This window comes from Poecile atricapillus, chromosome 3 (genome assembly GCF_030490865.1).
Source record: "Poecile atricapillus isolate bPoeAtr1 chromosome 3, bPoeAtr1.hap1, whole genome shotgun sequence".
Lineage (NCBI taxonomy): Eukaryota > Metazoa > Chordata > Aves > Passeriformes > Paridae > Poecile > Poecile atricapillus.
Window position 1 is genome coordinate 55,391,356 of NC_081251.1, and position 134,048 is coordinate 55,525,403.

The window sequence follows — 134,048 nt, forward strand, 5'->3', positions numbered from 1 at the left end:
AAGACTGTATGTTCTCCCCTAGACCGCTGCTAAATTACTGTTAATTGTCGCTTGGCCGCCCTATGCTACAGCCGGTTATTTTGAGGGACGCCACTCCCGCTGTCTGCAGCCCACCACTGGGGCGAGCGCTGGGCAGACGCTTCTCGTTAAGATACCGAGCGCAAGCTGCGCTGGAATCGCGGATCTCCGGTTCCAGGCCGCGCCTCTCGCTGCGAGAGGCGGTCCCGCCACACGCCGGGGCAGCTGAGGGGCAGGGCCGTGCGGCCGCCCATCCCCGCCGCGGAGCGTGCCGGGAGCTGTAGTTCCACGGCTGCACGGCCCTGTTTCCCCGCCGCTTCCCCGAGGGGCGCGGCCGCTCCGCCAGACCCTATCGGCCCCGCGGCTTCCCGGCGGGCAGCACTGCTCGCCCCGGCCGGGCATGCGGCCGCTGCTGCGGCGGATCCTCCCCGCGCTGTGCTCGGCGGCAGCCCGAGCCCTGCTCGCCCGGCGGGCCGTGCCCATGGCGCTGCGGCCGGCGGAGGGAGCGGAACGGGCCGGGGGCGATGCCCGGAGCGTGGCCGGGGTGGCCCCGAAGCACGGTGAGAGGCGGCGGGGCGGGGGCAGGGGGCAGGCGCTGGCGAGGCCCCGCGCCCGCCTCCCTCCTGGGCTGCGGGCGGACGCTGGGGCGTGCGGGGCGCAGGGGAAAACTTCTCAACTTAATTGTGGGCTCTTGCTGATAGGGCTCCGGCGCTTCCCTGCCTGCCCCGCTCAGTCCCTGGGCTTGCCGACAGTGTATGCATCCGGCTGAGCACTGAATCTGCTGCCCTGAAACACTGACCAAACACTAAATCTACCTTTTTTTCCCTCTAAGTTTACTACTACTCCTTTTCTTTTTAGTTCCCTAACTCTGTATCTGACCTGAGTTGAATATTAGCCCCACCATTTTTTCCACAAGAAATACTATTGTTATTATTATTGTTGTTGTTGTTGTTGTTAATTTCCTTAGCTATGCAAATTATAGTGCTAGCCCTGGAGGTTCAAAACGCGTTAACACTAAGGTCATCTACTTCTACAGCAGCTCTTAGCTAAATTGTCTCTAAAGGATTTGTTATTAAAAAGATGAATAGAAAGCAGTGGGTGAAAGCTCAGCAAGAGTCAAGGAGCCCCAACCCTCTTGCCCTTAGGCAAATGGGGGGAAATGGAAAAAGGTCCCTGCTCAGAGAGTTAGGAGAATCCCCTCCTGGCATCCCTTGCCTCCCCAGGTGCCTTTATGGAAAAGGTAGGAGGCCCTGGATCTTGAGGGTCAGGCAGACAACAGTGGAGAAGAAGATTTATCTGGAGGGTCTTCCAGATCAATGCAGTCAACCAGGCGGATCACAAATGCAGGTATTAAGAAAAAAAGACGGGCAGCTGTAGTGGGTGACTTGTTTCTCAGGGTATCTGAGGGCTCCTTGTATGCCGTGTGGACCTACTCCACAGGAAAGTGTGATGACTTTCTGTGGCCCAGGTAAGGGGTATTACCAAGAGACACCCTGAGCTAATTCTGCACACTGGTTACTACCTACTGCTGGCTGTCCAGGTTGACAGTGGTGAGGTTGATGAGAGAAGTACCAGGGTAATCAAACAGGACTTCAAGGCACTGGGTTGACTTGTTGAAGGGATAGGCGCACAGGTGATGTTTTCCTTGATTCCTTTGGTATCAGAGATAAATACCAGAAGGAATGGAACAGAAGGAAAACCCATGTGATCAACAAGTGGCTTAAAGATGGTGGAATTTGGGTTTTTTTTGATCATGGGGAGATTAATGCAGCACCAGAACTGCAGATGATGTTCACCTGTCTAACAGGCAAAAGTATTCTAGATAATGAGTTGGCAGGGCTGATTGAGAAGGTTTGAAGGGGGAAGGGAATGAGACCAGGCTCACTAGGGATGGGTCTAGGGCCTGCATGCCAGAGTTAGGGGTGAAATTGACAGCCGAGCTGAAGTGCATCTCCACCAGTGCCAGCAGTATGGATAAGAAACACAGTTCCAGGAGGAACTAGAGGCCATCGTCCAGCAGAAAAGCTGTGATGTAGCTGCCATCAGGGAAAGGTGGAGGGTGACTGTCATGACTGGAGTGCTGCAGTGGGTGGTTACAGTCTCTTCAGAGGGGACAGGCAAGGAAGGAGAGGCTGAGGTACACCTTCTTTGCCTCAGTTTTCAACAGTAAGGCTTGGCCAGGGCATCTGGCCCCAGCTGAACTGGTAGACAGGGAGGAGAAGCAGAATGGACCCCCTGTAATCCAGGAGGAAGAAGATAGTGACCTGCTTAACCACTTAGATGCTCACAAGTGCATGGAGCTGGATGGGATGATGAGGGATCTAGGGTGATGAGGGAGCTGGCAGAAGAGCTCATTAAGCTGCTGTCCATTATCCATCTTTCATTAGTCATGGCTAACTGGGGAGGTCCCAGGCAACTGGAGGCTGGCCAGTGTGATGCCCATCTACAGGAAATGCTGGAAGGAGGATCTAGGGAACTGCAGGTCTGGCAGTCTGACCACAGTGCCCAGCAAGGTGGTGGAGCAGATCATCTTAAGTGTGATCATACAGCACAGGCAGGACAAGGGATCAGACCCAGCCAGCACAGGTTTAGGAAAGGCAGATACTTCCTGACCAACCTGATCTCCTTTTATGACCAGGGGACCCACCTGGTGAATGAGAATAAAGCTGTGGATCTTGTCTACCTGGACTTCAGCCAAGCCTTCAACACCATCTCCCATAGCACACTCCAGGAAAAGCTGTCAGCCCATGGCTTGGACAGGTGCACTCTTCTCTGGGTTAGGAACTGGCTGGACAGCCAGACCAGAGAGTGGTGGTGAATGGTGCCACATCCAGTTGGCAGCTGGTCACTAGTGGTGTCCCCAGGGATCAGCGTTTGGTCCATTCCTCAACAATATCTTTATTGATAATCTGGTGAGGGGATCAAGTCTACCACTAGCAAATTCACAGACAAGATCAAGTTGGGTTGGAGTGTTGATCTGCTGGAGGGTAAGAAGGCTCTGCAGAAGGACCTGGGCAGGCTGGATCGATGGGCTGATTTCAATGATAGGAGATTCAGCAAGGCAGAGTGCTGGGTCCTGCACTTTGGCCACAACAATCCCCTGCAGCACTACAGGCTGGGGACAGAGTGGCTGAAAAGTGACCCAGTGAAAAAGGACCTGGTACAGGTTTTGACAGTCAGAAGCCAGTTTTCCCAGGTGGCTGAAAAGGCCAGTGGCATCCTGGCCTTGAACAGTTACAGTGTGGCCAGCAGGACCATGGCAGTGATTGTCCCAATGTATTTGCCACTGATGAGGCCACACCTCAACTCCTGTGTCCTACTCAGGGCCCCTCGGTTCAGGAAGGACATTAAGGTGCTGGAGCCTGTACAGAGAAGGGCAGTGGCGCTGGTGAAGGATCTGGAGCACAAGTCTGATGAGCAGCTGAGGGAACTGAGGGTGTTTAACCTGGAGTAAGAGGCTCAGGGGGATCGTATCTCTCTCTCTCTCTCTCTCCAACTACCTGCTCAATTCAGTCTACTCAAAGTGCAATGTTAATTGCTGTAGCTGTGACTTTACTATTGTGAAGAGGCAGCATTTTGCAAAGTGGCACAGGTATGATGCTTTTTGAGCAGAGCAAAGGAAACCTGTAATCTGCAATGTACACCCCTTAGATTTATGCTAGTCCTTGTTCTATAACTGATGCTATCTTAACAAACCCCTTTTGCTCCCAACTGATGATGATTCTGCACTGCTGAATTTTGAGGTTTTCTGCCCCAGCCTGACCTACTTGTCAGTTTCATGGACCTCTGTCTTGTCCTTCTCTTTGATATCTCTTTGGATCCAGGGTTGTTTTCAGTATCCTTGTGGATACCAGAAGCAATCTGCTTTGTGTGAGCTTAAATCTGAATGTTAAGTAATAATTTTATTATTGCTTTAGCATCTGTTTGTTATGCATAGTTCTGCAGGGAGAACAAGTAACAAATCTAAATACTTTTTTTTCCTTTGAATAGCCTGGGGGGATAAAGTTAGGTGTCAGACTACAACCACAGAGTGATTTATGCCTCGCTACTTTAGCCTGGAGTGAATTAGCATTTAATCAAGTTGTTCTTTTATTTATCTTCCTTAGCATAAAGTGATATGTGTAAGAAACATTCCACAGGGTGATAATGACCCACGCTGGATCTGTAATATCAATTTTATACATGTGTAGCCTTGCATGCCTCAAGAACACAATGTACACTTTTGCTGCTGAATTTTCCTCTTAGGCCAGATTTGGGCCATCTGTGCTGGTCATGAGCGGAGCTTTGAAAATGTGTTGTCTGTAGTAATGAGCTGTCCTGGGATAAACTGCAATTCTAAGATAAGGCTCCTTCCACTACAGTAATCCCATTGTGGAGTTGTCCCAAAAGAGTATTGCTGGGTGCCTGATTATATGCCCATTGTTTGCTGCTAGAGAAGATTTTGGTTGGTTTTTTTTTTAAGGTATAACGTAGTATGTCAATATTAGAGTTTATTGATGGAGAAATATGAAGTAGACATAAGGAAAAAATAAGGAAATTACTTCGATGCTCATACTCAGTATTCCTGGGGGAAAAGACCTTTTTAAAAACTTGTTAGTGGACATTATTGTGTCCTGCCTACGTCAAAATATTCTGTGATTGTGGTATTACTCTGAGGTAGAGCTTCATGTATATCTTCATGTACATGCAGGATGTGTTTTCATTTACACTGATTTCCTTATTTAGCTTAAATACTAAAAGTCAGTTTCCAGAATGAGAAATTCAGATCATTGCTGTCTAAAACATGCCAAACTGAGTGGGACATGCAGGAATAATCATCTCATTCCTGAATTATAGAGTCAGCTGAGAACCCTTTGTTATATGTGGAATGATGGGATTCCCTTCCTTCTTCTTCATGCCTCATTTTCAGTGTGTTTACAGTGGAATTAATTTGCCAATATTTGTCTGCACTGAATTTCATATACCGTTACTGTTATCTAAAATGAACTTCATGTGATGTCTGAAGGGTATTATTTTTTATGCTCAGCTATAAGTTTTTGGGGTTTTTTTTGCAGTAACTTCATTTACTTGGAACCAAACAAGACCATGAGTTATTAAAATATAGAAAGCAGAACTGTCTTTTTTTGCTATTTCACATGAAATGCTAACATATTTTTACTGATCTGTTGACAAAGAAGAAGAACAGGATCCTCGTGGGGTTATATGTCAATATTTATTTGCTGATAATTAATGAAATGTTTACTCGGTATCTTGCTTATGGATAATGTATCTTATCTGTTTATATCAAAAACTAAGACCCAGTGTGTTATTTTAAATATATTACAGATGGGCTGGAAAATATACAGCAAAAGAAAATCTTTAAAGAGAATGAGGAAGAAGCACAACAGAGAGAAGAGCCATGTGCTGCTGATTCAGTAGACTCTCTAATGGCAGAAATGCCATTTATGGACACAGATATTGAAGATGAATGTGCGAGTAAGTACATTAAAGAGAAGTAATGTGAAGGCATAGACACATCATGCACTGAGTTCTTGGTCCTACCTGTTGGCATTGACACATGGACCGTGCACGTGGAACATTCTGTATTGTGTATTCCTGCAAACAGGTTGCAGTCCAGAGCCCTTCTCATTAGTAGTCAGTCCTGCAGTACTTGAGCATATTAAGAGTTCACCCTTTTGTTATTCTGTGGAGCAATGAGTCACAGAATAAAGACATTTCGTATGTCAATTCACATTACTGTATGTGGGCTTCTCAGGTTTTGTGAGCTGTCTTTCAATATGTGTATTCCCAGCATGGGGCTGGAAGGACGCTTCTAATTGCACAGTGAGTGTCTGCAGCCTGATCAGCTGATGACTGTGTATTAGGCCATCTGGTGAGAGAGGGTCTGTAAAGGCTCAAGGAAATGAGCTAAGAGAAAAACATTTTTGTGCAAAGGAAGAGCTGAGGACACACACATTTCTTTCACTAGAAAGAAGTCACAGAAGGTGTCTCTGGGAAAGGAGGAGGTAGAGAGCAGATCTGGCTGGGATGATACTTTCTTCTGGGCTGAGTTTGGCTCCTGTGCTATAGGTTAGTCAGTCTTAGTCTACTACAACTTTTTGCTTTAATAATCCTTTGTATTATTGTGTTTTATATTTAAAAAGGCAGAATGCATGGGATTTTTCAAGTTAAATATTGGCCCTTCTGCTCTACAGTCATGTCCATGTTCAAGTGTGTACAATATGCAGGCCTGTAGTCCTGCTGCATACGTTTGCTAAGGGGGGCTCAATGGTTTGGAAACAGTGTGTCTGTCTGTGTTAGCAGCTTACAAACCTTGCTTAGAGGTGTAGGCTGTTATTTCAGGTGTGGTACTTCACTTGTATGGCTTCATTTATTCAGGTCAGAGTTGGATCCCAGTCAGACAGTTCAGGGCATGAACAGAGCAGGTGAGTGGGAAGACATGCTCCAGTCAGTTGATTGAAGTCCAGCTCCTGTTGGTGTCATATTAAGACTATCTTTGTTTAAATGTCTGCATACTGAAAGTAACTTTCTTTTTCTCTTCAGTGCGTGCAACTTCTGAACTAAGTATTAAGAAGAAAAGAAAGCGGACTGCTGGAAGGGAAATTGAAGAAGACATTGAGAGAAAGAAGAAAAAGAGTAAACAATATCAGCCAAATTATTTCATTTCTCTTCCAATTACTAATCCAAAGGTGATAATCTTTATCATACTAATTTGGTATAACCAGAACTACTTCAACAGGTACATGTGTTTATAAAAAGAACAGTGTTTGGTATCGTGCAAAACAATTTTTTTTCAGGTATTTTTAAAGAAACATTAGCAGTCCATTCAATGAGTAATGCTATGTTATGTAACATTTCCGTGAATAAAATTGCTTTTCTAAAAAAGACTGGAGGAAAAATACTTACATTTTTATTCAGTTTGTCAGTCTTACAGATTTCACTGAAGCTGGCTGAAATTTCCCCTCTGTAGTGTTACGCTATTGCCTATTTTGTTGTTCATGTAGAATAAGGAATTGAGACGTTAGTTTTTAAGTTAATAAGAAAAACTCTAGCAATATTTTTAGATTTCTTTATAGATTAAGTTATATTTGGATCTGTTACTGTTTTAACTTGGCAGTTTATAGTTTAGCATTTTCCAGTAAATTGATTAATCTTATTTAAAATTCAAACAATTGTTGTTTTAGTGAGATGTTGTTCACGTGGATTCAGGAAATGCAAAGAGCTCTTTATGAAAATGTATTTTCTTGCAGTTACATGAGTTGTCTCGTTTAGGCAGTAAATGAAAAGGGTTTCTTACATGCTGCAGGTTGTCTCTGGTACATCTTTGATATCTTTCCTGTCTGAAACAAGGAAAGTAGGTGCCTTATATTTAAAAAGTTAAACCCAGCGGTTTAACACCATTTGGAAATTTAGTTTGCAGGTTTTTTTTAATATCAGGAACTATCTCAATACATTTAATTTTAAATGTAGATGAGAATGTAGATGAATTTTAACTCATCCTACATCTGTATTATCAGTTCTCTGAAAAAGTGAAAGAAGATTAAGAAAATATGAAAATAACACTGCAGTCTTTGTTTATTTAAAATATAATATATGAAGAAGAGATAGTAAAGGCTGGTTTTATAAGATCCAGAAAACCTGATATAAGTATTTTAGGATATCTTTTGTGGTATCTTATTCTAAAATATTTTTTCTTCCATATCCATTCAACAGATTCCATGATTTAACAAGTGCAAGAATAATGTAGGGGTTATATAATCTGGTAATTGAGAATTCTTGCTGATGATTGTTACTATACCCAAGGGTTGGTTGAGAAGGTCTTAAGTATGCTTGATTTTTTATGTCATTATTTAGTCATATCATTTAGAGAGGTAAAGAAACAACTCTTTAAACTGAATCTCAGAGCATTTGGGAATTCCAGAACTTTACTAGAAAGTTTTGTTTATACTTGCCTTAGAGATAGAGATGTTCTGAAAGTAGAAAATACACGTTGGAATTTTTATAGGCAATATTAGCCAAAATTCAGACATCTTGTTTCTTGATAGTCAGAGTGAATCTGGTAATTGCTGGTAGAATTTCAGTTGGTAATGCGAAACCTTTATTTTTTTTAAGACCTGATTTTATTCCAGTGAAGTATTTCAAGCATTAATATTACTTCTTCATATTTTATGTAGTAATTTAAGCTTTACACAGAGGACAGTAAAGGATATTTCTGAAACATTTAATCAACTGTTCCTCTTGGAAAATGGAAAGCTTCCATGTTTTCGTTTTAATTGTTTTGAATCTTCAGAAATTAATTTTGAATTTATACTGAACTGGTGCAAGAATACTTAAATGGATTATGATCATTGTATCTTTTTCTATTTGTTTGAGATTTTTTTAAACCATGACTTAAATGACATGTTATTACTTGGTAGGTTAGCCCTCAGGGTTCTCCAGTCTTGACTATAATTACTGTTGATCTGAAAAATTTTTAAAGCTTTACATTTACTTACTAGTAGTATCTTTACAATAAGCAAATCTTATTCTATTACCCTTCAGAATAATGTATTTCAAGTAATGGGAGAGAAGATCTTGAAATTGGTAGTTGAGGCCTTTTTTTGAATTTTTTTTTTTAAAAATTCAGAGGGAGGAATTGTTAGGTGTGATCTGCTTTAAAAAATTTTTTAAGTTATGACATGTCAAGTAAAAAGAAATAGCATGATAGCAGTTGAAATGTAAAATAATACTTTGTAAGGTAATGCAAGTAGCAGGTTAAATATCAATTTATGCTATTTATGACTCATTTATGCAGTGAGGCATATCTTGTTATATAGCATTGGAAGAGTCCTAGTTTGCTTAATTAGATTAGTACACCCAAATGGTAATTTCACCTTAGATTTATTGGAGAAAACAGAACAAATCTGAAATTGTGATATGCATTGTGATGGCACACCTCTTTAACAGCTGTTGTGTTACACTTTGATCACATAACTTCAGGGAAAGCATCTGAAAAATAAGTTTCTGAAATTCAGAAAAATTTAGTTGAGAACCTTTTTTTTCTTTCCAAATAATGTTGATTGTGTAGAGCATTGTCTTTCAGCCAGAGAGGGAGGACATGCTCAGCCTTCTTTTTATTTCACCTGTATCCAAAAGGTAGGATTTTTCTTACTTTCTTGATGGATTCAGCAATAACTTCTCTCTGGAACTGCTAACTGGCTGTCTTTGGACTTAACCTTGTTCTAAAGCCATATTATTTGTTAAGTTTTTAACTTGGTCTCCTAATAAGAGTTTATACAGCTATGAGCCTGTCCATTGGGGTTTTTTGAGTTTTCAACCTTTTGTCCAGTTTTGGAGAGAAAAATTGACATCTCAGAGGTATTAATTTCCTGCAGTTTTTGTGCCATTGGTGCTTGCATAAAAGAATGAGCCTTAAAAGAACATGTGTGGAATACTTGTGTGGAAGTACTACTGAAGGGAGCTATAGGATTATGGGGATGTGGGACTGCTAAACTAAATGCTGAATAATACTGATCTCTTTCAGAGCTAGGGTGGTTTTTACTGCTATGATAACACAGTTCCACATCTGTCTTCTGTACTCTGAAGGACTTGTACACTTACATTTATATTTTTTCTTTTGCCAGCTCACAGGTGCAAATTAAATTTAGAAGCAATGGTTGAAATTTGTAATTAGTATGACACTTATTTAATTTTTAAGTTTTTCATTTTTTGCTTTAGCTTATAAACTTAAATAATCATTCAGTCAATACATTGTAATTAGCGGGGGTCACATTTACCAGTTCTTTGCTTAAATATGGGTTAAATTCCTCCTCCATCTGAGACAATGAAACTGTTATTTATCCAGGATAAGGTCAGTTCTGACATATGAAGGAAGATGGTCTTACTACAATATGATTTATGATAAAATGTTGGTGGAATTTTCGTCATTATGTCCTACACTACTTAAGACACTTGTGGTTTTGTAAATTCCATATCCTGTTTTCTGGCAAGTAGCTTTTGCCTTCCGTCCTCCTCACTACCCTTGCTAGCATCGGTTCCTTTGATTTATAATTTAGTTATATTTATATGACAGTAGTAGATATCTGTGGCTTATTAAGTAAAACTTCTGCATGGCAAAAGTCATCTTAAGAAATTCAGTTCAGAAAAATATGGAACACTCCCATTAGACTGTGGGGTTTTTTTCCCCAGGAAATTTATGTGTTCCTTATGATTATCAGAGCTACCAAAATATATCAGTGCTTTTTTTTTATACTTAAGAGCTACTTGTGCTTATCTTGTAAAAGTAAAGTAATTAGTGAAGTATTCACCACTGAATTTCAAACAAGTAAACAACAAAAAAGCGAGACTGGAGTTTTCAACATGCTTCTTTTAGATTTTATACACCAAAGATGATTTGTCTTTGCTCACTGTGCATTAAGAAGTAATTAATTTCATCAGATGGTCAGGTTTATTTGACTTGATTTAATTGTCACTAACATACTCAAGAATTGTTGCAGGTTTTTAGTGTTTTGTTTTTTAAATTGCTACAATACAACTAGCATAATGCCAAGCACAGTAAACATTCTGGATGCAATTTACAGAGCAGGTATAACCATATAAATAATTTTCAATAAAAAAATTGCAATTCCAGTATTTTTAAAGAGAAAGACTGATGAAGTTAGAACTCTATACCTGTTGCAAGGAAATATGTCTAAATACATTTTAAGGGAGTATATAAATTATATCTGTCTATTGGACAATATGTTCAGAATTGAAAATCAGATCTCTATGAATTATTTACTGAATATTCCGGTTTTCTATGTGCCCAGTCCGGCAAAGATCATTTTTTTCCAGTCACTTACCTTTGCATACCAAGATAGACATTTAGCAGAGTGGGCAGAGAAATTCCTTGAAGAACCTTTTTATTGGTATTACTGGCAGTGTAAAACTGGATGATCTTAATCTGCTTCAGGAGTTTATGATACTTATGGAAGGAAACTCCGATTAAGTGGGTGTGTCCAGTGATTTATTAAGCACTCCATTTGTACCCAGTTTGGGTTCACTCAGGTCAATTAGCACAGCTTTGTTAGAGGATAAAACTTTCTTCTTCTAGAATGGTTTTTACATAAACATTTGTTTTTAGTTGTGTGCTTTCTTGTTCACTTGCATGATGGGATACAGTAATTGTTGTAGTGGCTAACTGCTGTTTCTGTGTCTTTCTTCCCAGATTACTGGAAGTATTCAGACTGTCCAAGATGCAATAATACAAAAGGATCAAAGGCTTTCCAAAGCAATGATTCGCTCTGGCTCATTGCATGTCACCATGCTAGTGATGCATTTATCCAGTGAAGAAGAAATTAGCATGTAGGTGTTCATTACAAATTAAGTTTATGATAGTATTTTTGCTTGATGTGCTCATAGAGAAACCTGCAGGGTTAACTGACACTTTTTTGTTCCATACACAGCCCTAATTTTCTAGGGTTATTGAACGTTTAATTCATGTTGTTTTTAAAATGCTAATCTTAATATTAGCTGTTTTCATAATTTATGGTATGTAATAAGCTCTGAACAAAGTATGTGTTTTTCCTACTGTGTGCTGAACTTGCATGCATAAATCTCATGTTTGCTAAAGTAATTATTTTTAAAACAATGTTTTGATATAGGGGACAGGGGAATTAAAAATCTGTTGAAGTGCAGATTGCTCAAAAGTTAGTGAAAATCCAAGGCAGAATGTAGGAACCATTTGGTAGTCAAGGGCATGCTTCTAATAAGTAGAAGTATTTTGGCTGAAAGCATTTGACACACCTAAAAATAATGAATAATCAGCATATCTAAATCAGTTGCCTTGTTTCTGCACATTTGTTTTCTTCGAATGCTGTATCCTTGAGATCTCTGTACTCCTACCTGTCCTGTGAAGGTGCAAATTTGTCAGCATCTTCAACAGTCTGATCTAAGGGGAGAGTAACAGCCAGGAACAGAGAATAAGAAGGCAAGCAAAGGATACTAGATCTGTTAGATTGCCTCCCCTCTCCATGTGCCTGGTTAATGAGTAAACTGTGATAGCACCTGAAAATTGGTGAGAACAACCACCAGGTGTTTCTATGAGGTTTTTTTTTTTTAAGGGTTTGAAGTACAAACTTTTAAAAAAAGGAGCGTGGGATAATACCTCAAAGCACATGTGTGTTTTGTACATGTACTCATGTACTTCATGAGTATTTTTTAAGAGTCCAAAACAAATATTCTCAAATTCAGGATATTCTGCTACTCTGTGGGCCCCTTCTCAGCTTTCACTGTCTGAATGCTACCAAAGCACTGACTTACAGAGTTCTTCTCTGCCTCTCCCAGCAGAACTCTACAGTCCAGGCACTCAGAACTATCCTCTAGTCAGCAGCAGCTTCCTCAGAGATTCACCCTTTCCCTGACCAGATGCCTCCTATAGGTTTCTAGCTCAGCTATCCTCAGGTATTCTAGATTGCATGTTCTTTTAAATGAGATTTTTTTTTATAAAATATCATAACTGATGTTTTTTGTTTCATCTTTTGGGAGATCTCAAAGAGTAAAATGCTGAATTTGCCTTTTTCTTGCTTCACCCATTTTTGATACCAGGTTAATGGAAAGAAACCAAGATCCAGGCTGGTAAAAGAAGCTGTGTGTAATGTAGGGGGAGAGTAATCTCTCAAAGTGCAGCTAGTCAACTGGGCATCTGAGAGTTCACAGATCCTTAGGTTTGGATCCATTAAGTTACTTAGATATCTACAATTTTTCAACTGTGTTTGCACAATAGTGCCTCTGTCTATACAGAAATGAAATGTGTTGAATGCTATTTGAAGTCAAATGCGTGATAAGAATGTGCTAAACATAACATTCAATTCAGCACAAAGCCCTTTGTATGGTATTTTAGTACATACAGCTTTCACACTGAAAATGGAGGATCTGTATTCTAGGCCGCTCCTTCTAAGGGAATCCAGACCTGCAATTCCCATGTGAGTGTCCTAATTGACTGTGGTCTAGCTTTCATGAATACACTGAACATCTCTTTTTGTAGGACTGTATGAAATCATGAATGTGAGATTTTGAAACTAGAATGAAAGAAAGCAATCAAGAGTCATGACAGCACTCCCTTCAAGCCAAGAAGTTCTACTCTCTGCTCACTGTATGCATAGTCATGGGATCAGATGCTAGAAATCAGGATGTGCTTACTTTTGTAGTAAATTCCTGATTATGTAATTATAGTGTCAAGTTTTTCTTGCTAGTTTTCTGTCAAAGACTCTGTGAATCTCACCTTTGCGTTACAAATAACAGAACTGACGGAATTGTTTGGCTTTTTTTGCAAGATCACTTTTTCTAACAAGTGATCAAAATTAAAACTCAGAAATTTCTACAAAGAAACGTCATGAATTTTAAGTGCTACAATATTTACATTACAACAATATAGAAAGAAAACGGGCACTGCTTCTATAATTCTAGCTTGTGTTCACTTAGAATATGCTGTTTAATTATTTTTTTTATTTCCTTTTTGACTTTAGATCAAAGTGCTTGTTAATTTTTTGGGTGTCTCTGTGGATTAGTTGCACTGAGTGTAATTACTAGTTGGCATTGTAAATACTATTTGGTATGGAACAACAAGAAAATACCACTGTTACGTTTTTAGCTGTTAACTTCAGTGGAAATGTTTGTCCTTGTGCATTATTCTTACAAAGCAATTGTTAGACGTTATGAAGTGGTTGATAGAATACAAAAGGCAAAATGGCTAGAGTGAGATGACAATCATTTTTCTGCATATTTTACTGTTTGCAAGATTATAAATAAAAAGAAAAGTAGAACTAGATCTTTGATGCTAAACTGAAAGCACACTGCACTGCGTGGATTGACCTTTCATAGAACTCATTTGGTGTACCTGGGCTGGTCAGTGAGTTCTGCAGCAGACCCTACAGCATGGAAATATAAATCTCTGTTCATCTGAGGAACAGAGCTTTCCATGGACTTTCTGTGGACTAGTTCTCACGTATAAAAAATCCAGAGATGGATTTTAGATACATCCATGAATCAATACTTAAAAGCCTTTTGTAAGCTTTGACTTAATTTGACTCAGTGTATTTAAAGTATCTGTACTTGTTTTGCACCAATTTTTAGGTTCATGTTGGTAAATAAATCTATGCCTGCTTATATGTGAAGTAATCTGACAGGTAGAACCAGTATTAGATTTTTTTTTTTGAAAGGTCTTGAAGTACAGCACATAGGGAAGACACAGAAACAGTCTTGTATAACAGTGATAAGAGGGTAGGTAAGTGACAGAGACGATGCTTAAAGTAAAATATCTTTGCCAAGGAACAAGTAATGGCATTGTTGTTTAAAATTGTTACAAAGGAGCTAAAGTACTTCTAGCGTATAGATGAAAGCTCTCTAAAAAGACCACAGGGGGGCTCTATCAATGAAGGATATTTTGTCACATAATCAACCTTCACGTGTTTCTTAACTTGGCCTAGGTACCAGTTAATGTACAGTTCACATCAAGAGTCCACCTTGTTAAACACAATTGGAATGTGTAGAGATTCTTGGACTTCTACAGGCTTCAATGAAATCGTTTAACCTACTGTAGAAATTACGGTGATTGCTTTCATCCAGCTAGGACAGAAAAAGTAAAAATACCTCTTTTGAGCATTTTTAACCTGTTACTGCCATCTAGTGTTTAAAATGTCTGCATCGATTTAAGGAGAAGATTACATTCAGGTTCATTGAAAAGAAAACTGTGAGATGTGAGAGATCTTTTAGAAAACACTAAGAATATTTATGTGGTTTTAATTTAGAATTTGAATCACTTTAAGTGCAGGTCAAAACAATTATTTCATGTAATTGTACATACACTTGATGTGGCTAATTAAGATGATTATTAAAAGGTTTGTGCCTTGTTATTGCAGTTAGTGTGTGCATGCCTCTTAGCTCTCTTACAGCAAGTAAATGTAAATTGACATAGTACCTCTTTTAATAATAGTTCTCCATGAGCTTTATTGTAATTTCCATATAATTTTATCATTATATATGTAATGTCACATTTGTTTATAATTTAACTAACACTGTATTAACTTTGACTGAAGAGGAATCTTAGTTCAACTGACATATCAGGAGAGGAAAAAACTTAATTTAAGAACGGAAAACTAAATACTTCTGAGTAATCATCATCTCAAATGGGATGCATAAAGTAGTAGGGACACTGTCATGTTAGAATCTGGATATCTTGAGGACTGAGGGAAACTCTTGAGGAATTAAACCCACTGTTAAGTCTGCCTTGTTATTTACATGGTTTTATAGCACAGTGTATGAACCACTTTACGTTTATAAAAAGGTGGTGGTAATAATAATAATAACAACAACTGTATTGATAGGAAATAGTTAAAAAATACCACAGTAGATAATAAATTGATACCAAAAAATCTTTGTTTCATTTATTGATATAATGATTAATAGCAATATTAACAGCAGAAATATATTTGACATTGGTATTTTCTTTCCTCTCAACAGAGCAGTTGGTGCTCTTTCAGACAGCAAGGTTTTTGTAGACAATCTCCTGAAAGGAAAAAGAGTGGATTTGTCTTTTCAAGGAATTGATCACTTCAGGAATCAAGTTGGATTTGTGAATTTGGCAGAAAATGATCATACAACACTACTTAAGGAAATAGCAGGTACAACTGGTCAATCTAGTTAAAGTGTTTTAAAGACTTCTCAATAACCTAAATAAGAATGGAGCACAAAAATAAGTTGGTGCTAATTTATTCAATATTAATTTACCTGTGACAGTTGCAAATGCTACATAATTAACTTTCTAGCCTACTTTGCATATATTCAAAAGGATGTTAATGAATTATAGACAGTACTGTTCTCTGATAAGTTTTGATTTAGTATATGTAAAAAACATAGTGCAAATTTGTAAATGGGATGTAAAGACTCCATGCTACCTTGTTTTGGTCCATTTATGTCTGCCTATGAGTCTTTACTTAAAGTATGTTGTTTACAGATATTTAATAAAAATTCTCAAAGAACAGTACTGTCTGTAATTCACTGGTGTCCTTTAAAACTATTCCAGCAATTCCAACTATTCCTTGGAAAGACTCTTTAAAAGAGTTTTTCAGTATTGATGAATTATCTTTTGTGCTCTGAGGAATGTGAGGTCACACCATTTTTTAATAGAGCAATAACCCATATGGGACATTTTGCAGAGTAGCAAAGACTGCTGCTGTCACACTACCTCTTTGCAGTCCAGTACAGAAAGAAAAATTGTAAAAGTCTTTATTAATACAGTGTTTTCTCTAGCAATTCATTGGTTTCATTTCTGAAGTGCAGCTGGTTTGACCTTTTACAAAGACCTCAGTTGAATTCATTAAGGAATCACTGTTTTGCTACTTCAAGATTATGTATGGCTTCTGCTATGTTCTAAGGTGAATTTTGATTTCATGTTGTTATTTTGTGTTGTACGTGAATGAAGGAGAAATGCTGATAACATAGGCAATAGAAAATAGATTAAGTTAAATTACCTTCTAAATGGTAGTTCCATAAACTATATAGTAAATTGTTTGATAATAAAAACATCTGAACGTGGCCATTGCAAGTCTGCTAATACCAGTGTAAATGTAGGTTTGCCAGAGATGGAAGTCCAGGAAAAGCAGAGCTAATGTGGATCTTCTGTTTGTTCTGATTTGTTAGTTACTTCCCAAAAATCCATTAAAACACATTAGCATAATTTAATTATCTGCCAGGAATAGTGCTAAACTGTTCTGACAGGTTTGAGGAGTATTTTAATAACTCTTTGTCAAAGTCTTTTTATAAATGGTGCCCTTACAGTGACATAAACAATTACAGGACTTTTTAAAAAACTTTCTTTCTTATGCTTTGCTGCATCACAGAATATTTGAAGGACTGTTGTGCTTTAGTCCCAGCTGGCAGCTCACTCCCATGTAGCCATAGCCACTCGCTCACTTTTCCCTGGATGTTTGGGAGAGAGAATCAGAGGAGCAAAAGTGAGAAAACTTGTGGGTTGACCTGAATTCAGTTAAACAGGGAAAGCAAAAGCCATGCACTCAAGCAGAACAAAACAAGCAATTCATTCACCTCTTCCCATGGGCAGGCACATATTCAGACATCTCCAGGAGATCAGGGCTCCATCACTAACAGTGATTTGGGAAGACAGGAGTCCATTCTCCTTCCTTCTTTCCCCAGCATGGTATATGCTAAGGGTGATACCATACAGTATGGAATATCCCTGTGGTCAGTTGAGATCGGCTGTCCCAGCTGTGTCCCCTCCCAGCTCCTTGTGCACGACTAGCCTGCTTGCTGGAGAGGTGGGCTGAGAAACAGGTAAGGTCTTGGCTCTGTGCAAGTGCTGCTCAGTAGTAACCAAGACATCCTTGAACAATCAAACCTCTGTTCATCATAAATCAAAAAAATAACCCAATACTAGGTACTATGAAGAAAATTACCCAGCCAAAAGCACCATAAGAACTAAGTGAATTTGGAAAAGATAATGAATTGCTTGATTTTTATTTTAATAACTATATTGTAAATGCTGCTTGAAGCTGATAAAAGTGAATAAGTGAATCCTGTTTTTTATGTACAGGATTTGCAGATGTTGATTTTATGGATTAATGATGCGTGTTACAGTCTGACCATGAGAGGGAGCTTGTATTTCATGAACAGAAGAGTTACTCTTCTGTTTATATATACAAATATTTAATTTGTTTTTGGTCCTTTGTTTTTAAGAAACGTTGATTTGTTGGCTTATATATTATAATACAGTTAGGACGGCACTGTAGTACAACAGTCAGTTAGTACAACTAACTTAGTAATTTTCTTTAGCTTTAGTTGTGTATAAATGACATTTAGTCTAATCTCTTTGAATTGATTTCCTAGCAGTCTATACTACAGAGCAAGAGAAAAGGAAAACAAGTCATTTTGCCCATCTTCCTCTCTAGATTCATTGCAGCTTTACTCAAGCATAAACTTACATTGCCACCAAACCAAAGCAATCTGACCCCTTTATGCAGCCACATGGAGAATTCAGCTGTGGTAAAATTAACGTTTTTACTTTTGCCAGTTAATCTTTAGCCTATTAAGCTTGCCCATGAAGTTTACTGTATAGCTGCATAACGGCTGGCAGAAAAGTCAGGAGCAGTGGCAGGTATGGGGCTGGAGAGGAACAGTCTTATTCTGACAAGGATGATAGTTTATGAGCTTCTTTAAAAATTGTGAAACCACACATTTAGCATCCATTTGAAGGTGAATTGCATTGCCCTCCCTTCAGGCAGCCTAGGGAAATAGTTTAATTCAGTTAATTTAGTTCACTTTAGTTACAGTTGGCTGAAACTATGATAAATTAATTTTGCCTCTTGTCAGTTGTTCTTAGGTCATTTCATATGATGAAAAAATTGGACTCTCAAAGGTATTGTAATTTTCCATTAGAACAACAGATTTGTATGAAGTGAACAAAAAGGTGGCAGTCCAAATTGCTGTTGTTTAGTTAGGTGGGACTGGAAGTATGATTCTCTGAAATCATACTGAAAGCAGGGACAGCAAATGCTTTTAATTTACATTCTTTTTCATATTGTGCTGCCAAACACTGAATTGCAATAGCTCTGATAAATAGCTTACTAAAATGAAGCAGTATGCTTATTGTGGTTTAAAAAAAGGTACTCTCACCCACTTCGTTTTTGTGATCATAACAAACTTACAGGAAGTATTAGAATGGATTGAAGCCAGTATAAGAAGCAAGTTTTCTTAGGAAATTCTACTTATGTTTCTTTTTCCGTTTAGGATTTCGCCTTCACATTGTCACTGTTGTGTAAGGTTTACCTTACGTACTGACATATGTGCATAAAGTGGGGACTGCTTGGCCCAGCTGCTCCATGGATCCTACTTTATGAACGAGCTCATCTTTCTTATGTATATGTGTGTGGTGATGGAGAGAAACAGAGCAACCCACGCATACTTCTGATGAGTGCTTGAAAAAACAGTATAGCTCATTGACACATGGTAGTGGTCTGGGACAGTGACAGCTCACTGTAGAAGTACACAACCAAGGAGCAGTGGAGCAACTGCTGGGAAACTGGCTTGACTCTGGCTTATCTTTTGGCCCATCTCTTAAAAAACCCTAAGAACATAATAATTTTAGCATGGTTTAACATGATAGTTCTAATGGTAAGTTTTCTATGCTCCGTTTTCCTTCGTTTCCAAGTGTAAAGTAAAAAAAAAATTTAAATAAAAATACAGAATACGGTTGCTAAATTATAAATCTTTTAATTGAAGGAACATATTTTGAAACAATCAAAAATTAATAGTCTGGAAGTAAACATAGGTATGTAGCAGGTTTCTGTGTCTGATGAAATCTTGAGAAAGAATATGGCCATTTGTATTACAGAATATGGCTCAATATGCAGTTTTACTATGAACTGTTCTGTATTGATCTAGCTGTTGAATTTTTGAGCTTTTCCTACATAAAGTGGTTCTGAGTAAGCTTCATATATCATATTTCCATTCTAATTATAGGGAGAGAGTTGTCTAATGGATTCAGCTGCATCCAGTGTAAGAGGCAGATGACATTCAGTAATTTTGACATTATAAAAATGAGGTACAAAATGATATTACAGAGTACTTCAAACTGCATGAAAGGCAGTCTGAAAGCTGTCCAAAAATTTGTTCCAGGAAGTCATTGAGCTTGTAAAAATAGCTTTAACATTTCTAGGGTATACTTTGAAGCTGCAAACATCAGTCAGCCTGAGGCTAATAAAAGAAAACACAGATTTTGTTTGATTTTTCAGTCTAAGTAGTAATGATAATGTCTGGAGGAAAGATGGAGAATACTCATTTGTCAAGACCCCTGGGCATTGTCTGTCTATTTTTCTCATCCCTGGCCTCTAATTTCCTTCAGTTTAGGTAATACCCATCATAAACTTCAACTTTTGTGTATTTGCCAGTCGACAAATCCACTTTTATGCTGTCTCACAAGCCTAGAACTTTCTCTTGCCCACAGCATCCATGTGTCCTTTCCAGTTACTGTTAAATCCCTTCTTGTAGCCACTTTTTCAAAGAGCTTCATGGATATTAATAGCATTACATTATCTTGTATTTTCCTGTGCTCTCAGGAAAACATTTTTCTTTATTTCTTTTTTTTCCCCTTCTACTTACTGAGATTTCATTCTATTTTCATTATTTTTGAAGAAGGAAACATTGTGTTAATTATGTTCATAAGTTATCTTAACCAGTAAAATGTCACACTTTCTGTACATCAAATTCTGCGAAACTGGGGCTATCTGTAGTCCCAGCAAGCCCAATGTCTTGAGCCTGTGATGTTTAATACATCTATGCCACGACAAAGCTGTGTGAGAACTCCGATGCCCGTGAGAACGTGTGTAGAGGCACACCCACACATAAGTTTGTTAAGTTTAAAACTGCAGTCTCTCTCTGTGTGCTATTCTCTTCTGACCCAGGTTTTCATTGTTTTTTTCTTGATGGGAATTGCCAGGTATGAAAGAGGATTTTGGAAAGATAAATGGAACAGATATTGAACCAAGCTATTTCGCACAAAATGAAGAAGACAGGCAGGCCGGTAGTTCTGTTCAGCAGGGTAAAGTGCAGGTGCCCAGCTGTCCCACCCAATTCCCACACATTCACAGCACTGTGCTGAGATGCCTGGGTTCACAGTCCTGTGATCAGAGGCACATTGGTAAACCTCTGCTCTGATACTAAGCTCTTACCAGAGGGGACACTTGTATAGATGCAAATCATCAGCACAAGATCCTAATTGCAGAGTGTGAGATAGGACTGCATGGCCCAAGATGCGATGGCAGGAAAAAAAATGGAGTTTTCAGAAAGGAAAAAAAGAGTGCTATGTACAAGACTGAGTCAGAACATCACATAGTAGTGTAAACCTGGGTCTGGTAAGATTTACCCTTTGCTGGAACACCAACATCAATAGGTCCCCAAATTGTGCTGTTCAGAGAATAGATACAGGACTCAGAAAGCTTAGTGGGGATTCAGTGTATATTTAGAAATGTCTCCCACAGACAAAATTTAAAATAATACAAGTTGGTCAGCTATACTTGTGTTGTTTTTTTCACAATGTGATGCTGTTTCTTCCTGGTGTCAGAAAAAGGACTGTTGAACTATCAAGTAAAGAAGGTATATATTTAAATGAACATACATTGTTTTGATAAGGGCTGATTAAATTTATATGATAGAATTGATAATTTTTTTCCCTCTTTTGATTTTAGTTTGATTGTATGAGTGAACTAGACCTACACCTAGCAAAAAATTGGAAGCTGTACTTGCAAAGAAAAAAAAAAAAAACTTAAGGTTTTGCAATTTTTCTGTTTTTCAGCAATAGAAATACTCTATTTGCCAGTATTATTTTTATCACAGATTTTACAATTTTTTTCAATTTTATCTAAACCTTTTTTCAAACAAATTTTTCATGTTGAAAGTATTTAATCTAAAAAAAATGATGGAACACAACTCAAAAGTTGCACTGAAATTTATTTCTAAGAAATTAAACATTATATTGGGCAGATGAGTTGCAAAATAATAAACTAGGTAAGTGTTGTAGAGTTGTTTTGGCATGGACTGTAAACAGATGAAATTGTGGAAAAAGTACATTAAAAGTAGGAAATTACCTCAGATGCAACAGTGAAGCATGAAAACCCAAGCAAAAATCATCAACACACCTGATATGTTCTCTAATGCTGGCATGTAAATCCAATGCCAAAACTTAAAGCTTTCACTTCCAGATTTCCTCTGGTCTGACTGGGAGATTAAAAACAGTATTCTGTGGTGAGTTCTATTATCAGTATTTGGGTAAATTGAGAATTCTTTTACATCCTCAGAGTTTTCCTGAAGTTTCCCACACTTCCAGTGAGAGCAACTCCTGAACACTGCTAATGTTGAGTTTCTAGTTTGATAGCAAAATAAGACAGCATGAACAGTTTTCTAATTGCCATTATTTAACTGATATTAACTGTAAATATTTCACATTAAATACTATATTCATTTTCACATGAAATAATATACACCTCTGAAGAAATAATATGTACCTTTGAAATTAAGTAGAAATCTCCCTGCCATTTAGTACTCGTCATCTTGTTTCTTTCATGTGAAGGAGCCATGACTACAATTACATCTGAAAACACATTTTAAGCATGATATTATGTAATATCTTTATATTGATACACTTTTCTCCTTCTGTCAGAGACCATGAAAAAGATATTTCAAGAAAAGGGGATCATGGCAGGTGAAGAAAGAGCTTTTAAACCACATCTGACCTTCATGAAATTGTCAAAATCAACAGAGCTACGTAAGGAGGTGAGCTCACATTTCACATAGCTCAGTAGCAATCTACAAAGTTTAATTTGGAGATGGACAGTGTTGTTTATGCTGTAGCATCATATTTGCTACTTTGTAACCAGCTGAAAAGGTGAGACTTTAACACTTGGTTTTTAAAGAAAAAATTAACGTACCTACCATATAAGCAGTCCTGTACTGTAGTTTACCACTCTTGATATGCTCAGTGCAGTAGTATCATGGTCTGTTTTCTGTTGGGAAATTAGGCAAGACCAAAGGATAAAAGTAAAATAATAAAAAAAATTAAAAAAAAATAAAAATAATAAACTCTTGTTCAGAGTTTCAGAACTCCCATTAGGGGGTAGATTGTATGCATGCAATTTTTTTTTTTTTTTTCTGAATTTTGTTACTGTATGGAAGAAAATGAGCAAATAAACAGTGGAATTTCTGTTTGGATTATGCATGGTAGACAGACTGTTAGTCCTCTCTATTGAATATGCTTTGGTGAATTTCAGAGTAATGAGGAAAAACTATATTAATATTTATATATATATATAATATAATTTATCTTCTATATTCTCTCTTGAAAGTTATTTCTTGCCTAGTATTAGATTTTTGACAAAATACACAAATACATGAAAACAGGATATAATTGTGATTAAAATACATAGAAGCAATATTAGTGTACCAATTTTTTGTTTCATACTAATTTAACTGTAGTACTGTATTATATTTAACACAAGATATATGTCCATACATGTTTTTACTAACAATATATAGAATATTTTATGTGATTTTTTAACACTGACTAGGAAAATAATTTTCAGGGAAAAATATTTTAAATAGGAATTAAAGTACATAAAACTAATCTTTTGATACTTCATTAATAGTGGGCATTAAAAAAATCCTTAAAAGTTTAATTAGAAATATGTCTAAAGATGCTGAATGTGCATGTTTTAATTAAGTAGTATTTTGAAATGAGTAGAAAGAAGGTCCTGAGATTTGAGATACATCAAGAAAATTTGAGGACAAGCGTACCTGCTCTAAAATATAACTAAGGACTTATCCACAGGATGTAGGTGGTATTTGATACGAAATTTGTAAACTCACAGAAGCTTTTGCTTGAAATGACAGTTGGGTTTTTAAAATGCTAGCTTCAGTCCACTTCTAGAATATCCGCTGTTCAGTGATTTAACTAGTTAAAACATCTGAGACAATCAGGGTGGGGTTTTTGCTGTTCTGTATTTTTACTTTTTTTGCCTGGTTGGTTGTTTCATTTACATTTATCTACCTTCCATGAAATATTAGCCAGGATACATCCTTTCTGTGTTCTGATATTCACTGCTGCTGACAGAACCAGGTCAGTGTCATTCCAAATCATCTTCCTGAGCCCTCCATAATGTTGGATAATGCATGTGATCTACTGTATAGAAAGATATTATATGTTAAAAATCTGTACATTTTTCTCTGTCAATTCAGTGTCAGGCATAAGCATCAGTCTTTACTACAATTTTTTCTTTTATTGTATTCCTGCATTTAGTTAGTTTCATGCATTTATAGAAAACAGTAAATAAAAATATGTATCATGAAAGGAATAATTATTTTGCAGTACATTTTCATACAATGTCTAATTGCATTTTCAAATCATGCAACAATATGAAAAGCAAGAAAAGGGAAGTGGATGAAGCTTACATAAGCGAGCCTATAAAAGAGCAAATAGTACTGAAGTGGTTGAGTACAGTTCTCAGCCATTGCTTTATAATGATATTGATTTATTTTTTAAATGTAAGCTTCCTTATTTGAAACAATATGCTTTTAAGTCACTCTCCTCTTAATGGCATCTAAATTCCACCGAAGTTATATTTTGGGGGAAAAAATATCTGTTTTTAAATTACATTATATTTTATATAATATATATATTATATTATATATTAATTATATCAATTTAATTAATTATAAATTATAAAATAATTATATTAATTTAATTAATATATTAATATATTAATATTAATTAATATATTAATTTAATTAATTATAAATTATAACTTAAATATATTAATTTAATTAATATAATTGCAGGCATTTTGAAATGCACATATTCTGAAGAGACTTTAACTTTCCTAAAGTTAAAAATTATATTTACAAAGCAAAGAGTTTGAGAATTCAGAACTAGTAAAGATCTTAAGAAATCAGGTTTTCAGTTTGAAAACTGAGCACATCTAAAAAACCTGGAAACAGATATTAAAAAAGGATGAAAGTATGAAATAAAGTGGATTAGAAAAGAGCTATCTGGTTTACTGTACCCCCTTCAGCTTCTCAGATTAAAGGACTTATTTACCTACTTAGAAGTGGGACCAGCTCGTTCCTCATGCTTAGTTGGACATTTTTCAGTTTAAATGTGCCACTGAAAACTTCCCCAAAAAAAAGAGGTATCGTGTGCTCCTAGATGTCCTTGTGGAAGGAGACAAAGGGATATAATTTACCTGAATATGTTCAGCTATTTCCAGCATTATTTGCATGATAAGAATCCTGGGTTAGTATCGTTACCTTCTATGCAAAGGACCTAATGAAGTACAATAAAATAAGCAATTTTTAATTAAAAGGAATTTTGCATTTGAAGGTAATGTTTCTGTTCCTTCTTCCCACACTTGGCTCCTAAGGTGCAACCAGTCAATCACAAATCCTGTATTTTCCATTTGTCCAGATTCCTGTTTATTTCAGGGTGTGTTGTGAGGCACTTCTTAAATGCAGTATGACGTTTGAAGGTCCTTTGATAACTAGTATTGCCAGAAATGCAAATGCTGTGAAATGAATTTCATAAGTAGATGACTGACAGCTAAATTGCTCTGATGGCATCTGCTTAATTAGTGCAGAGTGTATCTCTAGCCTAGGCAGTGGTTGACAACAAAAAATTGGCAAAATTATAAATTATGCATCTTTTGTATGTTATATTCTTTCGTATGGTGTATCTTTGAGATGCTGCATGTATAGTTAGTAAAACAGAATATATTATTGAGAAAAACGTTTGTATTTGCAACACTTCTGAGTAGTTTCAACGCCTGATTCACTGTTGCCAGTCACTTCAATGGTATCATCATGATACCAGATATTATGCAGGCAGTATTATTATGATTGCACTGGAAATAACATTAAATGCACAATTCAGTAATTTACTCTTGTATTTCTTAATGTAAATTATGTTGAATTTCTGTCACTTTCCAGTTTTATACAGGAATAACTTAAGGTACTTATTTGGTAATAATAATAGTTTCCTTCATCATCAAGGAGGAAATTCCAAAACAAACCCAAAGCAGTGTCTCCAATTTCAGATCTTTTAGAGGTATGCTGATACTCATCTTTTTGCTATGTTCAGCCAGATATACCAGATAACATGTTTAATACTGATAATTATGAAGGGATTTAATTTTTTTTAATGTAAATTTTCTCTCAGTGTGAGACATCAATATTTTCGGCTTCTTGAAATTACATATAGATGAGAGATGTAGTATGTCTTTTATTTGCCATAATGTAAATGGTTAGAGCAAGTTCTGGCAGACAATAAGCTATCTAATGTCTCTTCTGTCTTATTTACATGGGGAATCTCAGGCACTTGTCTGGCTACAGGAAAGGTTATTGCTTTGATGGTATTTAGATATGGCTTTTCCATCATTAATCTGTTAATGAATTTTTTTGCATGTGTACATAAAATACTGTGTTCAGTAAAGATCCTCTGCCATGACAAGAGAAGTGAAAGGGAATCATCCCTCTGTGGTATTAATCCTCAAATGTTAATAACTGAAAATAGAATAGAAAATGTGAATTTCTCTCTTCCATTCCTAGGTTTGTAATTTTGCCTTTATTTATACCCATGTGGCATAGACACATAGTATGTTTAATACAACTGTATTATACAGGACCTTAAAGAGAACAGTTCTTAGTAAAACCAAGGCACTTTATTTACCACTGAATCTGACCACCAGCATTCTTTTTTTAATAACTCCTGGGATCTCTGGCTTTCGGATAGAAAAGCTGGTAAAAGAAAAGCCATCGAGTCATTAAATCCCTGTGCATTGTCACTTATCAGCCTCTGTGTCAGTGGTTTGTACTTTGACAGCTGTTAGTTGTTGGTACAAGAGTCTGAGCCACATACTTATTTGGAATCTTTGATGCTGATCCTAAAGTGGCTTAAACCGTCACTTTGGCACAATACAAAACAGTAAACAAATTCTTTTAATAGTCTTCTAAGACCAGTAGAAATGTGTTGTGATTTTTCTACAGTATATTTTTTTAATCTGAGGTTCCAACAATAGGGACAGAAAATACACAAACTGGGTAACCCAGTAGCTGGAAGAGGTTCTTAAAATTCTTCCTCTTCATACATTTATATGATACACCATATAGCAGGGATATGTAAGTACTTGGTTTAAACAAGAAGAAGGAAGGACATAACTGCAGATGGTTTGTTACAAGCTAAATGTCCTGTGAGATGTTATGTCAGAGTGATCATTCTTTGAAGTACCAGACTCTCCATGGTAGATATGATGCACTCTATGCATTTACACATACTCTTGCTAGAGGACTGAGGCCGCAGAAGGCAACACCTCTTTAGACATGAACTCTTCTAAGTCCACTTGGGGATCGTCAAGGTCTATGCTAAGAAACTTTTCCACAACAGACTTGCATTTTTCCATCCTATCACCTTTTGCAGGATGATCAAGACGTTTGATAGGCTTTCCATTGCGGATCAGTTCTGATACTTCCACTCCTCTTTCAATAATTTTGGCTGGCATTCCTGCTAATGCAGCAATATTGGCAGCATGACTAATGGTGGACACGCCCTCTTTGATCTGATAGAAAAATATCAACTCCTCTCCATCCTGATGGGTCTCCATGGTCAGGTACTCCAGAAGAGGTGTGTCAGGCAGGAGTTCTAGTTGCATCAAACTGTGAAAATTAGTAGAGACAAAGACCTGTGGACACTGTGTTCCTTGTCTGATCCAGTACCTCAGGACAGCAGCCAGAAGGGACAGGCCATCCACTGTGTTGGTCCCTTTACCAAACTCATCAATAAGTACTAGGGACCTCTCTGTGGCATTGTTTACAGCCTTGGCAACCTGGTTAAGATCAATCATGAACGTGGAGAGCCCTACAGAAACTGATTCCCTACTGTGGATTCTTGTGTAAATCCCATCAATTACTCCAATCTCTGCCTCTGCTGCAGGGACGTAACTGCCGATTAGAGCCATGAACACTATAAGACCTACTTGCTTTAAGTAAACACTCTTTCCAGAAGAGTTGGGCCCTGTGATGATCTTTATTCTTCTGGTAGACTCGCCACTGTCCACAGGGTTGGCCACAAAAGTCTTTGCACATAGTTCCATGAGTGGATGTCTTCCATCCTTGATGTGGAAGCCGTGGCGGTGAGTAAAGCGAGGTCGGCAATAGGCATTCTCCCGGGCCATTGCTGCCAAGGCTAGCAGTACATCAAGGTGTGCAGTGTACTCAATCACACTGTTAAGTACTTCAGACTTCTCCAAGATCCTTGTTTGCAGCTGGTGCATGATGAGTGTTTCCTGGTCTCTGATCTCAGAGTGCAGGTCACCCAGCAGGCTGTCTAGCTCCTTGGTCCGGGCACTTCTGTATTGCAGTTTATTGTCTGACATGAACATGAAGTCCAAGCCTTCAATTTCGAAGTCAGTCTTATCCACCATATTTGGTAGGCGTGGAATGGACAGGAGGAAGCCAATCAAAGGAATGTAGATCACAGAACAAGAGGGAATACGACTGTCCAAAGTCTCCAGTTCTTTTTGTGCCACTTCTGTAAGGAGGCCTGGCAGTCCCATCAGCTTTCGTTTCTTCTCATCAATCGTGGAATCTACATTGGGTCTAACAGTGAAGCGGTTCTCTGAGAGGCTGCCTTCAAAGTCTACCACTTTGCTAATTAGGTTAGCAATGTAGTGCAGATCATCAGTGAAGACAGATGAAATAGTTTGAAAAAGTTCAATAGTGCTGGGCAGAGAACGACACGTGTCTCTAAGGCACACTGCATTGTATGCCGTCTTATACAGTGCTTGCCAGTCACTAACTTTTGTGTTGGAAAGAGTCATTCTCTTTAAAATAAGAGGCACATTTTTAATATTCTTGAGGCAGTTTTGAAGAGTAAGGACTGTTTCATGGTTCTGAGCCAGAAGGAAGAAGTTGATAACATCCAGCCGTTTGTTCAGCTCTGTCAGGTTCCGGGTAGGTCGTGTGAGCCACAACCTCAGCAGTTTTTCTCCCCATTTGCATCTGCAACGATTTAAAATTCCATATAAGCTGAATCCTTCTTTTAGTCCACTGGACAGCTTGTACACAGAAGGATGGATATCACTTTTAAATATCTGCAGGACACAGTAAGTGTCTTGGTCCATATTCACAGTATCTGACAGGACAAATTTTTTAAAGGCCAAAATAGGAACTGCTATACTGCTGTCTTCGAGTTCAACTCCAACCCTTCTTCTGTCTAGAAACTTAAGGAGGCCCCCTAAGGTTCGTATCATGAGTGGACTCTCAAAAGGGATGACTGAGGACAAATAGAGAATTTTCTCAGTGGCAGTCATATGAGATGGAATAAAAGGAAATTGCCTAGACAGGATCCGTTGCTTGCTGACTTCTAGACCAAAATCTATGTTAGGAAACAGGACAATTTCTGGTTTTCGTATGTCTTTATCACCAGCAGTAGCTGTTAGGTTGGTCAGGAATTTGGCAATATTCTGGTCCTGTTTTGCACTGGTCACTATGCATTGAGGGTTAAGTTCCCCAATCACTTTTTGCAGTAGCTTGAGGTCTTCATTATCAGGTGTCTCAGGCATGAAGTAGACTGAGCAGTCTTCTGTATCATAGTAAGTAATTGCCAGCTGCCCTGCATACCACAAAACAGACATATGTGTCTCCGAGCCCTCTTGCTCCTCTTGCTCCTCTTGCTGAGGCCCAAGCGGCAGTGGCAAGGCACAGCTCGTGGCTGATGTGGCACTCATTCTTTTGGCAAGAGGTATTTTTATTCACAACTCATCCAAAACGTCCTGAGAAGCAACTTTAATTGACAATAGGAGGTTGACGCTCACTCTTCCAGCCCTGGAGAACCTAAGATGCTGCCAGGAATTACCTATAAATGTTCAAGTGAAAAGATGCAGCCAGTAACTACAGCCACTGTCAGCTTCCAAGGAAGGTGTAACAGAGCTAACTACCAGCATTAGTTTTACAGTTTTTCTTTGTGTCCTTTTAAGTATCTATGTACACCCAAGTACCCATAAATACAGTAACATGCACGGACATGTATACCCATGTACAAAATCATCCTCCCTCAGAGGTTTGTGACGCGCACCTGCGCTGACTATGGCTTCTCTCAGCAGTGCGGCCTCATGGCTTGGCCATCATTTCAGGGCCGCAGCCCCATATTTATGCTGCACCATCACACAGCACCAGTTTCTGTACAAGTTCGTAATGGATCGGACATATCAGTCCCTATCAGCAACTCACTTCCAATCCTCTCCCGTTTCTTTGCTCGCTACTCACCCTCCTCACCACAGACGGGCAGCTCGGCTCAGCTGCTGCGCCTCCCCGCATCCCAAAAGCGTTGTGCTCTCCCCTTTCCCTTCCTCTCCGGGCGGGAGCTCGGCGCTCCGTCCGCAGCGCCCGTCAGGGGGCCCGGACCCGCCTCTGCAGCCGGGCCGTGCCCACAGCGGCCCCGGCCCGCCTGGCGACTCGGCCGCCCCACAAGGAGCGACCCTCGGGCCGCCTGCGGGCCCCGCCTGGCTGGAGCACCGCAGTGGTGTGCTGGGTTGTGGGGTCTGGACACGGAGCCCGGAGCTACTTGCGGCTCTGCTATCTGCGCTGTCACCACTGGAGCCTTCCTGCCCCTGGGCCCGAGGCTGGCTGTGGCAGTAGCCACGGGGACTGCATGGGGTTCAGCTGCTGGGATAGCGGGCTGTGCCTTCCCAGAGACACGGGGAGAAAAGCCAGACACTGCAGGGCTGCCAGAGGCGTTCTCCCCGGTGATCTGGCAGTCCTGCGAGAGCTTCTCGTGCTGTGCCTCTCCAGGCCCATGTTACACAGCCACGTCCTTTACAGACATCACCCATTACAGTGCTTCCTCGAGAGGCAGATGTCTTCCTCCTCCCCTTCCAGCACTAAACACTTCAAAGTGGCCTCTCAAATAGTATTGTTTCTCACCCTCCCCCACTATAGCTTATCTTTATTGTCAGCATCTCTACTATTCCCATGTGGTAACAACTTTTCTCTTGCATCTCTACTGCTCCAGACCCTTTCAGTTAAGAAATGAGCTGTGACCTTCTCATGCACCTTTGTTGCTTCATCCTTTCACATCTCACTGCAGCAGCACTCCGGAAATTGTTCCAGTTACTAAAAATACCATAGATTTCTCATGGCTGCTTTTCCAAATACCTTTCAGTGGTGCATCGCAAGCACAACTCAATTCCTGAGCATTCAGCATTTTGATTCACACCTTACCAACCTGTCTTTGACAAGCAACATCCCAACCTCTTGTAAATGTTATTTTTCCTATTGGAGCATGGAGTTGTGATTTTTTGTCTTTTCTTCATTTCATTCTAGAAGTACTCAAGGCTTCACATTTTGACAAGTGTTCTCCTGGCTGAAAACATCTTTTTTATTACTAATTGATGTCTACCTATATTTACAAGAACTGTCAGCCAAAAAGCAAGGAATAATGATTTAATGTCAGAATAACCTTAGTACATAAGGACTAGTCTAGCCATAGAATATAAAATTTTAAATAGCTACTGTGAGAATGGAATAAATGTTGACTTCCACGGAGATGTAGACTCCCAGATTTCCATTTTCTGAAATGAAAAGCATGCACCACTAGATGTCATCATTCCAGTGATTAAGGAAATGAAAGGACATTGGACCTTTGCTAAAGTAGACTTTCCACACCGATGAGCTGCCGAGAAACCACAGGCAAACCGTGACTTTGCAGCGGTTGGGGCTGTAAAGCTGAGGGTCCAGGATGTTGTCAGGTTCACTGTGCAAACCTATGGGGGGTGTGCAGTGAGTGAGGTTAGGGAGGAACACAAAAGAGGAGTGGATGATGTGGGCTGCAAAAGGGGCCAGTCCTGTTTAAAATGAGGCTGGTGGGCACACTTGTCCAACTGATTGCCGGGGGCAAATGTCTGTATCCTCCCCAAACTGTGTGTGTGGTGAGTGCAGGTGTTCACTGCCAAACCTCAAGCTGGCCCAGCCAGCAAGTGGGAGACCCATGGGCTCACTAAGAGGCCAGCAATCTGGGCAGGGGTGCTGTGGGGACAGAAGGGCCATGATGGTGCTCCAGGAATGCACAAACGTGAACATGGAGAGAAAGTCATGCGCATCCTACACTGTTGACCTTCTGTCCCTGCCAGGAGCGACCTGCACTTGTATCTCCTGTGAGCCCCATGTGGGGGTCCTGGTGAAGGCAGTGGCACCCATGTAGCCAGCTGTGTCTGTGTCCTTTGAGCATGGGTATGGGTCTCTGGGAGGTGAAAGCAGCAGGTACATCCATTGAAGACTGAGGCTCCCACACACTGGGCTGCATTCCAGCAGCCAGGCCATAGGGACCACTGGGCTCGAGCTGCTAGAGGCTCCTAGTATTCCTTAGCATAGAGCAATGATACTTAAATAGCAAACAGCATTATTGGGAGATAGATCGAAGGAGAAAATACTGAATTTCTACAGAGATCATTTATTTTTATTGACAATGCAGTGGAATGAGGACCCCTAAACTCTTAAAGTAACTACTGAAATATTTTCTGAAAATAGCTTCATAAAATATTTATTGTGTTCCGTTTCATATATATAAAACTGCATGATTCCAATATTATAATCCCAGTAAGTTTTTAGATATACTGAGATCAAAAATCTAGTGCTGGTAAAATACAACCATTTTTTCCTGTGTGCTCATTTAATGACTCAGAAAACTGCCCTTGATGACCATTTGAGATGCTTCCTTGTAGCAGCATGCCCAGTGATGACAGCAAGAATAATTTCCAGTTACACATTCCACGGACACTGTGCAAACCATTGGAAGTTAAAGCAGTTACATATCTATTGTGTATATCTATTTGTTTCCTACATACTGAAAAAGAAGTGGTAAAAAGGAGGACTAATGACACTTTCATTTTATTGTTAACTTCTGCAGTATAGACAGTGCTTCCCTAAAAGAGAAGATTTGGAACATGATTATTTCTGTATTCTTTTTGCATCTTGAAGTAGTTTTCCCTACTAACTGTACTTATGGTTAAAATGAAAACTATAGAAATTAAATATGAAAATTCAGTCTCCAAGTAGAATGCCTAACTGAATTTTATGTTGATTTTTAAAGGTGAAAAAAATTGACTCTAGTCTGTATGAAGATTTCAAAAACCATTATTTTGGAGATGAGATCTTGCATCGCTTTGATCTTTGCTCCATGTTTAAAAAAAAACAACCAAATGGTTACTACTACTGTGAGTCCTCTATTGTTTTTGGTAAGTACATCTTAATTGTTTTCTGGTCAGTTGCATCTCTGAGTTATATGTGCAAAAAGCCATTTTTTCTGGAATGTCTGTTAGGCAATTATTGTAAGATTCATGGAGTCTGACAGAAGTCTCTCCCTTAGTCTTGGCTTGGCAGGAACTCTGTGCAGTGGTTCTCACTGACAGCTAAAGTTTATGTTCAATTATCCATCTCCAGAATCCCATTCCATTTCTCATCCTAAAATGAGTGTTTAAGTTAAGTGAGATGTATCACTCCCCAGAGCTGCTCATCTCTCTGTTGACTTTAAGTACAGGCTGTGTGACTAAGTCGTATTAGACACAGTACTTATAGATGATTAAAGCTAAGTGAAATGTCTCTGGTTTGGCAGAGATGTGACCTTATTTGGACTACATTCATGTACAGAGAGAATTTCAGTGGTACCACAGATTTGATAATAACTCATCAGAATACTGTTAGACTTTAAACATTGTAGAGACACCTTGCTAAATTATTACAATGCTAGAAATCACAGTTGTTTTTCCTGCTTTGTCTGATCAGAAATACCACTGTTAGAAGTTAGTGCTGGTTTCAGGACTATATTTAGGACTTCGTTGACAATTTGGTTTCTCCCTTGTGGTGACTTCTTTGTGCTGCAGCATTGCTGCTGGAAGTGCTTACTGGTCTTAAGGATTGTTCTGAGGACTTTTAATTAAATACTTAAATAATACTTGAAACATGCCAGGCACTTCACAGATTCTCATTGTTTTAATATTTTGTTTGTGCTTAGGGTCGCCTTCATTTAGCTTAACTAAATTGTTATCAAAAAATCAAAAGCAGTACAGAGGAAAAAAGTATAGGATGTGGCAAAACTATTGCAAAATCCAGATCAATCAAAATCAAAATAAGATATATTTATCTATTTATCTGTATTATCATATTTATTACCTTGTGTTATGTATGACTCATAGTTTTATCTTTGTGTATATAACTATATATACAATATCTTCTGTACATGTTTGTGCATTTAAATATTTTTATATGCATCCAAATGCTTCAGAGAAAGAGAAATTACAAGATCATTTAATGTGGTCTAACATTCTTGATCTGGGTGAAATTGGGGCTCTGCTATTTACAAATATTCTTCAGACTGTTCTGGAATATGATTAAGGAATTTAGTATAGAACTCATTACAAAAAAATAATCTGCTTAGTAGTATATTTGGTAGATATATTTTTCCCAAACATTTGTTTCAATCTGCCTTGTTGAACTTGTCTTATGACATCTCAGATTGCTGAAATGAGACAGTCTTTCAGCAGTCTTTTGAATGTGAGTCCCATTAAATGGTTTACAACAGCAGTCAATCAACCAGTATTCAAAGCAAGAATCAGATGCTTGTTTGGCTTTAACTCAATCCCAGTATGACCATGCGTAAAGAATTTGTGTCATTTTCACAGTCCAAACAGAATTCTGCCTTGAATTATTTTTACATGAGCACTGCATCTGGCTTTCTCTAGCCATAAAGGGAATGGATGTTCTTCACTGATATTAGATTAAGAAAAAGTGCTGTACAATCCCCATTTTTCTTAGTTTTATATGGATTTAGATGAATCTTGATGAAATATGTGCATTTAATTTCTTGGTTTTGTTCATGTTAATATATTTATTTAAAGCCAACAAGTGAAAAAAAACACTATACTGGAATAAAATCTAAATGTCTCATTTTTTAATTTCAGAGAAGGAGAAATTGTATTTTAATGAATTTTTAAAAATTCCTTTTGAAGTGTTTTAAAATGTGATTTGAATAGCGGTTTTAGTAATTATAGGTAGCTAGGGCATTAAAATAAGGGAGTTAATGTAGTTCTATTAATATGTCAAAAATAGTGAAATTTGAAAACTACTTAATACAGACAAAACACTGTATCCAGGTCTAGTTCTTCCTACATGTACATGTACACAAGCACTTACCTTTTCCTTGAAGTACACAGAAATTACAGAAACAGAATTTACTTGTTATATAGAGTTTAGTCAGAGTTGAGTATTTTGCATTTAATAAGATGAAAAAATCTGGAAAGGGATCAGAATTAATGTTAGAAATCCATTCACAATGGATTTACTACACTACGATGTCCTGGCAGCCATGTCCTGGCTAAGCTGTCCTGGGGTTCATCAGGCACAGCATGGCCAGCTGGGCAAGGAGGGGGGTTGTCCCACTCTGCTCTGCACTGGGGCGGCCTCACCTCCAGTGCTGGGGGCAGTTTTGGGTGACACAATGTAAAAAAGACATTGAGCTGTTAGAGGGTGTCCAAAGGAGGGCAGTAAAGATGGTGAAGAGCCTTGAGAGGCAGCTGCATGAGGAGCAGCTGAGGTCACTTTGTCTATTCAGCCTGGAGAAGAGGAGGTTGAGGGGAGACCCCATTCAGTTAGAGTTTCCTTGTGAGGGGAAGCAGAGGGACAGGTACTGATCTCTTCACTCTGGTGACCAGTGGCAGGACTTAAGGAAATGGCTTGAAACTGAGGTGGGGGAGGTTTAGGTTGGGTGTTAGAAAAAGGTTCTTCACTCAGAGGGCAGTTGGGCACTAGAACAGGCTCCCCAGGGAATTCACAGCCAGACAGAGTTCAAGAACCGTTTGGAGAATGCTCTCAGGCACAGGGTGTCACTCTTGGGCTGTTCTGTGCAGGGCCAGGAGTTGGACTCAATGATCCTGATGGGTCCCTTCCAACTCAGCGTATTCTATGATTCTATGGCTAATAAGTGTCACAACATATATCAGCTGCACATTTGTTTAAAAGTGTGTTTAAAAATAGGGGAACCAAATGAGATTGATATGAATAAAAGGCAGATGTACAATACTTGCTGAACTGCATCACTATGCACTGTGGGTAATCAGGCTTTGACAGGATGTTACAGAGCATCATCCACTAACTTTAGCAGAGCCCACATCTACAGCAGAAGCTTTCTCTGTCTGTGTGCCAGCCCCACAGGGTATGTGTTCAGGAGTTAAAAATTGATGTGATAGTGAAGGTAATGTTGAAGCTTCATCTTCAAAGCAGAGTTCATTTTTCTACTTAAAGCTAACAAAACAGCAAGGCAACCAAGTGTCCTTCTTTGGACCACCCACCTCATGGCAGCTGTTGTATGTCACCACAAATCCCAAACCAGAGAGTGAATGCTGGGATGAGTTAAACTTTTCAATATATACTCCTTCACCTGAATGATTGGTCAGTTTTTGATAAAGATGTTCAATAGATCCTCTGACTGTCAGAAGGAGCATTATGTAAATCTTATGTCAAATATACCTTTAGTATTGTCACTTAAATATTTTCTGGATCCATTAATGAAGATTTATGTAGACTTGTTTCAAAGAATATTGGTTTGCAGTATTACAATGTAAAATGAGATTATATGCACATTAAAGAAAGTTATCACATGCCAAGCTGTTTTCTGTGGTGTTTCTTCTGAGTGGCTTGTAAGAAGTTTATACATCTGCATTCTGCTGTGCTATCTCTGAGGTAGAGGAACTTCAAGAAGTCTATTGCTTGGTAGAAAGCACCCAGCAGGTTACTGTTACTTTCTGCACAGCCAAAATTCATATTTCTGGAATGTGGTCCAACCTGGAGGTTAAAGTACTCTTACAGTCCCCCTCAGTCCTTGCAATCAAGCAGTAGCAATATGGAAAATAAAGTATCAGACTACAAATGTCTGTTTTATCTGCATAAAAGCATAATAATACAGTAAAAGGTAATGCTTCTTTCTGTTCAAGTAATACCTCAAAGAGATGCCTTTTGAAATAGCAGAATATTAGTGGATCAATTTGCTTTTCAGTGTATCTATGTACAAGTTTGATGTCCAGTCTGACCTTGTCACCAAGGTCATTCTGCAGTCTCTGAGATGGGAGACACCTGCAGAAAGTTGCTCTTCCAATCCTAAAAGGAGTGTCTAAGACAGGCAGGATCTAAAAAGTGTCTATGATAACCAAGCTGTGAGTATAAAATACACTGCTTGAGCAGTTGTTAATATTTGTTAATTAGCTTGCTCGCTAATTTCATATATATGTCTATATATAAAAACATAAGTTTTCAACATGTTACTGAAAAATTCATTCTTGCCAATTGCTGGTGTTAGGCTATTTAAACGATTTAAGTAACATTTTTGTAGTTTTAATAAACTTGATAAGGCTTTCGTGATGCTGTTTATGCTTCTGCATTACATAGTACAATGCTAGCCAGGCAGCTGCTCAACACCCATGTCTCAAACGAAGAATAAGATGCTTCTGATGGTAAGTTGTATATGAGCTCTCCAGACTGAAGATAAGTTTGTCAGCAATAGGTTTGGGAATACCCACAGGGAAGAAAGAATTACAGAAGGAAAAACAGGAGAAAGACTCATCTGTACCTGAAACATAAAATAGATATGATAATGTCACTCTATGAACTCTGAACAATACTGAGAAGAAACAGAAGACTGAAAATAAAGGAACTGGAAATCAGTTGATAGTTGGATAGATTGTCAACATCCCTCAGTCTGCTCTTGATAAAAATAAACTTACAGTGTCAACAAAAAATACAATGGCATTTTGCCTTCATCATCAAGGATGAAGATGTTTCACATACAGTATGCAATATGAAATTTTGCCCGTTTGTTTGAAAGCTTTTTATAGTGTCACTATCTTAAATGAAAGAAAGATTGTCATTTCTCTCCTGTAGATGCTCTCCCGTTTCTCTGTTTACTGGTGGTTTGACCTCAATGTGGTTGATTTTATTTGTATGGCAATTGAGCATTTTCTCGCATTGGGAACAGCAATGGTAAATAGGCAAATGCTGCTTTAATTGTCCATATTCTACATCCAGCAAGATTACACATATTATGTGTTGGTTTCTTTTCACCTTCCTTCTTAATTGCATGACAGTGAATCACTTTTTGTAAAATAATGATGCATTCTTTAGTTTTACCTGTTATATGCCTTTGTTTCCTCTTGCAATTTCAAAATACCCTTTAGGTTTGTTTTTTTCACTTCTTAATTTTCTTTCCTTGATAGTCTATTTGTAGCCTAGCTTCTACTTTCTCCACCCTATTAGCTTGTGAGTAACTATTTTTGAGATTCTTGCATATTTGTGGCAATTCTCCCAAATTTTAATTAACTATATGGTAGTCATAGTGCTTCTGGATAAAAATGTCTTGGGTGGTTTTCCAGGGGCTGTTTCTTAACACTTGAAATTAGTAATTGGATCACGGCTTGTGTTGAATTTATCTAGAGCTGCTGCAGTCTTGTACATGCAGAGTGCTGAATAAGTGTTTGCCTAAATAAAAAGCAACAGGTATTACATGCTAATCAGTAAAGTCTTTCCCTAAAGCACTGTTTCTCAGCTGAGTCATGTGGTAGAGTATTGACTTAGAAAAATGGTTCTTTCAAACATGGCAGAGAAAAATTCACATATTGGTTATTAAGCTAGAAGCCAGGCTCTTTATGGACACTGACTACAAAGTAGTGATCCTGGGGTTTCTTACACACATCAAATACTTCTCAATTTCCTAATGACAACAGAGTGGTACCCTTTGGATTCCTCCTGCATTAGAACTTGATGGATGGGCTCTAGAGATGTATCTCATCTTGTATTGCTACACTGGGCAGTTGCTTCTGTATTTGGTAATTTTCAGCTTTTGAAACATTGATCATTAGTATTGCGTTTTTCAGAATGAGATAGCATTTTTATATTAGTTTTGTAAGACCAGTTACAACCTAGAAGCTGTATGGCTACTTACTGTGTCTGGATAAAGAGAAGAGGCTAATTAAGAAGGAGGTAACTAATATGGTTTGAAAATGGAAGTTTTCATTTCAGAATAATATTTCATTGTTCTGAGGCAAATTCTAATGTTTGAGCTTTAATGCTGGCAAACATATGACAAACTCTTCATGAGACAGTGACAGGGAGCTTCAAAGACAGGAACATGATGTTTAGAATTCAATCATTTATCTCCTCTTACTGAAACAAGCAAAAACCCTTCTCATTACTTTCTGTAATAATGAGATTTGTTTTTTGCATTTGATTATGAGATGTACTTTATTGTACAGTATTTTTGCTACACTCTTTTTAAAATATCATAATGCATTTCTGTTCAAAAGACTATTTTCCTTTGTTTGTCAACAAAAAAGTATTTGAAGTAGTGATGTGTTTTTGTGCCAGAGCTGTTATCAGTAGTTGAAAATAAGTCAAAATAAGGTTTTCAAAAATATGTGCAAACAATGGGATAAAACTGATAAAGTAAATGTAACAGGATGCACAAAATCCTACTTGATGTCAGTAAGATTGTGATTCATAACTGAAAATTTAGTTGAGTATATGAAAAACGCAGAATTGATTTTTCACAACATAGTATGCCATAAAAATACAATTTAATAACATCCAGCAGGTTTTCAGTGTCTTAAGTATTTATGCTTTAAAGATATTTTCCTCAGCAGACTTTGGTGTTGAAACAACTAATTTATTTTTAAATTTAATATATTAAAAATACATTGAAAATGCTTAAAACATTTCATAGTTCAATATACCTTAATTGCAAAAAAGTAAACAGGTGGTGTGGAGTAAATGAAATACGTAATGTTTTTTATTGAATGGATCAGTAAATATATAATATTCTTTCATTGAATGGATCAGTGGAAGATAATTAATTTATATTCTTAAAATTTTCCTAGCTTGCAAGGTGCTTTTGTTGATACATATTATTTGTATAGTGTTGACATCAACACTCTACAAGTAATATGTTTGATTTACCATAATCAAATTAAGCTCTTTCTGCAGTGTATGAGGAGTCTTCTTCAGTAGTTTGAAAGACCTGGAATGAAAGGACAACCAGTTTTCCACTGTCCAAATGTCATCATTTTTTAGTCGTTTCTGGTTAGTGTAGAACTCTTACACAGTGTGCTGCATGATTCCATAGAGACTCTGTAGGTTTCCTACCTAATCCTTATGAGGTATTCTAAAGTAAGATGTGGTTGCAGATCAATAGAGGTCTATACCTCAGGGATAATGACAAATGCTGACATAAAAATGTAGCTGTTGGGGAAAAGGGCTTGTTTTGAGTCATACCACAGCTTGCATTTCTCTTTCTTGACAGTACTCAGCAATTAATAGGAACAGGTGTTTCTCAGATAGAAACAATAGTTTCTTTATTCTAGACTGTGCATAAAATATTTTTGAGTCTCCTGATATTTGTAAAAGTAGGTTCTTTTAGTGAAAATAATTTCAAGATAAAATGTGACAGATTTTAAAGATGCATTGTTATTGTGGCTTGTAGTGTCATTCCTTGTTTTCAAGAAAGCCACAATGCTGTTGCTCATGAAAGCAGTGGAATGTAAGAGCAAGATTACATCAACCACAAGCTAAAACGTGGCATCATTATTTTAACAGTAGCCTGCCAAGTTACTTGGTTTTAATCTGTTCTTAAACACAACAGAGAGGATTGTCACAGTACCTGCTGACTACATAGTATGTGATCTTCTATTTTTAAAATGAAGATAAGATATTTAAGATCTGCATTAATATTTGGTGACAGCTAAGAGACCTGAACCTCCTCTCTGTTTATTGAACAGTTAGGCAGATATGTTGGGTAGAAAACTTTGGAGATGTCCATCAAACAATATAAAGTCCTTTCTGGGAGGGTGCAACAAGCTTGTTGCTCTATTACATACATGAAGAGTTTTCATTTCTTCTTAGTGAAGTATATCTGAGTGTGCATGTGGACCCTTATTTGTCAGCCATCCAGCCAGGGGCAGTGCAGCATTGCACATAATCCCTCTGCCCCGCATGTACCAGAGGATGTGGGGTTTTTACGCTGCCTTTCATGCTAGTGGCAATTCCTTCCCTGTTCCATTGCAGGATTAAATGTGCTAACCACCCATGACATGTGCTATGTGGTGTTACTCTAGTGTTTGATGTACCTCTCTCGCTTGTGCTTCGGAAGTGACAGGGAGCACTTGGGATCACATGGAGATGACAGTGCTAAATGCAGTTGTTTTCCCTGCTTCTCATGTGTGGGTGCCACCACTAGGCTGATGATATAATGTTTAGTTATGTACTAATTTCTGTATTGGCATCAGCAGCTCAGGAGGTGTGCATGGCCAAAGCCATGGTACCCAGGTGTAGTTTGAACAGGCAGACATGCTCACACTTACCAGACATACTTACAGACATCTGAAGGTATGCTTCCAATTTTTTAACTTTCTAAGCATGACTACTCTGTATTTTCTGAGACAGAGTGCATTCACACTGCTTGCATTCTGAGCAAATATCTGGGCATATGTGGTTGCCAAAGTGCTGAGCTTGACAGTTTCAGTTGGCAGCACAGATTTCTATTCACATAGATTTGTATCAGCTGTTGGTACAGCAAGAGTGTCCTCTCTAGACTGCATGTTTTTACTTTAGGTAAATAGTTTACTTTCTGAAGTCCCAAGACATTACAGTTGACCCTTTAACACGTACTTTTAAAAACCTCTGCTGTTACTTCATGTTTTGCAAAGAGGAGGCTTGTCTTATAGAATTCTAAGTAGCCATCCACAGCCTAGGGATTACACCATAAAGTAATTGCCTACTGAAGACTGTTTGAAAAACCTTTTGCCTTTTAAATCATTTATTTAGAGAAGCAGTGAAAATGCCACAGTTGAATTTTAATACCTAGGCTACCATTGCTTTTCTTTTTTTTTTTTAATGTTTAAGATGTTTTGAATCAGAAACCTTAGATGCTGAACTTTATTGTTTTAATCAAGAGAACAAACAAAAGCCTTTTTTACACATATAAATGCTCCTAATTAAATGCTTTTGGAAAGTGGGTCAAGCTGAACAGCAACAAAGCACTCTCTTATTCCTAAATAAGACTGTTCACATATGGAATTATTCAGAAACAGCTCTTAGTACTTTAAAATTCCCAGGCAGTGTTAATCTGTCTTATCTTTCAAATGCAGGCAAGCTCTATAGTTTTCCTTCCCCATTCCTATCGTATTGCAGATTCAAAACACATTGGAAGTTAAAATTCTTCATCACTTGATTAGGTTGTTACATCACCTCTGGAAGAAGAGGAGATTTGTTAGTATATCTTTAATGTTAGAAATGTTATTTTCACATGTAAGCAAGTAAAAGCAATCATTATTTTGAATGGGATGTACTCTTTGAGATGATTATGTTGAATTCTTTGTGATCTTTATTATTGGTAAATTCAGCTTTCTGTACATTGTAGTTTCCTTTCCTGATGTATACAATATCTCAAATAACATATCACCCACAATCCAGATTATGGTTACACTATTTCCTTCTTCCAGGTGTTTTGCAGTTAACTAGTCAGGGCTTCTCATTTTTATGTTTTTATTCCCAGAAATATGCAGAATATCTGGTTTAACTTTATTCACAATTCATTGCCAGGACTGGTTTGACTGTACTTAGTCATTACCTCTAGTCTTGAGATAGCTTTTCTTAATTTTCTAAGAACACGAAACACATGAAAGTATGCTGTGTCTCCAAATGGAGTTTAAAATATTACAGTACAGCTCTTTCTATATAGGCATAAAACCCTAAGTATTTCAGAGAAAACCAAATTATATTATTTGAAACCCTAATGCCCTAGTTATTTGAGAACTATTGCAAATATTTCCCATATAAAGAGTCATCTGTACTTTTACTTCTTTGTATCATGATGCCTTTTATTTGTTTTTTTGACCAACTTGCATAATGATGTTGTGTTTATTTAGGTTTATTTATTTAGAGGTTTGGTTCTTTCTTACTGTTTATCTGCACGTTCAGTCCTTTTCTTCACTTCTTTCTCTGTTTGGGACTTAAGTAGTGTTTGGGGCCAGTGGTGGTGAGTCTCATCTAATGAGATTCTAAGGAAAAGAAAATATTATTTTGGGAGAATATTGGTTTGTGTTAGTAGATTTGAAAGGTGAGAATTATAAAGTAGAATGTGATAGCTGAGTACAAAATATTTTTGATTATTTGGATATATTTGAACTATTTAGCTTCCCTTTTGTTTAGAGGAGGAATCTTGTCTAAATGAGTTGCTCAAACACGTGGAATTAGTCAGCTGCGTAAACCTGATAAATTTCTCTTCTTTAGCACTAGCTATTCTGATTGCTGAATTTTTATTTGAATACTTTTGTCTTTATGGTTTATTTAATATAGCAGAAGAATCTGTAAGGGTTTGTGTTTCGTCACATATATATATTTTCAATGTAAATTTACATTTGTGCAAATTCAAGTGTAATGATCTGTCAGTGCAGTTATGTTAACAACTTTGTAGTGGTAGGGCAATTACAATAAGAAATCTACAGATCTTCAGACTCTCTTTTAAGGGCTGTTTTCCCAAGCAAATTTAGGTCCACAGTGCTGGCCCCCAGTCTCTTGCACTGTGAAATATAACATGTATTGAATGTATGTACCTGGCTAAAAAGTGCATTTCATAGGTTGAGAAGTCCTTCTGTTTTGTATTAAAGGAGGGGGTTGTTACATATCCTTGTGTATAAATAAAATTTACAAGTAAAAAAAAAAAAAAATTTAGATTAATATCTTTTGTAGGAATTTGGCCCCAGAATGAGATGCGTCTATTTCCAGTTGTGGGGAGTCCAGTATCTCAAGAGTAGAGTCAGTAAAGTCTGAACTGAATGTTGCATTGAACAAGCCAGGCATCAACACTTCTTTGTCTTACTTTGATTTTTGAGTTAGGCATCTCAACCAACTGGGATCCAAAACCTCTGCTTACGATACATGGCTACTTAAATCCGGTTTCATGTTTTATTTTAAAGAGGAAATACTTTTTACATACATAGTTTGCTTGCAAATTGAACTGGATATTTGGGCTTTTTTCTTCTCTCAACTTGGGGAAATTCAAGGCCCTAAAGACTAGCAAAGCCACAAATGGCAGCTTAGTGTGGAAGCTGAATGATGCACCAGTGTTCTTCAGGGAGCTTCACCAGAGCAGCAGAGAATCCAGACTTCATGGAGCCAAAAAATGAGCCCCACCCCTGCCCCAAATCAGACTCTGTAAGCCTGTGAATATTTTCTGGAGTGTTTAGTCTTAAGGAGGTCACACGCACAATGCTAAAATGCTCGCTGAACTCTTAATCTTGTGGCTGATTTAGAAAAGGGAGTGTCCAGTTTCTGGATTCTAAGCCCAGGCTGTTCAAAGTGAGCCAGTTATGAACATGACTATTTCTGCTACTGGACAACAGGAGAATATGTGGGATTTATTCAGTTTCTGGATGCAGACGCATCACTCCTAGCTAAATGCTCTGTTTGATGCTTGTCTTTTTTTGGTATTCATTAGAAACAAATTATCAATATATAGGATTGATAAATACATATTATATTTATGAACCTCTGTGTGTGTGTTTACATGTTTGCATATAGTGCACATGCATGCATGTTTCCTGTAAGGTGATGCAAAACACTGCTTTTAAGCCGCTCTTTTCTTACTGAAATCATTGTAATTAATTCAGCCACAGTGGTGGGTGTTCGTTCACATGGAGGAGGTTAAAAAAAGCACAGCAGAAAAGCATTGAATAATGTGGGTTTGGACAGCATTTGTCTGTGGGACTTGTATGGTGCCTTGACATATATCCAAGCTACTTCCTACCAGTTGCACAGTAGATGCCCCCGTGATAGGCTTTGGATTGACTGCAGCCCAGATGTTCATTTCTCATATATCATTAGTATATGTTTCATTGAAATACTCCTTTTCTTTGGAAACAGTTCAGAGAATCTCATACCTGAGTGTCCATTTAAAGGAGCATCTTTTTTGACTGTTGCATGTCGTTATCTTTTGTATGTGAGCTTATTTTTCAAGCTGTGCTAGCTTTCGCATTCTTATGTAAAAGGTTCATTAGCACTTTAAAAATTCACGTTTAACATCATAATTAAAATACATAGATAAATCCCATTTTATCAATTAGTATAAAATAGCAGTTTTAAAATTAGAACAGATACTGGAGGTATTACCAGGTATGGAGGTATTTCTCCTCTCTCCAAAAGTATCTATCATTGCTAAGGGTGAAAACAACTGTCTCTTTCCCTTCTCAAGGAGTTGTACAGTACACAGAATTTTTATGGAAATAAATAGAATGAGAACAAACAAAAGATGCTTTTTTACTTTAACTAATGCTTGCTTACAGGAGTAAATTTTGTAATGAAATACTTTTCAATACATTGAGGTAAAAAGAAAGAATTTGTAATTTCACTTAGTTGATGTTGTATCCTCTTGTTCAAGTGCAGAATCACATTCCCTTTTTTATGACCTTTATAAATACCACTGTGTCCTTGGAGTATAGAAATATGTGGGAATGCCGACTCAGTTAATTACATTTTGCTCAGTTAATATAAGCATCTCGGTCTCCCAAATCTTAAATTCCTTTTTAAGAATGAAAATATTTTTCTCAAAATGGCACAATTTTTGTACAAATAGGTGTTCATATATGAAACCAAAATTCCAGAACACACTTCCCTTCATATTTATAAATTTTAAATACTGAGATTGGAAGGCAATAAACGTATTTCTATGTGAAAATACAAGAAAGTCTTTGAGGTGTAGTACTAACTGGCTTATTTTCTGAGGACCTTCCAGTAAATCGCTCCTAGCTGTTAGATCACTTTTGACTCCATAGTTTTCTAGGACTTTGAGATTATGCACTTTCAGTGTTCCAAATTTTATATTACATAGATATCACTTCTATATCTTTTTATAGAGATGTGATAAAAAATCACAGTATATAATCTTTGCTTCACTTGTTCTTACTTTATATTTTACTTCTTCCAAGTATGCATAACATTTAGATTGTTGTCAGTAATTTTATGTTACCTACAAAGAAACTTATCCATTTATTTAAAAATGGATATATTTTAATTTTAAACCTATAAGCATATTCTGTTAATGTCTGAGTCCCTTGGGTAAGTCCTATAATTACATCTAAATTATTTTAGTGAACTTTAATACTTTATCTCATCTCATAATTGGTGGCCAGTGAAAACTGGCAGAACTATTTGTTTAAATCAAAATTAGGAGGCTGTTGATCTGTAGCAAAGGAATGGCTGGGTTCTGGATGGTGTCTGTTAACTTTAGGGCAGGACTTGATTTTTTTTGTTACTTACTGGGTTTAGAGAAGAATGTATGAAAGGAATAACGAGAATCTGTATATGACTAACCAAACGAGTTTAGCTCACAGTCATCTGAGAAAGCAAAAGCTGGCTGGCATTCCCAGTTCTCCTTTTCTTTCCATTTAGAATGAGTTTTCTGCTTTGGTCTGAAGAAAATCTTGGAGCAGAATAGCATAAGAAATGAGTCAGTGTTACTGCCTGTCCTGATCCTTTAGCAGAGCCTATCTGGCACTTCTCTTTGTGATGATAAATCTGGTAGATTCACACACAGGCAGTCATGGCAGTGTAATGCCTTTTAGTTAAAATTACACCAGCAGTTACCCAGCTTTCAATCCGTTGGTGTGTTTGTGATGTGTTGGTAGACCATATGCTAGGGGGTCAACTGGAAGTGATAAATGCAAATTATTCACTACACTTACTGCAAAGATATATTAATAATAAATGCAATTTTTTCGCCTGTTTTTGAGATGAACATTTCAAATTCCATGCTCTTTTCCCCTTTCTTTTCATAGTGTAAATTAAAACAGTGATAAGAAAAATGCAAAATGAAAGAAACAGCTTTTTAAAATTACAGTCAGTAAATGATTGCTGGACTAAATGTTCACAATATTCAAAAATATGTAAGCTAGATCCCGAAATATTTTGAAATGTCCTATTTCTGTCTTTTTAGGAAGGAGTGAGAGCAAAGGTTGCCTGAAAGAAGTTTTTTTTTAACTGATATAATTAGAAGGAAAAGTAGCAGCTTAGTGCATTTGTTGTCTGCAAAAGATTGCTGTTTATTAGTTTTAGCTGAACATAGATGTGAGCTTCACCTGGCATGTACTGCTTTAACTGACATTGTGCATATCAGATGAAAGCCATGGTTCTGCACATTAATCAGATAAAACTATTCAAACAAGAGGGTGGCCTGAAGGATCAGTACTTGGTTTCTATGTGAAACTCAAGGTAGCAAGCCCTTTGCTGAGGTGAATGGGTTTAGATAGCCCAAAAAGATGATATTCCTGAGGAATCTCACAGATGTGTGGAGCAACTGTGGGATGGGAATATTTTGCCTACTGCCAGTGGCCAAAACCCAGGCACTGGGGGAGAATTAACTGCTTGGAAGACTAAGCTGCTTTCTCATCTCATTGTCATGGAGGAAACTAGAATTCTCTGAGCATTGACTTCGGCCTGACTTCTTGGCAATTTTGTGTGTCTATGCCAGTCAGGCTCTTAAAATTGAGGATTGATCAGGACTGAACATAATCACTGGTCAGAGCATCCTTCTTCCTCCCTGTTCCATTTACAGACCTTCTTTCCACTGTGGCTGATCTTTTTGAAGGACTGTTGGCTGTAGAAGAAAAGGCTGTATTTAAGGATTTATTCAAATCTAGAAATGAATTTTCTGAAAGGTTTTGAGGTTAAATGTGTGATTTCAAAGGAAATAATTAATCACTTTCTTTCAGAATATTTATTTTCTGTATGATCTGCCCAAAGGGATTGGTTCTGTTCCATATACAGTTTACTAAAGCAAACAGCAGCACACAGATTTCAGTGAACCATATTAAGGTGCAATCTAGCTGATGACATCAAAACCTTATTAATTGTGTTTTTTTTAATGGAAGTTGTACATGGATTCCTTTAGTGACTTTATCCTACTTTCCTTTTCTTCCCCATCAATCATAAAAAGCCTTTGATACAGCCTCAAAAACATAGCTGGAATGCACAGTAACCAGTATTGGTCCCTGCATTTCTGTTCTTTAATGCTAAGTACTTATTTGCACAGTACCAAATACCTCACTTTCACTGGCATTCAGGAATAACATAGCAAAAGGTTGAAGAATTATGTAAAACACAGGGTATTTGTTCTCACTAGAGAGTCAGAAAAAATAACCTGTTATTACTGATTTCCGGAATTTCAAAGAGCATAGGGCATCTGTCTATTTGACATTTAGTTTTTCTTCAGACTGTAGAAATCTGTATTTAAGGAGCCTTCTGTGGTTGTATGATCAAGTACTGCTAAAAGAAATTAAAACTTCTACAGAAAGGACCACCTTAAATACCAGTTCTGTCTTGACTTGCATTCTTGCCAGCAGTTTTAACAAGCAGGGGAAAAGGAACTTCGTAATTTCTCAGAAAATTAACAAATGGGCACTGGAGCACTAGATATACGAGATCAGGGAGAAGCTGCAATACTGGGGAGTGTTGCAACAGGAGTGAGAAGGGGACAGCAATAAGGACCTCTCTGTGAAACTTTATGCCAGCTAAATTTTGGGTACATTGAGTTATTTATGTATTTAAGTAATCCAAATCTGAGAATCATTTTAGTAAAGAATGGTATTGAAGAGCAATAGATCAGTAATAAAATACTGACTAGGGTCAGTGGCAGTAGCAGATCAGATACACAAAAGTGTGGTACAGTGTCAGTGCATTTCAGTGACTTTCTTGACAGTCTTTGATGTGAAAGAGTATTAGTAGTCACAATTAATTGTAATTTCTTTTTTTCCTTTAAAAAAGTGTATTCAATTTGCTTGTTCTCATGGAAAAATCAGTTTGTTTTTTTTAACAAGAATTGTTCTAGTCTATGTACAACACTCAGCACTCCAGAAATAAAATTTTAGCATAACATGATCAAAAATATATGCTTACAGAAAAAAAAAAAAAAAAAATCACTGTGCTGTGTGCATGATGCATTTTATTTTAAATGTAAAAATTTGTCATGTTTGAATGGAGAACAAGGGAAGGATGTTCAAGAATAGATCTCTAACTTCTTTTTCCTGGTAGCAGGGTTTTCCAGTTCTTCAAAATAATAATTTAGAAACACTACATGTAATCAGGAAAATAAAATATTCAAAACAACATTTGGGAAAAAAAAATGAATGTCCTCTTAAAAAAGACAAACAGCATAGTGATAATTTGTTGGAAATTAAGATTTAGCAATGTAGATGTCAGAACATAGTCATTAGACCCTTGCCACTGCCACATCTTACTCTTGTTTAATTTTTATACACATAGGAAAACTGCCCATCATTATTTTGCTATAGTAAATAATTTGAAAGTGAGAGGAATCTTTTATATTCTCCTTAAAACTTCTTTGGTGCCCTCACAGTTAAGTTAACTCTCAGTAAACCATCATTGGACAATAATAGCTGTCTGTAGCTACTGGCCACTTTGTAGAATTGAGAGATCACATACTAGGAACAGAACTCTTTTCAAGCCTTATTATCTCAGCTGTTAAGTTTGCCTTATTTCAGAAAGAAAAAGTATGTAAATACCAAAAATTGTCCCTTGACTTTTTTTTGCAGTTTATTGCACACATGGCATTTAATAATTTGTATTAAGATAAGAGAGTCAGGATTTTAAAGGGCGTTTCCCTCACAATAATGAATGTATCCTTCAGTTTCTGGTCCTCATGTTTTTATATATTCTTTAATCTTTCTTTTCCACAGAAACAGCAGGTACTACCTGAATATTGAATGAAATGACTGCTTAGGAGGTCTCAGAAGCTTAGGCTTGTAAACTGAGCCTTGGGATGACCCTGAAGTGTGAGGTGTGCCTTGCCCTGGTTTCTCACATTGTCAATTGTTATGGGACTTATCGACAGGTCTCGTATGTCAAAGGGAACGCATTTTTGTACTGGCAAGCCAGTATTAAAGTCCCTCTCCTACACATCCTCTCAGTGAGGCCAAATCACTTCAGGAATATATGGGATACCTTGGGACATAGACACCATAGGTGGTCACATCCACTCTGCAAAGAAGGGTGCCATGATGTGTTTGTGGTTTGCACCCATAAGTGCTGTATAGCTTGTTCTAAATGTGGCTCTGAATGCATTCCTGAGGGTAACAGCTTGTACAGTTTGTAGATTTGGTCTTGAGCCTTGCCCTCAGGTTGCATTTAAAATAGAAGGCAGGCTCATTGGTGGCTGGCATCCCAGCCTTTCCTGAAAGGTACAGTGCATTCTGGAAATGGAACTCACAGGAGTAGTGGTTTGCGGTGAGTAGGAGCAAGATTCTCTCTCTAGAAGGCAGTGTTGTAAAACACATATTAATGGTGAGAGTTCCCTGGAGGATTTTAATGTGGTTTTAAAAAACATAGCTAAAATATGCACTCCTGTTTTATAATGCAAATGCCAACTCATTATCTTCTTTTTTTCTTCTTCTTCTTTTTTTTTTTTTTTTGTTTTGTTTCTTTTTGTTTTTTTTTTTTGTGTAATGTATGTTTCTAGGAAAATTCTTAAGCTATTGAAAGAAAATAAAATACATTAAACTTAATTTAGACTCTTAGTTTAAGCTTTTTCTCCAGAAAAATTAAATTGGAAGTGTTTTCACAAAGATATAATTGCAAAATAGTTAGAATTATACAATGCATTGCAAACCAAGTATCAGAAAGAAATGGGAGCATAGTCTGCATTGTCAAACACAGTAGGAAAATGTTTGCATATTGGCAAGTCCAACAGATCATTTATTTATCCCTTTTTTATCTTCTAAATGTGGATTGTAATTCTGATTTGGTAGGTGCTCCCAAAACAAAACTTACAGTGATATACTGTCTTCTGCACTCTGTATATGTGTATGTGTGTTTTTATACATAGGCTTGTGAACAGCTTAGGTTCTGAGAGCAGAAATACTTTTACATTGAAATGCAGATCAGCTTTTCCTCCTCACCCACTTTTTACATAATTTGCACCACAAGCATCATCTAAAAAAAGCTAGGTTCCTTCTGATCAGCTGAACAGTATTCAGGAGCATTAAGAAGGCTGAAATTGCCTCTGCTTAAAATGAATACATTTTCATTTATCTTAGTCTTTATCTGCTGTGAGGAGAGAGACTTTCCAAGATTCAAAACCATAATTTCTATTTGGGGAGGCCAGTAGTTCTGTTTGCTGGTTTTGTTTCAACCACTTTGTTTTGGTTAATCTGAACAGCCATCCTTGATAAAGGATGGTAGCTTGCCATTCCTTACCTGGAAAAATTTTATCCCTCTGTTTCAATTCCAAAATGTCCTTCAGTTTCTCTGCCTCCCAACAAAATGTATACCAATATCTTTTGGGGCTTAATCATTTTTAATAATGCTTTGGCTGTTTAGGCCTCATGTTGTGGAGGCTAGCTTTAGAGGAAGCTGCAGGCCCCATGGCCTGCCAGCCCTGCCTGAGAAGCTAGCCTGGGAATTTCATGGGAGGATTCCAAACAATCCTCAAAGACACAAAACAGCCTGCAGGTGCTGTTTGTCTGTTCCCGTGTTTTCCTTGCAGGAGAGGGTCAGGGGGGTGGTGAACCCCACTGACCAATGATGGTAATGTAGTACTTTACTAACCAATAAGAGTTTCCTTTCTGTACCTTCCACGAGCTAGTCTATATAACATGACTGTAGCAATAAACTAGAGATTCTCTCCTGTTCTGACTCCCTTGAGAGTCTGTGTCGTTCTTCCTGCCGTTCCCAATTAGAACGACATCATGTGGCTAGGGTTATAATTCTATATCCAGTCACATGTGCCTGAAACAGCTGAAAGTTTTGCTCCTCTGCTGTAGCTTCTGTGAGAAATGTACTTTGTATGTCTCACCAAAATTTCGAGAGATGTCCAAACAGAACAAATAGCAGGCCTTTAGCTAGCAAAGGACTGAAAATGTGATCAGACACACTTTTGTTACTGAATATAATATTTAAAATATTTAAGATGGACCCTATCGAGCTCTGGAGGTTTCAATGGACTTGATGGTCCCTACCCTCATCTTGGAAGTTAGAATGCTTGTAGACTGATGGGGCCAGTGTAAAAAGGCCGGGGTCCTCCTTGAATCCTCTGTTTCTTCTTTGTTCCCACATTTGTGCTTATGTATTTTGTTAGTTTTGGCTAAAAAATTACTTATTATGGGTGGATGAAAAAGGTCTATCACTGGTTTTGACTATTCCAGAACTGCTTAATAGATTATTGTCATCCTAACATCCATGGATTGCTAGGACTGCTTCGAAAATGATCAGTAAGAACTGTGGTTATTGCATGTTTTAACAGAAGGATTCTTGTGTTTAAGTACAAGAGGACTTTGTGCTTCTTGATACTACTTGGTTAAACGTTCTTGTGGAAAGATGAGAGCACCAGGAGCTCTGTATTCATTTAGGTACTACATAGATGTGATCTGTGTATATAGAAGGAGATTATGCTTACATGAAACTGAAAAATATATGTTAATGTTTGTTTCATTGCTTGAATATTTTTGCTTGTTTGGGGTTTTTCTCTTTTGTAAAGTTTTTTTAGTTGAGAATATTTGGGAGGTTTGCCTAAAATGTGATCTGTCTTGTTTTGATCCTGAGCTATGTGGAAGATACGGCTCACTCTTAGAAATACTTTCTCAGTGCTTAGATGGCTGTCTTCACTTATGCCCTGTAGTATTCATTTTTAATTCATTTATGTTGTAGAATATGGGTCATGTTCTTTTTTTTGCTCTGGGTTAGGCTGACAACATCACCTCAAGTGAGGCAACTACTTAGCTGAAAGGAATTTCATTGAATATAGAAGTTAAAAATTGTTACAGTTATTTTAAAAACTTGTGTACTGTCCTGATTTTTTATTTCTGCTACTGGAAGATAATTCTTTAAACAGTAGATAATCTAATTATTGTTAATAACAGAGTAGTAATAGAAAAGAATAAAAATTACCACCTACCAACCTTATGCATTTGGTTTTTGTATATTACATAGCTTAAAGACAATTCTAATTTTATGAGAAACCATGCTTCACAAATATGTTAAATATATTACACTTGTTCTTCTGAGATAAGATGACTTATCCCTGTAAAAAAATGAAATATTCATAGGATTTTCCAGTCTGATATTCTTACTTTTGGGAAAACAAACATAAAATTTCTTGAATCAAATAGTAGTTTGAATGTGAAGTAGTAGACATTTTTGTGAAGAACTTCTGCCACTGGTAAAATTAATGGCTATATGGAAAGTATGTCATATGAACTAGGACATTGAAAAAGTGTAGATTAATAACAGCAGAATTCATACCTTTACTTGTGTGGTGTGTAAGTTTGCTCATGTGTAAGTATTAGTCTTTATAATTTAAAGAAGAATAATAAAAAAGTCATCTGAGCCTTATGTTTTATTTCATCAATGTGGCGATGAGAAACTTGCATGCTTTAACATCCTTCATATTAGTATCAAATGTTAAGAACCATTGCTAGCACGAAGCTGTTTGTAATGGTGCTCAAGTGTCAGTGACTGCAGGTATCACCAGAGAAGGTGTGCAAAATTAGGTCTTTTAATGGAAAGTAATTGTGAATTTGGTTTCTTCTGGTTTATTTTTACTTTCTGGATGCAGAAAAAATTACTTTCAAAAGCAAATTGACTGCAGTCATGAAAGGTTGGTTTTCAAGTGCACATGGAGGATTTCTCAGTGAAACTGTGGTTTTCCTGGATCTCCTGGACAGGAGATTTTGTTGTGGTTTAACCCCAGACAGCAACTAATTACCACACAGCTGCTCTCTCCCTGTCCGCCCTCACCCGTGGTGGGATGGGGAGAAGAAGCAGAAAAAAGTAAAAGCTTTGGGTTGAGATAAGAACAGTTTAGTAATGGAAATAAAGTTGTTGTTGTTGTTGTTGATGATGATGATGATGATGATAATAGTACAAAAAAGGAATAATAAAACCCACTGACAAATGGGTTGTCAGCCTGTCCCCAAGCAGTTATTGGTGCCCCCCAACTAACTCCCCCTGCTTCATACACAGGGCACAACATTCTACACTGTAATATCCCTTTGGCCAGTTCAGGTCAGCTGTCCTGGCTGCACTCCCTCCCAGCTTCTTACCTGCTCACTGGCAGAGCACTGGAAACTGAAAAGCCCTTGACTTAGAGTGAACACTGCTCAGCAACAGCTAAAACATCAGTGTGTTACCAACATTGTTTTCATCCCAAATGCAAAACACAGCACTGTACCAGCTACCGAGAAGAAAATGGAGCTCTATTCCAGGACAGTGTGCAGATTTTCTAGCCTGTAATCCCACAATTTTTATGTACACCTGCATTCCTTCATTATTAGCCAAAACCCTAACCCTAATGATAGATCTGTGAGATCATGTTTTGCTTATATGTATATATGTGTGTTATCTGCCCATTACAACATTAACTTTAGAAGTTGTTGCCAAATTTCTTGTAAACTAATCAAATGTACAAATCTTGAAATATTAAATATCTACATGTTGGCAGAAATACACATCCAGATAAAGAGAGAGATATTTTATTAATTCCCACAATGAAACAAAAATTGCAGGATGAGCTTAACAGCCACAGGGCATCAGGGAGTCTTGCTGTTATGAATGGCTGACCATGGGTCAGTCTTCAGTACGAGTTCATTGGACACCAGAGAGCTACTTCTTATCCACATCATGTACATTTCTTGTTGTTTAACAGAACAGTTTGTGCTGACAGCTAATTGCAGCAAAAACTGGGATATTCACGTAGATTTACCCTGCAAAGATGCTTTGATAGCCAAGAGCATGTGAGCACCCCAATAGTGTTTGATTCCTTTAAATTAAAGGCACCACAAGACAAAATAAGTAGAAAACTGGGTGGTTTTTGTTTTGGTGAGTGGAAGAATACTTAAACAAAATGCATGTCTTTTCATGTATTTTTATTGACATACTTTGGAGGAATAGACTCAGTTTTCCAAAGCCATACAGGCTGTGATAATTTACTGTTGTTTCTCACAGTGTATGCCAAACTTTCATTCTTAGGTATTTTATCATTTATTTACTTTCAAGTCAATAATAACTGTGTTGAATAATGTTAGGACTAGTACTAATCCTTGTAGGACTGCCTTCAATTCTTTTTTATCTTTAATCACTAACTGATGTTGCATCTCGTTAGTATTTTATTACGTTAGAAAATCCTTAATTTATTACATCCCCCAGGTGACCTTCATCACCTTCACTTGTCGTACAGACCGTGTTGAGAAAGGAGGACTAGTAACCTGGAGTGAAGGTGGCCGGCTCTATTCCTTCTGAAGTCGGTGGCAAATCCTCACCACACCCAGAGCGATAATCCCAGTTTGTTTCTCAGCATCTCAGGCTAGGGCTGCTGTGCCGCTCCTCCAGCTGCCGGAGCAGCTTTCTTCCTTCCTTAGTCTTACAACTTCATTTTTCCTTATGGGTGGAAAGAAAGAGAGCCCATATATTAACTGTAAATACTAATGTATATACACACTTAATATGTCCTTAACTATATTTTCTCTCGTTTCTCAGCACACGGCTGTGGAGCCGAGGGGGCCAGTGGTGGCAGGGGCGCTCAGCCCCGCTGGCTGGTGCCGTATTTAAGGTAGCCAGACCGGTGCTTGTATTTTCTAGCGCCCATCCCTCCCGTAACGTCAGGACGGGAAAGGGAAGATGTGTCTTTCAGCAAATTGGATGTCAGGGAGACAGGCGCAGGATGCCGGTGATGCCCGGCCCCGCGGGCTGGGGCTGGCGCTGGGGTTTGGGCTGGGATTGGGGCTATGCTGGGCGGGGGCTGGCGGGGCCGTGCCGGGGGTGGGGCGGGGCGGGGCGGGGCCGCCGCTCGGTCCCCGTCTCCCGCTCGCCTCCCGGGAGGAATAAGCAGTTTTTGCACGGACCGCCGCCCGACTTGCAGGTTTTGCTTAAGGTGCAAGCAGAGAGGACGAGGGAGAGGCTGAGGCGGCCGGTGCCATGGGCCAGCTCTGCTGCTTTCCCTTCTCCAGAGGGGAGGAGAAGATCAGTAAGTGCGCGGCTGTGCGCGGCGCTGGCTGCCGCCGCCGCGGGGAGGGAGCTGCGGGAGCATTCCTGCGGGGTTTTGCCTTTTGGAAAATTAACTGATTGCTTTTTAGAGAAGGGGTTGAGACAAATGAAGCAATATTTCCACTAAGCAGATGAAGATTTCTTTGTAATAGAGATAAGTAATCAGGTCTAATTTTATGAGCATTCTGTCGGTCCATTTCTGCAAGCAAATGTAGCTGAAGTGAGTATTTTGATTTTCCTTTTTGGCAAGTGCAGTTTAGAGTGAAAGATGAGAAGGTTTTGATGTTGTAAGCATGTGCATGTTAATGGCAAAGCTCTCTAGCAACAGATAGAAAGAATGGAGATTTTGTTGATGTCAATGTTGACAGATGACAAAGGATTTCCATTTGGGTGTTGGTTGGATGTTTAGTTTTAAGGTGACCAAGTGAGGGAACACTCACACTTTATGTATGGATCTGGTAGCATCTGGTTTTGCTTTCAGTTGAGTAAATATAATTTGAATCAGAGGGAGCAGTTCTGATCTCTTTATCCTTTGGTGTATCAAACTAGCTAATTTGACTGGAATGTTGTTTCTGTTAAATTCTGTGCTGAAAATGATGTTTGTCCTAAATTTGGTTACACAATAAAATATTTACTCTCAACTTCTTGCTCAGTGAAATACTTTCAACCTTTCTTCTAGAAGATGCAGCCAAATTTCTGTCACATTGTGTCTGAAATCAGTTTTAACTAAATTCACGTAATTCATTAGCTGTACACTAGAAAATCCAGTTTTCTAATCCGGTTGATATTCCATTCTTGTTTCTCAGGAAGCTGTCTAGGCATAAATAAAGTAAGAGTTTATACCATCAATTAAACAATGAATGTGTCTAGCAATAGTGTAAGATTGTAGAAAACAGCCTCAAGAAGATGAGTTGGCAGTTGTTTTAAAATGTTTTTCCTTCCTAGGTCATGCTATGAAAGTAAATGTTACAAATTTTTCACTGGGGAAATGACAAGGAACATTTTATATTTCAAAATTATTTTTTCATCTAGCCAGTACAGAATGCCTTTATATGAAGAGCAAGTAAGTAGTGTATCTTACTTCTAATGTATGAATTGGTGAAGACAGGTGACAAATACAAATTGAGTTTTTAAAATTGTTCTGTTGACAGAGAGAAAGAAAAAAGCATTATATTCTGCATCCTGTTTCTCTCAATCCCCTCACTTCACTGCTTTTTAACTTTTCTCCTGACATCAGCTGTCATGCACCAGCTTCCTTTGTATGTGCTCTTGTCAGTCACTGGAACATGCACTGAATATAACATTTAGGACAGCATGACCTCAAACTATGTGCAACCAAAAAAATCATTCAGGAGATGTCATTATGTATGTGCAAAGTCACAAAGGCTTTTGAAAGATGTCTGCTTTTGGCATGTAGCAACTGAAAGGTGTGGCATAACCCCTTGAGAATGTGGAAAAGAAAAAATGAATAGATATAGGATGAGGGGAATCTGAAGCAAGGAGATCTGGCTATGGGTGAGGTAAGAAGGTGGTGTCTGAAACGAGGAGAAAGGAGTAGATGCGGCACTGTTTTACCAGTGTTCATGAGGGAGTAACATGACTGAGCCATCTTAAAAAGGGAGAGAGAGAGGAAGTATAGGACGAGCATGGTGAACATGATTGGTTTTTCCCCTTCGTTCAGTACTGACTGAAGAAAAGGGAGAGAAGGGAAATTGCTTTCCTTTCATCTGGCTTCCCTCCCTCGCTTCTGGCACATCTGTTTCTCCCTCTGTGCGCTCGGAGGAGGCACTGCTGGGCATCTAGCATGGCCTCAGCCAAGAGAGGCGATTTGAAGCTGGCCATGAGGAACAGGCAGAAGGGAATGTGTCTCACATCCATTTTTCCTCTTCTTATCATATTATCATGGTGACCTCTAAACTAATTGTGTTTAGAAATTAACCTAGGCTTTTTATTACCACTAAATTATACTGGTTAGGAAACATGCAGGTGCAAATCACGATCATGTGGCTGTTGTACACGTGAAACAAAATGTTATAAAGGTTCAAGCATGTGCAGTAAACAGCAGCTGACTGTGCTACTTGACTCATTTCAGTTGCAATGAAAATGAAAATGTATGAACTTAATTATGGTTTTCCTATAAGTTTTGTTCCAGCTGAGTTGCCTCAAGTGAACTCAGCCAGTTATTGAATTGCTGAAGGTTTGTTCCTTATGCAGTAGGGAAATGTTTTCATTTCATGTAAGGCATAGTTTCAAAAGTGTTGTAATTATATTATCTGGTACTGTTGCATAGTACATCTTTGTGCTGAGTGAGGCGAAAGCTCAGTGCTGTCATGGTGTGCTTTTTAAAATTTGAGTTGAGATCTATTTCACACCAAGTGTGAATTGAATTTTCAACCCAGTCTGCATTGTTAAAAAAAAAATCAACCTATTTTACCTTAGAAATTAATAGGTGCTTATGACTGAAACACACCAAAGTGCTGACAAGTGGAAGTTGAGTGGTATTATTTTTAACAGCCACTTGCTTACATCTTGTATCTGCACCCTGTTAGGTATTTCACATCCCTTTCTATTCCCTTCAAATTTAGGTATAACCATGGAAAACATTTAGCCAAGTTTTAGGATTATGGTAAGATGGCAAGATTGGTTGTCTGGACCAGATTTAGGATCTGTCTCCCTAGCACATGCTTAACAAAGCCATCAGAAAAGGGCAGGTATGCAAGAAGGTGTTTCCTCAAAGTTCTAATGCTGCAGCAGTTCAAGATTTGTGGATTTTGTGAAGCGGGGTGGCATCCTTGATAATCATGATTTATCAAAATTATTTTTTCCAGTCTCCTCTTGGATCCACAGGAATTTTTAATATCTGTACTATATTCTGGCAAGAGGCTTTATGGCTTAAATATGGTTTTTGTAAAGAATCTTATTAGTCATGCCTACCAATACAATTTTGCTTACTGTAATTATCTTAGTAAAGAGTTTTTCTGGTATGCTTGGTAGAAATAAATTCCTAGAATGTACTCTGGGTAGCAGATGTCTAGAGTATTCTGCAATGAAGGAAAGGAAAAAAGTATCTCTTCCCACCACTGACTGTGGGATAGACACAAGTAAAGCATGAATAGAAACTGTTAAAGCTTAGACATGTAGGACCTTCACAACCTGTTCTTTCTGTTGTCTTAGTAAATGGTCATGTAACCATTCTACGGCTGAGAAAGCTTTCTTACAAGGATACAGACACCAAATTCAGCAGTTAAGTTCCAGTGAAGTTGGCTGGAGTTTCAAAATTTGGCTCGCTGTGTTCAAGGAGGAGGCTTTCAAAGAGTATATATTTCAATTAAAGATTAGTGTTTAGTCTGACAATTAATTCTTTATATTTCTGAGATCCTGGAGGAATTGCCTGCATGATAACCCTGTAGTTAGACCTTGTATTGATTTGCTTATGTGAATGCTCAATAAGTGCTTTTTCATTTTGGAAATGGTCTTAAATGATTTTTAACTGCTTTTTGAAGTCATCTAATTGTAAGTTCATTTCTGGTCTAAAGTTTGTTTTAACTTCACAGCATGACACTTTTTAATCTGACATAAAAGAAAGCACTTTACAAAATAAGTGTTGTTACACCTCTTTATGGCTGTATGTGTGGTAGCCCATTTGCTACTTGATAGGAAACCAAGGAGCAGAGACTTTTTTGTACTGGCAAGAAATTGTTTTAAAAGGCTGTTAAATATTGAATGCATACAAAATTTCTGTATTATACAATTACTGATGTGAAATAAGGCTGGTCACATAATCAAAATAGAATATTAAACTTATTTGCATTCTAAAATATGTGATTCCCAATTTTAAAGGGCAGAGTGTGGGCACTTTTGCATGTTTTAATTTAATGAGATTAAACAATTTGATAGCTATTACAAACAGAATGAGAGCAGTCCTGCTGTGAAGGACTTGGGGTGCTGGTGGATGAGAAGCTGGACATGACCCAGTAATGTGCACTGGCAGTCCAGAAATCCAGTTGTATCTTGGACTGCATTCAAAACAGTGCAGCCAGCAGGGCAAAGGAGAGGATTCTGTTCCTCTGCTCCTCCCTGTTGACACCCCACTTGCAATGCTGCCTCCAGCTCTGGGGTCCCAGCACAGGAAGGACATGGACCTGCAGGAGTAAGTCCAGAGGAGGCCACGAAGATGATTAGAGGAATGGAACACCTGTCCTACAAGGAAAGGCTGAGACAATCAGGGTTCAGCCTGGAGAAGAGATATCTTTAGTGTGAATTTATTGCGGCCTTTGGTACCTGAAGGGGCCTGCAAGGAAGATGGAGAGAAACCATTTACAAGGGCATGTAGTGCCAGAACTAGAGGGAATGGCTTCAACTGAAAGAGCATAGGTTTAGATCAGATATTAAGAAGAAATTCTTTATTGTGATTGCATTGAGGCATTGGCACATATTTCCCAGAGTAACTGTGGATGCTCCTTCCCTGGAAATGTTCAAGGCCAGTTTGGATGGGGCTTTGAACAACCTGGTCTAATGAAAGGTGTCCCTGCCCATGGCAGGAACTAGATGATCTTTAAAGCCCCTTCCAACCCAAACCATTCTGTGATTTTCTTACTATATGTTAACACTCACTGTGCATATTGAATATAGAGTGGGTAAATAGTTGTGGAAATCAGTAAATAAACACAGGGCCTGGGGCTCTGTAACATGTGCAGAGGAACTGAGCAAGCTGGCAAGTTCCAACATACAGCCAGGCCAGCAACACGCAGTCCAGATCTTTTGGGCCTGACCAAAAATTACTGAGCTGTATCAAATTAGGTATTGGTTTTCGAGGGTGAAGTAAAGTTCAGTGAACGGAATGCAACTACTTTATTTAAGTCTTAAATTGATTTTGAAAATACTGAAACTTACATTTGCAAATCAATGACTTGGTCAAATTTGCAGTTTGGTGTAAGTTATCATGATTTATTTTGTGTTTAGATAGCTGTAGTACAAAAGTTGCATTGTCTGGCTTTCTGTCATGGGAGACAGGACAGGTTTGCCTACCGCAAATAGTAAGTCAATCCCTGTTGTTAAACAGGTCTTGTACGTTTGCCAGGTTGTCCAATACAGATTGCTCCCTGTCCTGCAGGTTGTGTCCTTCACACTTCTGCTTTGTGAGGTTTTAACTCTTACTTGCTCAAAGTGATACCGGCTGTGGTACTATAAAGACACTATTCTTTTCCCTTCTTCTTCCTGAAATGTGAAAACGAACTCATCAGCTGAGGTTGGTGAGTCCTATTTATACTCATTCTCCAGTGCTTATATTCTGTCTTGCCAATCTCCATGTGTGATGTTGTTTCTTCACTCCTACACATACGTTCACACGAGATACACACAAAGAGGTGCATAATGTGGATGAAAAAACCAAACAATTTGAAGGAAAGGTGCATTCCTCAAAATGACATTTTGAATAACAACTAGGTATTGTTTGTCTTTTTCCCTCATAGAACTTCACAGTGCCTGTGATTAGATTGCAAAGATTGTTTCCATTCTCTATGGGAAGAAAAGAAAGAAAATTTAGCAGTCTAAACCAAAACTAAGTGTTCAGTACTTACCATGTCAAAGTTGAAAATTACACAAGTCTTCATCCTCCTGCAATGACCATTAGGTTTGATGACCAAGGCAGTAAGCCCAGCCAGGGCCTGAAGACAGCCAAGACTGTCATTAGTGTCAGTAGAATCATGAGTCTCTTACATGTATGTCCATTCTTGGGTCTGACAGTGGCTGTCAAAAATAATCCCTCAGTAATGCAGCTAAATTGCTAAGAGAACACTTAGTATCTTCACACTAGTGAAGATAAAGATTTTTTAAAAATCTAGGAGACAAAATAAGGTGTTAAGTTCACTTTCACTGCAAGATATCAAGGAGGTGGGTGATAGAAGAACAGGCTTTTAAATCAGAGTGATATTTAAGAAAGCCAGCAGAAGTGGATGCCTTTTGTGGCAAGAATGTCTTGCCTTTTTGTCTTCAAGAATGAAGAATATAGTCATCTTGAAGTAAAGAGGATAAAAATACTGGTGACTGTGAAATTGGGAAGTTTTAAAAATTGTGTTGGATGTTTCCATATGTCTTAGGCAATCCTCCTTGAAATTAAAATGTCTCAACATATTTGGGGTTGTTGGTTGGGTTTTTTTAATTGATAACTGCATTTAGAAAATAGTCCTAGATGATATGAACACATATTGCTGAATTTTCTTCTGTGTCTGATCTATAGTAATTTTAGGTAGCATTTGACTTTAATTGAAAACTGGAATTTAATATTTTCTTCTCCCTTTGTGTTTGATACAAACATATATAAGCCCAAATTTAAATCCTACCATCATATATGGTCTGTGGAATTATTGAATTTAATTTTCATACCCATTTTTATTTGGGTATAAAGAATTTTGAAACATAGAATTGTATTTTTTTTTTAATAGGCTATGTTTTACTATTTCACAAGTATGCAGCAGACTGTCTCACTCTGTGATCTATCACACTGCTAAAGTTGGGCTCTCATCCACCTTCCTGACAGGATGTTTTTTGTAAAATAAATTACAACTAGGGATTCTGGAGATGGATCAAGTCAAATGTGATTGCCTTGTGATTAAGTTATGTTACTGATGGTGGGAAAAAGCAGAAGTGTTTATTATATAATTTATTTAGGGATATGACAGAACTGCTTCTTTTCCTGAAAGGAAACATGAGCAAAGTCAGGGAGTTCTGTGGTTCATAATCCAAAAATGTCAAGGTTAATTTGTAGCTGTTCTAAAATACTGAACATTGTAAATTCCTCTACAAGACTAATCTTTATATTATATACACTTACGTATGAAATGAGGATGTATCTGGGGCTGAAGACCTTATTTGGAGTGCTATTGGCCACAGTGATCCATAACTACACTATGCTGAGAAACTTCAGGAAAAGTTTTAACTAAACCTGTTTGTAGTAAAGGTCTTGAAGAATAACTCATGAGAAGATAGGAAGAGATTTAATTTCAGCTGTAGCAAGCATAAGACCAGAATAAGCTAGATGGAACAGGTATCAACACTTCCCTTGATCTCAGTAAGAGAGGATGAGAAAGAAAAAGAAGATCCTGATGAGAGACTTCAAAATGGAGATGAGGTCACTAAAATTGGCTCCATGTTGATGGAGTTGGACCTTTAATGAACTTAATGATCACTTTTTCATAAAAAGTATGTCAGCAGAGAACCAGTCTCCAGTGAATTGTGGCTGTCTAGCAAGATGAGATCTGCCCAGGTAACCGTGCAGCCATTCTTTTTATGTGCACTGTTTCTTGTCTTGCACTGATGCCAGTGGGAGCCAGTGGGAGAAAGTGTCTGGTTGATCTCCTTTCAGCTTCCATCTAGGATGTTTTTGTGGGCACTTTGCTGTATTGTGTGTTGTATCTAGACTTTCCATTAGCTTAAGTGTTCAGGGGCTATGTTACCTTCATCTTAATTGCCAAACTATCACTCTACATAGGTGGAAATAATAAGTATCTTTTTGGCTATCAGGTGACACATCATATTGTGCAGAATATTCCCCCGATGTTATTGAAATTGTATTTATTTTCTACATTGAGACTAAGTGCTCTGTCTTCCATTCACATGCTGCTATTACTTTACTGTCAATACCTCTGGAACTGTTATTAGGTCCCAAACATATTGGAAGAGGGTATCTTTTATATCAGTTTAATGACTGGCAGAGGAGGATATACATAATGTAACTGTTTTTTGCTTTCACCCTCAGTATAATCTCAGTCCTCCTTACCCTGATAGGAGAGTTATGTGATCTTTGGATAAGACTACCACGGTGAAAACTGGCCACACTTTTTTTATAACCCTGCTTGTAGTCTGTGGGAGGTTACTACAAGCTGCCATCTTTTATAGTGAGTTCTGGCAAGAAATATGTGATAACGTGCAATACTGGTTAACCTGGCTCCTTATAGATAAATGTTGATAGAAACAAAGATAAGCAAAACAATAATGGTTCTATGACCATAAAACCCTATCCCCTTCTAGAGATTAAAAAGTGCTGGCAGAAGAAGTTGCAGATCCCATGGAATCATTGCTGCCACCATCCCTGCTTGTGTGCACTGTGCACTGGTGATCTGTGCTGTGTAGACTGATCCACAGCAGAGCAGGTTTTATGTGAGCACTCCTTTAATAAAGGCAAAAACACCCCAGTGAGGTTAAATGCTTCTCCATCATTAGCTGACTAACTTGGGTAATTTTAAGTGAATTAAGTAATTATAAAAAACCCCGGGGCAGCTGATGGGAAGGGTCACATAGTCAAAGTAGCTTCTTCCATTGTGTGGAGTGATCTAGTGAAGAGTAATACACAAGAGAAATACACAGGCTCAGTATTGCAAAGTGCTGAGCAGCTTTGATGCCTTGTGAACATGTGCACACATGGAGATGCTTCCTACTGCCTGTAGACCATGCTGGAGTGGCAAGGAGCTGAAGCTTCTGATGTATGTGGAGAAAACTAGCAGAGTGGGAAGAAGAGACATAGACCAGAAAAGCTGATTATGATGTCTTCTCAACAGAGTATACTGCTCCCTTGGTATAATGAAAGGGTTTTTACTATGTTTAAAGTAATAAGCTCTGCCTCTGTGCACATTGAGCCATTGGTACATGTGGATCAAATATTTAATTTGTAGATGTCGGATGGGTCAGCCTTCCTGCTAAGTGTAGCAGTCTCAGGACAGTGAAATGGTGTCTCTGTACCTACCCTGGATTCAGACAGAGAAAACAAGGAAGACCTGCCTGGTTGTAGCCAAGTGCTTTTCAAAAATTGCAGCAAAAACAGTTGGAAGGGCAGAGCTCTGAGAAGAGTATGGACTCTGTATCTCCCTTCTGCCACCCCTCCCAGCTGTATTGCCTCATATGGCCACTGCTCTGCAAGGTAAAGTCCTGTACTTCTTACTGGTTGGCCAGCTTCCAAGGTCCTGTAGCATTTATCATGCTTATATTTCACAAGAAGGTTATCTTCATATTTGTGTGCTTTCTCATCCTCTTCTGATCTGCAAAGCTATAATTCAGAAATGAGTTTATTGACAAAGAAATGATTGTTAGTTAATGCTAGTCTGGAAATGTTAAGAGACATGAAAGAAAATTTAAAAACTGATGAAAGTTTTTCTGCTGTGAAGGGCACTGTTTGAGCCATCTGTGGATTTTTTAGGTAATCACTGTTTAGTCCTGTTAGTACTGCGGTGGAGAATTCTGTTTTGGGACTTCTCATTGAATGAAGAGGAGAGACAACATTAAAACTGTTTTGTTTACAGCTGAAGGCTTCTTTGCAGATATGGGAAGTGAGCCTGTGATCCCAGGGAGTCCATACAAAGGTCACCACTGCTGGAACTAGTCAGCACGCTTGTCAGGCTGACAGAGACTGCTGGTTGAGGGGCTTGTGGTTGCGAAGAATGCATTAGTTATACTCTGGTTATGCAGCTCTCTGAGTGGAAATAAAACACAGTAAGAGGTGATGATGAGTACCATGCAATATTGCTGCTGTTATATGTGTGGTACTGTAAAGGAAAGAAAAAATAATCCTCTGTCAAGCAGAGGGACCTTCCTTAAAATGTTTATTTTACTGCACATTGATGCAATTAATTATTTCTGAGATTTGTTTTCTTGATTTTGCTCTCTATTTTAAAATTCATGGCCAAATAATATTTTAGTACACTTGGCTACAAGGTCAGACAATCTATGTAGAGAAGTAATGCACTGGAAAGTTGCTTATGTGGAGAAGTTTCTAACTACGACATTAGCCAGACATTTTGTTCATTGTTTCTGGAAAGTATTTCATTCAAAAAAACACATGAAAAAAACCAGCAGATTACAAAGGAACAGTAGTATTTTCTTAAATTCCTTACTGAGCATGCTGATGCTGCATCAGTTAAATTGATTGACCAAAGTTTGGGGAGACAGGAGGCTTCAATAGATGCAGAATTGAGTCCTGTATTTCTTAGATTATATAGATATCAGTTAAAATTCCATCCACCATAGGTAAATTCCTTGCCACGTAAGCAGGGAAAAAGAGGCCCAAAAATATATCCAAACACTCCAATGGTAGATGGAAAAAAGAAGGTTTATGATGATCTGGAATATGAGCATATTCTCCTGCAATCACACTCAAATAGCTGTGATCGTAACTGTGGGCCACCAGATGCAGTGGCAGATTACAGTTGAAAATTGCATTTAAAATTCTGAACTGTGCTGCTTTTTGGTTCAAATAGCCAAACAGACCAAAGAATAGTGAGTGCAATTTCTCATGGGGCTAAATCTTTCAAATGCAATTAGTTTGTTTTGTAAATCTCCAGCATAAAGTTAGACAAAAAGCTTGAACAGAAATTAATAAGTCTTTTAAAATATACTGTAATGATTAATTTCTTTTCATTCATTATAAATGGGTAATAACTGACAGTTAACTATTGTCTATCAATTTGCAATACAACATAAATAAGAATACATGTTGCTTTTGCAACAAATTTTGCAAAAAACAAAATTTATTTCTGCATAATAAAAATAATTACACAGATAATTTTTCTAATAGTGGTAAAATCTGAGAAAAATTTCCAAAGTCCAGTAACTGAATTGTTAATTTTAATGTTTTTTACATTAATTAAAAATAATGATGTCAATAATAATAATATACCATTTACTACTGCAATGCTTGAAAGCGATCTGAAAGGATGTTTCAGGTGGAATCTTCAATTAGAAACAAGCTAACAGTGTTTCAGGAGTTTTGCTAAACATGCAAGTAAAACCATGAAAGGGAAACAGATTAACTGGGGCATGAATCAAGCGATGTTGCAAATGTCAAGTGAAACCCTTAACAGCAGTAAGCAGGAATAGTGCTGATTTATACCAACCAAGGACCTGGCCTGCCAAGTGTCGTGGCTGTGACAGTCCACTGGCAGCCCCTGGAGTCCAGAGCTGCAGTAAGATGGATGAGAATATCAGCCAGCCCATTTAAAAGCAGACCTTCTATAAATAGTACCAGAAAGATTGGTTCAGATGGCAAGCCAACAAATTGCCAACTCCATCTGGAATCCTCTTTCTAAGTACATGCATAGCAAGGGAAGCAGCCTGGGTAAAATGCTGTTTGTGCAGCCCTGGGCATTAGAAATCAGACTGGTGGTCTGCTTCCTTGGCTCTTGCAGGAGACTTCAAGAGAAAGTGAGCCTGGAAAGAAAATAAGATCACTTTTAAATCTGCATTTACACTAGTTTTTCCAAGCAGTGTGTCTGCTGCCAGCCCATATTATTTCTGGGTTTTAAAGGGAAAATAAAGGCCAAAAGAAAAAGCAAACATACATAAACATGTCATATTTACCTGATGGTCCTGCAGATATTCTGCTTAAGAAGAGAAAGTGTAGTGGATTTCTCATACTTCTATAAGTCTGCAGGTTAAACATTATTGCTCGTTAGTGGAGATTATGTTTGGTATCCACTTCATATACATCTAGATATGAGATATTCCTTTAATCTGGTAAAATGATTTAAAGATTATCTTAGTAACACCATTGCCACAGCAAAAGGAAGTCTGGGTTCTCAGAGGGAGTCTTGTTTGCTTTACTCTAGATATATTTGAATAAGGCAAAGGCTACAGCATTATGTTTTTATTGAATTTCAGAGGGTAAATTACAGGTCATTGCTATCAGATAATATTAAAAGCTACACTGTATTCCCAGTGAACAATATCCAAATACCTTATTCTGGATTATGGGAGTCCTCTCAGTACTATTTCTCTCGTTCGTTGTTGCACGCTCCTGTCACGGTTTCCTGAGATTTGTGTGTACTCTGGCACAGTGCCTCTCTCTATTCACTATACAAATTGTGCCACTCTTTACACACCAAACAGGAGAAGGAGCAGCATGGTTTTCTGAAGTGCTGTAAGGCCTGCCCTGAAAAATAAAAAGCATTAGAAGGTCTGAATGTTTAGAGTTACGAATTTTGCCTTTCCATTTCCTTCCTTCTGCAGGTTAAATCAGAACTACAGCAGTCAGATTTCATTGTAGTAAAAGAGGAAATGTAAATTCTGTTGTTCCCACAACTTTACTGGAGTCAGGAGCCAAATCCTGTCCTCTGGCACGTGTGTTACTCTAGCTACTACTGCATTACTCTCTGAAACTGTTCTTAGTTCATCCTTCTGTTTTCATTTGCTCTGGGATGCTTTGGAGTTACAATTCAAAACCTCTGCCAGGAGAAATCCACAGAAGTAACTGTTCCACAAATGCAGAATTTGGCTCAATGTGCTTCTTAGCTTCGCTACCTACAGGCACAGCCCAGCTCTGTGGCTGCTCTGGGTGCCTTGGTCTCCAGTGCGCTGGGGTGTCTAGGGCTGCACCTGGACACTGGGACTACCTCGCCTGTGCCATCACCCTGGCATAGTTCTGGGCCTGGAAAACATGCTGCAGAAGCTCCTGGGCACTGGTTAGGAGTTAGCACCAACCCAACTCCTTTCCCAGAAGGCAGTTTGTATACAGCCACAGCGTTTTGAAGGCTTGTAGAGCTGGATGGGATGGACTGAGTTGCTTTGTGCTAACTGGCCTTAAAGCAAACAAGTACTGGCATTGTAGAGCTCACCTGTGTAAACATAGGCAGGTTCCTCTGCATGAAAGACCAGGTTTCAGAGATGCTTTTCATGGTACTGTGAGAACAGGTGTTTGTCTAATGTCAGCATAGAACCCAAACTGAATTTTCCTTCTCTGCTTGAAAATGATCCATAAGCAAAATCCATATTACAGCCAAATAGAAAGTGCAATATGCTAAAAATGAAATATCATTCTCTGTTAGTATATGTGAACAGCTACCCCTTCAGTTTAGAAACTCGTTTGTGTCAACCTATTGTCTTGCTATATGACAAGTCCTAATGTAACGTAATCCCTGTAAGCTTAGAGTGGAGCTGCTCACAGTGTAGAAATTGTAGCATATGGATAAAACATCTATCACAGAAATAGAATAGCCACACTTGAGAGTGGGAAAGTGTTTGTTATACAACCAAAATGTGGTAGTTGCCTACTCCTTCCTATGCTCATATTTTAAATGTATTTTTCCTCTTTGTACTGTCTGATTTGTGATGCTTAATGCTAGATAATTGAGTGCTTTGTTTGCTAATGGGGAGTGGTATTCCTGGAAGTAGGCAGGCATGTTCTAACCTCGTTTCAAGAAACCATTAAAAAATTAAATTTTCTTTTAAAACTACAAAATTGGTCTGTATAGCCTTCATTAAAGATGCCATATAATTAAGAAAAAGAAAATTAGTTATTTTGTTTCATTAAAGGTCTCTAGAAACTAGAATATGGACTAATAATCAGACTCTATTTTAACATTTTTATACTGACCTGGAATGATCAGGAGGCTGTACTCAGTCCTCTTTCAAAAAGGGGTGAAAACAGATTTCATCTGTGGAAAAGGTTCACTTCTGGGATGGAATAAACAATCCCCAAAATCTCTCTTTTTCCCCTGCAGCAAGGTCGTGTGCCACTAGACCTATAACCTTTTAGCAGAAATGGCATGCATGCAGTGCTAGCTAAGTCTGCCCTGGAAAGATCAGTGTAACTTTTATCCTAGAAGCTCAAGAATCTCATGGAGCAGAGGAAGTAGATGTTTGGAGGAAGTACTGTGTTTCCAAAAGAATATAATGCTCAAAAAGTAAAGTAGGAATCCAGGCCGTGCTTCAGAAAATGCCTGAGGAGCTGCAGAGCTGCATCTTAGGGAGCTCTAAGAGCAGGAGCTAGCCAGTTTTTTGGGGAAAAAAAGAAGCTACAAAACCAAAAGGCAGGAGGAGGAGCTGGTTAACATGATTAAGCAACTGTTAGGATAGCATGGGATTACTTCTATTGCATCATATGAAATAAGAACAAGAGAGAACATTTTGTATATATTTCAGGGAAAGCTTCCTGTCAGTGACAGATGCTGGGCTGCAGAGAGTCTACATTTTGCAATGTTGTGACCAAGATTTTGAGATTAAGACAGACAAACAAAGAAGGCAAGACAAACAACAGGTCCTTGGTTGACTGAGGGATTGTCCTTTAGATGACATTGGTCTGTTATTATTTGTGAAATTATAGGCAAAGTGGAAAATAAGATAACTGGAAAAGGATCATGGGAAGGCATGCTTATACCTGTTCAACATACTGATGGTTTAATAATGTTTTATGCCAAGTCATTTTGCCATTCCTAAAATTTGAGTGGTCTTATTTCCATAAGCTAAAGTGGAGAACTGGCAGAAGAGACTGGGATTTAGATGAATTTGGAGTATATTGGGAGTATATTCTTTGCAAGTTAGCAATGGTGTCCCTGCCCATGGCAGAAGGGTTAGAACTCGATGATCTTTAGCAAAAATTTAGCAATAATTTTTAAATGCCGTTTTGTTCAATCTTTCATTTTACTACAAAGCACAAGGATTGAACAAAAACATATTAAGACTCAGCCATGTTTTCTGTATCACTTACTGTGGCTGAGTACAATCAGCAAATGTATGGTTTTTTCTGTCTTAAAAATCCATTACCATCTAGTACAGCCTAATGCAATCAAAAAGGTTTTCCTTTCTTTCTCTCTCACATGCTGTTTTCCTTTTCACGTACACCTCATTAATACGATGTGAGAGGTTTTTCCAGCAAAAAATGATGAGTTTACTCTTGCAGTTCTACGAACTGTAACCTATGATGAGGTGAGTTCTAGGGATTGAAATCCCTTTTAAGAGTCAGGGTTTACCTTTTTCTGTTAAAATGAAATTTGCTGTAGTGTTTTTGTGTTTTGAAGCACAGTTGATCCTCTGTTTTAATGACATAAATGTCAATCTATGTTGAGCCCCAGCTGTGTGCCCTATTAATAATTTGCATGTGTGTTCTCTGCTTCAGTTAATCTGAAATACAGCCGGGATCATGGAGTCACTGCTGCACCCAGACTGTGAGGACAGGCCAGTTCTCAAAATAGGTTCCTGCTTCTGGTGCCCCACATGGTAACGCTCAGTGCATAGCTACACCTGCATTCTTGGAGTTCAAACCATGTTGCATTGTGCTGAGCAACTATTGTATGTGCTTTCCTGTCGCAGGAACTCTCAAAATCATGAATGACATAATCTGGTCTTGAGGAGAGCCATTGCCCTTTTTTTTCTTTTTCCTCATCCTTAACAAATGTTTCTTGGCCCATCTTGCCAGATATAGAAATGGGAGAACTTTTTTGTATGGAAAACATAAAGGCAAAGCAAACTAAAGTACCAGCTTTAAACCACACAGTTGGTTCTGAGTAGAGTGAAAAGAAATGCAACGTCTGTTTATGGCGTGAATATCCACTCTTTATTCTTTTACTCTTGAACTGAGGAAAGACTGAGAACAATGCTGCTTTAAAATAAGAGGACTAAGAAAATATATGAAACTCCAAATCAGAACTGTTTAGCCCGATAGAAATAAAGGCCCAAAAGACCAGCTGGCATAAATAAGCAGTTTTCTACTGATGTTATGGGACAGATTTAGAATTATTGGGATGCTGAAGAAGAAGGTGTGGAACTCTGTATAGTGTGTAGGTAGAGAGAAAATTTGTGAATGGAAAAGTAGTGTAAAGAGATGACAGCCATCAGTTTTAAGGCATGGTAATGAGCAATCCATTATGGTACGGAGTAAATTGGTAAAAATTGTGATGATTAGTTCAGTTTTTGGCATAGCAGACATATTTTTCTGGATTGATTTCACTGAAGTGTTGCTAGAACAGTCTTTGACTCACTGAGTTTGAGGAAGTAGAAACATGGGGGAAGAAAGGGAGGGGGAGTTACTATTTTGCTAGAATGCAGTATGAAAGCTGTAGGGATTCACTCTCATTAAAGAAGTGTTGCTATTAGATAGGGAAATGGGTTTTTAAATGAGTTTTATGTTGTTTCAAAAAGAAAATGCTTTTATAAGTGTTTGATATTTAGCATAGGAAGTATATGGAAGTAAGGCCCAGTGGTTTAAAAACAGTAATTAAGACTCAATTATTCTTGATTTTTAATGGTGAAGCAGACTCAAGAATAATGTTAATTTTGATTATTAGGTGCTTGTTCAGCAAATGAGGTTATTTGCTCTACTCATAAAGAACATAGGATGGGAAAAAAATTAGTACTGTCTTCTCACAGTCTTTCAATTTTTTCTTGCCCTAGGTTATAAAGTCTGTTTTTTTATGTGAAGGATTGATAACATTAAATTTAGTTTTATGGCATGGTAATGTTTCAGGATTTTTTAAATCTGCAGATTTTGTTCCACAATCCTCTAGCAACAATTTTAAAATTTCTGTGAATTAGATAAAATGAGCTGTAGTCATACCTTCAGCATTCTTAACTCTTTTCTACAGCTATTCTGATTTCATGTCTGAGGTCACCAAAGCTCCCATGGCACAGAGCAATTTATTATGACCAAACAGATGCCTGAATTTGTTGCTCATCTTGTCTTTGGAATATTTTTCTTTGGAAATCAAGAGGGACTTTCTACAAGGTCATGTGGTGATAGGACAGTAGTTTTAAACTGAAAGAGGGTGGTGAGACCAGGGAAGTTGTGGATGCCCAATCACTGGAAGTGTTCAATGCTGAGTTGGATGGGGGCTCTGAGCAACCTGGTCTAGTGAAAGGTGTCCCTGTGCCAAGCAGCGGGGGCAGGACTAGATGAGTTTTAAAGAGTCTTCCAAACCAAATCTTTCTGTGATTCGGTGTTCTTGCAAGTGGGTATTTTTGGACTTTTAGAGAGCAATAAAAGTTGAGGAAGAGCTTGTCCTGAAGAAGATCCCAAACAGTGGTTTTACGGATTCCAGGCCAGGACATTTAAAGAGAGGTCTGAACTTCTATGTACTAGTAGTCTCCAAGTATCAAAAGTAAGCTTCGTGTTAAAAACCTTTGTGTAGTAGAGAGTGAACATTTATACAGCTACATCTCAATACCAGATTAAAAGCTGATAACAAATTCCAGCTCTTAAAAAAACCACCATATTTAAAGTTGAAGTTAGGTGGCAAACAAAAGGGAGGGAAGAAGGAACAAAACTAAATACATTATTTAAGGCAAAAATCTGTCATAGATAAAGAGGATTCAGATAGGAAAGGCCATGATAAGTACTTAATACTAGGGGGTGTTTTTAAATGCAATTGAAATTGTTTTAAGGGTGTCTTGTTATCTCTCCCAAAGCTGTTAGCAAATTTGGTCAGATTCTGTAGACTTGATCCATGAAAGGAAAGACAGCAACAATATTACTTATACATTCAAAAATACATAACTTCATGTATTGCCTAAGAAGCTTATGAAGCGGGTTCAGTTCCTTCAATAGGAAGATTCTGAGGGAAAATGATTAGACCCATCTATTTTGTCTGCCTTTGAATACAGTTATGCTACCAGTTCAAACCTATGTAAGATGCTCATACTGAGAGAGGGGACTCTAACCTTCTTCCAATGGATTCAGAGTCTAATTAAGTATGGTTACCGAGATGTTAAAAGCACCTTGCATATGACCCTTTTTTCATTAAAATTCTACAGGATTTAAAATTATTAAATCAAATTAAAATTATTGCACTATTTTATGGACACTGTTGGACACACTCTTTAATTGCAATTATATATATTTTTTTACAAGATTTCATCTTCCTTTTGCAGTTCAAACAGTATGCAGCTGTGTTTCACAACTCATGTTACTGCAACTGTAATAATTAAATGAAAATGCATGTTGATTAAAATTTGACTTTTCTGTCCATACAAAATATATTCATAATTGCTTTCCCTAGGGAAAGAGATGTACTATGTGAGAGACTGTGATAACATGAGTTTGTATGGAGTCTCTTACTGAGCTCAGGAGGAGCAACAACGCAAGTTCAGCTTGTTAAGATTCACTTATTAACACTCGTTTAACAACCTGTCTTAGTCCAAAAAAGATTGCTTTTTTTAGTATACTTGACAGTAGCATGGAAAAGTGGCAGCCAAAATAGCATCCCTTTGGAAGCTGTATAGTAATAAATGAATCCTAAAGACGTGAAACTGAAGTTCCCATAGACTTTTGGAAGGATAAGGAAACTGTAACAAGAGGTTTATTAAATTACTTGCCTTGCCACGCTTGTGAGTAAACATTAGGTTTTCATGGTTGACAGGTCCATTAGCAGGGACTTGAAGATTTTGGTAAAATATTTGGACTGTGGCAATTAAAATCTTTGTATATACCTTTTGGTTAGCTGCTGTGTTTTTTAGGCCTACACCTCCCTCAGTTTGGTGATCTAGCAGGGTGATTTTCTGCCTTCAGGACCATCCAGCTCTGTCTGCGGTCACTGGTGACCAAGGTTGATGGGGAAGCAGCCTATGCTGTCAACCATAGTGTGTTACAGTCTCAGTATTATTTCTGGAGGACCAATGAAGGCAAGGGACTGATGTGTCTGTCCTGTTCCAGAATTCAGCTTTTCCCTGGGAAAACTGGGAAGCCTGATCTCTCTATTAGGCTCTGAAAACAGTAGGAGGCTTCCCCCTTGGCACCATCTTAGAGGGCAGAGTAACTCTTCTGCTCCTCTCGATCAGCCTGCTGACCCAGGCCACCCTATTCCCTGTTTCTGGGAGCTACTGACACCAGGCAGCACTGTGAATGGTGAGGGGGAGTTAATAATGTTGCCTGGATGTTTGCTGCCACAATCTGCCTTAATCCTTTGGTTCTCCCATTGCCATCTTGCACATTGGATGTTACTGTGGCTATGTAAAACCACTTCTGTAACTTGGCCTATTTTCTCTACTGGAGTGTTGGTGCAAAAAATGGAGTAAAACTCACAGCTTTTTAAGCCATCTTGGTTTTTTTCAGCCACTGTACTATCTTTCCTGCCTGTTGCACTAGACTTCTTATAAATTAGTTCAATTTAAGTATTAAACTACATCAAAGGAGTTGGGGGATTTCTCTGTTAACAGGTCTCTTTTAATAGAAAAATAAACTCAAGATATTTAACAGAATTCCCTGTATGCCAGGACTAGAATCTTACATAACTTTTTTAATCTTGTTTGTTCTGGAGGCTCTTGCCTGTGCCATCACATCCCTCAATACTTGCAGAGGGATGAGTAGGTTTATCAGATTACATCCTCTTTCTTCATTTAGAGGTGCTCAGGAAATTTATATCAGAGCTTCATAGGGGTTTTAGTGAAACAAAACAAACTTTTGCCATGTTTTACAAGTCTGTAGCTCAAAGGGTCCTGCAGGTACTTCTGCTGTCATTACCGAATCTGGCAAGAGCACCACTTTCCCTGAATAGTTGCAACACCCTTAATTTCCTCTTTAGCAGAAATTCTCAACTTTATCAGGCTTATTCCATGGTGTGCCAAATTAAATAAAAAAAACCTTTCCAGCAAACGAGAAACCATGTATTCAGCAGGAGGGACAGATTGGTATTGCCTTGTAAGACAGCCCTGTATTACAGACCAATATCTGTAAACCTAAAGAAGTTTGTTAGATGTCCCACATGAGGTGGGAACATCCAGCAACAGAAATGTCATCACCTTCATGTCATAATGAGATTATAATTTCACCCTTCCTCCCAGTGCCTTATTTGTGCCAATTTCTTAAGTGAACAGTTAAGAGATTTTTCATGCAAGTCCTTCTTAATTAGCAAGGAAATGTCCAGAGTCGTGACTTTCCTGTCTGTGCTTACTGTTTATATTAGATATGGACATGTGCTTATATTTGTGTTCATAGTTTGTAAAAACAGTATTAGAAATTATTATTAGAATAACCCAAAAGGTAGATGGAGGCATCTCTGTTACCACAGCCCTCCTCAGGCTGCGAGCAGAACCTCTGCCACCAGAGTACAAATTTCTCAGCTGGTCTGGATCACCTATTCAAAATACTAAGGGTCTCTTTTAGAATGTTCCCCATGTTATCAGTGTTTTGTTGCCAAGAAAAGTTGTTGGAAGGAAATATAAAGCCCGGTGGATTGAGGCCATGAGGGAAACATTGCTGTTAAAAGGTTGTAAAACTGGCTTTTCCTATAGAAGGAATCCCCTGTTGCTTCATTCAACTAAATCTCTTACAAAAAAAATCACAATCCATGGGCTAATCATACGGACAATAGAAGGATTCAAACTGTCCTTCCTCTCTCCAAATCTGAGATATATACATACACTCTAAACAGGCTGTGTCAGGGCCATGAAAATGCTGTACCTGGATCATGATATCTGATTTGTTCCAATACAGTATTTCAAAATTCAGCTCACAATCCCATAATGTGTAGGGAGGTGTAGACTTGGAAAGGAAACCTAGTCCAGTAGAAAGATACAGCAGTGAATTTGAACCCAAACTTGGCTGTGGTTGCAGGCATCTTGTTTGTGTCCATAACTGCTAGCAGGAGGATGTAGGATCATAAAGCCTCTTTTGAATAATTCTGTGGAGCTGATAGTTCCCTTTGTAAAAAATTACGGTCATTTCAGGACAACTGGTACACTTCAGTTTTAGTAATAAAAAGCACTGCTCAGCATGAATACATTGAGGTGCATTTACAGAGTATGAATTGGTTTTCATATTTTGAAAATTATAGAAGAGAATTCTGGGATAAACAAAATGAAAGGTTTTTTTCATTTTTTATTCTGAGCAACATTGAGGAGAAAGTGGAAATTTTTTATTCACAGGCACAGAAATAAAATAGTGTCACAATATTGCAAATACAATGCTGTAGTATATCTGTTCCCTTTTCAGAACAGAGATTACAAACAAAACAAGTGTGAATTTTTAAACCTCCCTTTTGAATCTAAAACATTCATATGTGCAATAACTTCTACAGACATTCCAATAATTCACATAATATTAGACAGTCCATTCAAAGAACCATTTGCCTGCTGCAGAGGAATTGAATTCATTAAAGAAGCAGGTAAGCAGCAGCTGCAGTATGGAAGGAGAGATGTAAACAGGACAGATGTGTGTTAAATTGTCAAGTAGATACAGATGATCAATACTCATTTTTATTACATGACCAGTTTCATTTTAACAACAGTCACGAATAGAAATTATAAAATGGTACCCAGCTACCTTGCCAGCCAACCCTGGCATTGCAGACACTCCCAGCACTGCTATTTTGGGAGTATGAGAATAGAAACAGAGCATCAGGGATTCATACAGGCCCATGTGCCAGTGCACCAAGGTGGCTACACAGATAAATCCAAGCACAGTCTCCATGCAAGGATGTGCATGCATTTGCATTCACATGTCAGTCAGATGTCATTCCAGTGGGAGTGCAGAGCTCTCTTAGGAGGTGCTACAGTCTTCACCCCAGACTTTTGATGAGGAATGAATATCTCAAAATATTAAAAATAAACAAACAGAAAACCACAAACACATTCTTCTGTAGCTATGTAAACTGGACTTTTAAAGTCTTATTTAAGCAATCTGACATTTTTCATGCTTAAGAAAGTACTTATAATTGAGCTACCTGCTTATTTTGAAATAATAAACACAATAGTAGCTATATGGATTTTATACATATATCTGCAAATGAGAACTGTTCTGCAGAAAGTAATCATGGGAGAAGAGCTCTGGCCTTTTTTAGACCATAATACATGATGTATTACAACTAAAATTACATTGTGAGTAAATATAATCACTACTGTTGTGTGGTATCTGGAGGCCTCTGTGACTGATTAGTCATTTTCTGCATATTAAGCTCTACAGGGTCAAGTGTGAGTGTGGCTGAGCACCATATATCCCATTGATTTTGCTCTGAGTTGCATGGATAGATCATTAGCACTGTGTGAGTAACGATTTCCATGACCCACGAGCAATTCTGAAAAACAAGAAACTCTGCAACTGGAAGCCAGTTTTATTTTAAATAATCATTAATTATTTTAATTATTTTTTCTAGCAACTAAATAGACCAGGGCAACCAAAACATATTTGAGCATCATTACTAAGAGCAAAGGAAATCAGTAATCAAAGGGCTTCATTCAAAGAAGTGTGTGAGATCGATTCAAAAAAGCTGTGAGGAGATGCTCCTCATAAATACCTTGGGTCCCTTAAGAGAGAAGAATCTGAATTAAATCCCTCCTTCCTGTAAGTCAAAGGATTAGACAGAGGATTTAGAGATAGCAGAGAGATATGGTAAGCAGTGAGTCAGAGAATGTGGAGTATGTAGCTGTTTAGTTTTGGGAATAGTGCCTCTGCCTCTGTTGCATGGTAGCCTAAAATATTTCTCCTTTTAATATAATTATAATTATGTTTTTAATGTATTCTTATATTTACATGTTTATAATACATTATTATAAAGTATTCTTATATTTGGTTTTAATCAAAACTATCCCCCTAGATATTCTTTTTAACATCTTTAGAATATTTATCTACACTTTCTCCAAAATGTAAAGAAATGCTTTACTAAGAGGTAGTCTGATGATTCTTCAGGGGGAGAGCACAGTTCTTCCTTGCCTGTGCTAACAGTGCCGTGGAGGCCCAGAACTGGAAGAGCTACTGTTCCAGAGCAGAATGATCAGATTAACAGCTCATACAGGCACTACCTCTGAATATGAAGAGTTTTGTTTGCTTTTCTCTCTCCTCCTTGAATCCCCATATGAATTATGCTTTATCAGTGAAATCACTTCTGGATTGTGCAGTACACTAGGAAGACTAATAAAAGTCTTTCATAACTATTATCTAAATGTGTTGGCAAACTTTAATACATTTACATATATGAAAAATGACAAATTTAGGTAATTGAACAGTACAGAGCTTTGTGCTGAGAGCATACAATAATACCTCTTTCACCAGATGCGTGTGACCAAGCAGCCTCTTATTACTGGTTGCAGAATGCAAACGCCAGAAGAGGACATGAAATGTATGACCTTTAAATGTAGATGGAGGGAAACAGTTATTTACCTAGTGCAGGAGACTGTGAAATAGCAAATGGCATGACCAATGAGAATTTGACAATAAAATTTGCTTTTCCTGAAACAAATTCTTTGTAAAAGGAGGATTCTGCAGTGGGGTTTATAGTTTATTAGAAAAAATCTTTCATGGAGAAGTAATATTTCAAATTACATGTAATGATATATGAGAATCCTCACTATGTATGCAGTTGCTTTGCTGTATATATTATTCATACAAAGTTTTAGCAAAACAGGGAAATGACAGCTTCTTATTTTTATCAGAAGATAGTTAAGATTGGACTGCTGGAACTTGCAATCCTTTGATGTTAGAGCTTTAAGATAGAAGACAGAAGAGAGGCAGGGAGGGACTACATGGTGTTTCTAAGCTTTATGCTTTTTTTAGAAAAATATTTGGAACCTGTGCTTTGAGTGTTTTAGTAATTTTTCCCATGAGAAACTCCTGATTTACAAGCAATGAATAGATTTTAGATTTATTAAGCAAGATCACAAAATGGTGGCACCTAAATTTAGGAATGCAGCTGAAGTGTAAAGATGCCTTATGCTATATTTGCCCCTGAGATCGACTCACTTGATCAGAGCATGGGGCTGATAATGCCAAGGTTGCAAGTTTGATTCCCTTAAGGGCCATTTGTTTAAGAGTTGGATTTGATTATCCTTACAGGCCCCTTCCAGCTCAGAAGATTCTGTGATTCTGTGATCTTTTCTCAGCTGTCACATGTGATGGTTGACCAGAAAAAATTAAATTTCCACACTTTTCTAAGCTGAATGATGGCTTATAATGTTAGCCAGTGACTTCTGCTGAAGTGTTATAAGAGACATGAGCAGTGAAGTATCTTTGATCTAATACACTGTACACATCTTTATGGAACACTTTTGGTTTGGAGCTTGAGGCGGGGGAAAATTACTTTTTACAATCAGGAAGAGGCAGCTAATAACTTAGAACCCAGCTCAAGTCAGAGGCTCCTGATACAATCACAGCTACTGTCTTTGCATGGCAATGAATTCCTTCTCTTGTCTGTTGTGACGCATAGGTGAAAAACAAGCAGCAGAGCCAGACGATGCGGAGCTGGTGAGCCTCAGCAAAAGGCTGGTGGAGAACGCGGTGCTGAAGGCTGTGCAGCAGTATTTAGAAGAAACGCAAAACAAAAGCAGACAGACTGATGGGAGCCCTGCAAAAACTGAGGAAGCAGAGAGCGGCAGCAAGAATGAGAGCGACAATGATAACAGCAAGTGAGCACTGTGCAAAAAGCCTGGGAGCAAATATCCCACCAAGAATAACCACAAAACCATGTTCCGCTCCCTGCTGAAGTTTGCAAAGTGGTGCTGGGTGTCAGGCACTCTGCTTTGTGAGTCTCTTATCAAAAGTTTGTTCTGAATTGAAGGACACTGTCTACTGGTTTAATAAGTGTTTGCACTGCTGAAAATCTGTCAAATGCCAGGAGGGATGGATGGTGGAAAAAAGACAAGAGTGGTGAAGCAGGCAGCTCCAGTCTTCACTTGCTCTTGATACCAGGAGTCCTTTCCTTGCTTTTGAAGAGAAACTGAACATTTTGCACTTGTCATTTGGATTGTCGTGGATGGCTGTGGATGAGGTCTTGCCATAAGTGGAAGTGATGCCCTGCGCCCGAGGGTTTGGCAGCGCTGCAGGGCTGCTTGCTCTGTGTGAGAGCACGTGCTGTTTCCTAGTCAACAGCAGTCAATACCAAGCTAAAAATTACCACTACAGATACTCATCGCAGATACTATTACACAGTATGTAATAAGACAGGAGTTTCCCTTAAATGTGATGCTGTACTGTTCTTTACATTTTGGTAGCATTTGTTGATGTAAATTATATTTTTTGATGAAATACCTTTTTATAAAAAATCAGTATGGGTGAAACACTGAGCACTTACTACTGTCCATGCCAGATATGATCTCTATATCTCTGTGCATTAATGATTCTAAATCACATTAGTTGTTATAAAATGTATTATATTGTTGTTTTCCTCTAGGAAAGAGCCATGAAGCAGACTTAGTAAAGGAAGCTTTACGCAGAGAAACCCAGGCCCTGTTACCCAGACTGAATCAGATAAAGGCGCTGTTAACAAGTCCTGAGATCCGCACAAAAATTAGCAAAGAACTGTTTGAAGACAGGCACAACTCCAACAGTAAATGGAAAAGTTGTATTGACTCTGAGTCTCCAAATGCATGACTGTAAATTGCCACGATGGAAAATCTCATCAGGTTCTTAAAAGACAAAATATTGTGGCAAGTAATTTTTCAGGTTGCTTTGTTTCGGTTTTTTTAACTGAAAATATGAATGGGTGTAAATGGCTCATGAGGAATCATGCTGAAATACTTGCACAGAAGGATTATATTTCATAATAATGGAGTATATATAACCACTTCTCAACACTGCATTGAAACGTGTTTGAGTGTGCAGGTATATGTCATGACTCCAAAGTGGAAAAATACTGGTTTCAAATAGATCTGAGCAAACACTGTGCCCTTCCTTTAGCATTGTAAATAACTCAGTTTTTTCTCATATACTCTGTCCCTAACAATGATGTACAAGTACTAAAAAATTGGTGGTTTTAAATACTTCAAAATGTATATTTGGGAAAAAAAAATCCTCTTTTAATTATCTGCCTTTTGTATATGTACCGGCATTTTGGGTTAGCGTTGTATGTTTTTTATTGTTTTTTTAAACAGCACTTGAATACTTGTATAGATGCTGACATTTAGGTTCTGCTGATGTTTACACTAAAGCAAGAATGTTTTAAATTTCAGTATGAAATTCAGGCTCCACTGATCTCAATGCCATACTCTCATTGGCTTTAATGGAGTCAGGATGCTGCAATTAAGATTTCTCGTGCAAATAATAATATTCCTTGGGATAATATTTGCCTTTTTACTTTTGTAGAACAGTGTTTTTGTCTTTTGTTTTTGATGTTCCTCCATCCCTGCCTTCTGCTGCCTGAGGTGGGGTGTCAGTTTGCTCTCATTGTTCCCTCCACACACCTGCAAGATTCACTGAAGATTTGGATGATGGACAACAATGCAGGAGTAGGTCCAATATTTGCAATTATTATAAACATTGTCATAAAAGCTATATAATATGTTGTGATTGGTATCAGAATTGTGCTGTTAGAACAGCTGTGTGTGTGTTCTTCATTGTCTCAAGCACTGTTCATTTATCTCATGTCAGAGCTTTTTTTTCCTCATTTGATATATAACAATATATTCTGAAACGCATCTTATACATGCCATGTTCACAATAAAATGTTTTTCCTTTGCACTCTGTGTATGTTTTCACCTGTTTCCAAATGGACTTGAATAAAATTAAGTACTTGCAAATAACAGGGTTACAGGAGAGAAATAGTGCTTCAGTGAATCACACCATTACATTGACTACAGGGTGTTGTGCCAACATACTGCTCTGAAACCTGGCTGCTGGAATCATGCAGATAAACTAGGCCCAAGTTATTACTGTTTTCAAGGAAAAAGCTTTGAAACTCTTGGGATTAATTTATGTTCTGGACATAAAGGAGTAGTCTCAAATAGTCTCAAAATACTCTAGAATGATAGATTAAAAAAAAAAAAAAGTCTGAATCTGAAATCATCCCTGGAGATCATTGGGAGGTAGCTTTTTATAGGCTATCAAGCAGTTTAAATCCAGCTTGCACATAAGAACACTAAACCAGACACTCAGCTATGAAAACAGGAAAACAATTAATTGTATTATATCTGAATCATGGATTGTCATCTCCCGTCCCTCTATACAAGTCATTTCCATGATTAAGGGCCTTTTTGTATCATTCAGCTTGTAACAGTCATTGTTCTCATGTTTCAAGTAAAACTGGAAATTAATCACTGAATTTATGTCCATGCACTTTGATAGATTACTTCATTATTAGAGAGCTTGCTCATTCTGTTCCTATGGATGGCATCAAGAATAGCATCTCTGAAAAATGTTTAGGAGAGTTAAGAGCTTGAGCATAGGCATCATCTGAGATGTACTGGAGTGGGTCTGCCAGATATGATACAAATTGTAAAGGGAATGTTCCACTGGATCAGGAACTGTGGGATAGGGGACACCCCAGAGCCTCTGAAAAGACTCTGGATACCTGTGTTTAAGCAACCCAAACCCATCTTTAATTTTCAGATGTTTTGACACAGAAAAATCAACAGGGCTTTTGTTTCTGAACCATTCATGTTCTCTTAAAGTAGCCTTTACTTCTGGTTTTGACAAGAACGACTGTTAATTTACTCAAAATCCAAAACAGTAGGGGGGGAAAACCCTTGCATCTGGGTTCATTTTCTTATGACAACCCTTCTTGCTTACTCAGAGCATTTTCCACTGGCAGTGAAGTCTGGTTGCCAAATTGAAGGATAAATCTCTTGTATGGAGCTGTGAGATGAGCACTGAAGAATGCAGATACATAAAGATTGAACCTAATATAGGTAGGTGTGAAGCTCAGAGCTGCACCCACCAGAACAAATATGTTGCCTTCCTCACACAAATTTTCAGTCTACAATTCTGTTTCTTAAATAAGCTCTTCTTGTGGGGGAATGTCTTAAGGTAGAGATGCATAGGTTATTCTAGGAAAGTGTTGGCATTTCAAAACAGATGGTGCAAGTTTGTCCATGTTTTGTTTTCAGTTCTACCTTCCAGTTTGTTCATACTCAAAAGAGTATTTCTACACTGCTGATTGTAGAGCTGTCTGTGACAGATATAAAATCAGTAGCTCAGCTTCCGGGACTAATCTAGCTGGAACTGCCCATGACCTACTGAGAAACTTCCTGACATCTAGGCTTGGTCCAGGCATAGACCAAAAGAATTGTGGAAGGCATGCATTGGATATTTGAGCAACCCATGCCATAAATTCCCTGCACTATTGGACAGTGCATCAGAGCTGTTTAAGAGTTGACAGAGTAACCAGAGAGACAGTAAATCCATATAAGTCTTGACTAACAGACACCAATTCTCTGATGAAGGAAGGGAGACTGTTGTGGAAACCCATGTCTCCAAGCACAGGTGCACATGGCACAAGGACGCTTAGCCTGGTAGCTAAAGGTAACACACCAGCTGAATGTGCATCAAGGCCTTTGTGAGAACAAAGCTAAATGGCATTTCCGTGTTGACTGAAGGTGACCTAAAGCTAAATTGGGTTGGAGCTAAAGGTCAGATTTGAATGCTGTATCCAGATATAAAGGTATTGGGAGCACACTGGATAGTGCCATACATCTATTGATGGTCCTACTGAATTGTTTGGTAACATACTACTTCTTGGCAGGGTTATACAGTCTGTAAGTTAGGATTCGAGAGGCTTCATGTTACATATTTATAGAAGTTTCTGATTATAACTGTGCACACTTCTGCATGTGCTATTTTAGCCTAAAGACCATGTGCGCGTGTCACGGATCAGAGTGTGAGCCATGCTTCATTCTAGTGACAAGAATGATACTGTTTCATTTTTCTGTCAATCTAGACATGACTCACATATTCTTTCTTGTTAGAATTCTGACTTTTTAGAAGTCTTGAGTGATATCCTACACATTTATCTATTCACCAAGCAGGATAAATAGAAGAGCAGGGCCACTGCCCTCAGTAGAACTTGTAAGTTGAAATTTAGTGAAAACACACATTTAATTTTTTTCCAGTTATGTCCAAGAATATGCTTGTGAAATTAAGTGTAAATTGAAACTTTTTCACTGCAGATGGAATGCTACCTGCAGAGCTGGCTGCAGCCCAGTGGAAGGCAGGAGGAAATCTGGTTGCCCCAGGTGGAGCCTGGTAGCCAGACACCTGAGGGTTGCTTCACTCTGCTTTTAGTCTCAGACTTTGTTTTGCACAATCTTTTTCAAAACAATGTTTTATCAGTGAATTCCCTCTGCCTCTGTTCAGCTGTGGTATATATATATAGTGGTATATTGTCTTGGCCTGAAAAAATGAGGGGCTGAACTGCTTTTCAGCTGTTTCCATCCCTTTGGAGGAGGGAAGAAGCTGTTGCTGAAATCCCGAAGAGATTGATGTCTTTGCAGAGACACCTCTGGTCTTACTCAATTGGCCAGAGGTCGAAGGAGTACCTACATGACTGTTCACTGAAGTCTTCATCTGGCAGTAACTACTGTCTGATCCAGCTCAAAACCACAAAAGCAGTTCCCAAGGAATGCACCCTCCCAGAAATTAGATGGTGAGTGGGTCAACTGTGTGATTAGTGAGCAGTTGGATAAAAGTAAGTGGTGTTTTAGCTTCATGAAAATTGTGTCAAGTCATGGTCATGTAATAATTTAATTTGTGAAAACCATTTGGAATTTAGATTCTTCTGTAAGTTTTCAAACAGTGACAGGGGGTAATCTCTGAAATTGATGAAGGTGCATTTGCTTTCAAAGAGCTCTTTAGTGCCGTACCATAATCTTCTATAGAAATGCTTTCCACTTTTTATTTCAATTAAACAAAGTCTTTCCTGGCCTGGTTTCAGAGGCAAGGAGTCACACTATTCTTATGGGAAAGGAAACTGTTTGAACCGTGGAAGTAGGAGCACGTTAATGCTGACATGTGTTTTACTCTGCTTCTCCTTTGATCAAGAGTTTCTGTATAAGCAACTTCTTAGCATGCACTCATCTTCTCATTTATATTCTCCTCATGTTAAGGCTTTATAATGAGAACATTTGTACTGAATGAAAATCAGTCCCAAGAGACGGCTGGGCTGAGAAATAAAACACACTCATAGTGGAGCAATAATTAGAACAGTACAAGGGAAAACAAAAAGTGATATGCCTGCCATTCCTGGCATAGCAAAAAGGGCACTCTGGCATTGATAAGCAAATAATTCTGCAGCAAGAGGCTGGAGTTTGACTGCTGGTTTGTGGTCTCTTCTCCCACTGCTGTTTATGTTCTTTGTTTAGTGACTCTCGGATGGAAAATGCATTAGCAGAGACTGGGACATGAAACTGTTTCTTGAAGGAACTCTCCTCATTGCTGGAAAATAAAGCCCCTTTCTGCTCGTGGTGATTAAGGATTAAAGCAATCCAAAATGCAGAATTAGGGTAGTTAAGAGGAGATAATTAAAAAATTACACATGGGGATTTCAGTAGAAGCTTATTTGAAAGAAAAGTTGGTTTTCTTTCAGATAAGAAAGAGATGATTTGAGGTCAAGATTGACTCTAGAGATTCTGGTGGGATTTTTTTAGCAAAACTACAATTTCAATTTAAACTCAGAGAAAGCATTGCATTTCCAGAATACTTTTTACTTTTAATTCTTTTTTTCTTTTATTTTCTTAGCTGTACAGAGAACTTCAGACATGGAAACACTCGGAAGATTAGAAGAAAACATGCTGATATAACTCAGAAAAACAAAATATAAAAACAATGCAAAGAAGAAATACCAGGAAGTAATAATTTAATTTAATTTAATTTAATTAATTTAATTAAAATTCAAAGGTAGCTGCCAGTGTGAAAAAAAATCTAGTAAGTCCAAATGTTTAGAAGAATAGAGGATGCAATGAAGGAAAACAATAGTGTTCTCTGCATCTGGTCAGTCAAATGATGAACACTTGTGTTTGTCACTCTGCTGCACTGTACAGGCAAATATCCCATTTCCCAGTCACGTTTTCCAACCAGATACATCCAAGGAAAAAGGCTGAATGAGCATGTGGCTGTGAAATGCCACTCTAGCAGAGCACTGAAGTGAAGGGTTGCAAGAAACACTGCAGGATAGAGGCTAAGTCAAGGTAAAGTCAAGTCAGAGCTCAGGGAGATCTCTAGAGGAGCAGGAAGAAGCGAAGGAGCAAAGTGTGCATTTAAAGCTCCATTTATCAATGTGTAGGTTCTCCAAACCTTCATCACTTTCAGAGGTTACCCCTTGTCACTATGTGAAAACTTACAGAAGAATCAAAATTTCAAAAGTTTTTCACAAATTAAATTATTACATGACCATGTCTTGGAGTAATTTTGATAAAGCTAAAACACCACTTACTTTATCCAATTTCTGTCAAAGTAAAATAAGTCAAATCCTTGAATGTGCACAGAGAGCTACAGGAAATTAATTTCAAATGATCTTAAATTCTGAGGTATTCCCACTGTCAGCCAGCAGAGCAGAGTGGGCAACAAACATCTCTCCTCCAGAAACAAATGGATGACTGAATGTTTACAAGTGGCTCAAGGTGATGGCTGCAGCATCAAGCCTTGTTCTTGCTAAGTACAGGAAATTGGAATACAAACCTCAGCAAACCTATTTGGGTTAATTATCAGAAAGGTATCTGTATAAGGTATCCATGGCAAAACCAGGCAGAATCACCAAGTAAATATGATAACTTGATAAATTAAAGCCTTCTTCACCATTGTGCTCTAAAATTAGGTGTATCACTGGACTGGGATGGATCCTATTGTTTGTAGAATGATTGCTAACAAAGGCAGTATGTTGAGAATGGCTAAAGCACCATCCTAAATTAATAATTCTGCAAAGGTAAGGAAGGCATTTCAAAAGTGATGGTGCAAAAAGGAAAAAACAGATAAATTTTTTAGTAAGTCCAGATATTCTTAACTTCATCCATCCATCCATCCATCCATCCATCCATCCATCCATCCATCCCATTAAAACTTCAAGTACAGGGACAAGGCTTACGTGTATAGTTCCATTGCACGTAAAGCATAAAAATGTGTTAATCAAGGAAACATAACTGAAACTGGTTTTAGTGGTACATTTGGAAAATATAGAAAAATAGATTTGTTGCTCATTGAGCTAACATTGCCAGTGACCTGCCTGCTACATATTTATTCTATAATTTTCCATGTACACATAGTAATGCTTTTTCTAGAGATGCAAAGGCACTGAAAAACAGAGAACATCCACTTAATTTGTACCTTAAGATTATAAAAAAGGAAATGAGGTAATGTATTTTTTGAGACTGGAAATTAACTGTATTAGTTATTTAGTAAATAACTAATAATAATAAAGTAATAAAATAATGATAATAATAAAATGTTTTACACTTTCAATATATAAGGGTGTACCACTTCGAAAATAACACAGACAAAACATGTTATGGAACATCACTGGCTTTAGTGATGGATTTAGTTACAGAAAAAATGAGAACAGAAAAGCCACAGATCAATTTGTCTTGTTTTGTCTTGTTGCCATCCTCTAGCCTCAGATTCTTGGAAGACCACTTTTCATTTGTCATAACTACAGAGATGCTCCTTCATAAGTATTTACTAACTCTCTGAGGTTTTTACTGCTGTAGCATTTCTGGATCATCTGCATGAATTAATAATTTATATGTATTTCTAATTTACACTAGGGAGGGTGATGGAGTAACAGAGGCTGGAGGCCATGGGATCAAAGGGAAGAAGGATCTTCTCTATAGACAGTGAAGCACCAGCATTACAAAGAGAGGCTAAAAGACAGTGTATGGAGAGGCTGATCTCTGGGTAGAGAAATGTGCTCTACCAAATTGGGGGAGCAATTTATACCACCAGCACATGAAAACCTGGGCTGGGAAAGTGAACATGAACAGGTCCCAGCTCAAAATGTGCTATGGCCTCTCTTTCAGATCAGTTTGGGCATCTTTAACCAGGCATAAAGAGACTCCACAAACTCAAAATGCATAAAGTGACTGCACAACTCAAAAGCATAAAGTAACTGTTTATTACGTAACACATTAAAAAAATGGGGTTTTACAAATGACTAATCTAAGCTTGAATGTGCTCCCCACCCCGAAGTCTCTCTGCTGGTTAGGCAGACATGAAATAGAAGGAGTCCCCTGGATCAAAGTCTCCATGGTGCTGAGCTGCCACCACCTCCACCAGTGCTGGTCCACCAGCTGTGTGAGCTAGCGATTCCTGCCTTGCTGACCTCCTGCCACCCCATCTCACATCCTTCATCCAGCCTCCATCAGAGCTGTACTGGGCAGCTGTCAACATGAGACCTTGTTGCCAGGCTGGGGGAACCACAACATGTCCAGCAACTTCACCATATCCATCTGTCATGTGGGCTGTTCACACCAGCAGACATTTCCATCCAAATACTGCATTAGCTTATGCATGGGTAGATTAATGTTACTATTTGTATTCCAGACTCAAACTGGTCCTTATAAGAATTGGATTAAGGAGGTTTCAGAGAAGTGTTACCTAACATTTGTTAATCATTATTCTTCAATGGAATCTCAGAGCACTTGGCTTTGCCAAAATGTTGGGCATTTTCCTCACCCTGTCTCCTTTCCTCACTCCAGAGAAATCCAAAGAGAAGCTTGCTTTAGCCACAGCTGGCCTCAGAAGATTGGTCACAGAGGTAGAGGAAACCTATGGACAAAATCAAATGTAACCCTATGGCAATGGACACTGAACACACTGATAAAATCTTCGTATTGCACATAGTCTCCTTCCTCTGGTTTACTTGGAAGTCATCCTGCAGTGCTCCTTTGGTGGGGGCTGTGCCACACAGGAATGCTCATATCAGCTGTTTTGTGAAATTCATCTTTCACTAACTGTGTTATTTAGGTTTGGAGGTTTGTGTAACACCAGTTTAAAAATAAACACAAGCCCAACATAGACCTAGCACAGTTTGGTGTGAACATGTTGTAGCATCTGTGTTAAACTCTCCCCATATTAAAGCAACTCCATAATCCTACCAACATTTAGCCTGGAAACTACACTAATATATTAAGAAGCTTTCAAAAGAAACTAGGGTGGATTTAGCCACTATCTCAGAGTTTTATTAGTTGTACAAGCAGACACACCAGGTTATGCACTTGCATGCACTTTGTTCTGCTACTGCAGAAGTCCGTATCATGTAAGTTATGTGACAAGAGGAGTTTTGCTCATTCATGTGAATACCATAAGGTGCTTTCCTGGAGAGAAAAAGAGGCTCAGCATGGCAGTGCACCCAGGAGCTAAGCAAACCTGGCTAGGAGACACCAGATCTAGAGCATCTAATTTCAAACCAAAGTGATCATCATGAGGGTCTTTCATCACCCAGATTTCTCCATTGAAAGGACAGAGAGAAAAGTAGAATCCCAAAACTGAACCAGTAAATATTTATTAGGCAGTTGTTTATCGAGTGGGCTGCTGGCATGATGTCTAAAATAGCCCTGTTTTTAATCCAACTACTTTAGAGTGTGTTTAAAAACTGAAAATGCCCTTGCTACCCAAGTGAGGTAAATTCCTCCAGCAGGCTATAAGAAAAATGTAACCAGGGTGTCACATTTGCATTAACAGAAATTAAAGTATACTAAGGCCCATACTGAATAGCTTTAAAACCCTTCTTCTGAGCCTCTGGGATAAACACAGTTAAATACTGGCAAAATAAACCTGCGAGCTTACTTACAAATTCATTCCACAAGTCACAATGTTGCTTTTTATGGGATCAAAAATCATGCAAAAAATTATGCAAGGATATTCAGCCAAGTTTTTATGACAAACAAAACATTAGAGAAGCTCAACATTTTTTGTCTGTTTTTGACTGTTTCCCTTATGGCCCCCCTCCAACTCAGAATATTCTGTGGTTTCAGAGCCAAATGAGAATAGAAAACCTGTCTCCTTCCTGAACAGGTATTACACATATCAAGCTGTAGTTTACAAGCATTAACATATTACTTTTAAACAAAAAATTTCCCCTCTGCTTTATTCATGTGACTGTAAGATCTGAGATAGCACAAAGAGCCATGTTCCTGCTTGTAGGAGCAGTGGCTGCTTCAGCTGAGGGTTTCTTTCCCTGGCACATCCTCCCAGTTTCCAGCAATCAACCCTTAAGGGACTTTGTGAGTGGGAACTTGCATCTGGAACCGGAGGCTGTGATTACTAGCCTGATTAGCAGAAATGAAAATTATTTCCAAAGAGCAGAGACATCAGATGATACTAAAAGACAGTTGAAGTCGTAAGTGAATTAATGAGCAAAAGACAAACTCAGTCCTATTTCACAATAACACTATGAGTGCTATTTGGTATAGTCCCAGCTCTCACAGAAGCAGAGCTGGGCTGCAAAACGCAGAGTGGCTTGGGTTGCTCTTATGGCCTGCTAGGCCACAAATCTGTACCCACAGCATGCACAGGAAATGGCCAGGCGCTTTCCTTCAGGCAAGAACACCATGGTTCTTAGCATCCTGTAGCAAGCCTTCCCCAAAGCTCTTTGATACTCAAACTGACAGCTGTCCTTTTATTGCTGTGCCAAATCAGAAATGTTTGGCTGCCAAGGTCAGGGAGATGTTCCCAGAAACAGGTTGGTGGGCAGCTCTGTCTTTCAGACAGGACATTGCGAATCCTCACACCCTGGGACGATTTGCCTCCAACTGTGGCACCATGGCCTCCAACTAAAGAACAGCCATGTGGTAGTGCCTGGCAGAGATATGGTGCCTTGAGCAAGGTCACCTTCCCACAGGCAGGCAATCTGGGTAAATCACACCCTCCCAGGGCAAATGTATTTCAACTAGACCAGAGAGTCAAATGCAATATATTGGACCAATATGTTATATAATATATTGGACCAATATAGATAATGCATGATAGATTGTCATTGCAGAAAATAAAGATTTATTTTGAAAGGAAACCTTTTTAGTGTGCTATAATATCAGGATGAAATGTTGCCTGAATAATAATTGCACTTGAAATTATGCTTTTGTTTTTCCACTTTGGGGTTTGAGGGTGAAGTAGCATTTCCAGAGCTAGAAGAAACTCTGGTTCTTCTTAGTGCACCAAAGCTGCTAACTGGAGAGAATGTATCGCTCATACTGCTTTTCTGTTACACTCCTTTCCCATTTATCTTCCATTAAATTATGGTCCTTCTTGAAGACATACCAACAGGCTGGGTCTGTGTTATTACTCGGTGCTTCAGCTGCCTGGATCCTTTCAAAATATTGTGTTGCAATAAGGGACATTAGAGGAAGCTGGCAGGATACAAAAAGAAGAAGGATTGAGCATGCAGTAGATAATCGACCTGTGGAACCTACTCCAGAAGGATCTTGTAAATGGAAAATCTTTACTTGGCTTGGGGGATGAATGGATGACAGGAAATCCACTGTAAGTTGATACTGAAAGCACAGCCACTTTAGGAAAGCCCCAACGTAAAGCTCTTTCTGTCTTTTAAAATACGAAATTTTATAAATGTTTCATTTGGCCAGTTTGCAAAACATGTGACCTATGTTACACTTACTCCTTTGGTTTTGGAAAATTGCTGTACTATTCATCTGATCACATACAGGAAAAGCAGTGTTATCAAGCTGAGATCAGATTACCAATAAAAATATAATTGTAGGATTGGTAAATTCACAAGAGCCTACTGAGGGTGATAATATGTGCAGATTGCTCCTTTAAAGCCCAAGGGGATTTTCGTGCTTCAGCAGTGTCCTTCCCACCCCTGGCACAGGGAATTGTCCTCATACCTTGCACCTCAGCTGAATTTAGAACTCCTTGCTAACACAAAAACCTACTTGCTATTTCTCTTCTATTTGAGAGTGTTTTCTTCTCATATGGGAACTGTTTTATATTTCTGTATTTTTATCATTACTGGCCATTTTTACCTCTCTTGTGCTCTAGGACAGAACTTCTGGACTGATGTGACTAGAACTGAAGACATTGTTATCATTCCAAAGTCATATATAGTCTGGAATGATGACGTTTTATTTTATATTTCCCATTTCTTTCCTAATAATTCATAACATTCAGTTTAGCTTTTTGATCACTGCCCTGAAGTAAAGTGAAATTTTCAGAGAAATACTCACAATGATTGCAAGATCTTTTTCCTAGGTAGCAATAGCTCATATACAGACCATTATTGTGAATGTGTAATTAAGGTAGGTTTTGCACTGATTTGTATTTATCGGTATTGAATTTATTCAGCCATTGCATTATTTACTGATACTCTCACAAAATATTTTTATGGGTCTCGGTAGACTTAGCTTTGACTACTGTGATTAATTCAATATTATCAGCAAAAAGTGTCTCTTAAATTGTCACATTATCTTCATGATCACTTACAAACATTTATGGAATTCTACATTTCCTATTACTCTACTAATTTTATAATCATGATTGCTTAGTTTCTTTAATGCACTTTGAAAAGAGACATTGTTAAAATCATCCTTGATTGTATGTTTGTTGGTATCTTCAAATAGCTCCAACAGCTTTTACTCTAAAAGCCATGTTGATTCATTCCATATATGACATATTTATCTATTTTCTGATGTTTTCCCATTAATCTGCTCAGTGTATGAGGCACATTTGTCTCGTTGTAATTCTCAAAACTTCCCCAGGGGTTTCATTAAATATTAATGCCACATTTACCACTTTAGAATCCTTGGGATCTGAGCTAATTTTAAGGAATGGGATACAGTGTGGTCATTTCAAACCATCCTAGAGCTGAGTCACACAGAAATTACTCATGTTCTGGTAGCCAGATTTCACCATGTCTGTTCTGCTGCACTGCTTCATTTTGGAAAAGCAGTCTGGACATAGCACCTCATCCACCCGCAGATGAGCAGCACCTTTCATTTGTATCTCTTGCTCTCAGTTCCAGGACTTTTGGATTTGCCATGCTACTTATAATGTCATGACAGGAAGTAGTAAGAACACACAACTGCTGCCAGTGACCTTGGTGGACTGCAGAATGCCCTTTCAGCTGGAAGATTTTAGTGGTCCCTGTGTCAAAATATACTGGGAAAACTGTGCTAGATCCTTTATCAGTACAAGTGTAAAAAAATTGGTATGGATGAGCTAATCTTCCTATATGAGAAGCTTGAAGAGTTGAGTTCATGTGCAATTCCCTAATTCTCAGTTCAACCGTTACCAGAAGAAACTTGGACCATACAAAGCCTCTCAACCAAAAAGAAAATGGGTCTTTCTTCTCTTTCAGGTGAACAATTTGGCTAATGAATGCTCCTAAGAGCCGGTTCACCTCAGGGGAGAAAACAGAGGTCCTAGTGGAGGTAGAATTGTATGTCTCTCTCCTTTCATACTTCTGCCAAGGCTCATGCAGGCAAAATTACGGCACAAACCCAGACAGCCATTTGTTGTAGGAAGGAGGTGATGGGAGATCTTCCAAGTATTTACAACAGTTCTTTTCTCATTACTTCATTTAGATTTGATCAATTTGAGAGGTAGGAAATAAGGTTCTGAGAAAGAAATAATTTAACAAAAAGAAAAACCCTGCATGCTGGAGGTAATAATATTTTGTACAAGAAACTTAGTTTCTGGCCTTCAAAAAGAAAGATGCTTCCAATTCTCTGTAATGCTAAAGCCATTTTGCACCATCTGGACTTATGTTGCAGTTTTCAAGCTGGAAATTCTTTCATTCCTGTGTAATCTTCATATCTTAGTTGCAGTGATCTCCAAAACTCAGTTACAGTAATGATATTTTATAAAATAGACTAAGTATCAAGCATCAAATACCAGATTGATTTCCTCTCCAGAAATTACATTTCTTTAATATGCAAGTTATTTTGTCCTTGCAAGAAGTCTGTTACAGCACTTACCCTTCTGCTGGTGATGGGAACAGAGCCCTGTTCAACCCATGGCTTGAGCCCAAACCTGCTAAGTGTACTGGCAATGATGCCTGCGATTTTAGTACTGTGGAAAGCAGACTTGAAAGACCCAAGGTTCTATTAGCCTTCTGAGGGATGTGGCAAGAGTAATAGATTCAAGAATCCAGTCTAAGTCTTCATTTTCAAATGTAAAACTCAGCACTAGAGAAGACCTTTGGCATATACCAAGGTAGTTTTATTCACTTGAGTTTATTCTACATCCAGACAAACTTACCTGAAAATTTACTTTTAGGATTGTGTTTTCCGCAATGACAAAGAGATGTATCCAGATAAAAATATTCTTATATATTTAGATATATAGTCCACAGCACAAAACTCATTTTCAAGAGTTAAAATGCTTGAACTTGAGTTCATAAAATCAGCCATCCTAATATTTAAAGTAAATTCAAAGCAAATACAATAGTCTCGTGCCCCCAGTTATCTCAACTGCCAGCAGTAAGTAATCCTGGCAAATCCACTTAGAGATAACAGTAGGTGTTTAGATACACAACTGAAAAAGTACCTTAGCCTTGTGCCTGGGTTAGCACAAAGTTTTCCTTATGATTACTTGGATTTCCTGCTTCCGTTTGGGCTGAAGCTACTTTGGGAACAGCTTAACTCAACTATGCAGCAGTTTCAGTCATAGCAGCATCTGTGAGACAGAGAACAAAACATGAAAAAACCAAAAAATTAGCAAGTCCTAAAAATGCCATAATATTTGTTTGGCATTAGTTATCATTTTGGAATTAAAATCTGAATCAGAAACCTTCCTTTGCGGAAAAGCTGCTCGTACCTTTCTTTTCTTGTAAAGGTCTCTCTTCCCTCAGAAAAATGCTGAAAATACCAAGAAACAAACATTCGATCTCCCTAAGTTTTTCCAGCTGGGCGGCTTTGTTCAGCTAAAATATTCTTAATCCCTGAAGTGTCATCTGATGCCACTTCTTTTCAGGACTTTGCATGAGTCCTCTTCTGACCTTGTAAATTGAGTTTGTATGTATACTCATCTACTGCTGTCATTTGCAATGCCAGAGGCAATTCAATTGTTTGGTTCTTTCATTAGTCCCCTATTGATCGGTTCCTCTTCCCCCCTGCTGTGCAGAGAAAGGTACATTTCCTGTTGCTATTTGCTGTTCAACAAAACCCTCTTACCATTTTTTGGCATTTTGATGGTATTTGATACTAATCTCACCTGGTTGTTCTTAAAGCAGCATTTTAATTTAATTTTTTTATTCAAAGCAAACTTTGAAGAAACTTTAGTCAATCACTTCTCCTCCTCCCCTCCCAGCATCTATTAAACTGAGTACTGGGCTGGGAAGTGGGAGGCTTTCCTCACCTAGCTGAAGGCATTCCTGACAAATACTGCTGCATGCCCTCTAAGGCTGCTGTCCAGCATATGCGGGGAAGCACAGCACTCCCTCACACTGTGGGTGTCACTTGCTGGGACATTGAGACCTCTGAGGTCTCAGGGAAGAGTCTGCAATTGCCAGGTCACCTCACTGGAGTCAGGTGAGGGAGCAGCTGTGGGCAAATGCTGACCTGCCTTGTTCCAGTCAGGGGTGTTACACAAGATCACTATGACGTATTAATTTAGTACAAACTTTCTTTCATGCCATAAAGCCACAACACTCCCATCCCACTTCTCCAGCTGTCCTAGGACATTTGCTGACCCAGGGGAGAAGGCATCCTCCAGTTCACACCTTTTGGAGGCAGTGTTCTTATGGCAACAGGGATTGCCATGGTGGGATGGCTCTACCTTGTGTTTTGTGTTTTGCTCCCGTTCTGCCATCACCAGAGAGCAGGACTTTCTGTTTCCAGTTTTCAAATAAAAGTCTTCTTCACTTCAATATTTTTTATAGCATTGGTTTTATTTTGTTTTGTTTTATTGGGGTTTTGAACTTTAGAAACAGCTTGGACATGTAGGTCTAGGAGAACGTGTTGTTTAAATGCTCGCTACCAGAGAGGAAAAAATAAAAACTTATTTCACTTTTTTTACAGTAAATCCCAACAAATTTGTACCATGTCTTTTAAGCATGTTATTTTTAAATTGTTCATGCTTGCATTCAAGAGTCTTTAGGTGGAGCAGTGACCAGCTGTGAGGTCTCACAATATACAATTTGAGAGGTGCACTAAACCTTAGGGACAGAGGACAGCTGAGTTTGCTAGTCAGGAAAAATGACACTGAATTTCCAAGTCTGTGTGTTTTCATGTTCCCCAGCTTGCACAGAATAGGACTAAAGTCATTGGAAGTGGCAACATGCCACTTTGTCAGTGCTGAACCTTCTGCCAGAATGACTCAACTTCAGCCATGTGATGTGTAACTAAAAATAGAAATAAGCATGGACATTGGCGATTTACGGTATGAAAGATCACAATTTAACTTTCAATAGAAAGTTAAATTGTTACAAACTTTCTTTTAATCTGAAAAGTCATAGGACAACCATTAAGAACCTCTGATAGTGAAGTTCTCCATTGCAAAGGTGTTTCCTGATGCTATTGGAAAATGTCAGCTGAATTTCTGACGCAGTCTCCAGCAGGGAAATCCTCCTGCCAAAATCCCATGATCCAGCATGAAAATCCCAAGTGTCATGTAATATATCCCTGGGGGTAAATATCAATATGGAAAATGTCAGTCTTCTATTTGTTTCTGGCCGTTGCCCACACTTCCCAGAACTTTGCATTTGTCCATGAAGTTTGTTTCCATGGATTTTTTCTTTTTCCTCAGTCCTACCACCTGTTGTGGTCCAGGCAGAGCTGTGCTTTGTCCACCTGTGGGCACATGCAGGGGCACCAAGCTCCCTCCTGCTGCAGAAAAAGCCCTCTCCCTGCTGCCATCGGTGACAAAGCCACTGCCTTGGACAAGTTGTGTGGCACACAGCTGCAGGGTCCTACTCCATCTCAGACAGTGATAAGCCCTGAGCACTTAGCAGGGAAAAGGAAGAGGAGTTACCAGAGCAAGGTTAGAAACAGTGAAAGCCTCAGGGAAGGGACTCCAGCACCTGCCCCTTTTGGTTCAGCTTTGCTGCAGTGACACAAGAGAACATCCTGGGATGCTTGGGGTGTCTCCTTACCCTGAACCCAGCTCTGATGGACATCTCCTTTCCCTGCCAGCACATTGTTGTGCTCCCAACCACCATGTTGGGAGGGCAGTAGGCTTCCCAGTAGGCTTCCTGGAGGCAGGAGACCCTTCCCCCTGTCTGGGACACCCCATTTTGATCCAGAGTTAGCCAGAAATGGCTTAATATGGTGCAAAGCCTTTGCCTGTGGGAATGAAGTCACTGAGCTGGTCTTGGGACAAGTTCTTCATCTTCCTTCAGGGAAGTTGAGTGTCAGTGTCTTGTCAGCCAGAGCAATTTCTGAGCTGGCTGATGGCTCTCCAGCCCTGCCCCATGTTGCAGACTCACCACCTCCCTTGCTGAACCTCCCTGCAGGGCCCCTTTGTGCCATCTATCATTTATAATGACATTCCAGTAGTGCCCAAGTACCCAAGTACTTGGTGGTGTCTGAGGACCTGGGGGTTGCTCCTAGGCATACTTGAAGGCATCTAGATGATGGCAGCAAAAAGGACAGGGTAGAGCCACACAGTCCTCTGCATTTCCAATCTTTAAAACAAATACAATTCTCTCTACTCTAGCTTGCACAAATGAGGAAGATTTAATTACATCCTGAGAAAAAACAGCATGAACCTTACTGCTTTGAGAGTTCAGGTTTCTGCAGCCCATGCCCCTTTCCTTCATCTCCCCTACCCAGAGCTGGGCAGGGCTCCTCTGCTTTCTTTTGTCCTCACTTCACTCTACAAAAAAAGTGCTCAAATCCCCTGTGGATGAGGGTTAGCCAAGGAAACATAGCTCCAGGCTTGCCATATACCTGGTGCTGAGCATGGCAAGGCATCTCATGGTTGGTTTGGGAAGGAGCAGAAGAAATCACCACAGCTTATTTGGCATGGGATGAACCCCTGGACTCTAGGGTAAGATGCCATTTGACACTCGGGGGCCACGTATTGTGCAAGTTGTGCTTTCCCACTTCTGTCCATTGCACATGGCATCCTGTTGGAATTGGGATGACAGAACCAGATCTAAACAAGCAAAGAACCCAAATCATCACATTTTGAAGAGCCAGAGCTAAAAGGCGGCTTGGAAAAGAAATGAATACAATGCTGTAGTTACTGCATACGAGCACTGGCTTTGTAGGAGCGCTGAACTGAGAAGGAGCAGCTTGCTCACAGGTAACGGATGGATAAAAAGGACATTCACAGGAGCCATTCCCAACACATTGTAGATGATTTAAAACCTGATGCAAGAGATCAAAACCAGCAAATATTATGTGCTGGAGAGAAGAACAGAGAATCATAGGCATTCCCTGGGTTTTGGATTCACTGCATTAAATTAAACGCCTGGACAATCACAGAAAACGGACCATAATCAAGTGAAAACAAAACCAGAGCACTCAGTGCATTCAGTCCTGTCCCACTGACATGCTGGAAGGATCACCCAGACAAAACCTGTTCAGTTCTGTATGGACAGCTGGGGTAAATGAATCTGGCATGTGGGCAGTGGTAGGTGACAGGAGTACCAGGAAGTGCATGTCCTGCCTTTGGGTGCATAGCCCCTGAAAAAAAGGGAAATTGTTTATCTGAAGTAGGCTGCAGATTACCAAAATAGCACCTGTCAGACATCTTAAAGCATTTACATTTCAGCCACTGCCTGGACTAAAATATCTAGGCTGAAAGGCAGCAGATCAGATTTTAAGGAACTGTGATTTTCCTCTCTCCAGAAAGTGGAGAGGTCTTACCCATGCCCAACAGTGTGGTGTGTCAGGGCTGCTGTCACCAGCTCTGTCTCCCTGCCCCATGCAGTCACACTCATGTTGCATGGCCAACATGCACAGTGGGTTCCTGCCCTGTTTTCATAAAAATGCACCCAGCTTTCTCTGGAAAACAAAAAGAGATTTCTTCATGTCTGTAAGCAGCTTGTCCCACTAAGTGCTCTTGCTGGTAAGAATATGATCCTAATTGCTGATTGGATTTATCTGGATTTGCATTCCAGGAAGGGATTTTTACCTTTTTGTGTTTTTTCTGATAGATTAAAGAAGCCTTTTATATCTTTTATTTTCCACTTGGAAAGATACATTCATGCTGCAATCATGCCACTATTATTACCACAGTTATCACCTGATAACTGAAATGAACTGAACAAATCATATAAGAAGTGATTCTCCACTTTTATTTTTAATTATTACTTTTCCTAGGGCTTGTGGCAGGCTGCTATATATATATTGCATTGCTTTATTCACAATGATAGTATTTTTAAAACTATTGGCACTATATTATCACCCTTTCACAGCATCTGAAACTTCAGATGCTCCTCAACCATTTCTTTTGGGATGTGGATTGTATCTACTGACTTTAATAAATTCCCTGAATTTTCTCAACTTCCTTAGGAGTTACTAGTGACATCCTTATAGGATATAGGCAGCTTGAGATATTTCCAAATACAGAGCAAAACATGGAATAAACATGAGGGATTTTTTAATTATTCATATAAATGAAATAGTTGATTAATTGTCAGTGGGATTCACAGGTATGTGCACCCATTTTTGTTAGTAAATCCCTCTAGTTTTTGGTATTAGGTGGAAACATCAACAACAGCCAGAAATTTAAGATCACTCATCTTACTGCATGCCATCAGTGGGGTTTGTGTCACTTTGAGGAGCACAGCCAATGCATGGGAAACCAAACAGATGTGATGCTACTGTTATTTATCATCTATTTTCTTTTAAAGCAAAGATACCTTAAAAATAGTAAGATTGTTTATAACTAATGGATACCACTGACCAGAGCACACAGGGAGGTGTGTGCTTACAGACACAGATACTCTAAGAGCTTCAGCTTAGCTGAACATGAGGCAGGTCTAGCACAGCACGTAAACAAATTTCATCTTATGGCTCATTTGTTCAGTCACAGAGATGGTTTGTGTCTTACCAGCCTAGAACATGGACATATTATATATATTCATCCATTAACACAAGCCCTCAGTATACTGTCTCAGTTTTGTTTCAGTCTGCTCTGGACTGAGGTTGAGGTTTGTTTGCTTTTTTTTTTTTTTTACTTTAATGCTGAGATCTAAACCAGAATTTGTTATTTCATAATTTATTTATTTCAGCCTATTTATTCAATAATAATAAGAAATTGGACCCAATGTGTGGACTGATAAAGTGGAGAGATCCTATTGGCAGTAAAAGTCGATCAGGCTTTTTACAATTCAGTTGATACATTTTGGGGACATATTTGACAACTTCAAAGGAGAAACAGATCTTTGAACACACACATCTCTGTTACACCAAACCATTGCTTCAGGCATTGGAAGGAAAATATTGCAAGCACGATTAAGTTACTGGGACACTGTGTAAATGTATTCCTTTGGATTTTTTTCCCCGGTTTATTTTGCATATTAGAAAATCTTTGCAAGGCTTGCCCGATGATCACACAATTGTACAGCTGAATAGCACATGCAACTATCATAAAGAGTGTATATTCAGGAAGCTTTTTCATCTGTTATGAGTATAATGCAACCTAAAGACACAGCAGTCATATTTTTGTAAATATTCACTAACATGTTTCTATCCTGAATGTGAAAGGAAAATGCATCTTGCCAGGAGCGCTCCCAGCTCTTTTTGTGAGCAGCTGACACCAAGGGCAGAGAATATGCTTGGAACTTCCTCAGATAAATCCTGCTATTGGATATATCCAACCATGATATCCATTCTTCCAGGTAAATAGTTTTTGTGCCTCTGAAAGGTGTGTAAGGTTCAAAGGCTGGAGAAGAGACATGCCAGAGTCCCATGTATCCAGCAGGTAGAACAGAGATGCCTGCTGTCCTGGCAAGTGGAGGGGCATGCCATGAACAGGAACAAAGAGCCACATCCAGCATCTGTGCTAGAAACTGGGAGTGTGGGAAAAACAGATGCAGAAACCTCTGATGGTTCATTAATGTACTCCCACAGCATGATTAGATCAGTTGGGTCAGTTTTCTAAAGGCTCCGGATGATTGAATTAGTCATGGATGGGTCAGATTATTTCTGCCTTACTGCCATCATTAGGTGCCAAAAACATATCAATTAAAAGAGTTTGCTCTGACAGGATTCCTGCTGTTGCTAGTTCAATGGCTCGTATTGTAAATAAAACCATTTTGGTGGCAGTCCTGAGGAGGCTGTGGCAGCTGTGTTGGAATGCCTCGGCTTGGGAGCCAAGGAATACCTCTCTTTTTCCTGGGCACAGTACACATGACTGGCTGTGATGTGAAGGAAGCAGTGATGCAGGGCCAAGACCTCAGCTTTGGGTGGCAAAGCCTTTATCTACCCAAGTAAGAAAATTCAGCTGTGCTTGCTTTTCAGAATTCTGGGGGCACTGCCTACCACCATGGGCTTGTTACTCCCCAGTTAGATCAGTCCCAATCCCATGTCACCCTCCCAGCTGGGAAGTAGCTCTTTTCCCTGGAAACTCCAGGAATGAGCTGCAAAGATGCAGCCATACTATAACCACAGTGCACACTGGGCTTATTAGACTTAAACATGAAGACCATTTGGTCTTCACACCTAATACTTTGCAGGAGAAAAATTAAATCTTCAGACTGAAGGAGTCTCATCTCTATTTTCTCAAAGCAGTAACAAAACAATGGTGTGGGATAGCAGTATTAGGATAAAAGTATTATATATGAAGAAACCATTATCTGAATAATAGTGGGTGAACTAACAGCTCACTGATCACAGAATCATAGAATTGCTAAGTTTGGAAAGGACCTCTAAAATTATCAAATCCAAGCATTATCCCAGCACTGCCAAGTCCACCACTGAATCATGTCCCCAAGTGCCATATCTAAATGTCTTTTAAGTATCTCTGGGGATGGTGACTCAACCACTTCCTTGGGCAGTCTTTCCAATGCCTGACCACCCTTTCAGTGAAGAATTTTTTTCCTAATGTCTAATCTAAATCTTCCCTACACAACTGAGGCCATTTCTTCTTGTTCTGTCACTTGCTACCAATTAACGTTTTCAAAAACTGGAGTATTTTCCAAATACTACTTTGTGAAAACTTGTTAAAATGCAGATTTGTGCTCTGACCTGGGGATTATGAGATCTTTCCCATCAGTCATCCCACATCAGGAATATTTTGTTATGTATATTGGTTATGATCTTGCAAAACCAAATGGTGTGTGGGAATCTAAAGTTCTGAATATGTCATTTATTTGCGTAAAATACATACCTGTTCCAAAGCATGCCAATTTTCTCACAGACTGCAGAATGGGTGGCTCTTTCTTCCTAATGCCTGAAAACTGTTAAATTCACAAAGCAATACTCAGATGACATAATTATTAGCATTACAGGCTGATGCCCTAAGCAAAAATTGTGGAAAGAACCCTTTTATGAGAGGGTGGCTGCTGTAGCCAGGGGTGGTCTGGCCTTGCTATCACAGACTGACTCCAGCTGATGCCTTGCCAGATCATTGATGCAGCACACGAAAGCACTGCTGCACAGCTCTGTCCATCTGGGTTGAAATCATCATTACTTGGACATCTTGGCTACATGGGTGGTCACATTTATGACTCAAAGAGTGCTCCTATCCATCATATTGTCCTTCTTTTCAAAGCTTCTTCTGTGTTTGCTCATTCTCCCTGCGCTCAGAACCAGCCTGCTTTTATACCAGATATTTCTGCCACCTTTCTTCAGTGCACTGTGCCAAGGCATTGCTGGAACATGAACTCGAGGTTGTGTTTCCCAGGACAGACCTGTCTGGTTGTGTTATCCCTGTTTCTCTGCACACTGCAGGCCTGGGGCTTCCAGCTGCACAAGCCCCTTGCATCACTGCATCGCTTCATCCTCTTGCATGGCATGTGCTGGCACAAGAGAAGCCCGAGCTGCAGCATTGCTTTTTCTCTAGCATTGGGTGTGGTAGGGAGCAGCAGCAGCTACAATTCATATACACGAGGATCTTCTATTCACTTTCAGAAAAAGAGCAGGGACATCTATAATCAGGCACCTTGGACATCTCCAGCCTTGTTAATTGGTTCATTTCTACTGGAGTCTGAATCAAGATTACTCACATTCAGCACGTTACTCTTGCCTTTATCATGACCCAAAAAGTAAAAAATATGGCTCAGGCCAACCTGAAAATTATAACCAAAAGCTGTTTTAAAACCTTTCACTTTAAATTGGAGTTTTCAGTACAGAGAATGAACAGTTGTCAAGTCACATCTATAGCTTTCAGAGGCCTTTTTGCTCAAAGATGTCTGCTAGTTTTACATTTTCCCACATTTTCCGTATTTTTGCTCACCACCTAGGTGGCTGGAGACAGCTGTGAATGAGGAGGAGGAGACAGAAGGAGAGCAGAGCCCCAGGGGGAGCTGCCATAGCTAGAGAGCTCCGTCTCCTCAACAGGGACAAGACAACTGTAAATTCTGACAAGAAGAAAGCCCTGTTCTGGCTCTGGAGAGGCAGCCTCTGTGGCATGCCCTCTTCCTGAAGGGAAGCTCACGTGCTAAGGATGCGGCGTGCCCCAGAAGAGCCATCTCCCACAGCACTCCGGAACCAGGCTGGTGGTGCAGTGTGCTACATGGCTAATTAGGGACTGTCAAAGAATGCAAACCTACAGAGTCTAATTACTGCTAATTTATTGCATCAGACATTTACAATCAAAGAGTGAAAGGGGAAAAAAATGCAACATTTTTTCAGCAAGTGAAAAATATTGAATTAAGCAGATTGAGTCTCTCACCACCACTCTCTAATCATGGTGTTGCTTCTGCATCTGCTGTGTAGGTTTAGCTGGATGTTTTCTAGTGACAGGAAGACAATTAGACAAGTAACTGTGAAAAATGTTGGTATTGATTGTTTGTTTCTTTTCTTTTTGGTCTGTATCAGAAGGAGAACACTGCCAAAATGCTATGGAAACAAAAATATGGAATTGTAGAATTCTTTAGGTTGAAAAAGACTTTTAAGATTATCAAGTCCAGCTGTTAACCCAGCACTGCCAAGTCCAACATTAAACTATGTCCCCACGTACCACAGCTACACACCTTTTAAATACCTCCAAGACTGGTGACTCAACCTTTCCCTGGGCAGCCTGTCCCAGTGCTTGACAACCCTTTCAGTGGTGACAATTTTGTAATATTCAATCTATACACACATGCCCCCACTCCCCTCCCCAGCACAGTTTGAGGCCATTCCTTCTCATGCAATTGCATTTGCTTGGGAAAAGAGGCAGACCCCCACCTGAATGCAACCTCCTTTCAGGCAGCTGTAGAGAGTGATAAGGCCTCCTCAGCCTCCTTTTCTCCACTCCAAACAACTCCAACTCCCTCAGAAGCTGTTCATCAGACTTGTGCTCCAGACCCTTCTTCAGAAGCCGGGGAGAGCTCGACTTTTTCCCTGCTGCTAACTGGGAGTGTGACATGGAGCAAAGCACTACTGGGCTTTCTCTTCTTTCACATACAGCACTGAAGATGTTAAGGAGCATTCACTTACTCCACACATCACTCACCACTGATCAGGTGGGATCAGGTGGTGGGAACCTTTGATTTTTTTTTATGTCTTGCTTGCTCTCCTTTGGAAACATAAAATTTCATTCTCATTTGAAGACGCATGTCATTGCTTTCACCAGTAACACCAGCCCTTTCTTTCCATTATACCATGTCACTGCAATTTCACAGCAAGCAGCTGAGAAAAAGATGTATGGATGGCTCTTGGTTCATAGGCAGGCCCTGCTGTGCTGGAGTGGCAGTGCTATAAAAGGGCTAATTGCAGATAGGAGGCCTGCTGAGTTACACATGCTGAACATAGGGCTAATTTCTTGTGCCTTTCCCTCCAACTCCCTTGCTGCAGTGCCTGCCTAGTCCATTCCAGCGCTGCTAACAGATATTTTTGTGAAGGGACAGATGGGGTGGGGGAAAGGGTCTAACTCTGCCCAAACCCTGTGGTGAAGGTTTCCCTTCAGTGAAGCACTTTCCCTTTGTTTGCTCAGGTCAGGCTGCTTGGCTGGACAACCTGCCTTTTGGCTAAATATACCACATTTTAAATACAAAATCCCCAAATCTGCAGATCAAGGGCATCCTTCGTTCTCAATAGACCTTCCCACATAGAAAGTAATTTGAATTTCAATCAGGGATTGAAATGTAGTGTATACTCAACAAAGCAACTGAAGGCAGGCTGAGCAAACATAAATGAGCTTCATTTTAGTTGCTTTCAAGTTCCTTCTGTATAATCTTTTCAGTTCTTATTTACTGTAATCAACATCCATCTGATGGCAATTTGTAGGCAATTGTGCACTACAGTTTGTTCAACATGCAGAGAAAAACTGCACATTTCTGAAACCCGAGGTAAACTCCAAATACTCAGAACTCTGGATAGAAGATGAAAAGGCCTTGTAACAGGACACATTGTTCTGCTCCAGAAAAAGGCTTTGGGAAAAACAAAGAAGTACCAGTAGCTCCAAGAAGTTTTTTACATCAAGATTATTCCAAAGCCAAAAAAGGTCAAAATAAATTCAATTTTTCAACCACTGTGGGCTGTGGCAGGCTAAGTCACCTGGATTCAGCACCTCCCATTGGAGAGGTTTTCTACTGAGCCTCCTCCACTCGCCCTCCTCGGAGCCTCTGGGTTGCTGATGGAGAAACATATTGTGCTGCGGGTACAGGTGTGGTGTGAGGAGAGCAGGTAGCACTGGTGAGTGGGTGATTGGGTCCCCTGATGAACTGAAGCAACACAAGAATTTTAACCACTTTGCACAGCTGTAAATGCAGTGCACAGTGCATCTCTTGGCATCACTGTTTCCGTCCACACTGCTTCCACTTCTCACACAGCCTCCTTCATGCAAAGCCAGGTTTTATTGTAGGAAGAATAACAGAGGCGGAAAATGCCTGGTGTTTAATGCTCTGTTATTTCAACTTCATGATTGCTGTTTCATGTGTTGAATGAGCTCTTATTGCTGGCAATACCAGGTGAGAGAGGCATTAGTTTGAGCTCTGCCAGGCTGAGATCAATAAACTCCCCCGCATCTTTACATTTCTCCCTGATCACAGCTGAATAGCTCATTAGCCTTGTTCCAGCTATTATCCTGGCACAGCACTTTTTAAACTGATATGGTCCTTCCTTGTAACAGTAACGATGTGTTTATGTTTGTAAGGCATCAGGCACAATTATAGGTCTGCCTCAGTCAGGAGCAATAACCAATGTACTAAAGGTCAGCACAGCCGCCAGGCTCCATGTGGCTGTAAGTAGCAAGCTTGGTATGGAAAAAACTATTGCAGTTATGCACAGATAACCTGATCCTCTCAGGTAAATCCAGTGAGATGCTATCCCAGGGAGAAAATGGAGCAGTCAGTGTGAAACTGCAATTTATAGGGGCTGAACAGCATGTGAACATCTTAAGCAGTGGCTGCAATTCAAGAAGGGCATTTTCCCTGCAGGTCTTGGCATTACTGAAAATTTTCAGGCACTGAACTGGTTCAATATCTTGAGACAGGCTGTGATCTAATTGTTCTCTGCCTTCATGTAAAAGGTACTTCATTTCTATGCATAGTCTTTTTCCCAGAGCATAGGATATTTTTGAATTTATGATGCGATCAGGGAAAGCACTTTTTGTGGTAAGCCTGAAGTGTGACAGATCTAATTTTGAATAAACCATTCTTATCAGGTGGATCAGCTTTTGCCTCTGCCCTGGGCCGACAACCAGGTCCTTTTGCTTTGTAGCCAGTAAAGTTTTAAATCTTCTTTAACACCCAAAATGCCTAGATCCTTGCATAAACAAACCCACAAAGCTAGTTTGTGAGAAGTCAAATTCTCCATGGAGGTCTAAACACTTTGCAGCTGAGAGACACATATGAAAGCTGCTTTGGAATAGCTAAAGCCATTTAAATCCATTTAAAAGCCTCACAATTAAATTTGCATGCAGCCAGCTACTGCTCTGTCTCTCCTGAGTCACAATGGGCTTAGCAGGCTGGAGAAAACCAGGGCCACTTTTTCACCAGCACAATCCCAGTTGGTTTTCTTCCCCACTTTTACCCAGATGAGCTATGGGAAAAAGGCACTGTTGCCAAAGTGCCTTGGTGGGAAGATGATGGGGATAATTCAAAACAAGCAAAGTACAAACAGTCCCAAAGAAAGTGATGTGAGCCCAGTAACCTCTCCTCGAAAGGATGAACCACTGAGCAAGGGAGGCCAAGGGCCAGGTGTCCTCCCAGACAAGGGAGGATGGGTGCAGCATATCCATGGAGGGGCTGCAGGATGCCATGGGGCTGGTGGGTGCCTGGCACTTCAGGCAGCACAGTGCTGATGGAGTGAGAGTGTTTCTGCGGTGGAATCAGCACAGACAAAAGGAGAAGGCAGCAGACAGTAGCGAACAGTACTAAAGAGCAAAGTGTTGCTGGTGAGCAAAGCTGCTGGTTTGGGGACAGAAGAGGCCACGTGTTAACTGGGCTCCCAAACACCTCTAGCAATCACTGCCTCTCATTAAAAAGCTGCTGACTGCAGAGGTGTCACTTGGCAGCTCTTTGTCTCAGGAGACAGAGAGGAAATATTATCTTTGCCATGCAGATTTAGGGTCCCACTTGTCCTTGGGTGCAAATGGTCCTTATTGAAACAGATGGCTGCTGTGGATTGATAAACTGCCAGGGGCTTGTCTGCCTGCGTTAGAAAAAGAACATCTTCCTGCAGCCACGCAGAAATCCTGGGGTTGGTTAAACAGGCATTTCTGTCTGCTTTCAAATATGGGCCAGCGCCATGTGTAACGGCAGCTGTGTGTTCCCAAAACATTTCCGTGCAATTAGGTTGCAAGAAGACAAAAGCAGCCAGCCAGACTGGCTTCTCCCTCTCTCTGCTCCAGCCGCAGGGACTTGCTGTGTGCTGACACCAGCCTCAGCAGAGATGCTGCCTGTGAAGCTTTCAGCATTTCTAGCCCAACCTTGCTTCCTAATTCCTGGAGCAAGGAAGGCATCCATGTTCCTTTTCAACCTTTTCCTGCTAGCTTCCACAGAAAGTCGAATCAGGAGGTCACTGAGCACGTTTTTGTGATTTTTTTTTTTCCTAGCTTTTTAAAAATTTATTTATTTTTTCCCTAGTTCTATTCATAGTAGGTTATTCTGGGTTTCATTCAGTAAGGGAAAAGTAAGACAAGACACTGTTTCAGTCTGAAAAACACAAGTAAGGAAAGCACAAGTGACAGTTTGCATTCTGAAAAACCTGCAAATTTTAGAAGTTGTTTTTACAAGATCAAAATGTTACAAGAAATCTTTTTGAGAAACAAGACTAACCCCACCTTGACCTATCCTCTATGTGTCAGAAAGTATTTTATGCTTTTATCCAAGGACATCAATGTGCTCCTATGCTCCATACAATACTCTGTACTCCCTTCAGTCTCCCAAATGCCCTTTGTCCACCTGCATTGCAAGTCCTGTTGCTCCAAGGAGATACAGAACTGGCTGCCAAATATGTGCTTTGCTGGGTGTGTGCCTATGTTATTATACTGAAAGATATGTGCCTATCTTTCAATAATTTAGATTAACGATTATTAATCCTTCAGCTGTTCAGAAATCCTGTCAGAACAAGCAGAGGAGAGCAAAGCAGAGGAGAGCAAAGAAGGTGTGGGCTTGCATTCGTATTTGCTACATTGTACCTTCAAATTCTCCAGGCATGAAATCATTACATGTCTAATTAAGTGGCAATTACAAAAGCAACACTCTGTAGTAGTCCCTTTGGCACAAGGGATCTTTCCAGATGTTTTTGATCTCACCTTTCACAAATTCCACTGAAATTCAGGGTGAAATTCTGAAGGTTTTTTTTGCCGAACTTCAAAGGAATCAGAGTTACCTCCAGCGGAACGATGGCGGGGATGAATTCTCCAGGCTGGTGCTGGAGAGGCTGAGTGCTTAACTGGCTAGTAGTAGTGCTTGTAACACAGCCACTGCAGATTCAATTTGTGGAATATATTACAACAGCAGTGTGAAAAAATTACTCTTAGGTTTTGCAAATTGATACACTAGAGCTTTAAACTAGGATAGGGAGGGGCCAATTTACACTTCAAAACCCAAACCGTGCCCTCGGATATATTTGCCAAGCTCCATCAGAAGTTAATAAGGACCGTGAAATCAAAGAAGATACAATTTAGCTTAACTATTTAGATGGCTAATCCATTTGACTGTGCCTATTTTACATCTACCACAACCCAGTTTTTCAGCTGAGTTTCTGAATGTTCAAGCTGAGGCATCTTAAGTAGTGGAGGCAATTTGAGTGCTTGTCCAACAGAAGTCTCCTAAAATCATAAATATCAACAAATTAAATAATCCTTAAATCTCCAGGTTCTTGAAAGGAGAGGGTCTATGTGTCCGAAACCTTATTTCTTTTCCACCTAAGCTACTTCATTCAGTAAAAAAGTCAAGTCTGCCTGCAAACCTTGTCTTATCAACATGCCTAAGAGTAATGTGACTCTTTGAAATGTTCCTGATTGAAAGCCTCCAGTTTTCTGCAGAGTGAGGTTTTCCCTCTGTGTGTTCCTATTTCCTCCTTTTTTATGTCAGTATTTTGACTGAAACCAGCAAACTCTTCATCGTTAATAGACTAGCAATTTTTTAACATAAGCACAAATCTAAAATAAGCTTGATATTTTAATTCATCTTCTCATACCAGTAAAAAGAGCAGTGGAAAAGGATGAGTGAAGTATTTAGTTTTTATTTCAACCCATTCCATACAAGGAAGTGACTTAGAGCTGGTCTCAGATATTTCTAAACTCCTGTGTTTTTGTGGCAGGCCATGCCTAGCTGTGAAAAAATCAAAAGGGGTTTCTCTTCTACAGAAATTTATTTCCAGTGAAGGATTTTCTAAAATGGTAGGAAGTGACATAGAGTGCAGGAAGGTGTCAGAGCATAAACACAGTGTTACCTTTCTCTGTCCTGCCTTGCTCTAGAAACAGGTGTGTGCAACACTGGCACAAGCACCGTCACGGTTTCTCTAATGCTTGGAGGGCATAGAGTGAGGCAGAAATAAGAGCAGGATTTCAATTCCCATTAATTTATTTTTTTTTAAATCTGACCTAATGTTTTTTGAAAACAACTTTTGCTTTTGCTGTTGTTTTCTTTTAGATATTTTTACTGTGATGATAACACACCACTTTTTCCTCTCCTTCCCCTCTGCCTTTTTCTGCCCTGGTTTTTGGGAGTTTGAGGAGCTGCTGCTGCCACAGATCTTTCAATGAAAAAGATGCAAAATGAGTCTGAGGGCCTTCCACATGGCATAGGAAGGCAGGAAGAAACAAGCATAGCATTCAAAGCTACAGCTGAAAGGGTATGAATAGTTCTATACTATAACTATAAAGCACTTCTACAGCACTTGGATGCTGCAGCCAGGATCCTTCCTGGCTGCCACAGCTTCCCATCAGAGTTTCTGGGAGCTGAGCTGTCATTGCTGCCTTTTGGTTTCTCATTCCCCTTACAAGCAAGGGCCACACTGCCACTGTTCACCTGTGTCCTCTCACCCTACAGCCACCTCTGCATGGAAACTCTGTGATGCAGAGGGTCAGAGGAAGATTTTAAGTACAGCTCTAACTGATTTTGATTTGCATTTTAAAGCCTAAGACAAATGACTATGATTGCAATTCTGAGGTTGGAATTTTGGAGGGGGCTCTTGGTGTTGGAAGAGAGAAATAAAATTTAAAAATTCAGCTTCTCTACTTCTAAAGAGACTTCAATCATTTGATGTATTCCAGGGCAGGAAGGAAAAAAAAAAAAAAAAAAAAGCAATAAAGAAAGAGATGAGATTTCTGGATATTAAACTTCTTTCAAACTGAATACTTTAATACCAGGAGCCAAACAGGAGAGGAAGTGTGGGTTTGTTTTGGTTGTTTTGTTGTTGTTTTAAGGCAGATTAGGCATGAATTTCTCTTGTAGATATGAGAAATCACCAAAGAGATGTACTATACTAAAGTAGATGTGCAAATGTGGAAAAAAAATACTTCTCTTATCTACAAAGATGCTTGGTAATTGGTTATCTGAGTTTCAGAAGCAGCAATAGGCCCTGTGCTAGGTCATGGCTACCCAGGGCCTGTTCCTACATGTCAGTGCCCAAAGTCATTGTGTCCAGCAGAGCAGCTTGCCAGCTTAGCCAGTGACCATGCAGTCTCAGTGATTTTCCTCTGTGCTAAACCAATAAAAAAATTTCAACTCTATAAGGACCCCAAGGCTAAAGGTACACATATATACTAAAAAAGTAGGAGTAGGAGCAGATGGAAGATTTATGGTTTATAATGTAACCTTTGACACTTAACAATAAAACACTTCAGGAATCCCCTGGAGCTTGATGTTACTAGACTGTAGCCAAGCTGTGAACTGTCCTTAGCAGCACAGCAGGAAAATATGACTTCTTTTGTCAAAACAAGTGAAAAAGCTTAGTCAGATCACATCTATTGATTGATTAGACTCAGTAAAGCTTTTGCTTTCTCTCTATGAAAAGAGTTTTCCAGCAAATTAAAATGCTAAGACCACTCATTTGCTATTGTCTTGCTAAAATACTAATTCACATTTACTTAATCTGATGTAATAGTACCCAGTATTGCATCTCAGTGAAGAGCTATGAAATATGTACACAGAACAATGTGAAGAAAAGCTTATTCTCTCAGTTGATAATACTGTACATCTTATTTAAATGCCACACTGGGAAACTGTCCTTTTTATGGTGCTGCTAATTGACACCTCTTCTCTGGAAGTGGGAGCACTGTCACCTTTCAGGGTTCACATCAATATTTATTACCATAGAGACCATAACAATGTCTTCTTACAAATATTATGAGTAGTTTTGCCTGCTAGCTGCTTATTTTCCTGAGCTATTGGGTTATAAAATAATTTAAGATGGAAGGAGTCCCTGGGGCAGCATGACTAAGATCATGTTGTCCAGAGCCTTCTGTAGTCTATTTGTGAATGTCTTCAAGGATGAGGAGTCCACAGTGCTTCTCGTCAGCAGGTTAATTGATGATTTGAATTTAAAGAGGACTAGGCAAGATTCTGTGTTGTAATTTGTCATTTGCCCACAGCTGCGCCCTGCCTACTTCTGCGGCTTTGTCCGTGCGCAACATTGAATTAGCATGTCTTACCTCTCCCCTGTGGTGCTGCAGTCCAGGGCTTGGACAAGGCACTGCATGATGTTGCCATCCCAGAGCATCTTCCGTGTTCTCTGTCCTCCTCCTCAGCCTGATGGCACCTCCATCTGACAGTACCTCCAGCGGACACAGCAGAGCTGAGGCACTGGGCAGCACTCGGGAGCGGCTGAGCACACACACCTGTACTTGTGCTAACCTGAGCCACTCCAGCACATTCAGTGTAAAGGGAAGCCGAAGGTGAGCTATGGCTTATCCAGGCCACGAGAAACATGAGTTAGCTTTTAATTTCTTAATGTCAGAATCTGCTTCTCAGCCTTGCTGAGCTGCAGGCTGCAGTTCTGAGATGCCCTTTGCACTCCAGATAGGAGGAACAGCTCCTCCTCAGAAACATTAGTATGTATTGCTGTCAACATTTGACAGCTGTAGGAAATAAATCTATTGTTGCTGCAAAATATTTGCTTCCTGAATAAAGTGGCAATAGGTATAAGGAAGCCCACTGAGCTTTAATAATAGCATGGTTCTAAAAAGCCACCCAGATCTGGTGATTAAAATACTGATGAGCTCGGTGAATTAATGCAGTAATGGTACAGCATTGCCTTTCAACGTTTAGTTTGACTGCTGTGTCTGGTGTATTTACAGTGGGCTAATCCCCAGATTTATAAATGCAACTGAATTTCCTGGGGCACTGTGGATGAATTTTTTTTTTTTTTTTTTTTAATGGGAGATGCTGAATTCATTAAAACAACCAGCTGTACCTGTAGGCTGTCACCTGTAGGGATGCCACAATGCTTTTATTTATTCTCCAGGTGTGACCTGCTTTCAGCCAGCATGGCCAGGAAGATCCTTGTTAACCAAAATCCCTCAGTATCTGTTATAAATGCAACAGTGGAAGAAGCTTCATTACATTCAGAATAAATCCACAACACTCTGAAGCCTGTGTTGGTGTATCTGGTACCACAAAGCTGACTTCCTGGGGGAGAGCTGGACCTCTTCCAAGAAAGGCTTCAATAACATGGGAAATGGAAGGCAGGATAAGAAATACAACAGTGCTGAGAGCAGGCTGTAGAAGATGGATCATCAGACAGTATAAATTTTGCTGGCACCGTGGATGTTAATGACTCACCAGGCCCTTTTCTTCCTCCAGGCCCAGTTTGAGTAGAATATTGATTGCTTTACAGTAAGTTCTTGTTTACTGCAGCTAGATTCAAACACAGAGCTGCATGATAATGTGGAAGTAGAATTAGAAGTTTTCTAGGAAAAAAACCAACATATTTTCCTTAGGCTCCAATTCCATAGTTAACCCTTAAACTGTTCTGTTTTTAAGGCATAGGCAAGAGCAAAGAGAGCAATGAACTCCCAAAAGTGATCAAATAAATCACAGACATTTCTGGTACTTGGGTCCACATGTGTTTTCACAAAAATAAAACAAAACCCCATTACTTTCAAAGCTCCAGGGACTAGTGCTGTAACTAGAGGAGCAGGACTGCAGAACTGGTGTTGTTCACGCACATCAGATGGTTGCAAATGCATCAGGCTGAGTGTCTGGCAGCACGTGGCAGTTGTCAAAACCAGGATGTTGTTTGTGTGCCTACAAGCTGTCTTCTCCATTTGCCTTTTTGACTCCTGGAGAGGTGAGCAGAAACTGGAATTCAGAGCAGAGGACCTGAGGCAATGCCTCTGATTCCTCCATTTCCCCATCTTTATGTGCAGGTAGTACTGTAAGAGCTGAAGCACATGAAGCACTTGTGCATTTCTGGATGTAAAGTGCCATTGAGAACACATATCTTGACAGTATTGTTCAGTGTTCATCCTTTTTTTCTGATGGCAGGCCTCTGCACCGTGGAAATAGTCCCAAAATATAATTGATAGCAAAACATACTCTGCTGTGTACTACCTGACTTGCTGGTTCAGGTATATTCTGTGCACCTGAGAAATGATAGACCATTCGTTTGTTATTTCTGTTTTCTCCCTCCTGAATTTTCAGCGGACTCAGGGCACTCCACATCATACAAACAAGAAGTTATGCTTTGCATCAGGAATTTCTGAACCTCAACTTCCAATAGAACACATGGGTAAACTAATAAAAAACGGAAAGAAAAGGCTTTAGAAAGGTCAGCAAACTGCTTTTATGCAGGAAGTAGTAGAATTTTAACCATAATTATTTTTTTTCCATGAATTATTAACATATGCCATAGAAATGCTATAAACAGAGGACAAATAGCACATTATGAGAGAATTTCAGAGTTTGATATTTCCACCTAAAGCATACACTCTTTAATGATACAGCCATTAAAACAGGGGTATCCATAAAAGCTGTTAAACATAAGGAATGTTACTCTCTTATGGCTACTTTAGAATCCAAAAATGTTCCTTATGTAGTAATGACAAAGTTTATCATTTTACCATTATGACCTAGAAATTAAGCTGACTGCTTAGGAAAGTAGTCAGACAAACTGAAGTGTTACTAAGTGTCTTCTACTGAAAATGCTTTTCTAAGATACTTAATGAGCATAGCTCTGCCAAAGATAAACATTTTTCTTTTTACAAATTTAACTCCTATCATAAATACTTCTCAAGAAGGAAAAATGAAACCTTTCTTGGAAAATAGTTTCAAGACATATTTTTCAAACCTTAGCATCAACAGCAGCGGTCTTGCTTTGCCTTATTTTCTAATAGGCTGAGCAACACAGCCATTAGCTTTGCCTTAGTACAGAAGTTTCTTTAAAGAGTACACAGAGAGGACTTAGCAATGTTTCGAGGTTTGCCTGACTCCAGGGAAAAACATAACTCCAACACTAACCTGGAATAAATAAGGAGGGAACTAGTTCTTGCTCCAGCAGACAAAGCATTCTGATTCCCACAAGTAGAATGGGGAATCTTCCTCTGGCCAGCCCCACCCAGGAGCAATCTGCCTTCCCAGGGACACAGGCTTCTAAACTTCCAGTTAGAAGAAATCCTAACCTGGCCTGAGTAACACACTGAGGAAGAGCAAGAAAGGAAAAGAACAAAAACCTTGAGTAATACTTTCAGCTCATTTCCTCCTCTAGACTGCAGTTTATATAAACGCCAACAATGACTTTCATTCCTGAGGCTATTGATTTTTCCAGCACCCTGCCCTTAAATCCATCCAGGCAGAGAATTACACATGAGAAAAGAGAGAAATGATGGGCTGTAATTGAAGGCAGCCACTTTCATAACCTCTTAGTTGCTACAGACCAGAGCAAACAGCCTCAGTTTTTATTGGATTTTAGAGGGCATCAGCAGCTATGAGGATTGCAGGTGTGGATATTTGGTGAGGCTATTAGTCCTCTCTCCCCATGGGGTTCAAGCCTAAATTTGTGATCAGCTTACAGAAGGCTCCCTGAAGTACATCACAGCACTCAGACTGAAAAAGGTGAGAGAAGGCTTTTGACACGAGTCCTCCCAGCCTTCTTCCTAGATCAGCCTCCTGCAGAGTGAGGTCTCCAGTGGGGGGTTTGGAAGTTTTGGTTTGCTTGATTCAAACACCAAATAAAGCCCAAGCCCTCATCTGAATGACAGCCCACACAGGTGCAGGCAACAAAACCCCTCACTTATCACCATTAGCCACAGCCCTGGTGGTGGTCAAATCTTACTAAGTGCATGAAAAACTTCTGGGTTTTGTGACAATTTTTTTTTATAATTTGGCACAAAATCTCCTGAGAAAGAAATTAAAAACCCTTGTTCCTGAGGATAACCAGATGCTTCTCACCCACTGGATCCTGAAACCATGCTGAGGACTGCCTCCTCCAGAGCCGAGTGAGTGAAGGGCAGCCCTAGCAAAGAGCAGAGCCAGGCACCTTTAGCATTTTGCAGAGGGAATAACCATAACTTGATTTCCCATGGAGCCTATGCAAAACAATACTCCTAAAAGTGAAGAAAAGGGTGAATGATGCTGTGAGTTCTGCTCAGGCTGTTACTGAGGTTCTGTTTGGTCCTAGGGTTAGGGTTGGAAGACAGAAGAATAGCAGCAGGCTGCAAATGGATGTAAGAACAAAGCCAGGGTTGATGAGAGCCAAAGGCTTTGCCCCTTGAGAAGGACAGGACCTGCTTGCTGAGCTTAGGAAGATGGTCAGACCAATTTCCTCTTCGGTCTGGAGATGTTGGAGCAGGTACATGAATGTGTTAGCCTGGGCTTTTCTGTCGCTTGGTTCTGTGGAAGGTGTCCGCTCACAGTGGTGGAGCTGTGACTAGTGGTGGCATTAGGCTTAGAGCAGAACATGGAAATACTTCCAGAAGAGAAGTGGGGTCTGCTTCTTCTACAGGATAAAGTGAATGATGAAGAGGTCTGGAAAAGTTTAGCATCTGAACACCAGTTGTACAAAAATTCCAAAAAGTATACTTAGATATTTCTGCACTGTTCTGACTTCAGTGCTTTAGAACAATTTGAACAGATGTGTGTATTGAGCAGGAAAATAACACATCTGTGTGCTGTGCAGGCTGAACATGACATGGATGTAATTAAAACCCTGCACCTGCTGCTTAAGTGATTGAATTAATCTGCTATGAACAACATTAGAGCAGTTAACAGAGGCGGCCAAGGCACAGAGTTTCTAAAGGCTATAGCAGCTCTGCTCTGACCCAAGGGGGTGGGGAGGAGAAGGTGGCCAAATGCAAGGCAAACACCCATGGCCTCCTGTGGGGAAGGAGGAGACATTGCTTTCCAGAGAGGGTTTCATGGCACCAGGGGTGTGGGAGCTGTCTAAACTGATGCTCCCCCAAGCAGGGTGTGCACACGTCAAGGCTGCACAATACAAGCCATGGGGGGGCAAAAATAAAATATTTTTTGTGCATTAATGAATTAAATTTTTTAAAAAAATATTTATTTAATCTATATCTCACCCTAGTTTTACTTCTATTGTTGTGATATTGGTACAGTCCTACATTTATTTATAATAAATATATAAATAAATACTGGGGGGAGAGGCTCAAAATTCCTTTACTACCCAAGCAAAATAGTTTTGGTATCGTTGGTCTGATTTCCAGCGAACAAATGCTAGGGAAGGGAGGGCCTAAATTCCTGCTTCTCATTTAACTTCAGCCATGCACTAGCAGCTTACATGAGACAGAAACCCATGTCTTTATCTGGGTCCCAGATTGCTGCTCTGGCTACAGATACCACTCTTCTTCTTGTCAAATGGCCTCTGTTCTACTGCACGTGGAAATTTTCACATAACTTAAAGAAAGAATAAAATTTTCTGTCCCCTTTGGTTTCCTCATGTTGCTTCCCTGTTTTTTAGTGCAGCCACAGGTGGGAGGTACTGGCTGGCAGCTCTGCTCTCTCACTCATATAAACAGCCCTGACACCAAACATAAAATGTGATGGCATGGCCAGCATCTGTTATTTTACTACAAGTAAACAGGTGTGTGACCTGCTACAAATCCATGATACCCATAACTGGCAATGCACTGGGCCATTGTTTCCATGATTTACACCTCCTGAAAGCTCCACCAAGTGCTGCAGAGAGCAAAGGGACTTTCTGCCTTTATGACAAAACACAGGAAAGACAACAACAAAAAGCACATGTGAAAGCTAAAAACACATTTGAGAAAAATTATATCAAACACTGGAGATTAAAAATTGTCAAATGTATCATAGTGGGGAGCAGGGCTGTTTTTTGGTGGGTGTATTTACACTGACTGCAACCACTGGAGTTGGAGCAGGGAAAGCCCTGCTGGGACCCATGAGCCATGGTCAGAGCCTTTGCAAACCCACAGAGGCACTGCAAAAACAATCAGCTTGGTCTTTTATTGTACAGATGACCATGGCCTTGGGGCTGCATAATGAAGTGCTTCTTGCAGCATTGCAGCATTTTGTCTTGCCAACCCTTTCACCGTTGTTAGCAATTTCTACATCTTTTCCTACAGAGATATTGAGGGGATTAAACCAGTTGTCTGTGGTGTGTCAGTCTGTGTCAGTAGTTCCCTACAATTGAGAAAAACTATCTACAGTCTTCTCTTTTTTTTCTTTTGTGCTCATCAGCCCAATATCTAAATCTCTGAGAAATACATCTTCCTCTGTTTTTGATGCAAGCTCTTTACTTTCCTGCTCTTCAGCAGGCGGAAAACACAAGAACAATTCCAGCAACTTCAGTGAAATTAAGCCAGCTATGACTAGTTCATGATCTAGCTATGCATTTTTGTACTCCACATTGCATTCCTTATCTCACAACTTCTGCTGGCGGTAAAGCATCTCATTTATAATTTTGTTATTAGATGAATCTCCACAAGGAATCTTTTTCATTCTCCCTTTCCTAGCAGATGAAATGCAGACAAACTGCAGCACCTGATTTATAAATTTTATTCTCTCTATGGAGCCAGAAAGCAGTAGTCACACATATGAATCTCAAGATGATTCCTGTCTAGAAAAATTAAATTAAAGCTTTTCAGTTCCAGTAGAAGATGCTTACAGTACAGAAATAGACTATTTCTAGTCAGCAGGATTAAAGGAAAGAAAAGCTCAGCAAGAATGAAGTTGCATCACAGAGTTATCTCTATCTAGGCAGCAGACTGTAATTTCCATAAACTAAACAGAAAATTCTCATCACTGCTTTTCAGGTCAAAGACCCATTTTTAAATTCCCTTATCCTCTCTTTCTTTTCCTTAATTCTCTCCCTGTCTTCTCTTTTGTGCTTTATTTGAGAATCAGAGAACAGTAAAGTGTAGAAAAACAGAGTCAATGATTTTATGGTACATTTAGTTGTTTATTTAATAGCATATTTTGCAAGTGCGAACTTAACAGAGAGGGGGAAATGCCCTTTAACAATTCTACCAATTGCAAGCCTTGCCCTGAAAGGGTGTTATTTTCTCTTGGTCTCTTAAAATCAATACAAGAGCTGGTTTTGACTGAACTGGTTGCCCTGTAGACCTCACTAGCTTCTCCTTTCTCTCTTTAATTCCTCCCTTGACCCAGCCCATCCTTTGTGCAGTCAGCTGCTGGAAATTAACCTGTCACTGGCAGTTACAAAAGTAAAGCTCAGCTTTGATGCAGATAAACTGTGCTCATTGCTTGGCCATGTGAGCACTGGTACCAGTTTGAGGGACACCACAAAAACATGGGGCCAGTGGCAGGATGAAAAGTGACTGAGGAAAGATGAAACCACCTCTTTTGACATTATCCCATGTAATAAATTATTGTTGTATTAAAAATTCGGAGTGTATATAAGAAAGATATGTTTTGTAGGAACAAAACAAAATATAAAGCATAGAAAAGCCTCTCCTCAAAGTAGGATGAGGCTTTTCTCCAAGGAGTTGCTGATTGCCAGCAACGCCCAAGATAACTAACCCAAACCGGCCCATCAACCCAAACAAACACACAGGACACGGACCATCAGGAAAACAATGAAACTAGCTCGGGAAATTATCTACCTCCGGACCCAAGCAACGCCCTGCGGATTCCAGTGGGTAGAGAAACCGATCAGTGGAAAAAGACAAGTTCCAAAAGAAAGACTTCGCCAGACTTAAACATTTCTGTGTTGAAAAAGCAATCAGGGGAGACAAAGGAGAAAACCCGGCCGAGATACCCATCGGCACCAGCCCGGATTCCACCACCCTGTCATGAAAAACCTAACATTGCAACACACAGAGTCTCCTTTACATATGAGGAGATCCTGGCCGGACACAAGATAATGCCATCATTCTATGTCAGGAAATCCATTCACTGGACAATCAAGGACACTTGGTGAATGGAACCTGCCTGGAATTTTGGCCTGAGGACTTAAAAATCCTATAAAACCCCAATCTTGAGGATGCTCAGACGTGGATTTGGGAAACCTATACCTCTGGTGTAGACCCCTGTCCACCCAGCGCTGCGCTGATCTTTTTATTGTGGGTTTTTATCGTTGTTTTTACTTATTATTGTTTATTAATAAATTTCTCTTTGATTTTATCCCAAAATTGCCTTTGCATTTATAACATCCCACTTTTAAATCAGCTTTCAGAGATGGCAGAGCAGAACCTTGAGCCAAGCAATGGGACAGCAGTCATGGAGCTCCCCTGTTGAAGCAAAGCTGGTACTGGATTGTTTTCTATTGCATGTTGTAATAGGTGTCTGAGCTACCCCAGGCAGTTAATTGTCCAGAATACAGTAAGAGAAGAAACCACCATTAATGAAACACTGAAATTGTAAAATAAAATTGCCATTATAGTCTTTGATTCAAAGTCTCAAGATGAGGAAAATTAAAAATAAAGATTAAAATCCTGGGTCTCTTACAGCCAATGGAGGTACCAAGGCAGAGTCAGGTTTACACTCCTGAAGTAGTGGTATGAACATTGACAGTGTAAGGTACGAAACTTGTGTCACTTCAAAAATCCACTGAGATTAACCAGAAAATGTGGAAGATGAATTTTTTTTCCCTGAAGCCACAGGAGGAAGTCCTGGCAAACCAGACTCTCTCTCCCTTCTCTTTGCAGAGGAGACATATGACAGGGTATGTTGTCCCCTGGCAGTGAGATACAGCACCCTCCATCACATTGCAGGGGATCCCCAAGAATCCTTGCATTATATGTTAAAATTATTATTTTTGCTGTTGTTATCACTATTTTTACCACTGCTATTGCTTTTACTGTGATGATGCTGTATTTTTAATATCTCAGTCCTCAATAAGTAATTAAATAGTATTTATGCAATTTCTGAATTTTACTATCCTTGTTCAAAAGAATAAATACAGGAAATATTCAGTTTCTATTTTTCTCTCACAAAAAACAATTTTAAGAAATTGTATACATCCCTTCAAGAGCAATAGCATTGGTAAGGTTATCCAAGCACAGAAAAATGCACACAAATGCTCATGCCTTTCCTGTAGTAAGCATGTGAAATAAGCATATTTTTGACAGAAAAAGTGTTGTAGAATACCTACAGTAAATGCATACTCAAAAACGAATTGCTCTCCTTTGTTATATCCCAAATGCATATGCATGTGAACAAATATCAAAATATATATTAGCTGCAATACATACACATCTCTATGCAGTAAGTAGGAGAAATATACATAAACACTCTGAGCATAAATTATTTTATGCATATTTTCTAAATTCTTGATCAGTAGTAAATCTATTTATCCACATGTCTTGATATCCAAATAACTTATTCAATTAGAATACCATTAATTTGTCAAGCTGGCACATTTTTAAACTAAATGAATAGCAGAGTTTCTGGATTCAGCCTCATTAAGCTATTTAAGGATGGTACTTAGCACCAAGGAAAAGCAAAAAAGGAGAAAATGATCCAAGCAGCCTGCAAGGCTGAGTACTTCTGAATGCCTTTGGCTACAGCCCAGGGTAACCAGCACACATCCTCCTAACCCAGCTCCAGAGTGGCCGAGCTGGGGGCTCCCTCCCTGCTTGCTTCATTTTGGAGGCTGGCAGAACAATTCTTTCCTTGCACAGCTTTCCATCATGTGGATGAAGACACCCTCTAAGTTAAGGCCATCCATCCCATTTTGTCATGTGGTTTTGCACATCTCTCTTTATTAGGAGAGGTGTCAGGGCAGCCTGGGAGCTGCTGTGAGCCCAGGAGCTGGGGTGAGCAGCACCCACAGGGGCAGGGGAGCCTGTGGGGACTGTCACTCTCATGTACCCATATGCCAGCTCTCAGGGGCCACGCTCACTGCAAGCCCTTAGGATAGCAAGAGAAGACTGATTTTGCTGGCACTGGTGTTCTGTTCAACTGGAAAAAATGAAAATGGAAAAGCAAAATATTATTGTAATAGCAGGAGAAAATATAGCCATATTTTATACTAATGAATGCTGGCTGGGAAACTCCTTTGCATTTACCAGCAGTTTTTAAACATGTCAAATACTGTATTTCTGTATACTACCTGAACTTCTGCCCTTCTGCACAGTTTTTACACAGTGCCTGTAATAAAATTTTGACAAGGTTATCTGGGACTTTCTGTGCATAATCAGTGGTGATTGACTCACAGCTTCTGGGAGTCTGGAAAAAAATATATACATGGCAGTTTTTGTAGCTCCTCACTTTAAGCACAGTTACAGACATCTCTGTATGTTTGTATCAGTATGATTGAAAATGAATGCAAAAAAGACTTTATACTTATGCTAGATCTTGCCACTACAAAGACACCACACACTTGTTCTGCAATGAAAAGCAGGACTACATGGCATATTTGTAGTTTAAGCTCTGAGCAAAAAGCCTGTTTGATAGAGCTTTACACATAGCTGTTGTAAATTCTGTTTTATCCTTGCTAATTTTGTCTCTGCTTTTGACTAAATAATAAATCCCCCCTGAGTATCTGAATCCTTAAATGCTGGCAGAACTTGTTGAGTGGAATACCTAGCAGTGTTGTCCATGCTGCCAAAGAGAAAAGTAGCTCCTTTACACTGTACAGCCCAAATCCAATTAAAGCCTCCTCCCCAAAGCCTTTCTGAGGCCAATTACAGGTATTTGTCAAGCTCAAGCTAATGAAATTTAACAAGGCCACATTGTTAATAAGATGCAAATTTGGGCAAAGGTCAGAGAGGTCTGGTGTTATCCTTCACTAACACACATCTCAGGACAGGAAGAGCTGTGTCCTTTGGGCAGTCCATGGGGAAGCATGGATTCTTTCTAAGCAGCTCTTCCCTTCTCTGCTCTGTGCAGTTCCAAGAGGGCCTGGTGCCAGCCCGGCTGTGAGCAATGGGCAGACCCACAGCCTTTCCCCTTCCACACACGAGTTTTCCTTGGCCAATAGCCTTGACCAGGGAGCCCTGGAGTGTCAGCCTAGGGTCAGATTTAGTGCCCTTTAACCAACAGAGAAAATCTGGCTTCAGGGTTTTTTTCCCCCTCCAATGCATCACTTACTTCTAAAGAGCAGCTGGTACTTACCAATGGAGAACATATTGACGTGTCTTGCCAGCCCTTTCACCGTTGTTAGCAATTTCTACATCTTTGTAGATGTAGAAATAAAAGATGAAAATTCCCTTGGTCAGGGGAGGCAGAACAGGCTCAGAAAGAGAAAGAAACACAGGAGGCAGGTAGCACAGATGGAAGAGTAAAGGTTAAGACGGTAAGGAGGGAGATATGAAGGAAGTTAGTGTGATATTTAACTTTGTAACACTATTGATTGATTGTGTTGATTCAAGAAGATTCACTGCTATTAAAAGATTTCTAGTGTTCAGAGGTGTCTCCTGCAGAGCTTTTTTCTTTCTTCCCTGAACAAGCATTGTGGACATCCTCTTCTCCATGCACAAAAACTGAACTCTTCTTTTTATCTTATGCTTATTAGGATGATATGAAGCCTTTTGAGCTGCAGATTTTTCAGGAAGAGTCAGCAACACCTTCAGTTTTGTGTCTGCAGAGGGTTAGCCTGAGAGAAGAAGCAGCAGCAGCAGGAGAGGTAGCCACAAGTCTTCTGTAAGGTGTCTGCTGGGCCCCACTTTGTAGACTTATGAATTTTTGAAACAAAGCTTGGTTGTACTGTGTCTCTGGGGTGTCACACAAACAGCAGAGCAACTAAGGCTTTGCAGCAAGAGGGAGAATTTGGGCTGCACCCCAAGTTCATCCTAAAAGTCCCAGCAGTCTGCAGAGGCCTGTGCTAGTGGGGCTGAGTTGGTTGCTCCAGAGACTTGGAGAAATTGTCCTACCACCAGGGCCCTGTGAACTTCCTGTGTTTCAAGTGCAATAGCCAACTTTTTGCAATGTTCCTAATTCCTATTCATTTGTGGACATTTATAGGAAAAATATACTCAAGAAAATAGGTCACACAAAACCACCCTGCCAATCTTTTTTTGCTCAGGACATGGCAATAAGAGCTACCTTATCAGCATAGGTGCTACGCTGTGCAAAAATGGACAGTTTATGTCTTAGCCTGAGCCTGGGTTGATAGCTTTCTGCACTGGGCTCATCCTGCAGCAACCTCTCCAGGACTGCATTTCTGGAGCAGTGACTGGGCAGCTGGGGTGTACATGGCTTTTCTTCATGGAGCTCTGCAAGACTGAGTTAAAAAGTGCAGAAATGCAGGTGCCACCATGAATTCAGAAGCAACAATACCTACACTGTTCAGTTTTTCTCCATCATTGTCTATGGCTTCAGATGACAGTTTTAAATGTCCATTAATGGCTCAAGCCAGGAGATCAAAGGTGGCACAGGTACACTCAAAACTATAATTTCCCCATTTTGTGTATGGAAAATACATGAGGTAACATATTGCTCCAAAGCCAGGGTTTTGGATGGCTGTAATCGGCCTGAGCACCAAAGTCTCACACGTGTACTCAAGTAAAGCCAGCTTGTCACCACACCTATGGCAGTCCCAGCACCCTCCATTCTATTTACTAAGTATTTATCTGAAAATAAAATGGAATAAATTTGTCAGTGACAGTCTTAAATTACCTCTCACTGTGTTCTGAGTGAGTGCTGGATGCTGTTTCCTGGTGAAGGAGGTTGTGCAAGCTGGCACTTTGCCTCTCTTGAAAAAGCCTGGCTGTGGAGCACCCAGAGGGCCACCTCATCCCACAGCCAGGGTGCTTCCTTCCTCCTGTGCAGACTGCTTTCCAGGAGAAATATTCAGGATAAATGAAGCTCACCAGGGAGAATCACTTGCTTACTGTACGAGACTCTGGCAGGACATGCCCCTTTGACACAGAAAGGTGTGACTGCAGGTCCTGTAGTTACACCTAAGTTAGTGCTAAATTGGGCAGCTCAAAGATTGGTGTCACTGAAGCACCTGTTCACCTGGGCTCCCTGCCTGGGGCTGGGAATTACATTTGCTTGCAGATTTGGCTGACAGTGCTGCAGCACAAGTGCTTCATACCCAGCTCAAACCTCCTTTACATCCTGGATTCTCCAACACTTTGCTCTTTCTCTTGTATCACCTACTCTCTAGTGCTGGCACTGCCTTAGTTATTATGAGTCAAATGGCCAGGGATTCAGAGACAGCGAGGCCAGAAAAGCTACCACAGATACCTACTTTGATCTTCTACAATAGGCAGACCACAGGATTGCTCTGATTTTTCTTTGCTACACTCAGGCTTTTAGAAAAATCTATTGTGAGCCAAATGCATTGTGAATTGGCCAATTGAGCTCTGTGTGTGTGTGTGTGAGAGCACTGACCAGCTGGTGTCTGTGACAGACACCATGACACACAATCACAGCTGCTCTCCTCTGAGTAAGGACACAATTCAGCACAGTGCTCTGCCCCACTGCTGGGTGTCAGGGCACTTTTGGACTTGTTGTATCTTTGAGATTTCTATTTTCCCACTGCCTCACCCCAGTAACACTGGTTGTAGCTGGACAAACACACTAAAGATATTTTAAATTTGCCTGAGTGGGAGAGGAAGAGGAAAAACAAGGGGTGGAACTGAAAAATGTGTAGACTTTACTATCCCTAGGAAAGCATGTGAAAAATACCCTGTGTTTGGCCAGCTCAATTTTGCACCTTCTATATTTGTTTATCAGTGTGAAGATTAACTATTATATTTCTCTTCCCCATGTTTAAAAAGCAAACAGCTCCCTGGTCAACATACACATGAGTAAACTAAATAGGTTAGATCCCTTGTATTCTTTCTCAAGAGACATGTTTTTCAGTAACTTCTGTGGCCCCTTCCTGAATCTTCTCCAGTTTTATCATCTTCCTTCAATTTGTAGGCATCAGATGAAACAAAAATTTCAGCAGCAGCCTTCCTGTGGGTATGACACAAACCTCTCTGTTCCTTCTGCTTTGTACTGCTATAACCAGGATATAGGAAAGATCAGAGCATCATTTATATAGGAAAGATCATTTGCCATCATCATTCTGAAGCTCATGTTTAGCAGGTGGTGTGCCAGGGCCTCTAGTCTCTACTGCAGCCCTCCCCAAAACTCAGCTTACAGTCTTTGTAGGGACATATTTCCATTATAGGCCACACTCAAATATATATTGTTTACTTGTATCTTATTTATTGACTGGTTCATATTGCTCTGTATCAGAGACCTGTTTTCTTCATAATTGATTACTGCACCTTTTATTTCTTTTAACATTTGCACAACTGCATTTCTCCAGGTTGTTACTGAAGAGTTTTAAATGGTATAATGTTAAAAATTTATCTCTGTGGGAACCACTATAAATGTAATCATGAAAACAAAAGTGCCCATTACATTTTGAGACTTACCAGAAAGTTTTTAATCCACTCTGCCTCTTAATCAAAATGGTATGCCATGCCACGTCACACACCCTGCAGTCTGTTACAACAATCTCAGTTGGATTTTACAATCAATCTTGCAATATTATCAGCAGGTAACAAGCAGCTTTTCCCTAATTGCACTTTGTTCAGCATTAAATATACCACTTTCTTTTAATTTTTTATTAGTTGACTTTGGATCAGCTATAGAGCATTTTACCTGGATTCATTTCAGGCTATTGAACTTATAATTGCATGAACTCTTTTATTTGTCTTGCCAGGGAAGATTGGCAAGATATAGCTGATTACCTGGGGTGTTTTCCACGGGTGCAGCAATAGATGTTTATCCAAGATATAATGTGACCTTGGCTGGATTGGTGTGTGGAGATATCTGCCTTTTTGTCATCTGGGAAGCTTCTGTGTTTGGGTCCACTGCACAGCTCCTTTGCTTTTCCTGGGCTGAAAACTTTAGAAACCAAATGTTTTCATCTCCAAGGTCAGACAAGATTTATTCAGAGGGAAAGGAATGGAGTGAACCTCAGACCTGATACCAGGAGACCAGGAGAAGAGTATGCAGGGAGGTTGTGATGCAGAGACAATGGCTGGGGGTCCCAAATGGACAGCATCACTTTTGGAGTCCCTGTGCAGGACCCAAATTCTTTCCATCATGTTCATTGCTGTTGCTTCCCTGAGCTCCTGTTCTCTCTGCTACCAACCTTTTTGTGGGGGTGTAAAAGCCCTGTGTGTATCTCTGCCCTCTGCTCCTTTTGTCCCACTTTGGTTCTTCATTAACCAGTGCTGGAAGGAATAGAAACTACATCTTGCTGTCCTTGTGTTTCTTACTCTGGATCTGAAAAAGAGACCTTACATCTACTGAAGAGTTCAAGTGCTACTGAGATTTCCTGAAAAAACAAACTTTCTCAGCCTGAAGGTCATGTATAGAGGTGGTTGCCTGCCTGAGATTTGTCTGCAACAACAACGTTGCTTTTCTATTTTTACCTTTGGTTTCCTCAAAAGGGATTTGACATACAACACAATTACAGAAGCAGGGACGTGGGGGGCTCCTACCTAAAGCCTGAAGCCAAGCACAATAGTTTTGGTGAAGCTGTGAGCCTGTATTCATTTTCATTAACAGAGTGTGGAGTAGAGCTGAAGCTGGTATGAATCAGAGCAGCTGGTGTGTCTTCAATGGACCCACCCCTGGCAACATCTCTTGTGGGTCTGATGCTGAAATGAAGGATATACAGGCAGATATAGGTGTGATTAGATTTTCTGATTAATCCAAAATACATGGAGAATGGGGTTGGTCCTTTATATAGAAAGAATCAAATAAAGTAGCTGAGATAGTAAATGTGCCCTTTAGCCCTTCACAGGCATGTAGAAAGTAAACTTAGCTCTTTCATTAAAATGATTTGGCAGTATGGGTCCTTGTAGTCATGCCCAAGACCTTGTCACAGTTTCTTATTTTCCCTTATACCTGTTCCTTTAGTAGCTGCCTGAATTGTTGTAAAGCAAAGACAGGGCTGAAAATCAGATGCGTTTTTTCTAAATTATGCAGCAATTTAAAATCCCCTACGTAAATAAATAATCCATATGTTGACTGAATCTTTTATGACATGAATTCCAAAAACCAAGTTAAAAAGCTTTCTCTGTTGTTTTGGAACTGGGTCAGAAAACTCGCTCAGGGAATTTTTAATGAGCTAGGCAGCCTCCCAGCTCTGGGTTACTGGTTCAAGCACGAATCAGGTTAGTAGGCAGTAGAATTTGTCGCTGCAGCTGAAGAAGCCAGACATACGCCTCACTCCAGACACCCACGTTGCCATGGGCAATAGTGGCACAATGAGCACAAAAGCACAGGAAAAAATGGGAAAAGGGTCTAGAATACTGAATCTCCTTTCATTCAACACTTGCCCTCTAACTCATGCCCCAGCCTGGATGTTGCCCTCCTGTGTCCTTAGCTACTTTCAGCACTTTCTCCCCTACCTCCAGCTGTAAAGGGACCACTGGCTCGCAAATAATGAAATAGCTGCCTTTGTCAAGGGAGACCTCAATATAAAAATGGGTATCAGTTAGCAAAAGCTGAAGATATAATTTTTTCTGGAGCTGTGAACTTTCACTGTTGATAAAATTACCAGACTTCATGTTGTCTTGACCAGCACAGAGAGCCTATTTTTTGCCCTTTATCATTGCTCTGTAGATCTCGTATACACCAACTGCGCTCAAGTTTTTCAGTGTTTTTCTCAACAATTTTACTAAGATTGATTCTTTTATGATTTTTTTTCTTCCTTTCTTTCCCATGCTTACTCTGTCCTTTTAATTTGTCAGCTTTACTTTCCTACTTTCCCTAATTTTCAAAGGAAGACAGTGTTACTAGGGTCACATTTTTTTCACCAATTCCAACTATAGCAACTCTATCTTGTTGTCATTCCAGGCTCTCCCAGAAAACTGTTCAAATACTTCTGTTTCCCTCCCAGCTTTCAGACATTGAATGCAACCACTCCCACTGGTTATCATTCCACAATTCACTCCCAAAGTTTTAATGGATAAATATCTCAGATATCTCAGTGCTGGGTCCCACAACCCTCATGTCCCCCACATGGATGCAGTCAAGGGACCATGGAAAGGACATAGAGATATGACAAGCTACGTATAGCACAGCTCTTCAGCAGCTTCCTAGCAGCCTGACTTCCCTGGTTGACTTACCATTTCAATTCCATCCTCCTTTTTTGCTGGAAACTGGGGCTCTGGCAAAAGCTGCAGTATGCTGGGATCTGTTGCAATACAGAGCCTGTGCACGGGGCAGTATTTGGGTCAGACTGTTGTGATATGTTTTTTCCTATCTCTCCTATATTCCAGGCATGTATGTGTCCTGGTAAAGGCAGAAGGGGAGCTCAGGGGCTGCGTGGGGCTCCATCATCAAACAAGTGGCCTGCAAGGGCTGTGAGTCCTCCTTAAATGCTTCCTCCAGCCCTGACCCTGCTCTGCCAATGAGGAAAGCACTGCCAAAGGGTCAGGTGCAGACAGGAACACCTATTTTGTCCAGTTACTCCTTTTTATTATGAAAGATTGGCAAGTATGTAAAATATATCTTTCACAAGTTAGAGGAAAACAATTAAGAATTAAGCTGCGGCCTCAAAATGACATTTCTTTTTTATGTTCCACAAAATTATAAAAACTCTATTGAATCCCTGGTGCTGCTTCACCAGCATGACTCACAGAAGAGCCTTAAGGAATAAGATGGAGCAGAAAGAAGGGAATCATGAAAATGCATTTGATCAGATTTGTACTTTTTGTTCTTTTTGGAAATATCTGCAAATATGCACGAAACAGCTTTTAGTGCTCTACCTCATGCTATCTGATTGAGACATTAATTTTACAGAATGCTAAAAAAATCAATAGTAAAACTTTCAGACTCTGCTAGACAGGATGGCTATCTGCTCACAAATCTCATTTTCCAGTCGTTCAGCTGCTGGGAATAAGAAGATCACCAAACAAAACAGTTTCTGTCAGGTTTAAATATTTCACTTAGCTGTATTTGTGGTGCTAACAGAATGGAACCAGTGGGACCACCAGTAAAGAACACTTTTTTTCGGCATAGTAAAAAAAGTAAGGTGTCTTTCAGACATGAAAGCCAGAGGAGTTGCTGCCTCTGGGAGCTAACCCAGTCATTAGAAATCACATCCTTCCTGCACATTTCAGTGGAAAACATGATTATGCCCTAAATATCCAAACACAGCATTTTTCCTATGCTGAAGGGAGGCTATGAATTACACTCAAAAATTTTTTTAAGAAGAAAACTACTAATAATTAGAATAGAAATGGGAACAGACAATAACTGCTAGTTTATTTTACTTCTTTCTTCTGTCATATGGAGAGCAAAACCAGAGGTATTTACTGAAAAGGTTACTTTGTGAACACTGCAAATAATGCTAGAATATGCATTCCTAATGCAGTGACCGGTTTGCATTAAGAAATATGAGTGTTAATTAGGGTGAAATAGGAAATGACCTATCACTTCCAGCTAAACCAGAGCCAGGCATTTAGGAACCTTTGGTTTACCTGAAAAGAGAAAAGCCAAGGTTAGGGTTGCAAGAATGACTCAGAAAATGCCATTTCTGGAGGGAGGAAGGAAGGAAGGGAGGAAGCACTAAGGAGACAAGCCCTAAGGACACTAAACATAAAGGGAGAGGAAGGCTGTGAAACCTTGACTCCACTTACTTTAGGGAACTTGTTGCACTAAATAAGCTATATACCCAGAAGAACAAAATGTTATTTGGACAGGGCCTGGGTATAAACAGATTATTTCTGAAGCTCAAAGAGGAACGTATTTGACTGATCTCTTTCTGTGAGGGCCCTTTGGCACCAAACCCAGTGTTACTAGAACTTAGGGGGAAATATCATATAATAGCTTATTTAGAGATGCAGAAGACTGTTAGTAACAATGGAAGGATTTGTTTGAAGAGACCTGGAAATAGTACTAGACTGAAGGAAACTGGCAAGGTCACTGAACCACAGATCTCAGCAATTGCATCAGGTGATCCTTTTCTTAAGTCCTTTGTTTCAAGCCTGGTTAGGTCCAGGACTAATACAGGTGTTGGTCATTCTCTGTCAGGCACTATAATAAGGGACAGCTATTTACACAGATGACATATGTTTGATTTTTATCTCTGTCACAGTTTAACATGTATTTGACATGCGTTTTGAAGTATGTGTCATCAGCATTATGATGTGTTGATGACACATACTGAAATGCTGTGAGGGAAAGAGACTTCCTGGGGAATTATTACCCACAATAGCCCTTTGGCAATTTCTCAGGGATATGTGGTGCAATAGAGGACACTGGGCTAGTCTTGCAGCAATTTTCTAGTTCACATCTGCCTTTCTAAGAGGGAGAAATATGTTTTTAGGCCATAAGCATTAGCATCTCAGGTAAATATTTAATGGTATGGAAGTTGCTTTCCTCCGGTCCGGATCTCTGGATGTGTTTCACAATAGTTCTGTAATACTTAATTACACAAATGAGAAACTCATGAAACACCATGACTCTGAGGTGGATATATCTCACTGCATTTTGAGTCTCCTAACTAGCTTTTACTTTGAGGAGTTTTTCTTCAGCTTTCTGCAGGCTCCAAATTTCTGTTCCCAGAAAGGACCTTGCAATCTGGTAAGTACAAGCGATTTGTTCCAGCACTGATCAGACTAAACATGCATGTTTTGTTCTTTATGTTCCAACAATGAAGGCTTTGTGGTAGGGCATGGCTCGCTGCCAGCCAGGGAAGAAAGGACAGAGCGAGCCCAGCACTGGTGCAGCCGTGTGGGTGAATGCCACGCCAAGCAGCGCTTTCTGGGCGCTCTGGGCATGTCACTGTGCCAGACATCCCTCCATGCTGCACCATTAAACCCATCAATGTCACCTGCTGCTGGTCTGCAAGGGCAGCTCAGGGGTTTTTAACAAATAGAGGTGTGATAGGAGGAAATTGCATTGGCTTCCTCATAGCAGAATTTTTGTTTAAGGACTTACAGGTGACGTCTGTGAAAATGTCTGACACTGCTGTTGTCACTGCTACTTCCAGTTGCTCTGCAGTCCCTCACAGGAGGACAGCAGACTCCAAAACAGGAAGGTAGCTACACAGAGGGACTACATTTACAGCCAAAACTGGGGGAGATTAGTCCTGAAGACACTTCTGTGACCATTCTTCACAGAATTATTAATTATTAATTGTTAGCTAGTGTTTGCAGGAGAAAAAGACTTTCTTTCTTGAAGAAGGAGGATGACATCAATGACAGGAAGGGATTCACTGGCTTTTCCATGTAAACTCCTGCCATGTAAACTCAGCTTTTTAGCTTTCTTTTTTTTCTTTTTGGTGGAGATTTTTTTGGGGGGAAGACAAAGAAAAGATAACTGACCCCAAAGTTTTTCTGTATCATTTTGAGACAGAAACATAAAAAAATCAAATGTTGAAACTTAGACTGAAGCAGCAGAAAGCAATCACACTGAGATACAGCCCATTATGTCTGCTCTTCATCTTTCCACCTCTCTATTTGTTGTCCATTTTCTCACTTGCCTCATCCCAGGTGTATTCTTGCCTCATAGAGCAACAAAGTATGACTAAGTAGTGATAAAAGGTCAGACTGGGGTGAAAAGAAATGGAGAAAAAGGAAAGATGAAGAGGAGGGGGGAAAAAATGGGCAGGAATTTGCTGTGTGTGTGTGTCCTACGTCCTCTGAACTTAGATCTCCCCTTCTCCAAGGTGTATAAGTACACGAGGATCTTCCTGGGCCTTGGGGTGTAGGTTCTGCTACTACTGTGCAGTGCCTGCCTCAAAGTATTCAAGTGCCATCTTTAACTGCAATTTGAGTTTTATCCCTCACTACCGTGCAGGAATTCAGAGAAGCACGTCTCAGCTTGGATGCTTAGATGCTTTGACCTAGATTCCAGGCAGTGGTTATAGATGGCTGGTTCCTATCTGTATATTCTTGTGACAGCACAAGAAACTAAAGCTGTCCCTCAGCTTTGGTAACCCCTTTCATGGCTGTATCATGCTGGTGTCTCACAGCCACGAGCAACAAATGCACCCAGATCTCAGTTAATGGCAACATGCAGTGAAAACATATTGTCAGCTTTAAATGTCTGTAGCTGAATAGTAGGAGGGACATTTAGGTATGAAAGAATGACTGTTCTGTCAGTGCTTTGGGGATGAGATATCTTAAAATAGATACAAGTAGCTTAAAATACCATATGGTATCTTACAGTGTTATGCTCTACTGTATTAAGATTCCTACACCTAAGAATAAGAATTTTTCTCTTCTTACTTTATTGGCATTTCCTCTTCCAATATGAGGATTTCACCATTTCCCTTTCTTTTCCCCCCTTTTTCTTTCCTCTATCTTTATGTACCTGCAGTAGAAGACAATGAGGAGGTGCCCTTCCAAAATCTCCTTACCAGAACCAAAAAGCAACAGCAAAGCTAAAGACTAACAAGCAGCAGATGCAGAGAAGAAGGCAGATGGAGAATAAATGTAGCAGGAAGCAAATCCAAAAGATCTCTTCAGGGATCGTTAACATACAGAAACCTATTAAAATTTCATAGAAAACCCCAAAAAGCAACAACAACCAAAAACCAAAAACAAACACAAAAAAAAAAAACCCACAACAACAAAAAAACACACAACAAACAAAAAAAAAATTAAAACAAAAACCCCATTAAAAATATGTCTGTGCCAAGGAAATAAAGACTCTGGATTAGCTATGAAAAAATTGTGTGACCCATTGAGGTTTCCAGTATTTTACTTAAAATACAGTATTAAGTAGCAGTTGTACTCATTAGAAAATGCAAGCAGAACTTGTGCCTAAACCCCCATGCTGCTAATCATCAACCATTCATACTGAATTCCCCTCTTTTCTGCTGCAGAATTGTACTGAAGATCAAATCAAATACTGGTTGAGAATGTGAAACAAAAGTAACTCCAACACGTACTGAAGAGGTTCTCTTGCCTCACAACTCATCATCTCTGCTGCACTGAAGCAGAATTTTTAAATGTTATCATGACATACAATTATAAGGGGGGTGCCACAGGTGTTGCAATCTAGCCACAAATGATGAGCAGGGGTCTCCTTTGGCTTTGAAGCCCATCAGTGGTGTCTCTCATTTACTCCTGCTCCAATCCCTCTGGTTTAGGAATTTGTCGTGAGATCAGAGTTAAAGACATCTTTGTATGAAAACCTGCATGGATTTCATCTGAGTGAGAAGCGTAAAACTGATTATCACTTCAC

At 39.3% G+C, this 134,048-nt stretch overlaps 2 protein-coding genes across 3 annotated transcripts; one reads left to right on the plus strand and one right to left on the minus strand.

Moving 5' to 3' along the window:
• Positions 1 to 297: 297 nt before the first annotated feature.
• Positions 298 to 81,820, plus strand: AKAP7 (A-kinase anchoring protein 7). 2 transcript variants are annotated; one of them, XM_058835782.1, is made up of 8 exons: positions 298 to 578; positions 5,344 to 5,493; positions 6,562 to 6,707; positions 11,225 to 11,361; positions 15,517 to 15,677; positions 22,226 to 22,338; positions 32,693 to 32,837; positions 79,572 to 81,820. In XM_058835782.1, the coding sequence occupies exons 1-8, from the start codon at positions 419 to 421 to the stop codon at positions 79,772 to 79,774; spliced, it is 1,215 nt and encodes a 404-aa protein (XP_058691765.1). In that variant the 5' UTR covers positions 298 to 418; the 3' UTR covers positions 79,775 to 81,820. The 2 variants fall into 2 exon arrangements, with proteins under 2 accessions (XP_058691765.1, XP_058691766.1); XM_058835783.1 differs by having other exon boundaries at positions 80,535 to 81,820.
• Positions 26,889 to 29,339, minus strand: MSH5 (mutS homolog 5). Its single transcript, XM_058835781.1, has one exon. It carries the CDS (start codon positions 29,331 to 29,333, stop codon positions 26,889 to 26,891), a length of 2,445 nt encoding a protein of 814 aa, XP_058691764.1. The 5' UTR covers positions 29,334 to 29,339.
• Positions 81,821 to 134,048: the final 52,228 nt, after the last annotated feature.

Excerpts from the sequence above, each read along its gene's own strand:
- AKAP7 (XM_058835782.1), top strand. The coding sequence starts at position 419 with ATGCGGCCGCTGCTGCGGCGGATCCTCCCCGCGCTGTGCTCGGCGGCA. Across the intron at positions 15,678-22,225 it reads ACTACTTAAGGAAATAGCAG|AGACCATGAAAAAGATATTT; the intron begins GTACAACTGGTC and ends TCCTTCTGTCAG. Across the intron at positions 22,339-32,692 it reads CAACAGAGCTACGTAAGGAG|GTGAAAAAAATTGACTCTAG; the intron begins GTGAGCTCACAT and ends TGATTTTTAAAG.
- MSH5 (XM_058835781.1), bottom strand. The coding sequence starts at position 29,333 with ATGAGTGCCACATCAGCCACGAGCTGTGCCTTGCCACTGCCGCTTGGG.